At 36.7% G+C, this 140262-nt stretch overlaps 14 protein-coding genes, 1 long non-coding RNA gene, 7 other non-coding genes and 2 pseudogenes across 31 annotated transcripts in view; 10 read left to right on the forward strand and 14 right to left on the reverse strand.

Annotated features, from left to right (window-relative positions):
- LOC110762522 (CCT motif family protein) overlaps positions 1 to 2120 on the reverse strand; it is a 2212-nt gene extending 92 nt beyond the window's left edge. The window contains exons 1-4 of the mRNA XM_021965173.2: positions 1159 to 2120; positions 888 to 1043; positions 574 to 705; positions 1 to 345 (exon numbers count right to left, since the gene is read on the reverse strand). The exon at positions 1 to 345 is cut by the window's left edge and continues 92 nt beyond it. Of these exons, the coding sequence (XP_021820865.1) occupies positions 232 to 345; positions 574 to 705; positions 888 to 1043; positions 1159 to 1794 (1038 nt within the window). The 5' untranslated portion in view covers positions 1795 to 2120 and the 3' untranslated portion in view covers positions 1 to 231. The remainder of the gene's footprint in view (positions 346 to 573; positions 706 to 887; positions 1044 to 1158) is intronic.
- Positions 2121 to 4034: 1914 nt separating this feature from the next.
- Positions 4035 to 8450, forward strand: LOC110762502 (uncharacterized). The gene is made up of 8 exons (XR_015835981.1): positions 4035 to 4390; positions 4485 to 4506; positions 5397 to 5453; positions 5542 to 5623; positions 7600 to 7695; positions 7866 to 7990; positions 8076 to 8094; positions 8217 to 8450. It is a non-coding gene; the product is annotated as an uncharacterized LOC110762502 (transcript).
- A 4732-nt stretch (positions 8451 to 13182) lies between these two features.
- LOC110762458 (brassinosteroid-responsive RING protein 1) lies at positions 13183 to 14069 on the reverse strand. Its single transcript, XM_021965101.2, has one exon. The coding sequence runs from the start codon at positions 13944 to 13946 to the stop codon at positions 13437 to 13439; it is 510 nt and encodes a 169-aa protein (XP_021820793.1). The 5' UTR covers positions 13947 to 14069; the 3' UTR covers positions 13183 to 13436.
- A 9200-nt stretch (positions 14070 to 23269) lies between these two features.
- Positions 23270 to 26911, forward strand: LOC110762501 (BTB/POZ domain-containing protein). The gene is made up of 2 exons (XM_021965149.2): positions 23270 to 24890; positions 25178 to 26911. The coding sequence occupies exons 1-2, from the start codon at positions 23901 to 23903 to the stop codon at positions 26117 to 26119; spliced, it is 1932 nt and encodes a 643-aa protein (XP_021820841.1). The 5' UTR covers positions 23270 to 23900; the 3' UTR covers positions 26120 to 26911.
- Positions 26912 to 27299: 388 nt separating this feature from the next.
- Positions 27300 to 27372, reverse strand: TRNAA-AGC (transfer RNA alanine (anticodon AGC)). Its single transcript has one exon. It is a non-coding gene; the product is annotated as a tRNA-Ala (tRNA).
- A 107-nt stretch (positions 27373 to 27479) lies between these two features.
- Positions 27480 to 27552, reverse strand: TRNAA-AGC (transfer RNA alanine (anticodon AGC)). Its single transcript has one exon. It is a non-coding gene; the product is annotated as a tRNA-Ala (tRNA).
- A 107-nt stretch (positions 27553 to 27659) lies between these two features.
- TRNAA-AGC (transfer RNA alanine (anticodon AGC)) lies at positions 27660 to 27732 on the reverse strand. The gene has a single exon. It is a non-coding gene; the product is annotated as a tRNA-Ala (tRNA).
- A 120-nt stretch (positions 27733 to 27852) lies between these two features.
- Positions 27853 to 27925, forward strand: TRNAA-AGC (transfer RNA alanine (anticodon AGC)). The gene has a single exon. It is a non-coding gene; the product is annotated as a tRNA-Ala (tRNA).
- Positions 27926 to 28056: 131 nt separating this feature from the next.
- Positions 28057 to 29811, reverse strand: LOC110762516 (phosphoglycerate mutase-like protein AT74H). 2 transcript variants are annotated; one of them, XM_021965167.2, is made up of 5 exons: positions 29081 to 29810; positions 28872 to 28991; positions 28583 to 28796; positions 28414 to 28494; positions 28057 to 28322 (listed from the first exon to the last, which is right to left on the reverse strand). In XM_021965167.2, exons 1-5 carry the CDS (start codon positions 29622 to 29624, stop codon positions 28202 to 28204), a joined length of 1080 nt encoding a protein of 359 aa, XP_021820859.1. In that variant the 5' UTR covers positions 29625 to 29810; the 3' UTR covers positions 28057 to 28201. The 2 variants fall into 2 exon arrangements, with proteins under 2 accessions (XP_021820859.1, XP_088109080.1); XM_088252954.1 differs by lacking the exon at positions 28057 to 28322 and having other exon boundaries at positions 28410 to 28494; positions 29081 to 29811.
- A 10255-nt stretch (positions 29812 to 40066) lies between these two features.
- BEL1 (POX (plant homeobox) family protein) lies at positions 40067 to 44278 on the forward strand. The gene is made up of 5 exons (XM_021965177.2): positions 40067 to 40396; positions 40603 to 41754; positions 42007 to 42389; positions 42920 to 42980; positions 43236 to 44278. The coding sequence occupies exons 2-5, from the start codon at positions 40714 to 40716 to the stop codon at positions 43908 to 43910; spliced, it is 2160 nt and encodes a 719-aa protein (XP_021820869.1). The 5' UTR covers positions 40067 to 40396; positions 40603 to 40713; the 3' UTR covers positions 43911 to 44278.
- Positions 44279 to 49886: 5608 nt separating this feature from the next.
- On the reverse strand, positions 49887 to 53874 carry LOC110762460 (uncharacterized). The gene is made up of 3 exons (XM_021965105.2): positions 52400 to 53874; positions 50446 to 50988; positions 49887 to 50266 (listed from the first exon to the last, which is right to left on the reverse strand). Exons 1-3 carry the CDS (start codon positions 53345 to 53347, stop codon positions 50165 to 50167), a joined length of 1593 nt encoding a protein of 530 aa, XP_021820797.1. The 5' UTR covers positions 53348 to 53874; the 3' UTR covers positions 49887 to 50164.
- A 1556-nt stretch (positions 53875 to 55430) lies between these two features.
- Positions 55431 to 55513, reverse strand: TRNAL-UAA (transfer RNA leucine (anticodon UAA)). The gene has a single exon. It is a non-coding gene; the product is annotated as a tRNA-Leu (tRNA).
- Positions 55514 to 59771: 4258 nt separating this feature from the next.
- Positions 59772 to 65791, forward strand: LOC110762459 (pentatricopeptide repeat-containing protein At2g13600-like). 4 transcript variants are annotated; one of them, XM_088253028.1, is made up of 3 exons: positions 59772 to 63729; positions 63886 to 63930; positions 65653 to 65791. In XM_088253028.1, exon 1 carries the CDS (start codon positions 59923 to 59925, stop codon positions 62353 to 62355), a length of 2433 nt encoding a protein of 810 aa, XP_088109154.1. In that variant the 5' UTR covers positions 59772 to 59922; the 3' UTR covers positions 62356 to 63729; positions 63886 to 63930; positions 65653 to 65791. The 4 variants fall into 4 exon arrangements, with proteins under 4 accessions (XP_088109154.1, XP_021820796.2, XP_021820795.2 ...); XM_021965104.2 differs by lacking the exon at positions 65653 to 65791 and having other exon boundaries at positions 59772 to 62466; positions 63119 to 63729; positions 63886 to 64641; XM_021965103.2 differs by lacking the exon at positions 65653 to 65791 and having other exon boundaries at positions 59772 to 62466; positions 63643 to 63729; positions 63886 to 64638.
- On the forward strand, positions 65501 to 67060 carry LOC110762462 (Nuclear transport factor 2 (NTF2) family protein). The gene is made up of 6 exons (XM_021965106.2): positions 65501 to 66008; positions 66092 to 66206; positions 66308 to 66389; positions 66471 to 66522; positions 66658 to 66712; positions 66810 to 67060. Exons 1-6 carry the CDS (start codon positions 65508 to 65510, stop codon positions 66974 to 66976), a joined length of 972 nt encoding a protein of 323 aa, XP_021820798.2. The 5' UTR covers positions 65501 to 65507; the 3' UTR covers positions 66977 to 67060.
- Positions 66200 to 67858, reverse strand: LOC110762463 (uncharacterized). Of its 3 annotated transcripts, XM_088253030.1 has the most exons (4): positions 67705 to 67858; positions 67342 to 67454; positions 67020 to 67213; positions 66200 to 66562 (listed from the first exon to the last, which is right to left on the reverse strand). In XM_088253030.1, exons 2-3 carry the CDS (start codon positions 67415 to 67417, stop codon positions 67023 to 67025), a joined length of 267 nt encoding a protein of 88 aa, XP_088109156.1. In that variant the 5' UTR covers positions 67418 to 67454; positions 67705 to 67858; the 3' UTR covers positions 66200 to 66562; positions 67020 to 67022. The 3 variants fall into 3 exon arrangements, with proteins under 3 accessions (XP_088109156.1, XP_088109155.1, XP_088109157.1); XM_088253029.1 differs by lacking the exon at positions 66200 to 66562 and having other exon boundaries at positions 66729 to 67213; XM_088253031.1 differs by lacking the exon at positions 66200 to 66562 and having other exon boundaries at positions 66729 to 67213; positions 67639 to 67842.
- Positions 67859 to 69158: 1300 nt separating this feature from the next.
- Positions 69159 to 71240, reverse strand: LOC110762514 (beta-carotene 3-hydroxylase 1, chloroplastic-like; annotated as a pseudogene). The gene is made up of 7 exons (XR_015835753.1): positions 70579 to 71240; positions 70435 to 70494; positions 70258 to 70329; positions 70026 to 70160; positions 69702 to 69827; positions 69556 to 69612; positions 69159 to 69472 (listed from the first exon to the last, which is right to left on the reverse strand). The product of XR_015835753.1 is annotated as a beta-carotene 3-hydroxylase 1, chloroplastic-like (transcript).
- Positions 71241 to 79823: 8583 nt separating this feature from the next.
- On the forward strand, positions 79824 to 80685 carry LOC110762527 (protein SPIRAL1-like 5). Its single transcript, XM_021965179.2, has 2 exons — positions 79824 to 80165; positions 80275 to 80685. Exons 1-2 carry the CDS (start codon positions 79926 to 79928, stop codon positions 80347 to 80349), a joined length of 315 nt encoding a protein of 104 aa, XP_021820871.1. The 5' UTR covers positions 79824 to 79925; the 3' UTR covers positions 80350 to 80685.
- A 6087-nt stretch (positions 80686 to 86772) lies between these two features.
- Positions 86773 to 86879, reverse strand: LOC148294510 (small nucleolar RNA R71). The gene has a single exon (XR_015836154.1). It is a non-coding gene; the product is annotated as a small nucleolar RNA R71 (small nucleolar RNA).
- Positions 86880 to 109265: 22386 nt separating this feature from the next.
- LOC110762526 (protein SPIRAL1-like 5) lies at positions 109266 to 110151 on the forward strand. The gene is made up of 2 exons (XM_021965178.2): positions 109266 to 109604; positions 109713 to 110151. The coding sequence occupies exons 1-2, from the start codon at positions 109365 to 109367 to the stop codon at positions 109785 to 109787; spliced, it is 315 nt and encodes a 104-aa protein (XP_021820870.1). The 5' UTR covers positions 109266 to 109364; the 3' UTR covers positions 109788 to 110151.
- A 5490-nt stretch (positions 110152 to 115641) lies between these two features.
- Positions 115642 to 118521, forward strand: LOC110762475 (Pectin lyase-like superfamily protein). The gene is made up of 6 exons (XM_021965122.2): positions 115642 to 115830; positions 116074 to 116412; positions 116810 to 116930; positions 117043 to 117217; positions 117374 to 117444; positions 117712 to 118521. The coding sequence occupies exons 1-6, from the start codon at positions 115798 to 115800 to the stop codon at positions 118419 to 118421; spliced, it is 1449 nt and encodes a 482-aa protein (XP_021820814.1). The 5' UTR covers positions 115642 to 115797; the 3' UTR covers positions 118422 to 118521.
- A 312-nt stretch (positions 118522 to 118833) lies between these two features.
- LOC110762476 (mitogen-activated protein kinase 4-like) lies at positions 118834 to 122985 on the reverse strand. The gene is made up of 6 exons (XM_021965123.2): positions 122501 to 122985; positions 121697 to 121826; positions 121127 to 121264; positions 120266 to 120598; positions 119363 to 119546; positions 118834 to 119262 (listed from the first exon to the last, which is right to left on the reverse strand). The coding sequence occupies exons 1-6, from the start codon at positions 122671 to 122673 to the stop codon at positions 119090 to 119092; spliced, it is 1131 nt and encodes a 376-aa protein (XP_021820815.1). The 5' UTR covers positions 122674 to 122985; the 3' UTR covers positions 118834 to 119089.
- A 2099-nt stretch (positions 122986 to 125084) lies between these two features.
- Positions 125085 to 129946, reverse strand: LOC110762500 (uncharacterized). 2 transcript variants are annotated; one of them, XR_015835888.1, is made up of 3 exons: positions 129669 to 129912; positions 128127 to 129107; positions 125085 to 127286 (listed from the first exon to the last, which is right to left on the reverse strand). It is a non-coding gene; the product is annotated as an uncharacterized LOC110762500 (long non-coding RNA). The 2 variants fall into 2 exon arrangements; XR_002527558.2 differs by having other exon boundaries at positions 126938 to 129107; positions 129669 to 129946.
- Positions 125430 to 128800, forward strand: LOC110762499 (heat shock protein 83-like; annotated as a pseudogene). Its single transcript, XR_015835887.1, has 3 exons — positions 125430 to 125695; positions 125913 to 126874; positions 127898 to 128800. The product of XR_015835887.1 is annotated as a heat shock protein 83-like (transcript).
- Positions 129947 to 132460: 2514 nt separating the features above from the next.
- LOC110762498 (uncharacterized) lies at positions 132461 to 134971 on the reverse strand. Its single transcript, XM_021965147.2, has 3 exons — positions 134685 to 134971; positions 134414 to 134543; positions 132461 to 133563 (listed from the first exon to the last, which is right to left on the reverse strand). The coding sequence occupies exons 1-3, from the start codon at positions 134815 to 134817 to the stop codon at positions 132783 to 132785; spliced, it is 1044 nt and encodes a 347-aa protein (XP_021820839.1). The 5' UTR covers positions 134818 to 134971; the 3' UTR covers positions 132461 to 132782.
- Positions 134972 to 140262: the final 5291 nt, after the last annotated feature.

Genomic DNA, 140262 nt, shown 5'->3' on the forward strand with positions numbered 1-140262 from the left:
GTAACTGACTTCTACCACCGACAACTACCCAACTACAACATTAAGCCCAGCAAAGGTGTCTTCTTTTATTAAACAAAAAGAAGGAGAAAAAATAAAAATAAAAACCTTCTATTCTTCTTTGCTTTACCCAGAAAGGCTTTTTAGTCATGTTGTGGTCCAAACCTAAATATTCTAAGAAAGCTCCTCCTGAAACAAAAAGAAGCCTTTGTTGTTTTGCTCATCTATCAAAGCTCAAAAGCCATAGTACTGAAACTGAGTTGCTCCAAAATTGTTCATAAACTCTCCTCCTCCTCCTCCTCCTCTCACTGTTCCATTCTCTTCTTCTTCCACATTTAACCCTTCCACCTACCAAAAAAATAAAAAAACCACATCAAATTTCGGGTCACGATAATATTCTATTGTCGAACTTACGACGAACATATAAGACTGTGAATCTAAATCGCACGTTCAAATAAAAATAACATAGTCAATTATCTAAGAACATTACCCCTTATGCACATGCAACCACATATACTATTCCATTCTGTGAAGGTTAAAAATAACAAAAATTGAAATGTGGAAAAACATAATTACCCAGAGTTCATCTTCGTCTTCCTCTCTGTTACTTGAACATGCAGCCTTGAGAACCTCACCAGTTTCGTCGTTGCGTGCAAATCTGCCACGTATGCGGGGTCGGTTGTCCGCTAGTGTTTTTCGACATGCATACTTTTTTTGGGTACACAGAAGAAACAAACCAGCCACATTCAGTTCAGTTCAGAGACAAGAATCTAATTAACATGCATAAATTAAGGTTGTTTCTAGATTATGAAGATGGGTTTGTGTAATTATGTTTGGTTACATAGAATTAACTAATTAATTTTTTTTTTAATAAAAAGTTTATGATTTACCTTAATGGTCTTGTTGAAATTCCTCTGCGACCTCTTGGCTCTGTACTTTGAAATTTTCTCTTTCCTCTCTTCTGCGCTATACCTCCCCATTTTGAAGTTTGCAGCAGCTTCCTCCATCACCGAGCTCTCTCTCGGATTGCGGGCTGTTCTAAAATTCTACAAAGAATTTTGTAACAAAAAGAAAAAAGAAGAGAAGGGTTTAATTACACAGAGCAAATTAAAACAGGGGATTAATTAAATTTAAATGTGAGTTTTTTTAGAGTAAACTGACTTGCAAATCTCCAGTGCTAGAAACCCTTCTCATTTGGCCAGCTAAAAAGCTGTTTTCAGGAGAGCTCAAGGCTTGGTTTTGAAAAGTTGAAGATTCCATGAGAGAATCAAAGCAAGGTTGGAAGACAAAACCAGGCTTGCCATCGAAGGAGTTGCTGCTAAAACTCCTCTGCATAAACTTTGCCACATTCTCTGCACCACTGTAGCTATGGGGACCAAAAACTTGGTTATTATTATAAGCGTTTTGGTCAAGAGCTAAATGGCATTGCTCAGTTTTGACTTCCAGAGCATCGAAAGCAGGGAAATTTGGCAACCCATTTGCCAAATTTGCGCAGTTTTGATCCAGAGGGTTCAGATGGGTTGCTTGGCAAAGGCTCAAGCTTTCCAATTGGTAACTTGGGGGAGAAGAAGAGAGGATTGTTGGAGAGCTTTGGTCGAGTGAATTATTATGATGAGACTGGTTTTCAACTGGGTTTTCGTTGCTTTGGTGATCTGAGATTGCTTGGAGGATGTCAATGTCTGAGAAGGGAGAGAATGGCTCGGAGAAGAACTGGTCTGGTTCATAAGAAGCCATTTCTGAGCTTGTAGAATGGCGGAAGAAGGAGGCATCAAGAACGTAGAGATCAGAGGAAGACATTGGAGCCCAATTCTATGGTTGAATTGAACTCCCAGAAAAAAATGAAACTGATGGAAGAAAGTTAGGAAGTTATAGACCGAGAGGAAATCTGGGGAAGTTACAAGAAGAAAGTGTTTGCTTTGATTTTTGTGTGTTTTGGTTTTGAAACGGCCAAGCTCTACTGACACAAATTGAGCTGGTAGATTTTTTAAAAGGCTTTTTGGGGGTTACTGAGGAGCAACAAGACAAGGAAAAGCCATTTCTCGTCTCTCTATCTCCCTCTCTCTCTCTCTCTCTCTCTTTCTCTCCCTCAAAACGAGAGTTTCAAACAACACAGGAAGAGACCAGTCCACTTCTCTGCCATGCTATAAAAAGGACCGCACTTTGCACATTTGCCCTCCTTGTTTATCATATTTAGAGAAGTTCTCCAAGGCTTTTTTCTTTTTATCAATTATCCCAACCCTTCCCTTTTTCTTTTGTTGGCATAATTTTATCTTTGCAAGTAGTAGATTTCTTTATTTGTTTTTAAAGAAGTCAAATTGATTAGGACATATTGAAACATAAATCAACTTTAAATGTACGGAAGATTGTTGTTGGTATTCGAGGTAACTAGTTGACCTGGAAAAAAACAAACTAATCGTGAGATATCAATGGACAAAAGTGATATTGAATCATAAAAAAAATACGAGAAATATCGATATCAATAAGAAAAGGCGAACAACATCAGTAAAATCATGAGATAATGACTAACTTAGTACTAACAGAATCGAGAGGCACGGTAGCTATACAACCCAATTGCCGATGATTAGTTTTCTAGAAGAATGAGAACGTTCTCATGATTGCACGCGTTATTAAATGTTGTCAAAAAAACGTCTCATGAGTGAAGTATATCTCATTAATCATAGAATGCGGTGTTCTCCCACTATAACAACGACAAAATTGACAGACAAGATGCTTATATAAGGGTAAAAGACAAATTGTTGTATGTTGTGTAATCTTCTCACTTCTAAACATTGTAAGCATTTTAGATTTAACTTAAGAATACAAAGATCTTTGAGGTTTGCTACCCAACCTTTGTGGTTGGGGGACCTATTAACCCAAGGTTAATGGGCGTGTTTTGTGCGAGTTCACCCACTAAGGTCAAAGGTGAACATCTCACACCATGCCTCACTCAAGAAGGTTTCAATCAAGCAACCAATCATTTTAATGCCCTACTTAGTTATAAGCCCACACTACTAGGCTTAGCACAATACAAAGATCTTTGATGATAAACACAACACTAAAGTTACTTCGAAAAAACACTTTTCTTGAGTTTTTTATTTTTGTATTTTCATTTGAGATAAATAGAGTTGGTCAGTTAATATATCAAATGTTAAATCCATGGAACTTGACGGATTAGACATTTATACAAAGGTAAAAGATAAACTCCTACATTTGTGAAACTTTCTAACTTCTAAATATTGTCAGAATATCATAAGACTTTAACTTAAGCAAACGAAGTTCTTTAATCATAAACACCACACTAGTGTTACTTTCATAACATTCTTCCTTATTTCTTGCACTTGAGGTAGATAGAGTTGATGAGTTTCCTCTCTCAACTCATTTACAAACTTACTAAAAATTGGATTGTCTTCAAATGAGAGTACTCTTGCAATTACTCTCTCATTTTATTGGCTAATTATGGCAAAAGATAGAGAGTGATTAATTTAAATGTGACCAATATAGAGCGTTAGTTAGATTGGTCCAAATTTTTGGTGAGTTCCCCTCCCCCTTTCTAACTTTTGCCAAAACAAAAATGTGAACTATAATTAGGGATGACAACGAAACGAGACGAGATGGAGATGGATTATATATTCTCACAAAATAAACTGGATCCCATCAAGTAATATGACCACTTACATGGGTTGATGAAGGGACACAAAGCAAAGCCCAACTCTCAAATACGGGCCAATGCTCAAATTTCCATAAAAGCAACTTCTAGAGTAATTCTTCCACCCACAAAACTAATCAGCCCCACCCAAATTGACACATAATATGCCAATAAAGATTTAGTACACACATGGATATTCCAGCCGGACCCGTAAGAAAAGGCGTTGACAGCCTGGCATTAGACCAATCAAAATAAGTTAATTTAACTTAATTTATTTTAATTCCGTGTCCATCGGCTTCATCGGAAATGGTTAACCGCGTAATACTTAATTACGTGGAAATTCCTTTTCGTTTTTTTAAATTTTTCGTATCTTCTTTTTCTATTCGACGCAGAGTATTTTCTTTGGCTTATTACTTTTCCTTTCTCCCTTCTACTCATTGATTTAATAAATAAATAATAAAAGTCTGCCGAAGACTTTGATTTTTCATTTCTTCCGTTGGCTCTTTCTTCTTCAGATCATCCCTTCTCCTCCTCCTTATTATAATCAGCAGAGCCGGCGGCATCGCCAAAGTGGCTGCTCTTGCTCTTCTTCTTCGTCTCCTTCAATTTCTCTGTGAGTTGTGTACGGAACAGCAACATCAGCAGCCATGCCGTCGCAGGAGTACATGGACAAGATGCAGGGGCGCCAGAACTATCGAAATCTCTGGCACTCTGACCTCATGAGCACCATTCAGGCTGACACTCCCTGTACTCTCTCTCTCTCTCTCCCTCTCTCTCTCTCTCTCTCTCTCTATACATTTGATTGGTTCAGTATCTGATCTGCTGTGAATGTTTGTTGCAGATTGCTGCTTTGCGGTTTTTTGGTGAGTGCTTCTCGATCTGCTTTGCTTGCTTCTTTACCGTTGCTAGATCTGATTTCGTTGTCAATTTCACTGTTTCACTTCCTATTCTGTTTTTCGTCATTCTCGTTGCCTTCGTTGACTTGCTCTTGCACACTTTGACTTCAAGTTTTTTTTTTTTTTATAATTTTTTTTGGTAAATGTATTCTTCAATTAAAGTTGGAAATTGAGTAATTCGTTCTGAATGACAAATGCTTGTTCCTCTGCACAATGTATCACTGCATGCTTGCTTTGAATTGCTTCGTGTTCTAAGTTTTACTGGATTTTTCCTTGTAATTTGAAAGCTATGCATCTTGTATTATTTCCTTAGGTATTTTTATAGATAAAATTCATTTACTTATCAAAATGGAAAAAGAATAGAGCAGAACCATCAGTGTATTCTATGGTGGCAGGATAGATGAAATTTTCCCAGCCACATCCTAAATTTTAACTACCATGGGACTAGTATAATATATGGTGTGGTTTGAATTCTTCTGCAAGGACAACTAATTTGTATAGATCTGCATTGGATGGAAACTAAAGAACACAGAGTAGAACAAGTAGCAACCTCAATGCACTAATTTTCTGTCATAAGAAAAAGAGATACTACTTAATACTTTTGGTATATGGTTAATGCTATGTAGACTTTAAATTAATTTTGATGTGTGTTGCCATGCCTTTATAGTTATGCATTGTCTTGTGATCACCTTTTGTCTTGAGAGCCAACTCCTAGACTTCTCCAATTTTCCATTTGGGGTTTTAACTTGGAATCGGATCTTTGATTTCTCACCATATACGAAAAAAAACTATTCAATCATGCACTGAAATTTTGCCGCCCAGTATGGTGCTTCTAATTTATTTTTGTTTCCCTGTAGTGCACCATGTGCATCATACTTGCTCCGCAAACGGGCTCTGTATAATGACATGTCAAGGTAATTTATACTTTGAATTTCCTCGAATCTAAATCTAAAATTAGCTATGTCTCCCTTTCTTTGATAATTGTGCTTTTGCTCTCCATAGATATGTATGCTGTGCTGGTTATATGCCCTGTAGCGGTAGGTGCGGGGAAAGTAAATGCCCTGAATTCTGCCTGGCGACTGAGGTATAAGATTTAATTTTATGACACTTTTTTGTTTAGTAAGCGCCTTAGTCAAATCCTTGGTGTAATATATATGTCTTACATATCATAAATTTTTTCCTTCTTACTAGTAGATTTTACGATGTTCTTAGGTGTTGCTTAGGTTCTTGCCTTTGGTATAGAGAAGACACATTGATAGCTATTCATCTAACAATTATGGATGAGTTAAGTATTTCGCCCTAAGTCCTGTGCATATGGACATGATTAGATTTTCATTTGGATGCATCACATCCAGAGAAAAATACAGAAAGTTCAGCTCTGTGGGATAACACTAGGTGGGGTTTTCCTATGATAAAGGTGGGATTTCAGATGACAGAAATATTAGTAATTAGAACATTTATAGGGGAAAACAGAAGAAGTATGGAAGAATATATCAAAGTAATTAAGCCTTCAACTGTTCACAACACAATGTGATGTTTTAATTCCTCCAAAATCTATGTTTTACAAGCGATACCTTCTTCATAAACTTTCAATAGAACCCCTACTGACTCATTGATGCATGGCAGCGGCTATAAGCTGCTGTCCAGTGACCCAAACATACCCAAAATACAGAGAATAGAAGGATAAAGCAGTAGAATCGAAGTTGGAATGAAGATAATTGAGTTCTAGGGCAAAATCCCAATAGAAACTCTATGGACTAAAGTCTGAAATTATATTCATCAACAAAAACTAAATACAAGAGTCTCTTAATAGCCTATTTATACTAGAATATAGAAAACCTAATTGACATAGGAAATTAAAAACCTAAACAGGAAATTAAACCAAATCCTAGTAAGAATAGGAAACAAATAATAAAATAACGTATTAATTTAATATAACTAAAACTTAGCCTTATTGGCTGATGCCCACTTAGATTAGTATAGTCTAATAGTTGCTCCTGCATCACTCATAGAAATGGTAGACAACTCATTACATTGTAGAAAAGTACAAGAAGACTCTTAAACAATTTAAAAAGTATTTAACCCAAATATTGGCTCTTAATAACTCTTGCCACTGTTAGACTAACTCTGACATGACATCTAAAAATATACTGAATCTTAAAATATATTTAGTAATTACATAAATGGATTGGCTTTTTGTATCTTGTTCTACCTTGGAAAGCTCTTTGGACTGGGAATCTCTTGACTGAATTGGGCCAAAAGGGTTTCTCTTCTTGGGCTTATAGAGAGGATTTTTATTTTTTATATATTTTTATTTTTCTAAGGAAGCTGGTATTACTGCATCACCTGATAGAGCCTCTAGATGCTTCTGTTTTGGCTAATTATAAGCTCCTGGGACGCATAGGGATTGCAATACTACCTTTACACTATAGTTTCGTTAAGCTTTGAGGATAGAAATTTAGTGCAGAGAGCAGAAACATAACAAGGTCGGAAGGGGATCTGTTGTTTCTAATCTCATAACCAGAATCGGGTGCATTTATTCAATGAGAACAAACCAATCCATATGTTGTCTGATTGCCATTGATCACGAATCATGACTTTGTCAAATTTGGCTCTATCACTGTGTAATTTATGCCCAATTAAGTGCGCCTTTTAGTTCACAGAGTTTCACATTAGAAATTCAAATTATTATCAATTATTTCGAAAGAGTATAATGAGTGTCAAAATTGTTTTGCTGGTTTCTTGCTTGTTTGTTCCTGTTTTGGCTGTGTTTTTTCCCTGCTGTTTGTTTGTTTCTGGGCTCTGTGCTTGTTTCTTGTCCACTCTTTTGTTCCCCTTTCCCTTTTTTATATAAAGTTTCTATTCAAAAATAAAAAAAATTAAGAGACTGCAAGTAGAGAGAGTCTTGTTGTTTATTCTTTCTTTCCTTGGGGTATGTAAACAACCTTTCTTAGTCAGTTGTATACTTGTCATTGTCAGAATTTGATTACTCATAGTTGGAGCTGCAGAGAGCTTCTCTTCCCATAGTTTCTAATTTGACTACTATGCTTGATGTTCCAGGTTTTCCTGTGCTTTGGGAATTCAGTGGCCTCAACCCGCTTTTTGTTGCAAGATGAATTTAATATACAGACAACGCAATGTGATAATTGCATTATTGTAATCTCTCTCTCTCTCTCTCTCTCTCTCTCTCTCACACACACACACACACACACATATTCAACACAGAGTATCTCTGTTTGGAAATCTTTATAGCAGAGCTCCATTGCACTTCTGATTTAAAGTAACCGTGCTATTCGGCTGATAGCCATATTTGCCCTTGTTAACAGGGTTTCATGTTCTGCCTACAACAAATTGCGTGCATTTTTTCCATTGTTGCAATGATTGTTGGGAGTGAAGAAATCTCAGAGGCATCTCAGTTACTGAACTGTTTGGCTGACCTGGTGTATTGCACGTAAGTTCTTTTCTTTTTCCCATTAAACATTCTCAGTGAACGTTGATCGGAAGTTACTGATTTTTATTTTTTATTTTTTCTGTAGGGTCTGTGCATGTATGCAGGTAAGCAAGTGGCTTTTTCTTTTTCTTCTTATACTTCACATTTTTAACACTCCCAAATCTTAAGCTAGAACAAAACTTAGATGAACTTCATTGTCAGCTGACTTTTGACTTGGGATATGCAGACCCAACACAAGGTCGAAATGGACAAACGTGACGGCAAGTTTGGGCCACAACCTATGGCAGTGCCTCAATTCCAGCAGATGTCTCGCATTGATCAGCAAGTTCCTCCCTCAGTTGGTTATCCACCTCAACCGGCATATCCGCCTCAGCCGGCGTATCCACCTCAGCCGGCGTACGGGCAACCTTATGGCTATCCACCTCCCCAGCAGGCTAAAGGCTATCCACCAGCTGGTTATCCTCCAACTGGCTATCCACCAGCTGGTTATCCTCCAACTGGCTATCCACATTCCGGCCATTAACTCTAGGTGATTTTTGAGTTCGAATCACCATCTATGGTGGCCTTTGTATTCAATTGTGTTACATGTTGTTGGTCTGCAAGTATTGTCACCGTGAAGTTCCAACTTGTGCATCAACCGTGGCTCTTCTTGGAGTTTTACTTGCAAGATGGTTGACTGATACAGTTACTCTCTTTTTTTTTTCGGTGCTTTGCTTTTTCACCTTCTTAAACTTGAACTGCCAGAACCTTAATATACAAACGCGAGCTTCTTGTCCATCTTTAACATTTTTCTCTTTCGCTTTATGGTTGTTTGTGTGGACTTGGGCTAGTATATGAAAAATATCATTTCAGTTTATTAAAAGTGAGCATGGTTGAACTTGGTATTGGAGTTGTTGGATTGCTAGACACCCAATGTATTGTACTTTTTCTCATGCTTGTAGGAGAATTTCTCCTTTTAAGTTATTTAAAAATATTTATATAAAAAAATTGTTTCCTCAGCCATTGTCTTATCTTTCTGGGGTTTTCGTTTTCGTTTTCGTTTTTCTTTTTATCTTCACGGAATATCAAGATATGCAGTGCAAACTAACAAACGAAAAAGTTAGATGAAGTGTTGTTTTATCAACTCGCAATTTAAATTACATATTTGGAGTAGATCGACTGTATTGCACATCTAAGTAATGCGTGGACTTTGTTGGGTTTATTGGACGAATGAAAGAGATGAACCGGTCAGCTCTCTCAGTTTTGGTTGTAAAGTCATTTCAATGGTTAATCAAGTGCATAATATAAAATACTGAAAGCTTTGGGAATTTGAGATCAATAATACTTCATCAAACAGTAAGCTTAAGCTACGTGTTTAATACCTAGCCTAATTTTCCAACAATTTAATATGTTTTTATTTCTAATTATAAGGGATGAGATCGAACTCTTGACCTAATTTAATTCTTATGTATTTTTTTTCCACCCACCCTCATCACTTAAGTTTATTGTGAAGACCAACAGAGCCCACTACTAAGCCCGAACCAACTCTAATGAACTTATTATGATGTGAACCACATGTAAGACTATGTATATCCATATTTATGACATATATCGAGTCAATTCTATAGTACTATGTATATTTATACTCATGACTTGTATCGAGTCACACAACCCCACATGCCTAACCTCAATAATGAAACAAACCTCAAATCCAACTAACCCACCAACCCATATAAATCTTGTACCTTCGCGATGAGTTAAGGTAACACTCAAATCTATGCCATTAACCCAACTAATTCTAGTACTAAGCATGTTTGATGCGTCTACCCAACCCAACCATCCATTTCTATCCTTTTAGCTCATGCATTACGTTTAATCTTAATCTTTGAACTACCCTTGACGTTGTGGCATCGTGACCCTTTGCTTCTTTTTGTCTCAACCATAGCCCCAAAATTTCCTTTGGACCAAAATTATGTTAGTATCTAAATTAGTGGGAGATTCTCCGATCAGTATTTAAGTTAAGGATTAGTTACATACTTTTAATTTCGGCTGTTGGATTGTATTTAAAAGACTACCAACACATTTAATGAATGCAATCCAGCAGTTAAGATTAGAAGTATGTAACCAATTCTTGGCATAAAATATTTACTGGAGAAAAATTCCTCAATTAATAATCTTGGCAGGCCCACGAACATGTTTGATTATATTCACTTTTTGACTGTTTTCATATATTTCAAATTTTTGCGTGTTGATTTCGTTTTCAAGTTGTCAACTTATCAAACTAGTCTTCGTGTGGGCTTTTCTCTTTTCCCACCAAAAAAAAATAATATGGAAATACCATGTATATGCTTGTACGTTTGTGACTTGAAACAGACGCTTATGTATTCTATACGCAAATGGGGTATATGATTAAACCATTTTGTGCGGATTCGATGAAGGTGAAAAACATGTCAAACTAATTCAAGCCATGAGCTTTTACTATTATTATACTATTAATGTTGGAGTAATGATGGAGACATCAAAACGGAATTCGAAATTTAAATCCTAAATGATGTGACAATGTTTTATTTTTAAAGTTCTAAGTTGGTGATTAAAATTTGAGAAAAATTTGAAAATTGTTATGTAATATTTTATAATAATTTCTTGCACACTATTAGAGGAACACAAATAATTTTATTATAAAGGAGTTTTCCAAGATCAGAAGGGCGACTGACTGTAACATATCTTGTACTATATAATAACATTATTGTCTGGACCCTCAAAGAGCCAACAACCAAATTTTTTGATGACTCTAGTATTACTCATATGCATAATTTTTATTTTAAAAAAAAAATAATTATGAGATTTTGGAATGTTCCTTTAGTTTTAGAATAAGGTATTTGAGCTAACGAGGTTTAGCCCAATGGAAAATGGTCTTGATTTGCAGACCAGAAGTCTTAGGTTCAAAACCTCATTGCATCATAGTTGTGTATGTGTGAGAAATCTCTCTATTTTATAATTTAGACTATCACATGTACTCAAAAAAAGAAAGAAAAAAAAACGTATTTGAAAATTGGAGCATGTTTTCCTCAACAGTTTTATTTTATTGGAGCAGATGCTCTATAAAATAGAAGCACTCTATAAGAGTACAAAAGATTCGCGACCTAAACCAAACATAGGGAAACAAAAGAAAGAAAGAAAAAAAAAGAATCTTGGACACCTCTTCAAATTGCTGGCATGGAATATCAACAATAACCCTAAGCACAAAAGAAAATTAGAAAAATAAAGATATGTAAATTGAAAAAATTAGAAAAATAAATATATACAAATCGTAAAATTAGAAAAATAAAGATATGCAAATTGAAGAAAGTGATGTTGCAATTAAGAATTGTAATTACTTGTGGGGTTCAGCCAAAGAAAAAAGAAAGCGAAAGCCTAACGCGGTCTTTGAAAAAATGTACAAAAATTAGATATATCTAGAAGCATTAGGTATTTCTTTGTTAAAAAGAAAACATAAAGAGTATGTATTAAGAATCCCTTGTTGTTTGAAAATCATGTACAGGCGGTGGCTTTTCTCCATGCCATGTGGCTTATGAGTCAATACAAGTCTTTCAACTCAATACTTTCATAAATCGCTCCCATAAAATCAAATCTTTAATCATCTAATCATTTAACGTCAAATTTGCATATCGTTGTCAGTCAAATAACAGCTCACAATAGAATGTATACATGGGTTAGATTAGTTGGCCAGGACAGTGAGTCCGTCCTTCTTATACCCAAGTTCGAATCATCGTCTCCTCCGTAAATTAGATTAATTTAATAATAAGAATCAAATGAAACCTAATTTGTTCATGCGGGCACAATTTGTGCAAGGTTATGAAAACCATTTTATAAAGGTTTTTTTTATCATAAATGGTCCTTGACGTTTACGAAATTATCACGAATGATCCTTAAGGTTTTTTTGTGACACTAATAGTCCTTAACGTTTGGACTTTTTATCACAAATGGTCCCTACCGCCAAAAATTCTGTTAAGTATATGATGTGGAAGATAAGTGGAGCCCACATGTCCAATCACATTGTGACATGTGGATTAAATAAATAAATAAATATTTTTTTTTAATGAAAATCCATTAAAAAACCATTTAGCCTCTCTCTCTCTCTCTCTCTCTCTACTCTCTAAATGGTTTTTTAATGGATTTTCATAAAAAAAATATATTTATTTATTTATTTAATCCACATGTCACGATGTGATTGTACATGTGGGCTCCACTTATCTTCCACATCATACACTTAACAGAATTTTTGACGGCAGAGACCATTTGTGATAAAAAGTCCAAACATTAAGGACTATTAGTGTCACAAAAAAACCTCAAGGACCATTCGTGATAATTTCGTAAACATCAAAGACCATTTGTGATAAAAAGCCTTTTATAAATTGATATACAAAAAAAAGAGAAGATTCCCGGGAAACAAAAAGAAAAATGATTCCCGGAAACCTGGAAAGATATAACCTTGAAGTCTGAAACTGATGATGATATCACATGAATATTAAAACAAAAAATCTCCATTTTTTTCGTATATAGTGACAAGTGTTCACATCTAAATTTTATCCAATGTGAACCCACCAACTGACAATGTCACGCTCCATTTCATAATACCATTAAGAGATATTTATAAAAATACCCAATTCTAGATATGTATTTATAAAAATACCAAAGCACTATTTAAATATAGAAACATACTCAAAATGGGTTTTGGGTATGTGTGTAATGATGGGTTTTGGGTATGTTTATAAATGGGTTTTGAGTGTGTGTAATGATGAGTTTTGGGTATGTTTATAAAGTGTTTTGGGTATTGAGTATTTTTATAATTTCAGCCCACATTTTGGGTATTTTAGTGAAACTCCCCAAAATTAATGATTTACAATATACACGCCAAACCCCAAACTAACCCTACACCAATTTTTATCACACACCCTTTTTTTTTTTTTTTTTTTTTTGTCTGAACCGCGAGGTGGTCCTGGATGGGCCCCAACTATGGGTCGCACCTTTAAGCCTTAACCACAATCCAGACTAATCCTCGCTCACACCGGATCGGCCCATAAGGGGTAAAGTGCTGGCCAAAATGGTGACTCCATATGAGAGTATCACACACCCATTTCAAACTGACCAAATCAATTAAAATAACACATCACCAAAATCATATTTTAACCTTTTAGAATCTTAGTCACAACTGTAAAAGTGAAAAATAAAATAAATAAACAATAAACTGTACAAAACTATCTCATGGCATTGTACTCGATCCTCATTTCATTTCCCATTTTTCTTTATCCAACAATTTCCTATATTTACACAGTATTACATGAACTTCGTGGTAAAAAAAAATTTACCACGAACATTAGAATTCGACTCAACTCAATTTCGAAATGGAATTGTGGTTGTAGATGTGACTGGAGTTCGATTCTCGTTCTTCTCTCGGGTTTTTGTGCTACAAATCTAAACCACTATCGGTGTAGGGATAAAAATCGTCATAAAAATCGGGGATCCCAGAAGCCGCCCAAAACCTCTCATTGAAATCGCCCTGCATATCGTCCGATATGAACGGCGTACGACAAAGCGGGCACGTCTTCTGGTCGTACCCGACCCACCGGTCCACGCACCCTTTGTGGAAGATGTGACGACAATTCGTGAGGCGTCGTATCTCGTCTTCGCGCTTGAACTCGTACAGGCACACGGCGCACGACTCGGGCGGGTCGACCAGGTCCGAGAACTTGACGACGGGCAGGATTTCGCGGATCAGAATGGCCGACGCCGAGTGGAACTCGGGGAATGGGATGGGCGGGTCGGCCCAGGCATTGTCGGGTTCGATGAAATCTCGGAGACCCAGTAAGGAGAAGAAGGTGGATATGAGTTTTCGGATGAGACCCAGAAGAGAGAGAGTATGGATGAAGAGCTTTGGGAGGAAGAGCTCTGTGTATCCCACCACCGGAAAACCCATTAAAGCTTTGAGCTTTGAGCTCTTGGAGCTTCTTATGGAGTGTGCTTTGCTTAATTCTCTGTGTTTTGTGGAGATTTTAGAGAGAGAAAGAGGGGTAGGTATAGAGAGACAGAGGGTGTGGAGTGAGGAAGAGGAAGGGTTATATAGAAGCCATGGATGAGGAGGATTGAGAGTTGTGGTTGAATGACATTAATGGCCTCCAAGTTTGTGGAGAATTACAGAGCCAAATCGTATTCACATTTATTTTTTGTACATACAGAAGAGGTTAAAAAAGCTTTTGCCTCTCCTTAATTAATTAATTAATCATATTCATTACAAGATAAAACAAGATTACAGTTGTTTACACGACAAGATTCAAGAAGATGATGTTAAAACATATAGACCCTGGTCTTTTTAATTTGATTAAATTAAAATATAATTAAATTGGGTTTCACAAATCAACGCAGGTAGGACTTGTTAGGTTAATAAATTGTAATTTGTAATTTAAGAGACAAGTAGCTTCACTTGTCAAAAGATTTAACGCACACTCCACGTACCGTGTTCGAATCCGGTTGTTGAAATTTTGGATAAACCTTTGATAATCATAATGTTTGGTATAACCAAATTAATGGGAGCCATTTTGTTTGAAAGTGCTAGAATTCTCCTCCTCCATTTTGTTTAGTTTTTCCTCTCTCCCAAAATAATGGGAGCCAACAACTAATTTTAGTCTTATTAGGAATTAATTTTCTAATGAAGTGAATTAGTCGAAGAAAAATCTGCATAGATAACTCCTGGACTATGAATAACGTGCCCTTTGAGTACAGGGAACAATGATCACAAAAAATCCTGCGATTTGAATGAGGCATGTCCATGAAACATTTGTCGTGGCCCCTAACTGATAAAAGATATGTGAGAATATTATCAGAAACAAACAATTTATGTTGATGGGTTTCTTGACGGCAAAGTTTCAGAGTCATCGATAGGGTTCATAGTTTGGAAATGGATTTATCAAAGCGGCACTCACTTAAACTAGATTTATGCCAAAGATTATGTCCCCTTGAATACGAAGTTAGTGGATATAGTTAAGCCAAATTTTCTTGCTTAATTAAGTTTTAGTAAAGCTATAACGTGGTAACCGGCTAAAACCTTTAACATGGTTTGATGGTTGGTGAGGTATCTTAGAGTGAAAAAAATACGGCAATATGATTAGTTCATCCATTTCTGTACCGACGTACATGTTATCAATACACTCCAACTTTGTTAAAATACCGAGCATCATAAGCATACAATAGTTTTGGTGCTGAAATGTCATAGACTTGAAGTGGCATCCCTTAATTTAGAAGTCCCCTCAGAACAGGTTAGACATTAACAAATCAAATGAATAAGGGGAATGCATAAGAGCTGGTAAGTGCGATGAGTCTCATGACTAGCTATTGGTGATCATATTTGGTGCTTTGACAAATCATGGTGTCATTGTCCCATCTTAAATGGGATGGGAAATGGGGGCACCACCAATACATCAACTGACCTTATGCCTTTGATTTTAGACAGACCTTGAGGTATCCATCACTTTCTTTTCTCTCTTCACGTCCACACACATAATGCATGCCAATAAATATATCGTAACGTACAGTTGTATAATTTTCTGCAAATTTAAATGTTCTATATTCGTTATCTGACACGGGCATGAATTTGATTTGTAAACTCAAACGTCCTATTCACACCATATATGCTAGATATCTAATCACTTCTTCACAAAGGACCCACTAATGTAGTGATTTGAAGCAATTGCTCTCCAAGAAAATATCATGGATTCGAGTCCTAGCATCCGTGTAGTGTATGTGAGTTTAGTAAATAATTGACGCTCTAAATAGGAAATGTACTTAAAAGGTTTGTACCCTAAGAGAAGGGAGCGTGAAAAATGGTTTTTGGTAACCAAGACTTTCCCTGCCATAATTCTAGTAGTGGCTCTTTGATTACATGTCAGTCAGAACGATAACAGTAACAATTGCTTGGAAGGGGCCAATCATATATAAAGTGATGAAAATCAAAAAATTCTTCTTTCATGAGAGAGAGAGAGAGAGAGAGGACAGAGGATCTGACAAAGGCGGTGGTCTTGGGGGTGGGTGGGGAGAGGAGAGGCCTGCAGGCCAACCATCCAAGCAGGATGGGCTGGAATCTGGATGATGCAGAGAAAAGAAAAGGGAGGCGTGGCAACATTTGAGCCCAAGTGGGTGGGGGTGCACCCAGCTCCTATTTCTCCAAAACTCCCTCTCACTTGTGTCCTATGCATCCAAGACATCTGTGGCCCAACAGACACATTCAAACACAGTCACCATAAAACTCCATATGCCCCCCCCCATATTCATATAATATATATAGAAAGAGAGATAGAGAGAGGATTAAGCCTGGTAGGGGCCAACTCACCTCACCCACCCCGACACCAAGTCACCACCTTTGCTCCCTTCTCTTGTCTCATTCTCTGTCTTTGTATCCGAACATGCCCTTCACCCTTGACCTATTGCTTACCATCTGTCTATTATGATACTCAAATAATGGGGCTTGTTGCTTGTGATATTTGTGCTTCTCATATTCCATGTACATCCATCTATCTCATTCATGTGATCCATGAAATGGATCTGATTTTCTTTACATAATTATTCAAATCTAGAACGTATGAGTTTAATGCGTTGGATGCTTATCATTTTATCAGTGAATCACGTGTGCAGATTCCATTTTTGAGTATCTTAGTGCTAGAATGCCGTCGTCGATTTAATTACTTCCTGTGACTATACACTCATTGACTATGTATATGGTTTGCAACTTCATGATGGAGATTACTTTTGAAAAAAAGAATTCAAGCCAAGTATTGAAATCATGAATTTGTTGATATTTTGCAACCTCGTTTGGTAATGCTTTACTTTTCATGCACGTTTCAACTTTTAACCCTAAGCTGTAGTTCTAAAAGTTCAAGCTGTTAAAGTTTGATTAAGAAAAACAATCCCAACTTTTCATCAAAAAAAAAAGAAAAACAATCCCAACTTCATTAGCTAGGGAGAGAGAAAGGTCCCAATTCAATTGAGGCACAGGAGTAGACTAGTAGTAGGCAATTTGGTGAGCTCACTGGCATTCATTTGGCCCTATTAGGATCAGATTAGCATGCAGGTAGGCCAGCTAAATCCAACAATGATGGCCTTAATTTAACTCTAAGCATCTTGTACTTTCAAGCAAGAGTGTACCTTTTTTGCACATTATTTAATTTAATCAGTCAGGGATCATGTTTTAAAAAACATGATCTGTACGGGGTTAGTGCCAAATCTTGCCCTATAGCATATATTAAAAAAACTATGATCATCTCTGCAGAAATTGCCTGCCACAAGGGCTAACTAAGCATCACAGACTTGTCTACTGGCTGGTTATAAGATCGAATTTCATCCAACCTTGCCTGTCAGAAAATGTCTACACAATGTCATGAAAAATAACTAAAAAAGAAGAAGAAAAAAACTTATATTTAATGGGACAATTAGGACCAACTTGCAAAACGGTCTTCTGGGGTCAAGCTCAATTTGACATGTGAGTGCATGATGATTATTGAAAATGACTAATTAATCTTAATTATTGTTTTTTTAATTCTGTTTTTTCACCCCCTTCCAGCTAGGTTTGATTTGAACCTACTTGGCCTGCACTTGGTTAATTATAAAAGACAGAGGATGAGCTAGATGAGCTTGCTAGGGCACAGCTGCTTGCTCACAAGCTGCATATGGATTCCTTTAGACAAGTGCCTGTGCCATGTTGATTTGCTTTTAGCAGAGATTGCTCGCAGCTTTACTGTATACCCACGTTTTGCTTGTGGAACAAACAAACCTCTAAAATAATTTTGGTGGAATTTCTTGGGGAAGGGCCCCTATTTATAAGCCTATAACTAATCAAACATATGGCAATAATGTGTTACATTGTCTTCATTTGCCATTATTAGTGAGGTCTAATAGTAGTCCTTCTTTGTGCCTAACCTATCCTTTTTTTTTAATGCTAAATGCTCTCACTTTCAGTTTATCTTCTTTCTTTTCTCACTCAGTATCGCTTTGATAAAATGTTGCGAATTTTGTTTATAAATTTTATTCCAATGAATGATTTGTTTGGGATGACAAAAAAAAATTGGGTATGAGCATATGTAATTTAGCTATTGCTAGAGTAATGATATTTACGCTCCCGATTTATCATCCGACACTTTTTCTATAAATTTATAGTACGAGATGACAAACTAGAAGTGTGATAATGGCTATAAAAAATACATGATGATCAAAATGGGTTAATGAGTTCAAACTGAATCTCTCTTTCTGCTGGCTAATGGAAAAACCACTTTCTCTTGAGCTAAGTGCTAATCTTTTCGGCCTAGCTAATTAGCTAGAGCTAGTTACTACAGTATGATGTGAAAAAAAAGGTTAGGTTTCTAGGGCTTAGGTTGTTGGGTGGGAGAAGCACTCGGAGAAAGAAGATAAAAAAGAATTAAGACCCCAAGGGAGATTTTTGCCAGACTCACATCTTGATGGCCGACTGTAATCAAAGATAACGATATTAGCAGAGACAGTAGTCAGAATGGTGGGTCATCTTTGGCATGTGGGCATGTCTGGTGTTTTTGTACCTAACGCTACTCCTCCCGGAATGTTTTTTTGTACATCTAGCCATCGATCTAAGCTCTACATGTGACTCTCAAGCCATGTATAAACCCAAATATTGTGCTTTTGGATTCATATGAGTAAAACTATTCAGATTTACTTGATACGTGTGATTGGTAAGTGATTATACGATAAATATTGTTATCACATTGTATTGTATGTATGTCGGATATTTTTGATTTATTGAATTCGTTGATAAATTAAATCAAACTCATCAAACGATACATACTGTGGTGGTAGTGATGTTCACTAAATAATGGTGGATTGTCTTCTTTTTGTCAACGAAAATGACACTTTTTCTTCTCTATAAGAGTTTTCTTTTTCAAGAAACAAAACAAAAACTGTCTCAAAACTCAAACACTATTGTTCTTAATCAGTAATTTTGCAAAATGTTTGGCAAAATCCTAATTTACAGTGATTGCCTTCAAACTCAGAAGCTAATTAACATTCACAAGTACTGCAGCTGATTTCCGGTACTATATATTGAATAAAGCTTTCTTGAAATGGGGTCCAAAACTTGTGTAATATTCTAGTGCTAAATAGTATTTCAACAGCTAGAAAGATAAGGTAGGGAAAAAGAAGCAAATATATATTCAACTACTACTAATGAAGGATACTACTTGCCTCCTTACCGGTAAGGAGATACTCACATGTTACACTGCGATTGACAGGAATGTAAGAGCTCCTACTTACTTAGTAAGGAGGGAAGTATTTTCCTATAATGAATTGTTTAACGGTCATTACAGGCTTAATTAATTATAAATTACTTTCAGTCATTTTCCACTCTATATTTTGTTAAAGACTTAAAAGGTATTGCTATCAGCCTAAGCCTATCATCACAGCAAATAAATAAATAATAGAGAAAGCTATTATATTATTTAGAAATGCTTTCATAAGGCTGCTAAAAAGAACTTCCAAACATGCGCTAGGCTTAATCATCATCATGAGTCATGACAAATAATTACAAATACAATATTTTGGTCACAATCCATTTTTGGCGCCCATCATGTGACACTTTCTTTAAGGTTAATCAACATCAAGACAAAATAATTACAAATTTCAATTTTTAAATTTTTTTATTTTGTAATGTGGGTCTTAGTATAATTATGTGAATTTGCAACAAATTTAAGGTCAAATTTCAGTGATAGATCATTGTCCAATTTACATTACTGCCCTGATCCATAAGAAGGGGACAAGGAACTACCAAACTTTAGAATTCTTGGTTTTCATTGCCGACGGGTCTAGCACAGTGAAAAATAGTATTCATTTGCAGACTAATGATCTTAGGTTCGAAGCTTGACGACATCTTAGTAGTGTGTGTGAAAAATCCTTATAATTTAGATTATCGCTTGTATTAAAAAAAAAAAAATTTGTTTTCATTTAGTAATACAAACCCAAAGAGCACATTCCCTAACAATTATACTGGACCACCACCATCATATTATTCAAAAAAATAAAAGACAAGAAAAAGAAAGTAAAACTCTAAGGAGTCTTGGGCCCAATCTTAAAATGTTTTCCTTATTGCCTTGGCCTTGGCTTCTTTTTGGACCTCATTTCTTTTTGCCCCATCAAATAAAATTGTAGGCAAAGGTAACTATTTTGCTCTTGGTTTCGAAGATTAACAAGTCTGTAGGCCCAGCCCATTTGATGACATATATAATTATGAGTGGAGTAAATTGTAATTTATTTACTTACCAATTAACGGTGGTAAAATTTAGGTAATTCATCCCAATTTGATTGTGGGTATAAACCAGTTGTGAATGATGGATATAAATTTTTATTACTAGAAGAAGAAAATAATTGAATTATGAAATTTTGTTATAAATGTGTAGAGATAAGTGCTCTACCACTAAAGCTATAACCTCGTCTTACATGCAGCATAAACATCCTCTTTCCCTTTTTTTCCATGGCCGATGATCATCTTTCTTTAATACTGTGAAAAGACACACACATAATAAACAGTAGAAGTATCCAAATATTTAGCAAAGATTTTTTTAAAAAAAGTAAGAAAGAAAAAGGAAAAGCTTGGTTTAGTGATGAACTTCTAGCATCTACGGAAGAGGGAGATTGAAAATTCACTATTAAACAAATAACTGTAACGATTTTCTACAACCCTAAATCACACACACAACCTTACAAACAGAATCCAAATTGCACTCAAATTCTCTCCTCCCTTTCGATTAATGATTTGAGACATTTTCCAATTGGTAAACTTGTATTTGCAGCCACTGATTTTAAGTTTGAATGAAATTACAAGTAAATTAGCCCAATCCATTGTTCCCATCCCACCACTCACAATTAGCCTTGAAGCCCACTCAGATCCAATTTTCTGGCCTAATTTCTAACTCACTACGTACCCGTCTATAATGTCAAATGATGCAGCCCACATCTTTATATGAATATCCAAAAGTTAGTATAATATGGCACATAACTCGAGGAAGTAAGGTATTGCAATCTATCAGCATTAGGCAAGTAAAGAATGGGTTGCTCTCTAGCTACGAAAGGAGAGCCGTGCGTCACATCTAAGGTTTCTTTTTGCATTTAGTCGCCATCTTCTCTCGTTCAGTCGGCGTCGCTTTGTCTCTCTCTCTCTCTTCCGACCAGAAATTGATTTAGTTTGGACTCGCGTGTTCTATTTAACAAGGGTGCTATTTTGTGAACCGCTTTTCAACTTCGCTATATTAGAGAGGAGCGAGTGAGAGTTTTTTTCTTCATTGTTGGATTGTATAATCTCATTTAAGTTAGTTTCTTCTCTTCCCAAACATGGGTTTCAAGTGTTACTTAAGCTAGTCCAATCCAATGAGGCATACCAAACACAACCTTACATGATTATCTTTTTCATCGTATCACATGATATAAGAGATAGTCACATAATTATGTACAACCAGTGATGTAACCGCTTTTAATGGAGTACTGTTACTAAACCTTATATAAAAATGAGAGAATCCATATAAATTAGAACCCGAGAACATCAGCCAACACATTTGGTATGATGTCTGAAAGTTGAAGATTTATAGTTGGTTTAGGCTAGAATATGCAAAAGACAACAAACAAAGGTCTATGCTCTCAAGTGACAAGTCTTAACACACCATAGAAAAAATACGAATGCAAAAGCTAAAAGTGAAGTCTCTTCTTATGGATTCGACACATCCAACCAAATGCTTGACCAAAAAATAAAGAATGTAGAAAATGGTTGTCTTTATTTCTTCAATGAGAGTTAATACTAGTTGTTCAACCTCTGCCACTCCACAAAATCATGCAATTTACCAAAATGAAGGCCACCATTTTTATCCTGGTAATTTTCTCTTCTACTTTATAGTCAAAGAAGAATAGTGGGTAACCAAAATTATTAGGGTGGGCCAAGACTTCGTTTAATTCTTACCTTCTTGCTTCTGTTTTTGGGGAGAAAGTAGGGAATTTTCCAATGGTGTTTTCTATACAGCTAAAAGCAAAAAGAGCATGACAAGGAGTTTGGTTGAGCCACCCATGAGAGAGATTTTGAAGGAAATTTTATATCAACGAGAGAGAGAGAGAGAGAGAGAGAGAGAGAGAGAGGCACATCAGATGAAACCAGAAAATGCCATGGTATCAAGTAAAGTGAAAGCAGAGATGAACACAATGAGTTGTGGTTGGAAAAGTTTAGTATATCTTTTATAATAATCGAACAACCTTTTCGTTTTCCGTTATAATTATCAAACTTAATAAAATAAATCGATCTAACTTGTGATTTGAGCACCCCCTCCTTCACTTTCTTCCACCTGTTGATGCAAAGTTTGCAAACCCTTTTGAAGTCAAAGATATATTATACAATGGAACTTTCATGTCACGTAGCTTGGAAACAAATTAAAGGTATCTTGGTTCCATACCATGCTAATGGATAGTTTCTTCCACACTAATTATCTTTCTCATTTCATTGTCACTCTCGTTGTTAAAATGTGAAATTCGTATAAATAATAGGTTATTTCTATCAGTGTTGCTATTGTTGAAATTTAACACAGTAAGTTAAGTGCCGATGTAAGTTTTCGGTTCTCGAATATAAACGTGTAATAATACCATTGAAATTGGGTTCATCAGATATATACTTGACACTGTTTATGGAAAATTATAATATTGTTTCATGGACCATGAACTTTTTCAAATTGCTTGGGGAGTGGCTTATGCCGACCTATAGATATGCTTAAACTTTAGGCTCCTTGTGCAGTTATAGTGGATATATTACTAGCCCCTGCTTGGTCACTCTCAATCATTTTCAGGCTTTAAAGTGCAACATGAATTTTGTGGAGAGAGAGAGAGGAATTATTCAATACACCAACAAAAACAATAATCTAAATTATTACAGCTTAAACAGTGCAATCCCAACAATAAGTTCCTACTTTAATGCCATTATTAATTGAATTAAAATTAAAATTACTGTGTGAACATGCCAGGCAGAAATACCCCATTTAGATATTTTATCCTTTTGGGAGACTCAAAAAGAGTAATTGAATATGACATCATGAAACCCATGTCTGAAAAATCATCACAAATCAAACCCCTTTTGTACAAATGGAAGCACCCAATGGCCCCAAAGGGACCATAAACCCATAAGGAGTGCCCAAAAAACTGAAGCAGGCAAGCAGATGCCAAAACCAAGCAAATACCAAAAACAAACATCTGGCACATAGCACAATCAAACCAATCACCAATTGAAGCAACCAATGAATCACAAAAGACATTGTCACAAGATTGCTGATTCTGCATCAGCATCAGCATCTGCTGCACAAAGAAAAGAAAAGAAAAGAAATCGAAACCAAAACCAAAGCCAAAGCCAAAGCCAAACACTTTGTGGGGCTAACCGGCCAATCATCCTATGCTCTATGTGCGATGCTTCTTCTCCCCCCCTCCTCTCTTGCTCTTTTTTATTCTGACACTTCCAAAGCTTTTGCTCTCAGCGGAGCCATCAAGAAAAAGAAATCACAAAAACCTCAGCTTTTCATCTCTTTCTCCTCTAAACTCTCTCTCTCTCTCTCAATACTGACAAACAAAGCCAGATATTTAGGACCCTCTCTCTCTCTCTCTCTCACACAACTTAATGCTTTCTCAGTCTCTCATTGCTGTTTTTTTTCATGTTTTTTACTTCTGATCCATCTCGTTTACACCGCCATTTTTAATTCACTTTCTTTGTCAATACCCAAAAGAAAACTAGAAAAAATATACCCCCCCAAAAAAAAAAAGAAGGATAGACCCATCTCTAAACTAAAGGACAACAGCAACAACAATTATAAGGCACATTACATTTTTTTGCGATTTTCAATATTTCATGGCAGCTGCAGCCACCACAACTACTAGTACCACTACTCATCTCAAGTCTCAAACAAACCCAACTAAACCCAAACGCCGCAGGTGCCGCCAGACCCATCTATCTTCCTCACCAGCACCTGCTCCCAACCCGACCCGAAAACTCGACCCACCCACCATTGTCTCCCCAGAGAGCTCCTGGTGCTGTTTTGCCTTAAAAGACTCGAAACCCGTCTCTGTCCAGCCACGCCAGCAACAGCCCAGTAACCCGAATCACAAATCCGACCCGGTTCAGGCTTGCCCATCTGGGCCATCTCCTTCTTCTTCGCCATCCTCGTTCCGGATCCGATTCGCTCCGGGCAGTCGCTCTCCGGTCATGGACTTCAGCCCCGCGTTGACTAATGGGCACTCGGGTCAAAACGACTCGTTTAATTCCAGCTTCACCAGATTTAATAGCATGCTCACTGCCGGGTTATTGAACCCGATGTCGCCGCCGCCGCAGCCCGATAAGACGACCCGGTCCAGCCCGACCCTTTTCGAAATGATGGCCAACGAGCCCGAAATGGCCCAACCCAAGCCCCAGATCCACCAGAATGGCGTCGGTTCGGGAAGCGGGCGCAAAACCCATGTGGGTTTGGTCCAGGATAAGCAGGCGTTGATGATGCAGAGGGTTTCTGATCTCTTGCTGGGGTCTCGGAGCCCCGGGAACCAGTTCAACGACCCGTCGAGCAGTGACATTAAGCTCACGTTGAGCGCCAAAGATGGTTTCAGCGTGTCGATGAATGTGCACCGTCAGATTCTCGTTGCGCACAGTCGGTTCTTCGCGGTGAAGCTCTCGGATAGGTGGGTCAAGCAGCAGAGAACGACGTCGTCTTCGTCGCCGTACAATGTGGAGATTGCGGATTGTGATGACGTGGAGGTTTATATCGAGGCTTTGAGGTTGATGTATTGTAAGGATCTGAGGAAGAGGTTAATGAAGGAGGATGTTCCAAAAGTGCTTGGCATTTTGAAGGTAAAGTTCTAATCTTTATTTTGTGTTTAATTTTCTATTTTTCTCTGATTAAGTTGCATATTATGTTTGATGGCTTAGAAAGTGTAGCTTGCTTGGTACATACTTAGAACAATTTTAGGTGAGTGGGTTTGTATTTGGAATGAAAATAGATCAAAAGCCAATTGTTCAATTCAACTTTCTTTGTATCTTTTTTAAACTTAAATTTGTCTTTGGATTATTTATTGCAAGCCAAAAAGGACATCCTGATGATGTGAATGATGACATTGTGGGTGTTCCGCGTGCTTTAGGTTTCGGCTGCAATTGGGTTCGATGCGGGTGTTTTATCTTGTTTGGAGTACTTAGAAGCTGCCCCATGGGCTGAGGATGAAGAGGAGAAGGTGGCATCACTGATGTTTGAGCTCCGCCTTGAAGGCGTTGGAGCTGGGGAAGTACTGAAGAGGGTCTCTGTGGAAGTTGCTAATGGAACTGAAGAGGGTAATGACAATGAAGAAGTTCTTTTAAAGCTTCTGCATGTGGTTCTCGAAGGAAAAGATGAGAAGGCAAGGCGTGAGATGAAAGGATTGGTGTCAAAGATGCTTCGTGAGAATTCATCTCATAATGATCTCCGAAAAGAGTCCTTGTACTCAGCTTGTGATGGGTGTTTGCAATTGCTTTGCCACCATTTTTCTCGGGCGGCAGAGTCAGACTTGCAAGATGTGGGGCAGATTGCAAGGCAAGCCGATAATTTGCATTGGATTTTGGATATTTTGATTGACAGACAGATTGCTGAGGATTTCTTAAAAACATGGGCATCTCAAACTGAATTATCTGAGGCACATTCCAAAGTGGCTGCAGTTTATAGGTATGAAGTTAGCAGAGTTACTGCTCGTCTCTTTGTTGGGCTTGGGAAGGGGCAGCTATTGGTTTCCAAGGATGTGAGGTTCTTGCTTTTACGTACTTGGTTGGTGCCATTTTATGATGATTTTGCATGGATGAGGAGGGCGTCAAAAGGCCTGGATAGGCACTCAATCGAGGATGGTCTAAGCAACACAATTCTTACCCTGCCTTTAGCATGGCAACAGGAAATTTTGCTGGCTTGGTTTAATCGGTTCTTGAACTCCGGCGAAGATTGCCCAAATATACAAAGAGGATTCGAAGTTTGGTGGAGGCGAGCCTTTTGGAGGCGGAATGGTGAGCAGGAAAGGTCACGGCCATTACGAATTACAACTGCAACCATTGAGAACTCTTAGAAGTTAATAGTTCCACAGTGCAGGGAAAATGGTTCCCTTGGGTTCGGGTCGCTATACTCACCTTTCTTCTTAATTGGTTATCTTTTGATCTTCTTACTTTGAAAACCATGGCTGGAACCCCCTTATGGATATTTGGCTTTCAGATTGGTGCATGATGTTATGGTTTGACTGAATGTACCTAGGTTTAGTTGGGAAGACGATAAGACATATTGGTGCATATCGGGGCAATGTTCATATTTTTTTGGGATAAAATTCAGAAATTGCTTGTTTGGTTCGATTTGTTACTTATTTTGGTCTTCCTAGTCATCTTATATGGGACATCATTTATATTGGGTGACATCTAAATAGTGATTCTCTCTCTCTCTCTCTCTCTCTCTGAAAATAATGTTTATTAGCTAACTTGTCTTTGGCATATAACAGTGGGACTAAACCTGTTATATGCTCTACTTTGTAATATGCTGGTTTCTATAACCATGTTAGTTCTGGACTTAGGTTTAGCTATAACTGATTGAGTGGCTCAGAAGTGGCGAAATACGGATCGATTGATGGCTTGTTTCTGGTGTGGTGGTATATGGATGGAACGAAACAAGGGGTTTTTTTAAAATTCTAGGGGAAGCAGAGGACTTGGGGGATGGAGTCCGTTTTGGACATCCATTTGGAGTTGTGTTTCCTTTGAATTTTGGGATGTCTCATTCATGCTTATTCGTGCTGAATGGAAAATGGAGGTCTCTTAAATTTCTCTTTATGTTGGTAGTCTAGATATTTTGCAATGTTACTTTGGCTTTGAATGCACAGCTTGTCCACTGTGTTTGTATTGATATAGTTTTTTCTTCTTCTTTATATTAATAAAATCTGAGTTTCTCATAAAAAAATAAAGGAAAAAAAACCTTAATTTCTATCAAGTTAAAAAACGTTTGTAAATAACCAAGGTGGTTGGTGTGAGTGGTTCGGCACTCTCATTCCTTAAGAGAGGTCAGGGGTTCGATCCCTGCTCTCGTACGGAGTCACCACTTTGGCCAACACTTTACCCCTTACGGGCCGACCCGGTGTGAGTGGGGATTAGTCTGGGTTGTGGTTAAGGCTTAAAGGTGCCACCCATAGTTGGGGCCCATCCAGGACCACCTCATGGTTCAGACAAAAAAAAAAAAAAACGTTTGTAAATAAAAGAAGAACAAGAAAATGGAGATGCGGGGTATCGATCCCCGTACCTCTCGCATGCTAAGCGAGCGCTCTACCATCTGAGCTACATCCCCTTCTTGAAAGATTAAGTCGGTTTTAGATGTTTGTTTAACTGTTATAATAATTTCTTCTATCAAGTAAAGTTAAAATCGTTTGTAAAGCTTAAAAAAGAACAAGAAAATGGAGATGCGGGGTATCGATCCCCGTACCTCTCGCATGCTAAGCGAGCGCTCTACCATCTGAGCTACATCCCCTTCTTGAAAGATTAAGTCATTTTTAGATATTTGTTTACTGTTATAATAATTTATTCTATCAGTAAAGTTAAAAACGTTTGGTTAAAGCTCAAAAAAGGACAAGAAAATGGAGATGCGGGGTATCGATCCCCGTACCTCTCGCATGCTAAGCGAGCGCTCTACCATCTGAGCTACATCCCCTTCCTGAAACCTTAAGCCGTTTTATATTTTTTATTTAACTGTTATGTAATAATAAACATTGAGAGTTGGAAACATCGCAATCACAGGTAAAAATTCAAAAAGGATTTTAACGTTCACAAAGGGGATGTAGCTCAGATGGTAGAGCGCTCGCTTAGCATGCGAGAGGTACGGGGATCGATACCCCGCATCTCCATTTTCTTTTCTTTTTTAAGCTTTACCAACGGTTTTAGCTTTACTTTCTGACCAGCAAAACCTCTATGAATTATGTTCCATATTTGTCATGGATTTTGAGTTTGTTCTCTGGTTTAAACTTCTCTGTAAAAATAAGAAGACGAAGAAAACACTTGAATTTCTTTTTTTCCTGACTTCTGAGGTTCAATTTACAACATGCTACTTCAAATATTACCACATACAGAGTTTCTCCTAAGCTAAATCCTAAGCAACTGCTGTTTCTTACTATATATCTTCTTCACTCGCTGCTGTTGATTTTGTTTTCATGTTCATCACCACAATCGTTGTCGAAGTGCGAGAAGAAGGAATTTAGTGTTGGGCAATCATAGTTCAGCTCCCCAGGTTTTGCATATTTTTGCCTGAATTAGAACCCACACACCAAAAAAAAAAACACCAAGTTCAGAGTACTAAACAGAAATGAGACCTCACTACAATGAAATTTTGCCTTACCATTCCTGATCACTTAACATTTCATCTGTCAATCCAAATTCCCTTAGCTCTTCTTCTGTGTGGTGCACTAACAAGCTGTACCTGCAGATATCAGAGTTTTCTATAGATGCAGCTTAACTTCTGAATCTCAATTCCAAAGAACACAGCAGCAGAGGATTTAATTAATTACCTTCCACCATAACCTCTTTCCATAACAACCACGCCTCCATTGCCAAAGTTATTCAGCCTCTCAAATTGCTCCACTGTCCATTTGTACCATCTCATGAGAAACACTCTCAGTGTTAGGCCATGTGAAACTATTACCAAGTTAATGTTTGGATTTCTCTCCCCTGGTGGCTGAAATCGACCTATATCGATATCTGCTCTCAATGTTTCTCTGAATCCTGCATTGTCTCAAGAGTTCTTAGGCCTAACATTTCAAACTGATCAATAAATTGACAAAATTGTAGAAGCTATACCTGTAATCCTGTCATAAACATCCGCTGCAGATTCCCCATTAGGAAACCGGTAAAAGAAGCGACCGTAAAGCATTCGAATGGCTTTCTCTAATCTCATCTTCTCCCTGTCCTGAAAATTCCCTTTTCATGGAAAAAATTGCAACAAAGTCCTGTTAACATAGCCTTGTTAAAAGTAGTGTTCCTATTGTTTTTAGTAAATTGACACTTACCAAAGTCTTGCTCTCTTAGCCGAGGTTCTTCTCTCATGCCAGCAATTCTTGAGCGCTCAAATGCTCTTCCTAAACCCTTTAGGGTTTCAACTCCCCTTCTATAAGGGGACACATAAAAGTAGACCTTCCAATTATGCACTTTGTCTTTCTCAATCATTTCCCTGATCCTCTTCCCACATTGCTCAGCATCCTCCAACCCTTTCTCTGTCAGTCCAATCTTTGGATCAGAAACTCTTGTATAAACACTCTCATCTACATTTCCTTCACTCTGCCCGTGTCGAACCAAGATTATCCGGCGCGGTCTAGGAGGGGGAGCTTTAGTACTAGTAGCTGACTTCCTATGCAAGTGCTTTTCAGGAAAACTAGCCAACCCATTATCAGAATGTTCAATGGCCTCCCTCTGGCTCGTACAACATTGGATTGTGTTGAAGCTAAATACCCCATTTTTCAGTGGCTTACAAAGTGTGAGAGAAAGAGTTGCATTTCTTGGGAAGCAAGAATTGTAACACAAGGAAGCAGAGAAGCAAAACTGAGCCATTGCCATGAGCAGCAGCACTGACCATTAATTGAAGAATTTCTAGACTTCTAGTCATATACTGCAATATTCTGCTGAAATTTTATTTATTTATTTCTTAGCTTGCAAATCCAAGGCAAGTGGTCCTCTGAGCCTCATAATTTCAGAGAAAACAGTTCCAATCTTGAGGATGGAGCTTTCAAAATTTTCCATCTTAGCTACATCAATCAAATGCCAATTTTCAAAAGAGCCTTCGTGTACGATTATAAATTGAACTTTATCTGACGCATAAGTTTTTATGTGGTGCAAATTGGTAGGGGACCCTTTCAGGTTTTGTTGTTTTGTTGTGATAGGGTTGTTGGTGGAAACAGAAGGGCATGATGATGAAGTGATTGTGGAAAAAAAGAGTAAGGTGCTTCCCTCCCAGCAAGGCGTCTTTTGTCTTTCTGGTGGAGGGGACCAATCTGCATAGTGCCTTTGGGTCCCAGTTGATTGTCCTGTCTCGTGGGATGACTTATTAAGTGTTGGTCATGCTCTGATTTGCACTGCAAATTATTTTTTGTCCATAAGAACTGAGAATAAAAAACAGGTATAATCCCATTTTGATTCTTGGAAACTTAAACAGGAAGGAAATTGTTATGGTGCCTTTAATTCTTTATTTGTTCTTTCAAATTTAACCAAATTTAATTTCCTTTTTGTTATGTCCAAAATGATGAAAATAAGTCAACAGTGACTTGTAGACCAGTGATGGTTCGAACCTCATAGCACATGTGTGTGCGTGAAACCCCTCTTCCCTTTCTTCCCATGTAGTTTAGATGTCGCTCGTATTAAAAAACACAAAAAGGCAAAATCAGTCTAATGGATGGACCCTTTTGCTTGTAAGAGTAGGTTGGCCTGATTTTGTATGGATCTATATATTTTATGGGCTTCCGTTCCCTCCTTAACATGAGGAAGCCCTTGAACACAATTTTGGGCTTAGGTTTGAGGCTGTACATTTTCCAGGTTAAGAAAAGTTGATGGTGCCTGTGATATTAGTCAACAGTGCAAAACATTTGTTACGCATGGAAGTTGTAGGGCAAGTTCGATTAGCACCAACCAATCATTTATATCTTTCTTCTAGAGATTCTGAAAATCCCAAGTCGATGTTTGTTGGCGATTTTAAATCCCTAGGCTGAAACCAAATTCTTTAGTCAACAAAGACATATTACACCTTTATAAGATTAGGTATGAGGTCCTATTCTCCAGACCAAAAAAATCTATAGACTAGTCGTTAAGCAAACATAATCTCCTATTAACACTTTAATTATCAAATTCATGATATATGGGTAGACTAAGAATTTCTTGTTAGCAAGCTCTTGACCATGACTAAATATATACTATATACTAAACTTTGGTCAGTCCATGGAAATAAAGTATATAATGTTACCACAATAATTCATCAACATATGGGACCTAATCCTAGAAACCCTTCAAAAGGTTGGTCTAGGTTGTCCTCCACACTATCTACATGGTCCTGCTTCGGCAGTTGTGCCCTAAGGGATAAGGTACTATTCCAACATGCATATATGCAATAAACCACCCTAAAACACAATTGGTTTCTTGTCCTTGTCAGGACAAAAGAATGGTCCCCCTATTCTCTTCCTTGGTCAAAAATCAAAGGGGCAGGAGGTTTTTAGTTGTTGGTGGCACACTGTGCTAAGGTGCAGTGTGGAGGTTCGAATTTGAGATCATTAGTATGTAAGTCGAGGTCTTTTTCTATTAGGCTAGACCCCAGTGACAAAGAAGTAGGAGGTTTATGTGTAGTGATGAAGCAGCCTCGGGGAAAACCATGGGCTGTAAAATTAACCACCTATAATCTCTCCTTATTGTTTTCTATGCGTTCTTGCACCTTGTTTTTGTCTCTAATATACGCAAGCTGTGTTCTAGGCCTTCCATGTGTAAAAGTTGCATTGGAAACCTCTATAAATATATATTATGGTAAAAACACCAAATAATTTTGATAAAACTCTTCTGGAAAAGGCTATGTGCCCTTTTTATTTGCTAAAAGTGATGCTCATTGACAGAGATGTTTTCGATTATTTAGAGGAGCTAGCATGTAGGAGTATAAGTAGCAACAAACAAGAACTTTCCATTTGAATTCTCATCTTAGTAAACAATGAATAAAGTAGTTCAAGATTGACCCTTGGGATTTTTGACAAAATGCTTAATGTAGACAGTAATGCATATTTTAGGTTTCAGTTTCTACCCAGCTTAAACACACAAAAAGTAAATAAAAAGGTTATTAGGGGATGTTAATCTAAGACATATTATTATGAAACCAGAAACCGTTAAGAGGAAATTTATAGCTAGAATTAGCACAATGCCTATGAATAAAAAATACAAGATGCAAAAGACCCACTAGTGTAGTGGTTTAGAGCAATTGCTCCTCTAGGCAAGGTTTTGGGTTCGAGTCCTAGCATCCGTGTAGTGTGTGTGAGTTTAGTATATTATCGCCCATTTCAATAGAAAAGGTTCTAAAAAAAATATATAGGATTAAACATATAAAAGACATTGATATTTATCAAAGAAAAGAGGATTCAAATTTGGGATCTACTCTTTTCATATTGGGAAGAGCAAAGCAATACCACTAGACCAGGAACTAGTTGTTACATAAAAATGTACAAAAAAGAACTTCAAATTGATATTGTTGCTAATGCGGAAATTGATAAATTTAAATAATAGTACCTTCAAATTAATTCCAGAGTTGTTCATCAAATGATGTCCCGATCTATGTGCTTGATGTCTTGTTGAAAATAAATGAGGCTACATTTGAATCGAATGAAACACTACCATATATTTGATAAACATAGTTTGGTGAAGAAATTTGATGAGCAAAGCAGTACTCAAAAGAAATGATAATATTAAAGAGAGCTCCAAACAGGAGTGTGAAGAGGGTTAGAAACCAAGAGCTCAAGTCAAGCAGCCCACTTGCGTTAAAATACAAACAAATAATATATGATTAAATTAATTTGAAAAATAAGTATTATTATATATACAGAAAATAGTAGCTTTCGTTGGATAATTAGGTTAATTTGAATAATAATCATCCAATAACAAGGGTAGCAAGGTCTCTTAAGAAACTTGTTGTGATTGCCAACCCAAAAAGATTAGTATATCCAAGATAATACATGCAAGCTAAATTAACTTATTAGTGAGATTCAGCTCAACCATCAACAATGTAAGGGTGGAGAGAAAAAAACGAAACAAGTCTACATGTTAAGAGACAGATTTGCAAATCAGACAAGAAGCTAAAGGCTACTTATTTCTTTTGGGTTTTTGTCATTTTTATTGACTTTAGTCTTGTTGCTGACTCATCTTGCAATTACAAAGAAAAAATATTTTACATATCTTTTTTTTTTCTTTGATATCTTAGAAAAAAGAAGAAGGTGATTTTCTAAGATATTTGTAATTTTATTTATGGGCTACATGACGCAGCGAGATATAAGAAATATAGGGAAATTGAACGATAACCCTACAAGTAATAATGTCCCCCGATCAACTCGGCAATGTGTTTTACATCACTACACTTCATGCAATGCAACATTTAGGGTATGACAAAAACGTGATATATCTTAAGTTGAATCTTTGCTGCATTTGAATTGATCAGTCAACGAAAAATTATTAGCAAGTCACAGAGTTCTTGGACTCGAAAAACTTGCCCTGATCTTTTGATTGTATCTGCAGTCAAACGTGCAAAATTGAAAAGCTGATGTATTGTTATTAAGTGCTCTATCTCTTTCATTTGTTTTGTTTCTGTGGTCTTCAAAAGTGTATGTATGTAAAGAATAATGGAGCATTTTTCTCTCCACGCTAAAATATGATATTTGTTTAGCGTTCACATACACGGATCCACACTCCTTTTTGGCTTAAGGTATTTGAACGTTGTGGAAAAGCAAGAAATATTTTGGTGCCCTTTTTGACCTTGTTCAAACCATCTTATCTTGGTGCCCTTTGGGTTGTTGGGTTATGTAAGTGTCGGTCTACTATACTGTCTCGTGGTGTTATAAATTTAACTAGGTTAATTAATAGTATGAATCTATTAAAGCGAGTCTCATATTAGCGAAAGATGTGTATCTAAGACATATAAAGAAAGAATATTGATGCTTTCTACTTGTCCTCATTTATCAAGATGGTGGTAGTATAACCTTACACCAAATTTAAAGTTTTCACAGCATGTTACGCCATCAATGGTAAATGCACGTAGTAAGAATTCAGGTTAGCCGTGCACTTAAATCAAACCATATCAGAAAATTCATTTCAATGTAAATGGAATATCAATTCTTTTGTATGGAGGAAGCCACAAAGGAAATGAAATCTGTATAATTTTCTTGTGGAAACCAAAACAATTGATCTAGTCTGCATGTCATTTTTGGAGTCGTCTGTATGAGAACGACACCATGAGAAATGTCGCATACTAAAAATGTTTTCCCTTTTTCTTTTTTGGCCAATCTCAATCCTTTAGAATTACAAATGGCTTTCACTGGAAAGCTTGCAAAAACATAAGATGTATGGAAGTAGGGCACTAGATAGAAACATATATACCCGTCAGAAACTCTCTGTCAAGGAAAATATAAATTAATGAAGCAAAACTTGGATTTGGGTTGACATTCCGAAGTTCTATATGCAATGAAATGAATCGATATCATTGGATTGTTATATATATTGACAATATATTAATTTTTAAATGTGAATATTTCAATTATGTTAATACATGTCACACATTTTAAACAAACACGTTTCTCTTATTAGACAGTCTAATTTGTTACATCGAAAGTTATGATTGTTGAAAAGATAAAATCATGTCCAAATATATAGTTCATAATTTATACTATGAGAGCATAACACGTTAGATATATGGTAAAATTTCTCATCTTTGTATGTTTGTTATAAAAGTTAAACATCAATTGGGTTCCTAGGAGAATGTTTTCTATGGTGTGCACCTCTATATATTTATCTATATGTATATAAAAAAAGTGTGTGAGGATATACTAATATTCAATGTCATCTCCTTCATCTTCTTTGCCCAATGTCATTGCTCTCTTCCGAGTTCAATCTACCTTTGCCCTTTATGCAAAATTCTTTTCGGCTGACCTTGTCTTTAATTATATTATTGAATTGGTCCTACCAAGTTGCACTTTTCCCCCAATTCTTTTCTTTATATCTACTTCATATTGTTGTTAGATCCTTAAGCAAATGCAATTGGGCAATAAAAACATACTTAATAATGGTGGAAAACCTCTTTAAAGTAAAACTGATTTTTGGCGAAAAAAAAACAATTTCAAACAGGATCTTAATTTAGAGATAATAATTGATATTGAATCACAAAGGTAGTGGTACTTAATTCACAAACGAAAGTTCCACTTCACTGCGTACATGCTTTACAATAACAAGAAACCTCCTTCTTTTTCCCCAATATGTTCAAAGCCAAAATTCAAAATCATTAATGCATGGACTAAAAAGATGAAAAGAAACTAAGATTTCTCTGGTCATAGCGTCCTGGTGTTTGTTCCTTACCGTTACATGCAAATCATTAAAAAAAAAAATTGAAAAATTCTAAGATTGCATTCATAATTTAGTCAAAAATGCCACTAGCACAAAAGGCTAATACAAACTAGCCACAAAAGGGCGATTACAATAACCGAACGATCTAACATCAGAATTAAGACAATCTGGTGCACCTCCACTAGATCATTAATATTTAAAGGTGCTAAAAAATAATATATTTTGGTGTATTCATTAAGGTTGAGTTTTCATCAAATTCCATTGTTTCACTTTCATTTGTATTATAAAAGAAGAAAGGGGTAGTAGACTTAGCTTCTTTCTATCTGTTAACAAATTGATCGATCGATCTAGACCCTTAATTGTTTCAATATGGATGAGTTGTTGTTTGGTTGGTTTCTGGCTATTGCCCCAGATAGCATGCAACCAGATCTTGACAGTCCATTCAAGAACAAAAATTGGGTGGAGATTTTGATGTCTAATTTTAACGGCTATGAAAACAAAAAAGGGCCATTTTTAACTTATGCTTCGGACTTTATAAATTGATATTATGGCTGCTGGCCTACCACAACAAAATTTTCCATGTGGGTCGTCTTTATGCGCTACACACTAGTGCCAAATTGCTATTTTTCTTCGTCCCCTTTCCACCAAAGTAGGAATAAATGGAAAAAAATAGTGAAGATATGGTTACCCATCAAACAAGGGATGTTGTGTGCTTTCTACTACTAATTAAGTTCTTGTCTAAGTGAGGATCTTGCTCTTCCACACGACTTAACTTTTAATATGATTAATTTATTCGATCACACCATATATTTTTTGACCAAACAAGCGATGGTACTTTATTAGATCAATTGAAAAAGTATTGAGAGAGCCATCTCATCAATTAGCAATACGACGGACATGGTAAAGCTTCCCTAGTGACCATAGTCAGTTCTAGAGCTAAAACGATATGGAGAGAATAAATCACACAATAATTTTAGTTACCTAACAATTTTTTATAATCGCGAATCTTTGAATTTTATGATGAAATTTGATCAACAACAGTTATCCATGAAATTTGAATTTATGACCTTTTTCAACAAGATGGACATTGACTATTAGCTAGTGTGTTGCTAAACTAAATTGCTATTGGCCATTAACTCTTAATTTCTTTCAAGTGAACTAGTTAGAGGGATTGGATTGGATGGTTGAGCAAGTTGATTATAATCTAACTTGGGATTATAATGATAGTTGTAATGGTGATTGTGATTCATTGGTGCCTTCGCTATCACATTTTGGCTTGCCAAAGAAGGGGGAAGCAAGGTATTAATCTCATATATATGCAGCCGTCATTATGCCAAAGGATGGAGTTGATTATGGAATATGGAAATGAATATCATGATTAGGGATGACAAAGACAAGGGAGGAAAAGCAATAACCATTGTCATAATTCAATGGTAACGAAGGTCAAATAATTTATGGACAAACATTCATACATTATAATATTCCAACCGTTTTGCATGCTCTGAAAAGAACACATATGATAATGCTATATCTTTATAGTTTCTTGCACACGAAATCATTTGAAAAAAAATAAAAATAAAAAAACCCTTGATTATATAGTTTTTTGACGGCCTTGATTGATTTGTTAATTAATCCCCTAAAATGTAATTAATAATGCTAATTCTGGAAACGGTGTAGAATCGAGGATGCATATTTTTTAAGTAATTCGAAGTTTCTGCTTTTCAATAGACTAGCTTGCCTTTTTCTAGCAGTACTATTTCTTACCACCTTGCATTATTTAAGATGTTACCCATTGAGGGTTTTTTTTAATTTATTATTAGTTTATGTTAGATTAGATCCAAGCAAGCAAGTTCTAGAAATTGGTGAAATCGAATGGAATCTTTGTGGAAAATTAAAACTTTCAATCCCTAGCTAAAGCCAATATTTAATGAGTTTCCTATCTTGAACAATTAAGTAACAATCATTAAATTAACACTCATACGGCTTGTGGACAACACTCAATTAAATTGGAGTTGAGGTCAAGTTTGAAGCTTGTTGCTTTACTCTTTCGATCAAATGATATTTATCTCTGCTTAGTTGAAAAAGATCTCATATATGTTTGACTCACATGAATAGCGGGAAAGACGATATCAAATCCGCACCAAGACTACCTAAGCCTATGTCATGTAGCTAATAGTGCAGTGCCAAAATTTGCAAATTGTACACTAGACACCAAATTGTCCCTACAACCATTATATCACACACACCGTACCCTCCAATCCATTGGCTCAAAAGGCCCCAAACAATAACTCAACAACGCCCTTGGATCTGCACTTGATCATCATCATCCTCATCCTCATCATGATCACACCACAAACTGTAACCTGTTCTTGTTCTACATAAAAAAAAGCTGCAATACACAGAGTGGCCCTTTAGTGCCCTATAACTATAGGGCAGGATGGTCCATGCAAAAAAAACATTATATAATTATTATCAAGTACCTTACCTTGCATTGCAAGGACCATGGACCACACTAAAAACTATATACTGGCCTATAAATACAGTTACAAGTTCCAAAAAACAAAACCCAGTTCAGAAAAAAAAACAGTACATCAAATCTCGATGCACCACCACATTGCATTGGTCCAAAATTTTCCGACCTTCACAGCACCCGGCTTTTATGGGGTTTACAGCAAATTGACCCACCAACAAATTGACCCTCCCAAAAGGAAAAAAAAAAATGACCCTTCAAAAGTAGGGTTGGTTTCTGGTTCGTACAGATTGATTTTCTGGCCTAAAATTCATGAAGAGAGAGAGAGAGAGAGAGAGAGAGAGAGAGAGAGAGAGGGTTGGTTTCTGGTTCGTATACATATTGTCATATATATTGACAATTTGACATAAGCATTTTTGAGGCATTAACATATAAAATCTGAGTGAAAGTTACGTAAGGCTGAGGGCTAAACACTTCAAACTCCAGTTTTGTACTAGACTGGTGTGGTGTGGCAGAGAGAGGCCAGAGATGGATGGAGATGTATCATTTGGGGACTGGGTTTTGCTATGTTACGCAGGGGTGCGTAGTGTGCACTAGTACCTCTGATTTTGAAGGAAGGAAGGAGGGAGGGGGAAGAAGACAAAAAGAGGGGGGGGTGAGGTCAGCGTGGTGTAGGCGTAGAGTAAGAAGGAGGAGAGAGGAGAGAAATATAAGTCAAGCGGCGGAGAAAGCTTCGTTTTTGAAGGACCACCTGCTTTTTTAACAGACCACAAATTAAAGCTGCGTGGGGACTCTCTGCCTTCTCACTCTCATTCTCTTCTGCGTGTGCCTCACGTGTTCTTCTATCATAATAGTAAATTGCATACAAAAAGCATGCAACACAACGATTATTATTTATTTCTTGGAAGAAAAAAAAAACGATTATTATTTATTTTAAACTTCATTTGAAAAAAAAAATGAAGTTTTTTTTATAGAAAATTATTTTTGAGTGAATTTTAGGATACGGGCTTCAAAAAAGAGAGTATCATTAATAAATTATGTTATGTTTGAGAGTATCAGCCGATTTAGTTAATATAATTTTTACTTTCATATAAAAAATGAGATTAATCTCACATTATTGTGTTTGGCGACTTAAGATTATTCTTATGTTGGATAGGTAGAAATAATCTATTTTCATTTTTCAATTAAAAAATCAAACAATTTGAATTGACCCTAAAGCTCATATGATTTGTCTATTATTCAAAAGAAAAAACAAATGAGAACTTTTTTGTTTATGAAAATGAGAAACATGCTTGGCAAACCGTTGTTGGAAACCCTTTCAAACAATTGATTTGAATGGTATGTAAATTTATGGTTTTGGAAAAGTAAACGCATAAATTTTTGAAGACGACTTGAAAATGTAGAGATTCATTAAATTACTTTTGAAAATGAGACTTATAACATGTGTGTAGTCCGAGAAAACAAAAGGGCTTAGCTTGTTAGGCCCTTCAAACCTAGATATTGCCTAAAGTTCTAAATCACAAATTGGCCTTTCAAAATACCCCCTAATAACCATTTCAATTTCCTTAAGAACATGTGGTAGGGAAGTTAACTTGAGGAAATTGTGGTGATAGGGTGTGTGGAAGATGAGCAAATAGTGGGTGCGCGTGGAGTAGGCATATTTTATTATTATGAAAGATAAATAAAAAGAAAAAGAAAAGATGCTGGTCCCATGCAACAATATGTTATGTGTGTAATGTGGTATAGAAAGAGAAGGGGGATGGGTGGGCTACTTTAATACACCGATTAATGACAATTAGATGGCAAAACAATGGACCACCTCATCTCATCTACACACAGTCCCTTATTTTGGGAACATTTTGCATAACTCTAGGCGCATCGATTCTCTCTCTCTCTCTCATTTTTTGGTTCATGGAAAAAAAGTTTACCCACTAATTAAGATGAGGAAAAAAATGAAAAACAACAAAAAGAAGGCAGGGCCACCATTGTCCTGTCACAGGCGCATAGCCTCACTGAAACCCATCTGAAAAAGCCTGGAAACAACTCCTACATGGGAAGGACTTCTTGGGATTTGATCCCATCCAATCCGACCCAACAGAGATTTTTAATATAAAATGATCATATTATTTTGCAATTGGGGTTTTTTTTTTTTTTTTTTTTTCTTTTTAATTTTTGGTGGATGATTATGTGGAAGAGAAATGATTAAAGTAAATGAAGAAGAGGTCATGTGGCGGCTTGTAGTTTGTGTACTCTGTTGTGGTAAAAATAGTCGTAGTACTAGTACTTTGCAAGGCAGGGAGGGTTTAATTTTATTTTTTTTAATGTTTAATTTATTGTATTAATTAAAGGGTTTTTCATGGTTTAACAGTAATTTAATATTGTTGGGTTAGGAAATAATTGAGGTGGGGGAGGGTATTAGAATTCTCATTCTAGGAAGTCTATTTTGGAGGTATTTATATCATGCATTGACCCACTTGAGAGAGAGAAAAGGAGAGAGAGGGAGGCCATATATGATGGAAATGAAATGATGAACATGGTTAGGGAAGGTCATCATCAGACCTATCTGATCTTCTATTTCTGAGGAGATATATTTGATCTTTCTTCCTAGGTTGGGCTTTCATGGCTTACCATGTTGGCTTATTAGGAGAAGTCTTCTGAGAAAAAGGAGGCAACTCTTCTTCTCTTCCTCCTCCTCCTAGCTCCTCCATCATCCAAACCACCACCACCACCACTACCATCTTCCACCTACTCTATTTTCCTGAACAATCAACATATGCATATACTGCACTTTGTAAGCCCCTCTTCTCTTTTCTGTCTAATGCAATATTGTTAGCTTAACAGCAAGCAGCAAACTTTATTGTCCCTTCTGTTCATCTGATCAAAGTGATTCTTTTAATTTGGTTTTTTCATAAATTTTGGTTCTTGATCTGGGATATTGATAATCTTCAGCTCTGCTCTATTGGGAATCTAATTAGTTTCTCTGTTCTTTTGTGGCAGGGGATCTTGTTGGAATTGTAATTGCAGAAAAAAGAGTATCTTTCAGTCAAAGAAAAGCAGTAGAGAGATAGAGAGAGAAAGAGAGCAAGAAAGAAGAAGACAGTAACTTTCATGGCTGGACAACTGAGTGAAGCTAAACCAAGGGACATGGTCTCTTCTTCAGTTGGGTTCTGCTACTCTGATGTATCCAGCAACCCAACCATTCATCAAACCCAGTTCACCAATCAGATCCAAGACTTCGGCTCCAACCCAGAGATCTTCAACTTGACCACAGGAATGGAGATGATAGGTTTCCCAAAGCAGAATGAAAGTAACAACAACTCAGCTATGTGGAAAGCTGGCTTCTTTGGCAAACCAGGGAACCACCAAGCAGGCCCATCTTCTTCAAAGACAATCAATGAGTCAACAAGTTCTGATTTTTATCATCACCAGCATGAGTTTAACAACAAGCAACCTGATTTCTCAACTGGGATTTCAGAAACAAGCAGTGATCATCATCATCAGAATCTAATGGTAGGACCTCAACATCAAGACTCCTCTGGGGCTTGGCAAGAGAATAGGTTCCTTGTTGATGATTCTTCTCTGAGGTGTGTGTTTCCATGTGAAGGAAATGAGAGGCCAAGCCAAGGCCTTTCACTCTCTCTTAGCTCAACCAATCCTTCTAGTATTGGGTTGCAGTCCTTTGAACTGAGGCAGACCAATCAGCATCAACCTCATCAGCAAGACCAACAAGATGATGATGAAGAAAATGATGATCACATGAGGTTTATTTCTTCTACTTCAAGAGATAGTGTTGGTCTCTTTGGAAAACCATCAGCAAATATGCAGCAGCAGATGAATATGATGCAAGATGGGTTTTTGGGAAAAGCTACAGCTTCTTCAAGTCTTCATCCTGAAGGGCTGTTCCATCTCAGAAACTCAAAGTACTTGGCTCCTGCTCAGCAACTTCTCAATGAGTTTTGTAGCCTTGGAACCAAGCCAAGTACTGATCACCACCATCCATCAAAGCAAAAGCCCCACAAAAACAAGCTGTGGGAACAAGAAGACAATGGCACTACTAGTTCTTCAAGAAACAAACAATCCAATATTTACTCCCTTGAATTTGTGGAGTTGCAGAAGAGAAAAACCAGACTGCTTTCAATGCTAGAAGAGGTAAACATATACATGTCTTTCAATATTTATTCATTTAAAGTTGAAAGTTAAAAACTTTTACTGGGTGGTGGTTGATTCTTGAGCTAATTAAGCAACTTGGGGTCCTTCCAATTAATACCCACAATTTAATATTTCGATTTTTTATTTTTTATTTTTTATTGTTTATATTGGAAAATTTATAACTTGAGATTCTTTCTCAAACCCATCTCTACTGGTTTTTTATCATCATGATCATATGTGTGTTTGTTTTAGGTGGAGAGAAGATACAAGCACTACTGTGATCAAATGAAGGCAGTGGTCTCGTCCTTTGAAACTGTGGCTGGTGCTGGGGCTGCCACAGTGTACTCAGCCTTGGCTGCAAAGGCCATGTCACGACATTTCAGGAGCTTGAAAGATGGGATTGTGAGTCAGATTCAGGCCACAAGAAAAGCCATGGGAGAGAAGGATCCAGTGGCTCCAGGCACAACAAGAGGTGAAACACCAAGGCTTAGGATTCTTGATCAAACACTTAGACAGCAGAGAGCTTTCCAGCAGATGAACATGATGGAGAGTCATCCATGGAGACCTCAACGTGGCCTTCCCGAGAGATCAGTCTCTGTTCTTCGAGCTTGGCTCTTCGAACACTTTCTTCACCCGTATCTCTCTCTCTCTCTCTCTCTCTCTCTCTCTCTCTGGGTCTTTATATGAGTAAACAACAAATTAGATTTTTGGGAAGAATCAATGTTATGTGAAAAGAAAAGAGAAAACAACAAACACTTTGCTGATGCTGTTATGTTGATATAATTTTCTTAAGGCCGCAAGAGTTTTGGGATCATCAAGTGATATCTTGTATGGTCTCAATCATTTTGCTATTGAAAAAACAATACAAACACTTTGGTTGTTTCCATCCACCACCATTCAGATTCCAAGTTTTTCAATTTTTTTGCGTCATTTTATTTTCAATCATTTATTTGCTTGATATTTTCCTCGGCCCCCCACCCCCAACTCTCTTTGTTGTATATTCCTTTGTGGGTCACTAGGTCTCATTCTACTTCATGGGGAAAAAAAAACCACCATATCTCTCTCTCTCTCTCTCTCTCTAAAGAAGTAACAGTTGTATTTTTTGTTGTTTACAATACAATAGAAATAAAAGAAAGTAACAGAATGTTTTGTGAAACTTTTGCAGGTACCCAAGCGATGTTGATAAACATATCTTAGCCCGCCAAACGGGTCTCTCAAGAAGCCAGGCACGTCGACATCCCTCTCTCTCTCTCTCTCTCTCTCTCTCTCTCTCTCTCTCTCTCTCTCTAATATTATACAAATTTCCCCACCACTTAATTTATATTATTATGGGGCATATCTTCTTAGGATCCATAGTTTAGTTGAATAATCTATGTTTATATCATATTATAATTCGTAATCATTTATATTATAATATGAATCCGTGTCACCAATCATATTATATATGTGATGCCTTTTGTTGTTACATGGTGTTTCAACAGGTCTCCAATTGGTTCATTAATGCAAGAGTTAGGCTATGGAAGCCCATGGTTGAAGAAATGTACTTGGAAGAAACAAAGGAGCGTGAAAACAACATGAACAACTTGACCTCCTCAGATGGGATCACAACAGACCCCGGGGACAGCAGCCGATCGGGTCAAAACCCGCTTCACACCCGACCCGAGGATAAAAAACCCACGCCCGACCAGCTCGTCCGAATGGACTCCGAGTGCCTCTCCTCCATCATCACAAACCCAGAAAAAAACCATGACTCCAGAAGCAGCAAAAGCACCCTCTTAAACCACCACATGCACCCACAACAAAGTTTTGGGAGGGTAAATGAGTCATTTGGGACAATGGAGCTGGATTTTTCATCCTATAATCACCATCAGCAACACTCTGGAGGGACAGTTTCTTATGCCAATGATCATCATCACAACCCAAATCAGGGTTTCAATGGTGGAGGCGTGTCGTTGACATTAGGGTTGCAACAGCATGGTGGGAATGGGGTGAGCTTAGCATTCTCTCCTGCCTCACAGAGCTCTCTATTTTACCCTAGAGATCACATTGAAGAATGCCAACCAGTTCAATACTCTCTCTTAGATGGGGAAGGCCAGAATACTTTGCCCTACAGAAATTTGATGGGGGCACAGTTGCTACATGACTTGGCAGGATAGGCAAAACATTGCTCAATTGGACAGTTTCAAGAGGTTCACTATGGTTTAATTTAGTTTATGTCACAAATATGGTGAATTGGAGATTGGTAATAGATAAAGTAGTTTTAGGTATAGATGGATATATATAGCTAAATACTTGATACATACATAAAGGGCTATACTGGGTTAGGCAACAATTATATGATGATCTTCACTTTCATGGCAGCTGGTATAGTTTTTTTTGGGTCCTCTCTCTTTTTTCTATATTTTTTTTTTATCTTTTTCCTTTTTATAATTGTAAGGACATGTTTATTATTGGTAGGCTAATTTGGAATTGCCTGTGATTTGGTCCAAAATTATACAATATTTGTTTGCTCTTATGAGTAGAATATGATTTTCCAGAGATTTTAATCTAATTAAGTAGTTATACGGTCATCTCTCTTTAATTGCCTTTCTCCATTTGTGGTTGGGCTAAGCCAACCGACGATTGATTGAACAACTTGTGGCTCTTTTTTTAGTGAATATTTGCTTTTTTTGTGGCTCTCTATGTGGTGGAAAAAATTAAGTTTAGCAGCACAATTTGGTGTTGGATCATCCTTGTATGTAGTTTCTTGGAGATTAAGACATTTGCTAAAGGAAATTACAAAATATCGTGATCCTTTTTTTGTGTGTGTGTGTGTATTTGTGGTCCTATAATTCATGAGCCTCGTGAAGACGATATTTTCATGCCAATAAGAATTGGTCACCTTTTTTTGATTTGTCAACTTTGGGATTGGTTTATGCTTCTGCTTTTGCAAATGGAAAAGTTGCTTTTATTGGTTACCTTTTTAGGTAGTGTGAAGGGCATTAGGGTTTTGGGATACAACTACCCCTGTACGTGCACCCAATCAAAATTTTCAAAATCAACCAAATTTCTCCTTCGCATGCAGAGTGCAGATCCCAATCGAATACTTCACCTCTCTGTGAAATAGATCGAATACTTCACCTCTCTGTAATATAGATATTCATGAAATATTGCCTGCACATATAAAAACAATTTAAAAAATTCACCAAATTAAGATGTTTCATATCATAGAAGATGTCAATTATTATAAGATGTATTAAAAGATTATATATTGTTATTACCTATCAGATTGTTTCAGGTTTTTGATTAACTTAGGTCACTGGGGAAGTTTTAACTCGTGTCTGTCATATTGTTATTGGGATGGCTTCCTTTACAATCCATGTCATTTATACTATTATTCCTATTGATCTAATAATAAAATTCTATCGCCTTTAGATTTCTTTGTCAAAAAATATATATAATCAAGGAAAAGTTGTACGTAAGTACGTGGTTCAATTCCAATAACTATCTGAAAGCTATGTAAATATGCATGATTATATTATTGACATGCAACAAACAAGTCATGCATATGATCATGTGATAAATTTGAGCTTGACAAACAAGCGCATGATTATATTCTTTTTAGGAATGGCCCCCCATTAAATTATGCTTTCCCGAGCATAAAAATCACAGTGTTTTTTTTAATAGAAATTGCTTTCCACAATATATACGGAGCTTTAGTGGAGGGATTCCTCAAATAAGTTTATTTGAAAGACACCCTTATAGGGCCCACCATACATTTTATTTCATTAATCCGAATAGTATATTTTGTAGATATTCATTCGAAGATCATCTCTACAAAAAATCACTTTGAATCCGATATCATTTGAGCACTCAAATAAATTATTGAAATTTTAGTATTTTCTTCAAGCACCGTGTTCATTGATTTTCTAGGACACCATTAGATGTCTAAATGGTTTGCAATTTGTCTAATTTTTTGCAATGATGATTTATGAATAAAGACTTTAAAAAAAAAAATAGATGATTTCGATTGTTGGAAACAAATTTGTAGGATACCTAAAGGGTGTCTCTCAAATAAAATTATTTGAGGAATCCCTTAATATATAGAAGAGGACTATATATATATTTGGTTCATTGGTAAGTTGGTAACAATGGTTGAAACGGTTGCAAGAGAGTTGCAATGGTTAGTAAAATGGTTTTTATCTTGTTTTCCTTATGAAAGATATGGTTCTTAATTACATGCACATTGAAGGCGAACTAAAGTCAGGTTTTCCATGCCTATTTATTCTGCTTGTTACCAAAACGGGTTGACAATGACTAACCACAATAACATTATGGAGAAGTTAACAGAATATACCATATTTTCAAAATAAAATTATTTGGCGACTGATCAGTTATAGACAAGAGGGCTTGTTACTTGTAACTCCTTTTGTTTTCCAAATACATTATGTATCATGTGATTGAATTATTGTGACTTATGAAGGTACATTGACAAAGGAAGGAAGATTGGGTTTTAAATTCCCGCTAGCGGCGAGAGTCATTTGGAATTCATTCCAAATGGAATTTTGATACTAATAACTAGCCTTTCTTCTAGTGGCACTTTATTTCTCGACATTATAAAAGATCTCGAGTTCGAATCGCTCTTTCGTGTTGAGAAAAACTGAGAGATATAGATGGTCCTATTTAGGAAGCACTACTGGATAAGGACTGGTCCAATTTAGGATGGGCCCTGTCCTACTTACGTTTTGCACAACCCAAATCAGCACCCAGAAGAGCCAAATCTTATTGGGCTGCTAGAAGATACTGGCCTCTGGCCTGGATGTGAAAATTATCCAAGCCCCATCTGGCTGAAATTTCAGCGCCTCATTATTGTTTGTTTGTTTTTTAACTTTTTTATATTGGAATGGTTGCATAATAGAAATGAATTGGAAAATTGCAAATTTAGGAAATGAATATAAATCAAGACATGAGAGCATTTTTGCTCACCACTTTAACTCAAGAAGTATCATCACCACTCTTCTCAACACTTGACGTGTGTTCATGAGCATAACTATGATTCTATGAATACAAAGCAAAGAATTAACTATAGTTAAGTCAATGGACACGAGTCAAGTGTTGAGAATGGTGGTAAGTAAAGATACATATTGGGTAAAAGTGATGATCAAAAATATTTCCTAACCTAATCTTAACGGGTGTTAAAACATTTGGGCTTCAAACACGTGTAAGCAAAGCATAAAATTCCAAATGGGCTCAGCCCCAAATTGAAACAAACCAAGGAAAACCGGACCGACCTAAATCGGTGCAATTTGGTTCAGTTATAAGTTGCATTTCCAGTAAAAATCGAATCAATCTGAACCAACTGCAAATTGAACCGAACCGACTCGTGCTCGGCCTTAATAATTATTGAAAAAAAAAGACAAAAAAAATGCGTAGGATCCTTTGTAATGGCAGTATGGGAGAGGCCATCAGAGATTCATAGGCCAGGGCTGGTTAATATGTGCAGAGGAAATGAATTATTACAAATAGGGAAATGGGGTACAAGAAGTTAAGGCTAGTCTGAGATTCGTAGGTCAAGAACCACTTAATTACTAGTAAAGTTTAACTTTAGAGAGTAAAATCAGCTGCAAACAATTGTGATTTGTGCCTTTTTTTAAATATTTTTTTAGATTTTATTTTTGACCAAAAATAAAGAAAAGACAGGATGAATTGATAATTGATGCGTGTGAAGGGATATGGTTATGGGCCATGGATGAACAGACATGCAGGGACCCACCTCAATTCACCTCGTGAAACCCTAAAAACCTTCTCCCGACACATTTTAGGTGGTGGATGGGCCCACTTAAGGTTTTAGCCTCACTCTCTCACCGACCCGGCCTTCAAACACAAAGGACACTGAAGTAGGTCAATCGCCCTAATTGATTTTCTTCGCAGCAGTTTAATAGGGTTTGAAAAAAGAAAGTATTTTACGTGCATTGATGGAAAAACTATTAACGAACATATCATATCATGTTTTATATGCACCGACACTTTTGTAGATGTAGTTTCTTCTTTTCTTTTTCACTCTTTTTTTGTTCATTTTATTTTATTATTATTATTTTTTCTTTTATATAAGCGATAATAAGGAAGGGGGGAATCGAAATTAAAGAATTGTTTAACTGATGCAAAAAGGTGTAGTGGACTATCTTTATGCAAAGAAACATTATAATTTAGATTATGAAAAGTGATTTTTAATTTTACATCATTTCATTACAAAATCCGTTACCTTTTGAGCTTTCTTCTGCTCTCATCTTAAATTAAAAAATAAAAATTACAACTTCTGTTAAAATAAAATAAAATCCAATAGATGGTTGTAAAGCAGAGGGTGGAGTGTGGTAGGCGATTGTAGCCAATACTCCTCAAAATAATACTTTTATAAAAATAAAAAAATAAAAAACTTGTGTTGATGTGGTTAACGTTTGCCTCTTCAATAATTGATATATGCACAGCCAAATTTGCTTCTATTTAACCCATCAAACTGTATGTTTGGAAGATACATTACAAGTCAAATGAGAGAGAGAGAGAGAGAGAGAGAGAGAGAGAGATGAAAGTGTAACTTGATCTTGATGGGGATGCTTCTTACTCTCTAAGTTGATGATGGTATATGCATGCACCAGATCAAAACTTGCCATACTTCTTTTTTATTTCTTACTGAAACATAGATACTATTACCTCTAATAATATAATAATATTTGTGGTCCTGTAATAAAACAAATATTATGCATAATTAAATATGTTTTTGCATCCTAATAAAAAATTTCTTGAAGCCCTCCCTCTCTGCAAAAGACAGGAGTAAACTTCAATTTATATGTAATATAATAATAATAATAATAATAAAAGGAGAGAACGAAGCAGTGTTTTGTTCTTGTTCTTGACTTCTTCTGATGTTCGAGAAATCTAAACCATGCTAATTAAAATTCCTAAAAGTACAATCAATCCAAGTGAGCTATGACTCAATGACTCATTCTTTTGGTCTGAAACCACGAGGTGGTACTAGATGGGCCTCAACTATGAGTGGCACCTTTAAGCCTTAACCACAACCCAGACTAATCCCCGCTCACACCAGGTCGGCCCATAAGGGGTAAAGTGCTGGCCAAAGTGGTGACTCCATACGAGAGCAGGGATCGAACCTCTGACCTCTCTTAAGGAATGAGAGTGCCGAATCACTCACATCAACCACCTTGGTTGACTCAATGACTCATTTGACTTGGTCACGTTAGGTTTTTTTTTTTCTTTTTCTGTTGGCAACATTATTATTTTGAGAGTGACACCAGACACCATGTTCATGTTCCTAAATGTCAATTTCACCTAATAATGCATGATAGGAAAATAATAATAATAATAAGGTAAAGAATAAAGTTTGTGAGAAAGCAAAACGAAAAAAGCGGTGGAGGGGAGGGGCCATTCGGGTGCTTAATAATGTGCCAGAGAATCATGCTACTAGGAGAACCATTCCTATCCAATACCTCTCTATATTTAGGTTATAGGCTATACCTATATCCTTAGCTGGATTTTACGAGAATGCCATTGGATATGAAATCCAGTCATTCTTATAGCTGTTAGATTGACGAGTTCATTCATTCATTTGGATATGAAATCCAGTCATTCTTATAGCCATTAGATTGACGAGTTCATTCATTCATTTGGGTATCAAATCCAAATCTAGTCATTCTTATAGCCGTTAGATTGACGAGTTCATTCATTCATTTGGGTATCAAATCCAAATCTAGTCATTCTTATAGCCGTTAGATTGACGAGTTCATTCATTCATTTGGGTATCAAATCCAAATCCAGTCTCCAGTCATTCTTATCGACGCAGACGATGCGTTGAGAAAACCTCACTCTCAAAATCAAGAACGTTGCATAAAGAAGGGCAAATTGCATCGGATGGAGCAAGAGAAGTAGCATTTTGGATTGTAATATTTAACTTTCGCATATGTAATCTATGGAAAATCTAGGTCCTGGCAAATTGGTCAGAAGACAAACCAACATGGTTAAAAGTGCAAGTTCCAGAAATGGAATGAATGAATTTTGGCCTCATGAAGCAACATAACATAAGCACATGGATCATAGATTTACCCAATCACACCATCATATTCATACCAAACACCAACATGTATTGTTGTTGGGAAGAATTATAAATGAATAATTTAACTGCTCAGACAATTGTGGAAATGTATAGCCTACAACTTTTGTACATGAACATTCTTTTTTGCCTTTCTAATGATTGTTTGACAGTGGAGAGACTCCCCCTGACACAAAATTTGGAAAGTAAAAAGATAACAAATTAAGAAATAAGCCTAAGAATCAATTGGAGGAAGGGAAAGAAGAAGCAAGAAGAATAAAAAGAAAAAAGAGAAAGAAGCTGCTTCCATTCTACATTGATCAAATGGTGCTATATTTCACTGATCTCACCCTCTTTACATAAACCAACATCTATCACCATTGTCCCTTTCTTCTTTGACTCCATAACCCTGCAACAATTTCTTCTCGGAGACTGCCAATACACACAGACACACAAGAAAACAAAGCAAAAGAAAACACATTGATCAGTTTTCACGGACATCAAAGAGGCGGAGGTGAATTGTAGTGCAACTGTGAGTGTCGAAAATAACAAGTTCAATGGTGATAGTTTTGGAACAGAGGATGCAATACAAGCTCTTGAAAAATACTTACTCTCTCCCATAGATGCGGGTCAGGCTTCTTGTGAACCTCGACTTTGTCAAGATCAGCAGGATCAGCCATCTTCCACTTGCAGTGGGGATGAGGGACACGATGCTGGACGTACTCACTGATTGTTGAATTCATCGTAGCATTAACTCTTACCTTTGACATATAAAATACAAATGGTTTCTGGCAAGGGTTTCGGCTAACTGGACGAGTGTTGAATGCATATGCTGTGTAATCTGCTCTTTTGTACCAATTCAAAAATGTTCGAGAAGGCATTTCCATCTCGCGCGGTGAAAAGACTCCTCGAAAAATTTGAACAGCAAATCCCCAAGAAACAGAAATGGTCCAACTCTTTGACTTGTCATAGCAGATTGATTGTTGCATGATTCCTGCTGAGTCCAGCTTCACTGGTACAAGAAGCCGCTGAAGGGCTTGAACACGGGTCACGTTGGGGAAGATGGGCTCAACCACATCAAGGTGATGCATTGTCACTAAGGGTGCCACTGGATGTGCTGCAAGGAGCCCGAACAGGTTGCCGTACACATCATACTGAGAGCCATTGATAAGAAAGACACTCACTGTAAGTTCACACTAGATTGATATGAATCTAAAATTTAACCCTGAAAAAAAACCACTACTAGCAAAGGAATGTACAAGCACACTACTGTTAATTCACTCAACCCCTAAAACTAGTACCACATTTTGCAAACTAGAGATGAGGCTCTTGCTCTATTTAATACACTAATTGGAAGAACCCCCAAGTGAAATTGGACAACTAGACTCAAATTTTCTTAACCAAAGCCTACAGAACTACCAGTCAAACACTTAGTGCCAATTCCATAAACGTTTCACAATTCGGGCCATGTGGGCAACAAAAATAAGACGGCTTCAGAGTGAGCGAGAATTGCTCAGAAGCGTAAAAATTAGGGTCCCATTTTAGCTGTCCCCATTGCAAAGTCAAAAGCATTACCATTCTAGAACACCATGTTTAATCTAACCCCTAGACTCTCCTAATGGAATTTAAAGAAAAGAAAAAAAATACCGAAACCGACATTCACTAATGAACTCCCTCCCTTGCCAAAATGAAAGCTACATTCATTCAAAGCACGATACATACTGGATTATACCGGCTTGCAACAGATTTGAGTCATTTGACAGTGCCTGCCATAATTCGATGCCAAAATTGAGCTTAAAGTCACTCAATTCAATGTAAAAGAAAAATACCAACTGTAAAAAAAATGGACCACAAGAAAATTTTACCCTTGAAAAAGAGGAATAATAACTACCCCCATAATTGGGTTGGTAGAAATTTAAGTTTTCCATTCAATTCAATTCAAAGTTTTGACTGTACAATGCTCAGCAAATGAGCGTGACGTCCACGACCAGCAACTGCTCGTGGGGCAAGAAGTTTGATTTCTGCGTGTAGTGAGCTGTGAGACAAAAACCTGGTCTAAGCCTTTGCACACATGGGCCCCATCTCGTCACCTTCGACCCGCGAGCATTGTCAACATTGTGCAAATCACCCGCTTGATGTTGGATCCCTTCAAAACCAACGTTTGGTTTATAGACCAATATTATGGTCTAGCAAACCGACACAAATCAACTATTCGACTGATATTTCCCGAAATCGGAAAGTAACGTACCGGGAACGGAATTATCGAACTAAGAAGATGATTATCAGACGCACGCTTTAATTAATGAAACTCAGTAACTTAGTAGGGAAGCCTAATTAAGTGCACCTCCATAATTAAAAGCAAAAGAGACAACTTGGCCCAACCGACATTGACCCTAATTCGTATCGGCCGAAACTCTGAAATCTTCGTAGATTTCAAGTCTAATCCTACATTCCATTGCTGGAATTCAACCTGGGATTTCGAATTCAGAAAAAAAAACCCAGATAAAATCAAACCGGATTACAACTAATTAAAGCGAAAAAAAAAAACCCATTTAGTGTACGGACCTGGTGAAAGCCGAGTTCTTTAGTGAGTGGGACACCGAGTTCCGCCATGCAAGCCTGCATTCGGTCATCGGAGCCGTACAGTCCCGGGTACCTCTGTATGCACCGGTCTTGCATTTTGCTCAGAGCTTTAGCCAATGGGTAGCTGATGGCGAAGCCGCCGCCGCCGTACGCCATGCCGTAAGAGAAGAAGATGTTCTGCAAGTGGCTTTCCGATAAGCTCCCAATATAATAGTACTGCGTGTGGTCGTATTTCCTCAGGACCCTCACGAGATTGTCGGTGATGAAAACGGTGTCGTCGTCCCCCATCACGAACCACCTCACGTCCTTGAGCCCAAGACGCAGCGTCTCGGAGACGATCCGAGATATCCGAATCGCGGACCGGTGCCCCTGTTTGTTAGTGTAAGCGAACCCCGAGGTGTCGCCGGAGATTTTAATCGGCGGGAGGCCGAGGCCTTCCGGGTTTTTATCCTCTACTTGGCGGTCCAGCCAAACTATGCCTCTCATCGACTTGGGCTTGTACCAGAGCTTGATGTAGTTCTTCCTCTGTTTCCAAAGCTTGGCGGAGGCGGCAATGCCGAATACGATGTCGTTTATCTCCGTCGGGTGGTTTTCGTTTATGGGTTGGTGGGTTGTGAGCTGGAGAACCTCGGCCGTCCGATCTTGGACGGCTGTGATGTTGGTGGCGGTGGAGGTGGAGGTGGAGGTGGAGGAGGAGGAGGAGAGGCGGACGGGGTTAAATGGGTCATTTTCATCGGAGCAGGCGGCTCGGGAGGTGGAGACGAGCTTGAGCGTGTAGACGATGTAAGTGAGAGAGACGCAGAGGATGAGCCAGACGAGGAGTTTAGGGGTGGCTCGAGATTGAGAGCCGGGTCCAGGAATTGGGGTCCCTGTGGAGCTCCGCATCTGATCCCAAATTACTTTCTCCTGATCTTTCTGGCTCGCTTTCATTTTTCTCAAGCCCCACTGTAGCTCCAAGCTCAACCCTTTTCACTACTCTCTCTCTCTCTAATTGCTGAAAGCAAACAAAAAAAATAAGGGGTTCTGCAACATTGGTGTTGGAGATTGGAGAATCTTTGGTCCCTTTTGGAACCCAATTGGGGGAAATGAATGAGGGACTCAGATCTCTCTGGAATTTCAATCAGTGGTGGTTAAAGATTGGAACTTTATGGAGAAAAAAATTGGAGATTAATGTGAATGAGAGAAACCCAGTTGGGGAAAATGGGTTAGGAGTTTTGCAATTCAAGGCAATGAGAGTGAGGAAGAAGATGAAGATGAGTTTGATGATGGTGGTGGTGTTGTTGTTGTTGCAGAGAGGTAAAGGTGAGAGCTTGCATTGCTGCCAGGTTGCAGAAGGCTCCACATCCCCGAATAGAGCTACACCGGAAAAATAAATATTTATGTTTGTTTTTTGTTCGTTTTTATTTTTACTTTTGATTGTTTTGCAACATGGAGAAGAGTGAGATGGGAGTGATTTGTGTCTGAGTGTTCAGATCCGTCTAGCGTGTGAATATGAGAGAGAGAGGTAGAATGTTTTGGGGGTGTCGGATCTTCTAATGTTTGGGTCCCACTGGAGAAGAAGACAGTGGAGATTCAATCTTGGGTTGGGTTGGGTTGGGTTGTATTGGGTTAGGTAACTTGCATTTTGGTTTGGGCGGTTTGGGTCAGCCTCACTGAGAGAGAATAAATCAACACTAAAAAAAATATTATAAAATTACACACGTATCCAATAAGGGCCTGAAATTTGTTTACTACACTAATCTAAAGATATCGTGTGCCTTGTCTTGGCCTAATGGCCTGATTGCAATTTGCTAATTTCTGCATTAGCCTCTAAATCTAAAGTTTTCTTTTTCTTCTTTTGGTTCTTTATCTTTGAATTTTATGTATAAGGCCATTTTCTCCTTCTTTTAACGCTTCTGTTGCAATTTTATGAACTTGTTAAAATTATATCCTCAACTAATGAAGCCAAAAAGAAAAGAAAATATGTTTGTAATTTACCTAAAATGTTCTTCAGATTAGCTAAATTATACTTTTGGTTTAATCCGCAAAACTTTAGTTCTTTTACAATGGTGAATTTGAACTCCACACACTGATTCCTTACCAAGTACACTCTTAGTGACGGAATTCAGTGCACATTTTTTACCTAGTACAAAACTGGCAGGGAAATGATGCCTAGTATATTGTACAATTAGTGGTTGACTTTATTTTTGTGAATACCATAATGCAATAGGATTTTATGAAACATGTAGAAGAGATAAAAACTAAGTGAGCCTAATAAACTGCTAATTAAGTTCCGACAATCTAAGCAGTGAGAATGAGTAGATATGGGCTTAGCCAAGTTGGTTAGAGCAGATGTGCTCCCCATTATGCACCCGAGTTTGAATTCCCCTCCATATAATTTAAATTAATTTAATACATAATATCACTTGTATACAAAAACCAATGAGAATGAATATTTTTTCATAACATACAAGTTTAGTCCTTTACATGCATAAAATATGGTGCTCCTACTATTCTATCACATATCTACTAAGCTATGTTGACTTTGATGGTTTGAGGGTTCTTGGAAGACACCTCCACCACATTGACGTTTTGCAACCTTCAACTTGTTTACTAGGGACATATGATACAAAAAATTGATATTGCTTGTGGAGATTTCTCATCACACAAAAATTATACACTATTTTTTAGTCTTTTATAATATAATCAATCTTTGTATGGTGGAGATTTTTCTTATACCCAGATAAATTCTCAATTTATAACTTATGTGACATGAGATGAGCTGAATGAAATATTCGCATTATAATATGATCGGAAATTGAACTACAACTACTATCCTCATAAAGCTAATCAAGTGGATTTTCAATTTAATCATTTTTTACATAGATAATTCTTGAAAGAAAAAAAAAACCTAAAACATGAATGATTTTGATAATTAGATTACTGTTTAAAACTAAGATATCTTTATTTGAGAAAAACAGAGATGGAGAAAGGCTCCACGCCGAAAAAGAAAAAAAAAAGGTTTCATTCTGTTTGCTGGCTATGGGGTTCGAACCCATGCGCACTTATGTGCAGAAGATCTTAAGTCTTCCCCCTTAACCTCTCGGGCAAACCAGCTTGGATACCATCCCATATGCATTCGGTGAATGATGCATCACTCATTTTTATTAATCTTATAGTAAATGGTTGACGTTTTTGAAAATAAATTAATAAATGATAATTCTTCCCTTCTTACCCATAAGGAGGAACTCCTCCTTGCCTACTGATGTGACTCAACCACAATCTGTCACGTGTCTCTTTTGTTAAGAATAATTAAAGTGAAAAATAAATGCACATTTGAGAATATTTTTTTTAAAAAATAGACATCTTATATTGTGGTTGAGCCACATTAGTAGATAAGAAGGAGTTCCTCCTTATGAGCAAAGAAGGAAGCATTATCCTTTAATATATACGATAACACATAATAAAGGACAACCCTTTGAAAGATTTTATTGTATAGAATAGACTAGCTACTAGCCAAAACCTTACTAAAGCACCCTCGCATGACAACTCAGACCACGTAGTTCTGCGACTACCCCTGATAAAGACTAGACCTGCTTATATTTTGGTATTACATAACTCTTTCATGATACCACCATCCATGTGGGCGTATTCACCAAATCGCACGGAAGAATCGCTTGCATTCAAATCTTATCTTTGTTGCCTTCATTTTGCAGCAGAACTACTTACATATTACATGGCAGGGATTTTTCAGCTAAAGAAGGAAACATTTTGATCCACAACCTCAACCTAAAACAAACAAGAAAAAATGAGAATCAAGACAATCTTCCGAAACAAATGAGGCTGAAGGAACCAACTTGGCAAATGACTGAAAGACTCGTTGCCGGATCAATTGCGCAAGTCTGTCCGAATAACACCATTATTTTGTATTCTCTAATGGACCAATCCGCCGAGTGTTCCCCACACATAGAAATGCTGCACTGGCTTCTCAAAGAAGCTAATAAGTTTCAAAGTTCGCAGCCCATCCCACACTTCACGTTGCCTTTTAAAAGCCACACAAACATATTTGTTCAATTTGAGTGACAAAGTCAAAAGAATTTTCCACAGAAAAGAATTGATTTGTAGGCTAACAAAAAATCTGAGTGACAAAGTCAAAAGAATTTTCCACATAAAAGAATTGATTTGTAGGCCAAAGAAAAATCAAATCATGATATAAGTAAGTATTCCCAACATTTTCGACTAAAAAATTTATATTCTTATTGCTGAGCTTAGTTGGTTGGATTTTTACTTTTTGTTGTATTGTTGTGCCCTTTTGTGGTTTCGTAATAAAATTTAGGGTTTGTCCAATATAAGTCCATACAATTTCTACTTCCTAGATATATAATTCTATAAATCTATGTGTAAAACCCAATTTTATACTTAAATGACCAGTAAGATATAAGCGGTTATAGTATTCCTATGTTTTTACATCGCTATCATCAGACTTTATATTTTATTTATAATGTACTCCAAGCATTTCATTAACTGCCATAATTGTAATTAAAACTCCCTATTAATACCTAAAATGCAAATTAAATATAAAAGGGAATTAAAAACCATAAGGAAGTTTAAAGTGCAGTAATCTGTAGACAGAGAAAACTTTTATCTTGATGTGAATGGAAAAGTCTGGCTTATTATGCTTCACAATTCAAATTCACTGTATACAATTTTCTATTTGATTCAACAAAAAAAAAAACAATTGTTGTTTTTCAATTGTTTTTGGATGTCTACCCTACATGTAATATAATATAGTAAGAACAATAGACGAAAAAGAAACTAAATGAAGAACCAAGGAAGAACTGCACTTACTGTTTGACTAGGGTAGCAATACGTCTGCAAATGTATGTACAAAGATTCCCAATCTAATAGGGTTTTATTTTTTAGGTTTATGTGGGTTTTAAATTTGAGGGCATTTGTGTCTATTTAGGTGAGTTTTTTGCTATATTTGAAATATTTTACAAAAACTGACATTTTTAAAATTGGGGGTCAAGTTTTGGTTATTTTTGATAAATTCTCCTAAAGCAACCCCATGTCTCACTCAAATCACATCGTTTGTCCTTTAGCTAAGCCTTAAAAATAGAATTAAAAGTTCGATTTCCCCTAAAAGCCATATTAATCTCTGATCATTGTGACATCTCAGATCACATAACTCTCCGATTACTTTTTTTTCGTTACATTGGGAAGAAAGAAACTCTTTGGAATTCTGAACTTGGGTGTCAAGCAGGGGGAAGGGGGAGGCCACTACTGTGGTACTTGCTCTCGACACTCTCCGACTACTTTCATAAAGACTAGACCTGCTTATAATTTGGTAACATATAACCCACTCGTGATACCATACTTGTGAGTGTGATGCCGTATACTCCAGTCGCACAAAAGAGTCGCTATTGCATTCAAATCTTTGTTGTCCTTCACTCTGCAGTAGGAATATCTGTCAGTTGGGGTGGCTGTCATAATATATTCCAGTGCTGTTAATTAACGGCCAGTATGTTGTATCAATGGGGACAAAGGAAAACAAATCCACACTCTTCTACAACAATCTAACCTATCCTTGAGCTCTGCATGGACCAAAATGGCAGAAACCAAAATATAAGAACAAAAGTTTGCACAGGCTAAAGACAGTGCCCGTGAAGAATCTGTGCAAAGCTTAATGATTATATCGATTTATTATTTTATCTCTCTCTCTCTCTCTCTGCAGCCTGTCTCTCCTCTTCAATATAATTTGAATTTCTGTGGAACATTTGTTGGTGTGGTGAGTGGGAAAGTGGTTGATGATGTGGGTAAACATTGTATCTGGATATTGAGCATCAACCCTAAGATTGACTGTTGATGGTGGGTAAACAAAAATTCTATTACCATATGATCAGTAAAAGGAATATCCACATCATCCATAACTTCGTCTGTTGATTTTAGTCTCGTGTGTGTGTATGAGGCTCACAATGCATTAACGAACATTAGTGCACTCTCACCATTACATAATTCTTTAAGAAGCAATCTCATAAAGTGGATTGTATTAGTGACGTACTTATTTAGTATACTTTGCTTCAAAAAGGTCTGTTAGCACCAAATCTCAATGATGAAGTTGGAGCAATAACCGTGGAGGGTGCATAATTGGATGTATGCTAAACTACTCTATCTGTTTTTCTTTTTTCTGAACAAAAATGATTGTAGAACAGTTTGATAAATTATCATGTTTCGAATCACACTATCATACAACCAGAAAATACTTTTTATTGGTCAAGAAAATGGTGGCAAAGTGTGCAACCAATCCGAGTCGGGATTGTTTACGGCAAAACCAGAAAATTCTTATCAATAATAATAAACCTGACATATGCAATTCAAATATAGGTCAGCAAAAAAAACAAAAAAAATAAAACTAGCCACGTGAAACATGTTAAACAACAAAAGTTTCTTGCAATAAACGTTAGGTTCAAAATTTTCTCTGGGAAAATAAAATCAAAATGACCAAATGCATACAAGCCCATATAGTTCATGGTTATCACTCGCTACCAGGTGTATTTAAATATGGACCAACACCATTATCATTATCATTATTATTATTTAATATAAGCGATATTCTAAATTAAAGAGGAAGAGAGTTTCTCACACACAAATATGAACCAACACCATTGATTATAAGGTTGAAAGTTTTACAACATTACTCAGTGCACCACCTCTTCATTTCTTTTGGTAGGTAGGAAAAAATGGAGGGTGACTCCACCAATCAATTGCTATTTATACCCTTCCTCAAATGGGCAGGCAAAGGAGTGGAAAGAAAGGATGATTGGTTGGTATCTCACCACTTGAGTAAAATTATATGCCCAACCAAAATGACACATTTGCTTGACATAATTTCGTGTTAACCACCAATATCATTCTTCTTTTGGGTTTTTAAGTTTGAAAAACCCCACTTCTTTACTTGTTAGTAGCATCAACAAACTTGACGGTGGGATGTGGTTAATGGATATAAATCTTCTCTTTGTCATGGCCTTTCTTTCTTGGCTTATAATCCAAGTGGTCCATTAAAAGGACAACTTGGATTGGATTGGAAGTGAAGGGTACTGAAGACAAAGAGATAATCTGACTTTATTATTTGTACCAATATCCGACCCTTATCTCACTATCATATTTACTGATCATCTCTATTATAAATGTGGATCCGACTCCACAACCTCAATTACAAGAGTAATTCTTTACGTAAAACCAGTTGTAGACAATATAAATTACAATTCACAAAGGTGGTCAATATTTACTAATTTACGAACTCCAATTTCTTAGATATGTATAATACTTTCTTTTCTAAAATAAAAATTAAAAGACGAAGGAAAGTTGCAAGCTTTACATATAAGGCTTTGGCCCAAAAAACCAGGGCTTCGTAGAAAAGAAAAGCCCACCATTCTTTCTTTTCGATCCATCAAAGCTTTTTAGCGGGAACGAAGATATCCCTGGACGTAGAAGCAGAGGAAGCTTCATTTTCAGCAAAACCATGAATGAAGAAGCTCATCGTACACCTACCTATCAGAGCCTTACTGCGTCAAGGTCTCTACCCAGAAGCCCTCCAAGCCTCCACATCAACTTCACCTCTCAACCCATTTCTAACAAACCAAACCTACGCTCTTTTTCTTAAGTCGGGTCACCGCCTGGACCCCTTCCTCTCCTCAGCTGTCATTTCCCAATTTGCCAAATTGGGTCTCTTTTATCACGCCCTTCAGTTCCTCAACGACACCCCTGACCCGGATACAGTCTCTTACAACGCCCTCATTGCTGGGTTGGCCCGCTCCGGCAGACCCGGACCCGTTTTCGATCTCTTTGATCGGTTGAGGCATGTGGGTCTCAGGCCTGATGCTTTTACATTGAGTTCTTTGGTGAAGGCTTGTGATGGTTTGGAAGAGAATGAGATTGCCCATGGGGTTTGTTTGAGGTTGGGGCTTGGCTATGGAGGTTTTGTGGTTAGTGGGTTGGTTGAGAATTATATGAGGAATGGGGATGTTGGGTCGGCTGAGAAGTGTTTTAGGGAGTGTTTGGTTGTGGACAATGTGGTTTGGACTGCTATGGTTTCTGGGTATGTTTGGAGTTGTGAGTTTGAAAAGGGTAGAGAGGTTTTTGTGGAGATGAGGGGTTTGGGTTTGGAGTTGAATGAGTTTAGCTTGACTGCTGTGCTTGGTGCATTGTTTGATGAGAAAGAGGGGGAACAGGTTCATGGGGTTGGTGTCAAAATGGGATTTTTATGGGGGTGTTCAGTTCATTTGAGTAATGCAATTATGAATATGTATTCTAGGTGTGGGAATAAGCAGAATGCCGCAAAGGTTTTCGATGAAATTACTGACCCAGATGTTGTTTCTTGGACTGAAAGGATAGGAGCTGCTTCTGATGGTGTGGAAGCTTTAGAACTGTTCAAAATTTTGCACTCTGGGGATTTGAAGGTAAATGAATATACAATTATAAATGTATTGTCAGCCATTGTAGGGCTGGGGATGTTAAATCCCGGTAAGCAAATCCAAGCACTTTGTCAGAAGCTGGGGTATTTACGGGTGGTTTCTGTTGGCAACGTGTTAATATCCATGTATGGGAAGTGTGAGCAGATTGGTGATGCTAGGTCCATATTTGATGATATGCTTTGCCGAGATTCTCTCTCTTGGAATTCTTTGATTGCTGGATATTCTGAGAATGGACTTGTTACTCAGGCTTTGGAGGTACTTCGTTGCATGCGTGATATCTCATTACAGCCTAATGGGTATACTGTGGCTAGCCTTCTTGAAGTCGCCTCCAACTTGAATTCCCCAAGGCTGGCAACGCAAATCCATTCACATGTGATCAAAATTGGGTTCATGGTGGATGATCGTGTGGTGGCTTGCTTGATAGTGACATACGGGAAATGCAATTGGATTGATGAATCAAAAAGGATATTTTATGATATTAACAAGATAAATTTGGTACTTCTTAATGCAATGGCAACTAGTTTTGTCCGTTCCGGTTGTCATGCTGATGCTATCAATTTGTTCCATATCTCGAGGGGCTTGAAACTTGAAGTGGACAGTTCAACTTTCAGTACTGTCCTTAAAGCTTGTGGTGCTATAACTGAGTTGGAACAGGGAAGAGTGATTCACTCCCTGGCTCTTAAAACTGGATTTGATCAAGGGAGCTTTGTTGAAAGCGCTATTATTGACGTTTATTGTAAGTGTGGAAGCATAGGTGACGCAGAGAAGGTGTTTAGACATGCTTCCACAAACAATTTGGCTTCTTGGAATGCGATGGTGATGGGATATGCTCAACATGGTTTTCATGATGAAGTTTCGGAACTATTCAACAAGATGTCTAAATTTGGAGTAAAACCAGATCATATAACTTACCTGGGAGTTCTTACTTCACGTTGCCACGCAGGTCTTGTCAAAGAAGCTTGTAGTTACTTAAACTCAATGTTTCAGCGTGATGAGCTAATGCCACATATAGAACACTATGCTTGCGTGGTCGACCTACTTAGTCGACTTGGACTCCTAGAAGAAGCAAAGAGGACCATTGATCAAATGCCCATTTGCCCTGATGCTCATATATGGCAGATTCTTCTATCGGCCTGTACAATCCATAAAAACATGGACATGGGGAGAGTCGCAGCACAGAAGCTTCTTGAGTTGGAGCCTGACAATGAATCTGCTTATATTTTGCTTTCAAATCTCTATGCCTCAGCCGGTATGTGGAGTGCTGTTGGAAAAGTGAGAAAGGAAATGAAGGAAAAAATAGTCTACAAAGAGCCTGGTTCTAGTTGGCTTCAAGTTGGAGGATTGCTTCATTACTTTTTAGCTGACGATAAATCACATCGTGATAGTAAAGAAATACATACGGAGCTAATAAGGTTGTTTCGGCAAATGTCAGTGACATCAAAATTGGAAAATGACGGTCCAAGTTTAATGATCTATGACTTATAAAAACACATCATGAGAGTAAAAACATAAATATTGAGCCATTCACATTGCTTGCTTGGCTACCCCTTCTGGCATCCTCTGGGTTGACAAGTGAAGTACTTGCCATCTGATGAGGTTGGTTTTTCAATTTATGAAGTCCAGTCACATATGCTCTTGCGTTTAGTATTAGACCATATTGCGAGGTTTTACTATTTTATCCAAATATGCACATGTCTTCTTCCTTTTTGTTTGCACCCCCTCCAATCTCTATATAACATTGCTCATCAATTCTCTGTTCTTGGTTATGGATTGCATAAACAATTATTAACCTGCTTTCCAAGGTTATTTTCCATTGCTTCAACAGTTATGAGTATAACAATCAAACTTATAATATCGTCATGTTCTGCTAACATTGTGAATTGTGGCCTTGTAAGTGTTTAAAACTACAAATGAATTTAGCATCTTTGACACAAAAATATGCTTGAATGTTGGTTTCTGTTGTATAATCTGTGCCACTCGTGAAAGCCAGATATAGCCATTTCCTTGTCATTTTTTTGTTTTTTTTTTTCCTTTCTTTTCCCCAGTAAATTGCTATATGAGACTAGAAACTATCAATTGAGCTTGAACGGAATAAGAAAAACAAAATGATATAAGAAGAGCTAAATACATTAATAAGGCAGTGATCAACTGATCATACATTTTTAGAAAATGATATGAATCTACAATTTCTACTGATCTTGCTCTCACTAAAACTGGGTTTTCCTGCTGCGCTGTTTGCGATCTGAAGAGGCTTTGGAGAGCACAGAGACTATGGAATGAATGGCATTTGCAGCTATTCTTGATTTTATCTGTCCCCGCTTTGGAAGAGGCTTTCTGCTTCTGAAGCTTTTGGCAATTTCAGCTGCAGGAACATCAGAGACCTTGCTATTCATTTTGTGATTTGAAGAAATGTCGAATTTTCTTTTCTTTTCTTTTTTGCTTTAAGACTGCTTTTTTGTTTGATGGATGTGGATAGAGTGGCATTGGTTGGGAGTTTATATAGAGCTCATTGTATCATCAAAGGATGGGGGTGGATTGATCCGGGAAGATCAGAGAAGACTAGAAACAAGCTTTTTCAGACTGGTGTTTGTTAGGGGGCATGCCAGCGAGATTGTCTGGCTGTACAGAGATTCTTTTCAGCTCAACTTGAGACAATATAAATTTGTGTGATGATTTGGTGACTGATTATGATTGATTAAGAGTATTATCCATAGTTTAATGCAAAAGATTGGTTTGAGCTTGTCTTAACTTGAACACGTGCGGGTTATGTAGGAGCTCTGGTGGACCTTGAGGCTGGTCCCTGGTTTTCTTTAGTGGATTTGCTGAAAGGACTAGGGGAAGACAGACTTTAAAACAGCGGTAAGAATTTAATGGTTTTTTTAATTATGTTTTTGTCCGTGTTAACAGATGATTATATAATTTAAAGGCAAGTTGTGCGGATAACAGGGAGCAGAACATAATCCATTCATGTACATTTGTAAATTGTTTACTTCTAATGAATGTCCTTGTTTTCAGGGAGACCTTCTTGGAAATGTCAAACGGCCATTCTGCTACTTACAGGTGAAGCTATCTTGTTCTATTATTTGAATATGTTTGTTTTTTGGTCGAATTATTTGAATATGTGTGTTGTATTGTATCACATGGTTGGGTAGATTGATCCCCTAGGAAAAAGTCAAGTGAGATAGAGAGAGAGATGAAAATGATGAAGATTGTGACTGTTATTGATGCTCATTCCTTTTACTATAATTGTTCCGTATTATACCAAAAATGGAAAATAGTGAGAAGATCCATTTTAGACAGAGATTATGTATTGAAATTTATGTCTTAGCTGTCATCCATGGAATAAGAAAAAAGATTTGTGGTTATGCTGCTGTATGAAATACTTCACATGTGCTTGTGCTTCAGTACCCTGTTTTCAGCGTAGCCTGCAGAAACCAAAAAAAAAAAAAAAAGAAAGAAAGAAAGAAGTTTCCTCATCTCTTTGGTTCTCTCTCTCAAACATGTGCACTGAATCAATGGATCATCATGCAGGATTATTTAACTTGTAAAGTTTATTTTGTCCTTTTGTACAAAAAACAGAAGTATACCTTGTCTTTTATGTATAAATATGTAGATTTGCATTCTTAATTACTAGGGACGGGAAAATTCGAACATGAGACATCTTTTACTTGAGGTCGTAGTAGGGCGCCTTTATCAGAAAGTTTGACGTGTACTGTGGATTTTCAATCTAAAAATTCAGACAAAATTTATCTGAAGCAGTGATTTTGATTGACAGTGTCAAACTGTTTGATAATTTTCTCATCATATTATGTAAGCTACGAATATGTCCGCATATAGTTGTGCCCTAACAACCATATAAACATAGATGACATATTTTGGGGAAGAACACATTGCAATCGGCAACTAAGGGCTCCCAACCAACCATGTCCAACAAATTTCAGACTGTATTTTCATTTTTCAGTAAACAATTGCAGAATGATTGATTTCCGAGATGGCAAGACCTAAGCCCCTATGAAGTTAGGGCATCTAGGCATACATAGGGGTATCTAGGCCCATGCAATTCCCTGTCATGCTTCTTAAACCTCCACATCTTGCTGCAACAGTGCAATTGGTTAGGGTTGTGGTAGGGTTTCGTTTGGCCGGCTTATATTTTTCTTTTGCCTATATATACAACGTCAATCAATTCAAGACGCAAAGATTCCATTTTGAATTCAAATTTATTAAACGTCTGGGAACATACAAACATCTACACATAAAGAATTGCTGATTATAACAAGTGTGACACTATGTACATAGGGTTGCCAATATATTCCCATTGAACAACGTGGCACAAGTAGCTTATGATTTATTTCATATTTTATGTCTAGTACTTTGTTGATCACATCGATAAGGTAAATTCGATATGATGAACAATATAATCAATAACTCTGATACAAATAATTTTATTTTTATCGACTCGTTGTGATGCTTCAATGCTATATCCTCGGGAAAAAAAATATGATTCACTATTACTAGCAAAACCAGGGTGATGCCTGATGTGGTGATACTTAGATTTCATACCAAGGCACAAATATAGGCAAAGCAATCTAATGGAACTAAAACCATGTGGCGATTCCTTGGTTCAGGTAGTGGTGCAAATGTCCCTTTATTCTTTCCTCTATTCTGTCACACTAGTCCCTTGTACATATGAATGCTACATGATAATTGTTTGCTTCTCTCTCTGTCTCTCTCTCTTGTTTCAACTTTGGCACAAGGCAATGGCTAATGTTCTCAATTTCTCAGGCAAAACACCAAGTCAGAGAATGTGCCTCAAACCAATGGCAGGGCCAGCCATTGGTTCCATGGCCATTCAAAGAACATGCCAATTTGAGCAGAACAAAAGAGATGCTCTGCAACATTGCATCTACGTGAAACGGAAGGCAGAAAATAAACAGTTAAATGACCACAGGCTCTTTCCTGTCATGGCAGCAGCACAGAGAAGCTCAGGCATATATCCAAGTTCTCCTTCCCCATCAGACACAATCAAGAAATTCTACAAATGCATCAATGAGAAAAACTTAAAGCAACTAGGGGATTACATCTCAGAAGACTGCTACATTGAAGAATGCTCTTTTAACACACCATTACAGGGCAAAAAGGTCAATGATCTTTGTTCTTCTTGAAAACAAGAAGATCATAGTTTTCCTTGCAACTAACATAACCTAAATTGCATTCTATGCAGGAGGTAATGAATTTCTTTGAACAGCTGATTACAGGCATGGGTCAAAATGTCAAGTTCTGCATACAACACGTGTGCGAAGGAGATGAGCTTATAGGAGCAGCAAACTGGCACATGGGTATGTGTACTTAAATATGCCATTGTCACTCCACCTGAAATAAATCTAGTTCCATTACATATCTTGTGTATCTTCAAACTGGGTTATGTTTGGTATTGCAGAATGGAAAGACAAACAGATCCCCTACACCCGAGGCTGCAGCTTCTTTGAATTCTCCAAAAAAGGGGAAAAAATAATACTCAAGTACAGAAAGACAAATGTATTTCTTTGGCTTTACATTCTATTAAAGATGAACAATGCCTAACTGATTCTGATTGTCTACAGGAAAGCCCAAATTATCATTGAATCACCAATCAAACCAGGAAGTGTAGTGCTGGTAAGTCTGCCAACTACCGTCAGAAAGAATCCTTTGGCCTCTATCATCACAATAAGAAGAAAAAAATTAATAAAGTGAAGATTATTGACCATTTGATTTTTTTCATTATGTGTTTGTCCCTGTGGGGCAATTCAGAGTCTGTTAAAGACAGTGACTGCACTCTTTGATGGTTTCCCAAAAACTACCGAATGTAAGCCGAATTTAACTAAAAATTTCAAAACCTTAACTCATCTTATATATATATATCAATCACAGCATGACATAACATCAAGATATTTCTCCTGCAGGGTTCCTAAAGAGTCCTCATATCGTTTTTCAATGGTTATGGAAGATATACACAATACTTTTCGCACCACTTGTAGACAGCTACTTAAGGCTTTGGAACCTTGCAGCTCGATTGCTCAGCTATGCATACTACATTGTGCTTTACATTGCAAAGTTTTTCTTCAAGTAGAGAGGATCAGACAATGCCAGCGTTAGAAGGACAGATAAATCACCTTTCAGTCATCATTGTTATCGCGACTCCACCACGTTTCTAGCAGAGAGAGAAAAAGCAATGGTCCGAAAACCGGTGGAAGGGGCGGAGGCCTGCTGAAGGCGACAATTGGTTCGGTTTTCTGTTTCGCAACAAGTCCTCCTTCGCCAGGATCATTGTTCCCTTGTCTCTTTGGTGTTGAAGTGGCCACAGTACCTATAATTGATTACAATGTATCATATTAATCAGATAAAGAACTTGTAATGCCACACAATTATAAATTTATAAGTTATTAACTATATTAAAAGCATAAAGAGAGAGGAGAGGAGGAGGGTGTAAATTACCCCATGATCCTTTCATAGGGTAGGCTTGTTTGAACAACTTGATCTTTGCAGGGGACAACGCAGCTAATCCACGCATGTAGGCTTACTTTATTCTTCTCCTCACAATCAAGTAGCTAATATTCAAAGAAAAAAAAAAACACATACCTTTTAGATTTCTACAGAAAATTGCTCGCACCAATTTCAACAGGTTCATAACTGACTTGAAGAACAGTTGAGCAAATGATGGAAAACTTTCAATTTAAAAAAAAATCTAAAACCTTTTTGTTTTTGTGATCAATTCAAACAAACCCAACACACCTTCTAATCTTAAAAACACCAAAGATTATTTAGTTAGGCTGTTGATAGATTGGGTTTGGTCCGTACCCGGTGTGCGGTGCTTCAGTTGCTCTGCAACAACAAACGAAGAGACATAAACAGACTCTACCAAAAACCGTTGCAAAGGGTTCCAGTTCCAGATGATTCTTTGCTTTTTTCGGCCAGACAGTTCCATGTGGAAGCCAACTGAAGCTTCGGGAGTTTTCACGTTTCGGTGGAAAAATCATCCGGTTGGATTTTTCTTTTCAGCTGTTGACGCGTGTACTGATGATCCCCCCTCAAAGATCGCCACGTGTACAATTAAAATAGAAACGACGCGTCGTTTATATCATGAAAGAGGGAGTTGCGCATGTGGTTAGGTCGTTGAACTCAATTTAGAGAAAATGCAAAAGCGAAAAATGAAAGTAGACATTGATGGAGCCCAAACAAAGTATGGTTGGGTAGAGGCATTTTGGTGTATCTTTCAGAATAGCAAGTTTGGTAGCAAGCCAGTGCTCCCCATGACCTATTGTTGATGGAGACATGGATCGTTCTTGCAAAGAAAGAGCTGTGCTATTATCGTAGACACAACAGTAGTCGTATGCAAGAACTTCTCCTATAATGGTCTCTTGAGTAGTAAGTCATCACTTGATGAGCCGCATATAAATAAATAGATGATGATGGCAGGGAAATTGGCTTTGAGCCCCTTTGGCTGTTGCTCATCTCCTAGAGAAGGCACATAATTATAAGTGACCATGTACATGAACCTACAGCTAGCTGCTTACTTGATCGATCCATGACTGGAATCATGCTTGCGACTGTGTAATATATATTATATTCAGAGTTCATGCAGCAAGCCAGCTCAGCTGGTGTGTGCCAAATTTTCAAAGAGAGAAACAAAAACATGAATGACGAACAGACCTCAGGACCTTTACAGCAATTCCAAAAACAGCCAACTTATCAGCAGCACATACTATACAGCAAGGATGTTAATTTCCATGAAACTAAAATCTTCGGCCTAGAAATTACGACTACTTCTCACATATGTAAAGTCCAACTTAATCACCTGTAAAGTCCAAATAAATAGCACGTTTTATTATAAAAGATCTCGTTGGTGTTAGTAGAGCCACTCACTTGTATATTAGATTTCATTTTATCAATTTTATGATAATAGTTCAATAGATGGCAGCTTGTGATAAATAACTATAATTTTTAGTTTGGTAGACCGTTTAAGTTAAGTTTGTACGAATTGTTAGGTTACTTTGGATTTCAAAATCTTAAAAATGATGGGAAACGACTTAGCATTTTTAAAAAAATTAGAAACAATATTCATGTGACCTAAACATAGGCCATTACTTACAATTCATGCATATATGTACCGGCAAGATGTTATAATCATTTTCTAAGTTCTGTTATATTTTTTTAATCAACGACGGAAGCGAGATTTGAGAACAGAAATACTACTAGACAAATAGTTACTTGAGCTTCACATCTTATGCATTGGTGTTCTTTGGATGAGATGATTGAAGAACAAAGAATTTCAAGTATTGAAATTTTCTTAATTAGATTTACATTTTTAGGAGCCTTTAGCCAATTTTGATGGTGGATAGGTTCCTACACGTCGACAATATTTGTCCTTGAGCGCTTTCTTGCACGTCTGCGGTTGCTGGTTTGAAGAAGTCTCTCACTCCCTTTCTATGAGCTTCGACAAAATGAAGCAATCACCAGTATTTAAAAATTCAAAAAATTCAAAAAAATAATGTCATCTTTTGGATTTCTTAGTTCTGCGCAGGACTTCCTTTTCCAATTCTTCCATGCCCCCAACCTCCTCTATTTCCTACATACAACATATCCAACAATTACTATTTCATTGGAAATTAAGAACCTTTGTTTCAAAGCAAGAGGCTTGAATATTTTTACCTTGGGTCCCAAGAACAACCCATATGGCACTCCATTCAATATGCAAGAGTGATGGAGCTATTCAAATTCACAAGAAATAATCAAAACCCAAAAAGAATGGCAATGTCAAGAACACAAAATGGGCAAAGAAAATCAGAGTAATTTACATAATGGGCTGCAGCAACTTTTCGTAAATAAGGGACGTCTGCGATTGGCCCAACTGGAAATCTACGGTGCACAAGACCATCATGCACAAACATGTAAGCCATCCCAAAAGTTGTTATTCCTAATCCCTGTACCCAAAACAAACAAACAAAAAAACTTGGTTAACTGACTATTTTTCTAGTTTTTCTTTCATAAGAAAATGATTGACTGATACCGGATATCAATCTACAATACTATTGATGTTATCGATTAAGTACGGGTAAATTATTCATAACCGATATAAAATAATCTTTTTATATATATATATATATTTGGGAAATACTTACAGCACCAAAACAGAGTCCTGGAAACAAACCCTTGTTGAAGAAACCATAAGAGAGAAGAGCAATTGCAGGAACAACATTGATTATGGCAAAGATATCGTTGAGCTCGAAAGGGCCATCCCTAGCTTGGTGATGAGACTGCAAAAATAATCAAACAAAATTAAAAGATCCTCAAAACCAATCTTCTTCCTTATGAAAATTTAGATTAGAATTGGAAATTTTATATAAAACTGACCTCATGCATATGCCACAGTGAAGCATGCCACAAAGCTCTATGAGCCCACCTTGCCCAAAACTCCATACCCACCTTTGAAACAAGCACAAAGCAAACAATTCAAATTTGTCAGCTTCCTTGGAAAACAAAGATTTCCCATCAATGAAATTGCCATGGTTTTGATAATCCATTATTTACAGCAGAGCCCACAGAGAGAGCAAATGTACCCAGCATTTCAGGAAGGATATATTCTCCAAACTGTTTGATAAAAAATTGATCAAAACCCATGTCAAGAAAAACAACAAATAAATAAAGAAATAGCATTTAATTAATTTTCATTACCTCTGTTTGCCAAGAGAATCTGTAATATACAGCCATGGCAGCGGCTGAAGTGACTCCAAGGCTGGACATGATTGCAGCAACAAGGTAGGTGTTTCTCTCTGATCTCTTTCTCTCCAATCTCTGTGCCACACGTGGCGTTATCACAGTCCACCTCTCTGTGTTCGTCTCTTCTTGTGGTTTATGATCCTTCTCTGTTTTCTTTTCCATAACCAAGCGCAGAACGTTCCATCTCTTCTTCTTCAGGTGGGCTGCTGTTGAGGAAGCTAAAACAGAAGAGGGGATTGTTTTGGAGATGGGTTTTCGAGCAAGTAGAGTTTTTCGACCGAAATTGTATGTTACAGTGACTGAGGAAGCAGCCATGGGAGAAAAGCTCCAAGCTTTGAGTTCAAAGCAAACAGCTTGGCAATGAAAGAAAGATAGAAGCTTGAATTTACAAGGGTTGAGGAAAATATGGGAAATGGGACAAAACGAAGTTTAGGTGCACAGGACAGGGGCATATGAGGCAGCTCCAGCCATTTTAAATGGCTGAGTTTTTTTAACTGAAGGGACTTTCTGTTTCTGGGCAACCATGGGGTCAAGGTTTGAAGGGTGCTATGGTGTTTGTTGCTTTGGGTGCAAAAACTCTTTTCTTTGCTAAATTACAGTTTTTTTGTAATTAAATATTGGTAGTTCTTGACTTTGATGTCTTTTTTTTTTCTTTAACTTCCTAAAACCACTTAAAAACATATTTCACAATCTTCTCTCCATGTGCTTTTAGTGGTTTGAGAGTGTTTTAGAAAAGAAAAGAAGAAGAAAAAAATGCATGCAATAGTCTAATTGAACCATTTTAGAGTGTAAGGATGGAGAGTTCCTTTCCATTTTCAGTTTAGAAATCAAACAAATTTTTGGTAAACAAAATTGAGATTCTTGCTCTGCTCAACAACTTGGCCGAAGTAGTACCTATTAATCTGTTGTATATTTAGTATTTTTAGCAGGTGCTTTTGTTGGATATGTAACGTCAACCCCATAAGGGAAGGTGATAATTAAGTTGGAAGCATTCCAAATTTATAAAAAGAACAGTATGTTTTCACTTTCTTAGAAATTTTACCAAACATTTCACCATCATTTTTTGCAAAATTGAGAGGAAGGGGGATGTTTGTTTGTTACTAATTTTAAGCAATTAACAATCTAATACTAATCATGCCAGTCCTCACTTTTGGGTGGTTGTGATAAATTAAATGAGGCCCTTTCCCTTAGTATACAATTGTAGGGGCTTTTTTGTTCCAACATCTATAGATGGGCTTGAGCTGCTATAAAAAGCAAATGGATGGAGTTGCCCCTATGCCTGAGTTCAAGAATTAGGCCCCAAGAGTGCTTCAAAAGGTTCGTGGAGCCTTAGGAAGCACTTTGATTTCTTTCACCAACAAAACAAACAGCTGTTTATAGATCAATATTTTGCCATAGCTTGAGAAGCTTGTGGCATGGGAGTTGAGCATTCATGAGTTTAGCATTAGAGTGAGAAAGCTTGGATTTCCCATGAGAAACAGAGGTTCAAAGCAAGGGGAGAGGGAAATTTGTGAAGATTTGTTGAGGGAAGAGAGGAAGAGATGAGGATGGAAGGATGGGTGGCTTGAGTAAATTTCCAGCCACTTGGCGAAAGCTTCGTCGCGCTCTTGGATGGTTTGCTAGAAGAGAAAAGGAGAAGATGGGAGAACAGGGCTTGAAATTGAAGGTTCCAGTAGTGAGTGAGGATGCTTGCTCTCTCTGGATGTGTTGTTTTGCTGGGTAGGAGATGCCCCCTTTTATAGGCTCTGGAAGCTCATTCTTCCCAAGAAACCCTAGCTGGTTCTCCCCAATTTTGTCAAGTCTTCTACCCCATTTCCCTTTACTTCCTTTGATTCAACCCCTTTTGGTGAAAATTCCTTAATCCATGCATGATGCACATTGGGATAGAGCATTTTGGGGTTCCAAGGTTTTCCTGCAGTTGGCCTCTGCAACACCTTCATATGGATGAGGCGCCCCTTACTTTTCTTCCTAGTTTTCCAACTAGAGCTTACAGAAGAAAGAAAAATGGGTAGGGACGTTGGTTCGAACGGTATTTCACCTCTAGGAGCCTGCGCACGTGGATTCCCTTTGGTTTTTGCGATGGCTTGTCTTTGACTTGGTCTTGATTTGGCTGAGGTATTTTCAAGGGCACTGGATATTTTACACGATGTTGGATATTTATAAGGTGCTGGGCTGGGCTATTTTCTAAGGTGTTGGGTCATTGGCGTTTTATTTCCAGCGGCTTGTAAGTTTGCCTTGGTTTCGTCAAGTTGTTGGAAGCAGCCTATCTAGGTAGATTTGCTTTGGTTTTGACAAGGTGCTAGATATGTTGACTGATGTGGGATATTTCCAAGTGTTGTAGGCCATTGGATATTTTCCTAAGGTATTGGGTTTTCTCTCTCATGCTTACCCATATGTTTGGGCTCAAGAAATGGACTTGAGTTTTGGTGCTCCCAAGCAGCCCAAAACTTCCACTCTTTAGACCATCAATGGGCCTCGTGAATACTCGTAACCATTCATACCACAATCCCCTCAGCAAGCCCCAGACATTCGTGTGGCTTGGTCCCACTTAAGCTTGTAGCGTGGCTTGGTTCCAAGATAAAGGCTTTCCGCTTGGCGTTGCATGTTATTTGGCGTGCTTGTACTCGAGCTTTGCCGTATTGTAATGGGCTATGGTCGGGCCAAATGGCATTTGACGGGATAATAAGCGTGGGTTCATAGAGCCAGTACATTTTATGGGCTTGTTACAACCTTTCTGCGTGGCGGGTTGCGTATTTTCTTGGCGTGGCACGTGGAACATAACTTGTGCAAGTGTACATGACAAACTCTTGCGTACCCCAGTCGGGCTTCTTCCCCAGTTAAGTGTTGTTCTGGGCTAGAAATATATTTGAGCCTAGCCTTGGATTTTTTGGGCCTCAACAACAATAAAGCTGAATAAGAAATGAATATTTTTTTTCCTCATTCATTCGTTTTGATTTAAACTAGGGGGTGGACATTCAAACCGAAAAATCGAGCCGAATTGGACCGAAAAAATCAAGTTGATCAAAAACCGAACCAGACCGATTTGGTCTAGTTATGGTTATGGTTTTTGAAGTGAAAAAACCAAACCGACTATGTATTTTTTAATATTTTTATAAAATATTTAAGCCCAATGCTAAATTTCTAAGCCCATAACTAATATTTTTCCACGCTCAACTCCAAATCACTTCTCTTTGCATGAAATTGGGCCATTTGTGAATTTTTAAGTCTTGAAAAATAAATTTTAGTTGAATTTTGTAAAAATAAAAAATAAAAAGATTCTTGTCCAAAACCGAAAAAACCGAAAACCAAACAGGTTTGTGGTTCAATTATATATATATTTTTCATCAAAATCAAACCGTATGAATAGTTTCGGTTCTAGTTTCGATTTGGATGAGAACCAGACCGAATTAGACCATGCCCACCCCTAGTTTAAACATAATTATTTCATTCTAACAAAGCAAAGTACATGAACCATTAAAAAAAACATCATATTTAGGTCCATACATAGTCAGATAGCATCTAACGTTCAATCTCGTGCTCATCTCCTCTTGGTCACCATCAATCCCAAAGACAAAGATCAAAAAAGAAAAATTGTGAGCTTTTCAGTGAGAGATCGATTCTTTTAGTGTTACAATATGAGAAAAGAGGGATGAGAGAAAACTGAAAATAATAGATTGAAGAGAGATTAGGATAATAGAGAATAATATGGTGGATTAAATAGAGAGCGTGTTCCATGGAGAAACTCGCAGTAGGAGAACCAAAGTCTTATGGAAAGAGGAAAGCGTGGGGAAGAGCTTCCGTCTTTCTTTTGGAAAGAGTAATCGTTTTTTTCTTATTTTATTTGAGTGTGTTTTTTTAATAAGTTGGATGCTTGGTATATATATATATATATATAACATATATAAAATTTGGGCCCCCCTAATTGAAGGCCCATGTCCATCGCCCTTCACTACCACACAAGGCCGGCCTTAATACTAATTTTTGAATCAATTGGCTACAAAAACCTGAGGTCTTGTATTCGAATCTCTCCTCCTCCAATATCTCTTTATTAAAAACAAAAGAAAGGTACAAACACAAAATGTTGTAGGGCTTATTAGGTTATGATTTTGAAGTTGTCCACGTCAACCTATGGCTTATTAGGCTCATGGCTTACAATCTAGTTCTTCTGGGCCCTTTTCTATTATGGGCCAAAATCTGTAATGGAATCATTTTGAATGGACTCGGAGCCACTATACCAGACGAGTTATGACCCAAAACAACTTAGTTCCATGGAGCTCTTTGCCTCTTCTATTTAAACCCATCACATACTCTCTCTCTATTTTTGGCATGAACCCATTTCACAATATTTCTCATCAAGGATTACAAGGTTGTTCATTCTGTGTTTGTGATATGTATATATATACATGTGTGTGTATATCATGTTGTATTGTGTTGTGCTACATGTCTAATAGTACACAAAATATCATACATTTATATATGAACATTTGTTGAGAAGATGTTTGCTTAAATGTCTAGCCCAGGTTGTTAACAAGCCAAACAATCTGTCAACATTTGTGCACTATTCTTATGCAACTGCATTTTGGGTATGTCAAAATATTCTCTGTTTCTTTACTTCAACATTTAAAAAAACAACACATATATCATGATTAGGTCATTCTATATGTAATTGAGTTATTCATTTTTTACATGAATCCAACAGATTTGTCTCATATATTTTTGCCTGTATGGATGGTGATCTTCCTCAGTCCCCATCATGTGGTTATCAACAAGGGATTCCGTCTTTTGTACATTTGGGACCCACTTCATACTTTTACCTGTTAATTATGTTGAGTAAAAATGTAGAGCTGTTTTTTATTTATTTATTTATTTTTTATAATTTTATAAAATTTATATATACAAAAAGTATAAAAAGTATAGGGAGAGATTGACTACTCTCACCACCAGTGGCATGGTAGACCCACAATCTCGAGATGGAAGGACTTACGCGTGGCACCTAACTGCCAATTGCCACCGATATGGATTTATGTAGGAAATTACAGATCGCGCACCAGCAAGAACTGCTGGGACTCAAACACTGGTGGGGTTACACATAGTGTAAGGACCCTACCAACTGAACCATCGTTGGGTACATGTAGAGGTCCTTTATTTCTCACTCTGTCACAACCAAACCTACTCCCTTTTGGCAGCTCTATCCTTTCCTAGGTCATCTCAAATTTCCATCAATATTTCATTACCTTATCTCAATTTGTTCATATGACTCTTGACTCAAAAGGGTTCCACAATTTGTAATTGATTGGACAAGCAGCTGTGTTGTTCATATACAACCCCATTATTGCAGTGAGGAAACTTAGAAGTATACAAGTTTAGGTGCCTGAATTTCAGAATATCATAGGTAGGTTTATATGTGAATATATTGTGTGGTATATATCTTGCTCAATTGCTCAAGTGGTTAAGGGATTTATTCTTGTATGAAGTACTAAGTTTGATTTCCTCCCCCCAATCTCAGTTGTATCGAAAAAGGTCTAAAGACAAAAACAGTTCCTTAATTAACGTCCAATCGGATCTTAAAAGCAAAGCAAGTTAATGGTTATGTGCTGTGTGGTGAGGCCAACATGTACGGATAATAATGTTGCTATGAATGGACATATGCACCTACTCCTTGCTTTGCAAATATTTCAATGGGAAACATGACAAATATCCAGGACCAAATAACCAAGGTTATCATTACTAGCGGCAGAAAATTTTCGAGTCATTTAGTCTTGTTAATAGATTCTCTAAGCAGAAAAAAAGAAAAAAGACATTAATATTTGAGGCGTAAGAATAAGATATTTGTAATATAAGTGGTCTCTGTGATGCTTTGATGTTCAATGGTCATTCTCTTTTTTCCAACACTTCGTCATTGACTCTGTAGTCAAGTACTGGAATTATTGTTCTCTCATGCAAAACTCTGCATGCCTCGATACTTATTTCTAGAGGTCACGAGTTTTCATTAATATATACACTCTCTGCACTTTTGTAATCTCGTAGTTTTTATTTTGAGTTTCGCATTTTACTCCGAACAATTGATGTCCAAAACTACCTAGAACAGATGACATGACTGATCGAATTAATGCAGCTTTAACAAGAATTACGTACATTATTCATGCTCGACTGCCTTTGAATGACTGGTTGACAATTATTATGTCACTTTGAGGGCCATAGTGGGTATCATATTTTGCTCCATCAACTCCCTGCAAAAGGGTTCAAACAAACAGCCACATGCACTCGATGGCTGACAAGACCTCAACACATTAATTCATGCCACTTCAACCTCTGCCAAGTTCCTAGGATCGAAACTACATAAGCAAAATTATATGATTACTACTTTAGATGTTAGTCTTTGTTTTGATCAATTAAGCAAACTACTGCTTTGGAGTCAATCAAGCGACGCCAATTAAGCATTATTTTAGGTCTTAAAATGATGTAGTTTAGGCAATTACGCCCAAGAATCCCATGAGCCTGTCTAGTTAATGACAATTAACATATTATGGATTACAGTGAATTTAAAACACATGATATATGCAAAGGACCCACTAGTGTAGTGGTTTGGAGTATTTACTCCCTCATGCAAGGTCATAAATTTAAGTCATAGCATCCGTACAGTGTGTAATATATATTTTCTCCTGCTTTGACAGTAGGTAACTTATTATATCACTTTTTTATAAGTACTATTTCAAAATAGGGTGCGATTAGATGCAGTTAGCCTAATCTTTAAGTCCATGACTGGATGCTGAAAGAGCTACAAGTATTTTATAATTGATTTCATGTTTAATCAATAAGAGGATAAAAATTGATAGTTTGTGGGCTAAGAATCTTATAACTTAAACAAGGGTTAGCAGAAACTAAGTCATTATAACTTTCTATCTAGTTCTGTAATCATATACCACTAGTTCTATATTATGGTTATTATCGCTTTAGAAGGATCAAGCTCACTTTAGTTTGACATTCAACCAACTTATTATAATTGTATCTTGTTGATGTCCAAAAATGAAACCAACTTAGAAGCGATATGTGCTCGGTAGTGTGGACTCTATGACAGGTATATAATGGAAAGCAAGAAGGAGTAGAACAACAGTAAAGCTTTAGGCATCGATGCGGTAACGGTTGAAGGCTTTCCAATGCTTAAGTTAGCTTAAGATGGAGTGAGAGTAATTGGACAAAGTAAAGATTCTAGTGCCAAGTTACATGCATTGGGGCAAGAGCCATATTTATAGACAAAAGAGGTGGAACACCTTGGGTTGTAGTTTCGATGTGGGATTGTGGACATGGCCTGAGGGGTTGCCACGTGTCGTAACATGAAAGTGACACAACATGTGCCTTCGTTGAGCCAGATCGACGGGTGAGGTTGCCTAAAGCTAATCCCTGCTGATGGTTGCTGTGACTCTGTGAGTTCCAGGGATTGGGCTGGGCCATGTGGGCCTTTACGTTACAGGCTACTCATTCCACATGTCCAATTGAGAGGATTCGATAATATATGGTTTGAACATGTCTACCTTGCAAATCAACTGTTTTAAAGTCAATGCTTTTTTTTTTCCTAAACAAAATATTAATTTTACTAATTACAGTAAGTTTTTTTTTTTTTTTTTTGGTTACATTGGAGTTCGAACGAGTTCAAAGTGGGGTACCATGGGGAGGTGGTGGTGGGAACCCATTGGCTAATTATAGGACATTGACACATTAACAAAATACATATCGTGACTACAAAGTGTTTTCTCAAGTTCGAATCTCCCACTCTCATTAATGTAAAAAATAAAAAATAAAATAAAATGCATACCGTGCACCGTGCATGCATAGTACTGCCTACCTACTACACAAATTTATAGAAATGTTATATTTAAGAGAGAAACTTTCATATATATATATATATATAATGGCTCAAATTTTGAACACAAATTTTGAACCATTAGATTTAAGCACTATTAATGGCTCAGATTAAATCTCACAACTAATTTATTATTATCTCTAAAATAATACATTATTCGAATTATTATTATTTTAATATAATAATTATGAATTGCACAGTATCCCAAATTCTACATCTCCCTTCCTCCATGCCTAGTGTTGGTAATCTCCTCCATAGCTTCGATGTGCCAAAAATCTCCATTTGCCTACTGCTAGTTATATGCAATTGACACTATATATTTTGACACGATTCATACCCAGATCGAAACAAAGAAATGCATATGAAGTTTGAGAAAATACCCAAGGGACATGGGATCGTGAGGATAAAAAAACACATAAACTTTTTCTCCACTCAGAATCAGAATGAATTTGGGGGACTTCCATGGGAGGGCAGGGTAATCATGCTCTTAGTTTCTTGAAATTTCATTGGGGATGATCACAATGAATCTCAATCAATTTCTTTTCCCCCTTTATCAGTAATCTCAATTTTATTTCAATATGTAATAAGTTAGCAACTAATTGACTAAGAGAAGCAGCAACCATGGCCCCTTTCTTTTTATTTTGGTTAACTGGAAATTCTCCATGTATATTAAAATCTAGAAATTTAGTCATATTCCCTATGCTTGATCCTTTTTCGTTTTTCTCAGCAAGGGGAAATAGAAGTTTTAATTTAGCATCACCAGGAAAAAAAAAACACAGAGATCAACCTTCCTCCACCTTACGTCAATCTTCCTTATTGGGTATTGATTTTGCTATATGGGTTGGGTTCATTGTTTCTTGTTATGGAGGAAAATGGTGTGTGGACTTTGATGTTATTTCAAAGGCAAAAAGAAGATTGAAGGGAGAAAAAATTGGAAAGTCATGAAAGAAGAAGAAGATGTCGTGAGAGAGAATGTTGATGTTTTTAGGAAGATGTGAAAACATAAATGAGGAGAGAGAAAATTGAATAGCAAAGTTAATTAAATTAAATTTTAATTAAAGAATTAGTTTGTTTAATCTCAGCCATTTATTGTAGTCTAATCTATTGATTCAAAATTTGTGTCAAAAATATGGTACTACGGATCTGCCCCTATATATATATATATCATGCAAAGAAGGCAGTATATCCATCGGATGCCCGTTTCTAGATTAAATTATATGCACCTCGAAATTAAAGGTGATTTTTATATATTACTATTCAGTAAAGAAAATAAAGACAAATTAGGTATTGTGCATCATCATCAACATCCGAAAAGTATTTGCACACACATTTCTCACATAATTTTATATATTGCTTATATATATAAATTAGGGTTCTCTTTGTTTCTCCTCTACCTAACAGCTTTTAAGATCGATCTTGAAATCAAGCAGCAGCAGCAGCCATGAGTAGAGGTGGGAGCTATGGTGGTGGACAAAGTTCATTGGGGTACTTGTTTGGCTCAGATGAGCAACAAAGCCCACCTCCGCCATCTAAGCCGATAACACCCCCTTACGGCATCGATAGCTTGGACACCGTCACTGAAAAGCCTCCAAGTATCCCTAACTCTGCTGAAAAAGAAAAGGCAGCAGTTTCCAATAACTATCACAGAGCTGAAGGCCAAAATTCTGGGAACTTCTTAACTGTAAGTTTTTCATATATTATATTAATTTACGTGCAAGATGTGTTTTATTAGGGAATTACCTGAGCTTACTTGTAATATATACCACATGATCTATATATATTTATTTCAGGATCGTCCAACAACAAAAGTTAATTCAGTTCCTGGTGGAGATTCCTCACTTGGGTACTTGTTTGGAGACAAGTGAAAAACTTCTGAATTTTTCTCACCTTCTCTACCTACATATATTTTAATGGCTAGATTATGTGGGTTTTGGACAAAACAAAAAATAAGAGGGGTTCATCAGTCCCTTAAGTGTGAGATTTGCAAGGTAGGTACCATTTTTTTCATTTTGTTTTCTTTTTTTCTTTGGGGGGGATGGGAAGACGAGGATCGATCTATCGATCAAGAACTGGGTGTGATGATAAACTCTCAATCCTGGCATCTATGTGAGCTTCCAAATTCGTAGATACAAGATTAGGTTATAGCCTGCTATATTTGAGTATCCTAAGTTTGTCATATAAATAAATCTATTTTGAGCTTATTTTGGTGTTTAAATTTTGATATGGTTCAATTATATATAGATGTAGCTTGGCCAAAACGGATCCGTTTTGGTTTCTTTGAACTTTGAACAAAGATACCTCTCTCCGACAACTAATATTATCGAATTGGTGCTTGCTTCGCTTTTCTTTTTCTTTTTCTTTTCCCTTGTTTATCATGTAGAAACTATAATTTTCTGATTTAAAGTATATAAGGATTCTCACCCTTACCAGTACATGAGTTCATGTTTTGGGTCTGCTCTCATGATTTGGTCTCTCTGTCTTTCTGTTGTACTAATAAAAAAATTTCCCTTGTTGGTTTGAATTCTCAGAATATATCTTCACATGTGTTATTATTATTCTTTTCATTTATGGCCATGGAATTAAATAAACAACAAATTCTTTAGTTTCCATCTGAGTTAAGTTCATCATTTTTTATGATTAATGATTTTTGCGAACAACTTCATGTGTAAATTGTGGTATATGTAGCTATTTAAAATCATAGATTCATAAAACTTGAACAAACTTAGTACTTTCCCTTCTTTTTTCATCCTCGAACTTTGTTTTGTGTGTTCTATAATGGAAATTAAGAGTTTGTGATGGGAACCAACTTTTCCTTATGTTGTGTTTAACTGAGTAGACATAAACCAACTCCAGTTTATACAAATATCATTTTGTTGAATCTTCATCAGCATTCATGCATCATCATTCATGCATCATCAAGAGAGAGAGAGAGAGAGAATGCAAATAGTAATTATGCTTAGTTATGCTAAATTATGCTTGACTCACGCACCTCAAGCTGAATATTACCTATATGCATGCTTATTATTGGCTAGTTATCTAGCTAAGTAGCTAGCTAGCCTTGTTGGTTGCAGAGGCGGCCCATGGGGTGTGCGAGATGTGCGACCGCACAGGGCCCCCAAAATTTAGGGGCCCCAAATTTTTCCGAGTCAACGCATTCAATTAATTGAGACATGAAAATAAAAATGAAATATTAAATATCTTTTCTCCCTCCCTCATTCACATGAGAATTCACTGAGCATTGAAATTGGAAAATCAATTTATCAGCTCTATGATTTGGAAGAGTGACTAAAGAAATTTTTCTGGGAAGCTCTTTCCGAAGGTGTTCCTCCAGTGTCAGAAAATTTTGTTTCTATATGGATTTTTTTTTCCTACTTGTATATGTAGGGCCTCGACATCCATATTTGCACAGGGCCTCCAAAATCAATGGACCGGCTCTGGTTGGTTGGTATGTGGGGCTATCATTTGGAGCACTCAACAACTAGCTCCTCAAATCCTGGATCCTGGTTTTCAGTGTTTTTATATTATAATAGTACTGTTATCTGCCTGACTAGAATATACAGCTTATGAAATTACAAAAAATTATTGGACAAGATATATAAGTGACAGGTGACAAACCAAGAGAGAGATGAAGGGCCATTTTTATGGACGTTCCATTAATTCCTACAAAATCTGGTTTTATATAGATGACTTGGATGGAGTTGCAAATCTTAGGCATCTAGAGTTTTTCTAGGTCAAAATTCTCATATCTGGACGTTATTATCATGCGGATGTTATGTATTTTGTATTATCCTTTCCTGCTTGTTTATAATGACATTCACACGATAATAACATGAGAGAATAATTATATTTATGGAGTGTTGCTCAGATATCTTATAGGCTAGCCTGCATGTGTGTGTGTATATATATTTGTATATATCTAGCTGTGTAAATACTTTGGCCCAACCTTGTCGTGCTCTCAATACAGATACAGAACGTACCATGCCAGGCAATAGCACAAAATAGGCTGTGCTAGAAAAAACTAGTTCATGCCTGACATGACCTATATTTAGTTTTTATTGTCTGAATAAAAAAGGCTCTTCAACGTTCAAATGCTCACCATTGCTCAAGCCAACAGCTCTGACTATACTCTTTAGCTACATATGATTTTCTTTGCTTTTTTTTTTTTTGGTCAATATTTTTTCTTTCTATAACAAATACTATGTGTTTTATCTTGCAATCTTCCATTCATCAAACAAAGTAGCTCAATTATTGCTAACCCAGACTAGCAACTACCTTAATAACTAACATCAATTTTATACACCAAATTGTACCATGATACGAGTAAAACAACTGCAAATATTTCAAACTTGGGTAAGGAGGTCAGGCTCCACTTGTCTCGTTATGGTGGGCCAACAGGCTTATTTGGGTTAACATTTTTGGTACAAAATTGAACTTACTTGACCTTGGATTTGTCAAAGTCTCTTCACAAAAAATTTGTGGGCATATGGCCAGGCTTTCTTGGGCTCAAACGGGTCGACTCGGGCTTTAGACATCCTAGTTCAAATCTAATTAACTGAATAATGGATTGGGTTGGACTAGGTTTCGCATTTCACTTTACCTCATGTTGTCAACTCCACTAAAAATGCTAACATGGCAGGGATATTTTCGTCTTTTCATCCTAGATGGATATTTTCCATCCAATATGAGAGGGTAACTTGGCAAATTGTGGAGCCCACCTCTATTCAAAGGCTAAAAAAATAGAAATATTAAGAGTATTGGTGCAAGGGGATTTAAACCATGACCACTAGAACAAGTTGCGTTTTTGTGTAATCTATGTACAACGATAGTATTTATTATACTCTTATAAGAATTTAAAAAATGTTATATTCTTCCTTTTCTAGCAGTCCACTTTCTATTTTTCTTTTTCTTTTCTTTTTCTTCTTTTAGTGTTTGGTCTTGCTTATTGTAAGCCCTTCTAATTCATACATGCTGATGCATCTCTTCTAATTCATCCAAAGCAGTGCTTTATTTGACTTACTTTGCGGTGTAAGTCTCAGATTTTCTTCCAAATATATAAAAAACCTCTTATGTGCATAAAATTAAAGCATCTAGTCTCTTGTCCTGAGCTGGAAGAGGGGTGGGGGATAGTTGGGTTGGTGTAATATGGGGTGGGATATCAGTTGGAGTTGTGTGATTTGGAGTTGTGTGGTTTGGGTTTGGTGGATGAATGTGCTAGAGGTGATTGGGTGGCTGTGGTTGGTAGTTGTGTGGTGGTGGGGTTTGTCTGAGGAGAGTGGCTGTGGGGATGGGGTGGGTTTCGTGGTCTAAGAGAGATGGGAGATGGGGATTGTTGGAGTGGGTTGATCTGGTAGGTGGGCTGAGGTGGCGGTGGGGGTGCAAGAAGGTGAAGAGGTGGCGGTGACATCGAAGTGGAGATGGCTGGTGAGGGTGGGTGTTCGGTTCATTTTTACACATGATTTTTCATGTTATTCACCCACTATTTTGAGTTAGTTCTTGACATTTTATAGCTTTTTACTTCTTTTTTGTGTTTTAATAGGTTTTACTTTGGTTTGTATGAAAATGAGCTAAAAGTGCATTATTTGATATAAATTCTGTTTTTGTTCATTTTCGTAGGTCAACTTCGTGGCCTTGGATCAGCATGTTCCGGTCCTTGGATGAGGTGATGATCTTCATAAGACTTGTTCCAATGGATGTTGACTACAACATATCCAAATTTGAGCTCCATTGGATAAGTATTGCCTATCCAACCAATCCAGCATGTTACCACAGCTCTGGAAATCCGAGTTGGCCAGTTTTCACCTCCACTTAGTGTGATCTTACTTCTACTTGTTACCATGCCTTTCGTAACAATATTTTACTTTAGTTAAGTGGAATTTTCTGAGAGTATATTTGTGAGGACAAAACTTCATCATGAGAGGAGACAAGAAAACAAAGGCAAAAGTGTGCCATGATGAAAAGGAGGAGAGAGAGGAGCATAGAGAGGAATCAATTGACTTTGGGGCAGCAGCTAGGCAACGGATCATTCATTCAGTTTTTATTACAATTTGCAGAGACTTTCTAAAAGTTGGGAGCTAGAGAGCTAGAGGAGGAAGACAAAGTCATCCAAGCAAGAAGTGGAAGAGATTTCCACCATTGAAGACCTTGAGCTTCCACCTTCACAAAAGCTGTAACTTCTTTCTAGTTTTATTTCGAATTTGTGTTTGAAATGATTATGAGGAACTAAACTCCATAGCTAGGGCTTAGGTTGAAGCCCTAAACATGAATACCTTATTGTTTTGATGCTTGAGTGTATGAATTTCTAGATATTGTTGATGAATTCCAATTCACCAAATTAATCTATCCTTGATGTATGTTCTTCTTTGATTGATCACCTTTGAAAGCATGCTTCTTGAGATTGTTGGGATTATGTGTATCCTCATGTTATCCTAAGCAATAAATGGATGAAGTAAGAATCATCCATGTGAATTGGTTTCTTGAATACCTAATGTAAACACCATGCTATTAGGATTCTTGTGATGTTCATATTCTCTTTGAACTTAATGGGTTCTCCTTGTAATTGAATCGAAGTACGAACCATACCTAGGTTCGGTTATGAGGAGGGCACAAGTATTGTAGCACGAACCATGCACTTTACGTATATTAGAGAGAATCAATGCGTCTTGAGCCACGACCCATGGTCTTGATTGCGAACATCTTCATCAACACGTTTAGAGTTCATCACTTGAGTATTCATGAACTTGGGTAGAATTGTTTAGGGTGGATTCCGAAACCCTAGTGTTTGTTACATTTTGATTTCACATCTTGATAATTCATCTCTTCCATTCTCATTTAAATTCGAAGTCCATTTACTTACATGCAATAGAAATAGATCACTTGAACCAAATCAAAACCCCCCCCAATGTGTGTGTGAGTTGCGTGTTTGACACGTTACGTGTCTTTGTTACTGAATTTTATTTCTTTCTGTAATTGTTTTGGACTTTTGGTCCGCGTTGTGTTCTTCCATTTTCTGTGCTGAATCCAACCGTATAAAGAACGTGAATTTTGGACGTACGGTTGGAAAGTTATAGGCAAAACACTGGACATAGGTCAAAACTGAAAAACAGAGAAAACGAATCTGCCCAAAAACGACCGGTCGCTTTTACCTGACGACCGGTCGCTTTTACCTGACGACCGGTCGCTTTTCAAGTCAAATTTTGAGTTTCGAATCTGCCCAAAAACGACCGGTCGCTTTTACCTGACGACCGGTCGCTTTAGCACTGTTCATAGGTGATAAATGGGTGATAAAAGGGTGATAGAAAATGCTGTTTGTGTTTTTGTTTAGTTTTCTTGTGTTGTTTCATTTCTTTTACACTTCTTTACTCATTTTTAGTTTCCATTTTGCATTTGTGCATTTGTGGTGTGTCAATTAAGTGTTCTTTACGTACTCAAATTAGAACTTATAGGAAGCCGACAAGTTCTTCGTGGGATCGACCCCGTACTTACATAATCTATACTTCAATAGATTCGTGCACTTGCGGGTATTTTTAATTGGTTGTTTGCACATTAATTTGTGTCCTCTTAGGAATGCAACAATTTTTGGCGCCGTTGCCGGGGAACTGGTACGGTTGCTTATATGTTTTGTTTGAGTATATTTAGAGTACTTAATTTTATTTTCATTTTTTTCTTTGTTTGTCATTTCATTTTATTTGAGTTTGTTTTTGTTTTCTTCTTATTGCAGGAACATTTTGCTTATGTCCCTTCTGAATTTGGATATTTCATTAGATTGCACTGTAGAAGATATCCAAGCTCAAGCTTTGAGAGAAAGGAACATCCAACTAGCTGTGTCTACTCCATTGCCTTTTTCACTCTCGCCATTTTCATCATCACCAAGCTCACCAAAAGTCGAGTCACCTCCACCTTCACCAATGGCGGCAGCAGCTGCAAATGTGGAACTTACTATGCAAGAATACTCTTCACCGCCAACAACTGGACAACCATCTTGCATAGTATATCCTGCAAGCACTTTGGAAAACTTTGAGTTGAGATCGGGCATGATACATATATTGCCTAAGTTCTTGGGAAATCCTGGAGAAAATCCTAATGCACATATCCTAGACTTCGAGGAAGTGTGTTCCACAATAAAGATCGAAGGCATGAGTAGTGATGAGATAAGAATGAGACTTTTCTCATTTAGTTTAAAGGATACAGCAAAGGAATGGCTTCACTATCTACCTCCAAATTCCATCACAACATGGACGGATCTTGCTTCAAAGTTCTTGCAACATTTTTTCCCAGCACAAAGGACAAATGAACTCCGAAGTCAGATTACAGGAATTCTGCAAAGGCCGGGAGAAAGCTTCCAGGATTATTGGGACCGTTTCAAGAAGCTTCTAATCACTTGTCCGCATCATAACATACAAGCTTGGCTTCTAATGCAACACTTCTATGAAGGACTTTTTGAAGCGGACCAAAATAATGTGAATGCAGCTGCAGGAGGAACTATAATGACCAAGACTCCAACAGAATTGCGAGCAATATTTGATCTTGTTGCTGCAAATGCTCGCCAATATAATTCAAGGCAAAGACCAGTCAGAAAAGGGGAATCCTATGATGTAAGTACCCTTTCTAGTATGGAAGCTCAGATTGCAAACCTAACCAACATGGTGAAGAAATTGGCACCGGGATCATCCAAGGTTTGTGCATTTTGCTCCACAATTGGTCATGACACTGAAGATTGTCCCTTGGCACATGAGGAAGCAAATGCAGTGGGCTCATTTCAGAGAAATCAGTGGCCTAAGAATGATCCTTTCTCACAAACATACAATCCAGGGTGGAGAAATCATCCAAATTTCAGGTGGAGTGACAATTCGAATGTTCAACAAGGGCCAACTCAACCATCTCAAGGGCCAACTCACCCACCTCAAGGTCAACAACATACTCGCCCACCTCATGGTCAAATGCACTACTACAATCCACCACAACCACCACCTCAACCACAATCTACAGGAAAATCTTTGGAAGAACTTGTTGCTTCCATGGCTAGAAACACAGATAGTTTCATCACTGAGACAAAAAGCTACATGCAGAGGAATGACACCCACATGCAGAAAACGGATAAGGCCATTGCCAATCTAGAAAATCAAGTGGGACAAATTGCTCAAGCTTTGAGTCAAAGGGAACCTGGTATGATGCCTAGCCAACCAGAGATTAATCCAACTGGGCGTGAGCATGTTCAAGCAGTTACCTTGAGAACTGGTAAGGTAATTGGTGAAATAAATGGTTCTAAAGATTTGATTCACAATGTTGATGACATGCAGGTTGAACAAGTGGCTGAGCCTAAAGAAAAGGATGAAAGCAACAAAGAAAGAGATAAGCAAGCAGCTTCTTCATCCGAGTGGATCCCAAAGCATGAACTTGCAAGAAGGGCAAGAAAGGAGAAGGTAAGTCGTGAACCTACTGACGAAGAAATCTTACGTGCTCCTTTTCCTCACAGGCTTATGAGTTCTAAAAAAATTCAACAAGCCAAGGAAATATTGGAAACCTTCAGAAAAGTGCAAGTCAATATTCCTCTCCTGGATGCAATCAAGCAAATTCCGAGTTATGCAAAGTTCTTGAAGGACCTTTGTACCAACAAGAGGAGATTCCAAGATCATGAAACGGTTGCACTAACGGAAGAAGCTTCTGCTATTTTGCAAAGGAAGCTCCCTCCCAAATTAAAAGATCCAAGAAGTTTTACAATTCCTTGCATTATTGGAGATAAATTGTTTGACAAAGCTTTACTTGATTTAGGTGCTTCAATTAATCTGATGCCTTATTCTGTTTTTGAAGCCCTTAACTTAGGTGATCTTAAACCAACTTCTGTCAGCATTCAATTGGCGGACCGATCAGTGAGATATCCAAGAGGAATTTTGGAAGATGTACTTGTGAAAGTAAATGATCTCATTTTACCAGCTGACTTTTTGGTGCTAGAAATGGAAGAAGCTCCTATTCCGGGTGCGGATCTTCCATTGATTCTTGGCCGCCCTTTCATGGCCACTGCAGATACTGTGATCAATGTTCGACAAGGAACATTGACAATGACAGTTCAAGGGGAAACAATAAAGTTCAAAGTATATGATGCCTTCAAACTCCCCAATGATGAACATGAATGTTTTCGTATTGATACATTGTGTCATATTGTGCAAAATACATTTAATAGTACTCATGGTACAGATTCATTAGAAAAGGTGTTGACACAAAATCCTCAAGTTGCTGAAATTGTTGATAATGAGTTACTTGAGGCTGTGAAATTCCTTGATGCATGTCCAGCCATACCACGTAAGTACACTCCAAATTTTATACCTTTGCCAGTCAATACTGAAAAGCTTGTTCCTTCTCTTGACAGGGCACCCGAGTTAGAGCTCAAACCATTGCCATCCCACTTGAAGTATGTTTATTTAGGTAAAACAGAGACATTGCCCGTGATTATTGCTAGCAATCTCAATGTGGAAAATGAACAGAAGTTGATGCAAGTGTTAAGAGAACACAAGAGAGCAATTGGTTGGAGTATTGCGGACATCAAGGGCATAAGCCCAACAAGATGCATGCATAGAATTTTATTGGAAATTGATTCCAAACCCACAAAGGATGCTCAACGCAGGTTAAACCCAATCATGACAGAGGTAGTCCGAAAAGAAATTCTGAAGCTATTGGATGTGGGTATAATTTATCCTATTTCCGATAGCAAGTGGGTAAGCCCGGTCCAAGTGGTTCCTAAAAAGTCAGGAATAACTGTTGTAAGAAATGAGGAAAATGAACTTATTCCTTCTCGTGTCAAAACGGGATGGCGTTTTTGGACAGTGACGACCGGTCGTTTTTGGACAGATTCATGTACGACCGGTCGCCTGAACAGTAACGACCGGTCGTTTTTGGGCAGATTCGTTTCTCTGTTTTTCCAGTTTCGACCTTTGTCCAGTGTTTTGCCTATAACTTTCCAATCGTTTGTCCAAAATTCACGTTCTTTATACGGTTGGATTCAGCACAGAAAAAAAAAGAACACAATGAGGACCAAAAGTCCAAAACAGTTACGAAAATAAACAGAATTCAATAAAGAAAACACACAACGTTTCAAACACACACACAACACAATTTTTGGGGGGGGGGGGGGGGGGGTGGGTTTGGTTTGGTTCAAGTGACCTAATTCTAATGCATGAAAGTAAATGAACTTTGAAATTAAATGAGAATGGCAGAGATGAGTTATCACAATGTGAAATTAAAATGTAACAAACACTAGGGTTTCGGAATCCACCCTAAACAATTCTACCCAAGTTCATGAATACTCAAGTGATGAACTCTAAACGTGTTGTTGAAGATGTTCGCAATCAAGACCAGTACGAGTGGCTCAAGACGCATTGATTCTCTCTAATGTACGTAAAGTGCAGTACGAGTGCTACAATACTTGTGCCTTCCCTATAATCGAATCTAGGTGTGCTTAGTACTTTGATTCAATTACAAGAAAAACCCATTAAGTTCAAAGAGAATATGAACATCACAAGAATCCTAATAGCATGGTGTGTACATTAGGTATTCAAGAAACCAATTCACATGGATGATTCTTACTTCATCCATTTATTGCTTAGGATAACATGAAGATACACATAATCCCAACAATCTCAAGAAGCATGCTTTCAAAGGTGATCAATCAAAGAAAAACATACATCAAGGATAGATTAATTTGGTGAATTGGAATTCATCAACAATATCTAGAAATTCATACACTCAAGCATCAAAACAATAAGGTAATCATGTTTAGGGCTTCAACCTAAGCCCTAGCTATGGAGTTTAGTTGCTCATACTTATTCCAAATACAAACTCAAAACAAAATTAGAAAGAAGTTACAGATTTTGTGAACATGGGAGCTCAAGGTCTTCAATGGTGGAAATCTCTTCCACTCTTTGCTTTGTTGCCCTTGTCTTCCTCCTTGAGCTCCCTAGCTCCAAGCTTCATCTCCAGCTCCAAAATCTCTCCAAATTGTGGAATGATGTAATGCCCAGGTTACCCACGTTCAAAAGCCTCTCATACTTCAGATTGCACTCACCTTTCCCTTGCCCATCAATTTACAGCTCACACTTTGAATATAAAAGTCATTCTTTCCTCCAAAGCCTTCACCCATTGTCCCCTTGCCATGATGAAGCTTTGTCCTTGAAAATATGCTCTTTGCCTCAGAAAATATCTCTTTCACTAAGGTAAATTCTTGTTACCAAGTGTTATGGTAACAAGAAGAATCAAGTGACACATTGGAGGTAAAAGCTGGACTACTTCGGATTTCCAGAGCTGTGGTAACATGCTGGATTGGTTGGATAGGCAATACTTGTCCAATGGAGCTCAAATTTGGATATGTTGTAGTTAACATCCATTGGAACAAGTTTCATGAAGATCTTCACCTCATCCGAGCACCAGAGCATGTTGATCCCAGGCCAAGAAGTTGACCTACGAAAATGAACAAAAACAGAATTTATAACCAATAATGCACTTTTAGCTCATTTTCATTCTAACCAAGGTAAAATCTAAGAAAACACAAAAAGGAAGTAAAAAGCTATAAAATGTCAAGAACTAACTCAAAATAATATGTGAATAACATGAAAAATCATGTGTAAAAATGAACCGAACAGTGTTGGTGGTGGATTTTGGGCGGTGCTCCGGCGCGCTGCTCAGGGAGCGACGATCGTGTGATATATGGGGTGAGTGAACGAACAACAAGGATGGTGCTCTGGCGCCTTGAAAATCAAGGGTCGTATGATATATTGATGAATGGATTCTGCTTACAATCTAACACTACTCCTAGGAAAGCAAGTAAAGATATTGAAAGTGCATTACAGGAAAAAATAAGTTGCTCCGTGGGAGGCTTGTTTTGGTGTTGAACCCTTTGAATGTAGCTTGAGTCTTGTATTTATAGGAAGAGTCCCTGGATGAGTAATCGAGGCTGAATTTACGCATAGTGGAGTCTGATTAGCGCAAGTGGGCAGTCCAATCGACATTTGGGATCGTGAAGTATGGTGGTGAGACTCCAGAAATCCCGGTGAATCTCGGCCGCCGCTCTCGATCGTGGGTTCTGAACCTCTGGCCGTGGAGACGTATTTATGGCCTGGATAGCTGGTGAACCAACATCTCAAGCTGTCAGAATCCTTGTGAGAATGTCCACGTCTAATCACTCTGATCTTCATCACCAAATCCTGACTTCAGTCACTTCCCACCTTCCCTCATGCATTAAATGCTACTTTGTGGCCAATGGGTTTGCTGCATTAAACAGACACTACTTCATTAAATGAAGCCTGGGACCCTGCTGTCACGTGATGATTTGCCTTTAATGTCTTGGCCGCAATTTTGTTCGGCCTCGGCCTCGGCCTACGCTTGAGGCCGAGATGATCATGCCTTAGCATTTCCTTCTTTTATTTTAGGAAGGCGAAATACCCTGGCGAAACGCTGCGTTTCAGCCTCTGCAAACAAGTGCCAGGGCCGAGAGAAAGGGCTCCTTCGGCCAGCTCATGGCCGTGATTTATCAGGCACAAACAATATTATGCGTGATATGACTATTTGATTAATATTCTTGTTACAATTGAATGTTTTTCTTGGAATGTTTATGTGTTCTTGACTGGTTGAACAATGTTGGTACATTGGTGATATTTTGAATAGTTACATTGTTGTGAGATACATGGGATATGTGAAAGACATAATTATATCATGTCATGGAAATTGGTTGGAGTTGTTGGATTGAGAAAGTAATGGTAGAAAAGAGGGTAATGGAAATAGTCTTAAGTGTAGTTGAGTCTAACTCTTGGCAGGTACCAGGTCTTAGGGATCCCACAGTGCACATGATTTTTATTGGGTGATTCGGGACTGGCGAAAGGGAGTTAGACAAGATGACTAACAAAAGGGGAATTATGGGATGATTGAAATGGGTGTTAGTTCATATAAATGGGCATTCAGGACCAAGTGGTATAAGCATGGTATGGGACGTGCAGGTCTGCTTGTCCAGTTATATAAATTAACGGGATTAGATGAAGAGCATTCATACATTATTATTAATAATGTGATATTTGGCTGTGTGATTGGATGTCACTTAATTTAATTATATCAATTTCCTGTAAAAAGGTTTATGTTCCTATTGAGTTGTGGTTTCACTCACCCTCTAATAGATTTTGCAGGTATCGAACCTGAAAGCTAGAGCTTGTGATGATTTTGGCATATTTATAAGAGTCTACTGTGTACATAGCTTGTGGAAAAATAATGAGTTACTCATTTAAGTGAACTCTTGAGTAGTTCTGACTTGTAAAATAATTTCAAGATTTCAGATGTTAACGTTTCCTGAATATTCTATGTGAAATATTTATTTTATTTATTTAAATGTTTCTTCACATTTTAGTTATAGTTTTTATTAAATTTTATAATTAAGGTGTGAATCACGTCTTAATCCAAGATTACGTAAACCCATGGGTTGTGGTGTGACACAAAACAACTAGGAGTTCTTTGCTTCTACGGTAATACGGCCACGTGGTACATCTTGTACACGTTTGAAATTGGTACTTAGGTAAAGGGAGTAAATTAAAACTCCAATGGATAGATCTAAGACAACAATGATTAAATATTCATAGTAATAATATGACATCTTGTACACCTGCAATCCTAGAAGAAGGCTAAGTGACACCCTAGCACTCAGAAAGATTTGTCAATCTAGGCATCCCAGTGCTAGCAACAACTAGAGTGGAGAGTGTATGAACATTCATCATAGATCACAAGAGTATCAAACAGAGTATGACTAGTCAAACAAATACGAACACACACAAAAAATTGTTCACTCACAAACCCAATATTCATCAAGCATCAACACATAAAATGGTGACCGAGAAACCCACCACTGGGAGAAACTGGAGGTCATCAATCTAACCATGTAATCCACTAAGTTAAGAATGTTCTTATTACAAATCACAAGCTCAAGCAGTCCTAGGTCTATTTGGGAAATAAGCACTACCTCCCTGTGCAACATCCTTCTCCAACTTAGTTGAGCTAGAAGCTAGTTCTTCATGTAAATGACAGCTAGTCCATCAACTCCTTCACTCCATGGCACTGGCGAATAAACTCCAAATTGAACAGACATAATGAAATATAGATTCTTAAATGAAATGGTCAATTCATTTAAGAAACCATATCTTGAAGAAATCAAACCAAGAATCTGATCTAAACTAAAGAAGATGACTAGTCATAACTGAACCTAGATGCAGATTTTAAAGAATAATATTCAAAATCTCATAATGAAAACCCAGATTTCACCAAGTAGAGAATGCAAAGTAAAAGTTTTACTCTAAAAAAATTTCAATGAGTGAAGTAGATTTCAAACACATAAAGCATATTTCAAAAATGATTTGAAAACCTCATTTCAAAAGCCATGAACCCTTTCAGACAAACTAAAGAGAAAACCAAGTTTTCCAAAATAGTGCAAATGAAAGAGATGAGAGATTAAAACTTTGATGTGCAAAGGTATGGTAAGATTTTCTGAAGATAAAAAAAAAGTAGCCTTCAAAATGAAATCCTGAAAACCCATTTGTATGTCATGAACACTCTCATACAAACCAAAGAGAAAAACAAGTTTTCCGAAATGGTGAAAATGAAAGTAATGAGAGATGAAAACTTTGTATCACTAAACAAAAGTTTGAGAAATGAAAAATAAATGAACCCTAAAAGGAATTCAAGAACCCATGAACTCTTTTCCCAAAAAGCAAAATCTAATTTATACACAATCTCTCACTAGAACTCTCTCTCTCTCGCTCTCTCTCTAAAAATCCATATGAAAAATGTAAAATGAGAAAGTTGGTGAGTCCAAACGAGCCACAATTATTTTGGTTGGTCAAAAAGACACTTGGCAGCCAATGATTGGACTTATAATAAGCAAAATCACGTGCTGAAAATATATGGCCTATATGACTAGTCATCATAACAAAGTATATGGATGCAAATGTTGATTTTCCTATTGATACCCATTATAAATGAATGCACAAATTACATTGGTTTTGTAGCCTCATAAGCTCTTCAATTTTATTCAACTTTGTAGCAAATACTCAAGGCCTAATTTCTAAAGATAGCTAAGAGGAATTACATGAAGTGTACATTGGGCAAGGAAAGCAAATTCTAAGAATCCTCAACCTAACAACGTGCTATAATATAAGTGAATATTTATTGATACTATTTCCTAAAATGGGGAAATATAAATCATGTCGTCCACCCATATTATAACATGTATACAAGATGTACCACGTGGCCATACTACCATAGTATTCTATAAATTCTCCCTTAAAATTGAAGAGGAGCTCCTTCTTAACCAATGGAATTCTGACACTTGTCAAATTCAAACAACATTGACAAAGTTTCCAAATTTTAAAAAATAAATAAATTTGACAAGAGTGAAAACCACATTGGTTGTAAGGAGGAGCACCTCCTCAGTTTTAAAGAGCCAAGCGTTTTCCTTTTATAATATGTCTCATCAAATTACACGGTTGTTTTGGCCAAAAATAAAATACAAGGTTGTTCATTTTGTTTTTGTGATATATATATATATAATGTGTCTCAGCCATTAACACAAACACCAAAGCTTCCACCTAAACCCCACTGCCAACAATATAAGGTGGTCAAGAGAAAGAGAAAAGGGTTGCGGTCACGATATTGGCTGATAGATCACGAGTGTTCGATTGGAGAAATTATAGAATAGTACGGATGTACCACGTTAGTGTATGATACTCCCATTCAAATTTTGACATGTGTCCATTTTTGAAAAGAAATTAATTACTTTATTATAGCTGACTTACTTAACTTTTATCTTTTAAAATAAAATTAGAAAAATAAAAAAGAAAGAAAGAAAGAAGTTTCCAACAACCCTTCGTCCACAACCCAAACACCCATAACCCCCAACCTGTGCCACCCCTCTCCTTGCTCTTCCTCTTCAAAATCGGATGCTCAGCAGACCAGGTAGAGGAGTGGTGCAGGTTTGAGTTGGAGATGGAGGGTTGGAAAATTCTTTAATTTTCTTTTTTAAGACTTTTCTAATTTTATTTAAAAAAATAAAAGTTAAGTAAGTCTAGCTGTAATAAAGTAATTAATTTCTTTTCTAAAATGGACCTGTGTTAAAATTTGAATGGGAGTATCATACGCTGACATGGTACATCCGTACTATTCTATAATTTCTCTGGAGGTGTGATTGTTGGGAAATTCTCTTCTTTTTAATGTTTTAGTTTTATTTTAGAAGATAAAAATTAAAGTAATGAGTACATAAAATTCATGATGGCAATATGTAAGGCTATTTTCAATTCTCTCTATGTGATAAGTTTTTTATTTGCATATTGATGTGGTGTTCCAGTTGAGAAGGGCTTTGATATTCTACTTATAGAAGTGTAGTGTAATTGTCACGACCTGATTCGAAAATAAGGAATATTCCCGAATCATGGTGTAAGTCATACCATAGTCATAAGAATAAAATCTTACAACCATAATATGATGAGAAATTGAGCCACAAATAATATAACTTTACTTAACATGTAATACCCCGAAAAATTCAAGGTGGATTTTCATATTTTAGTGAAAAATAATATAATTGTGGAGATTGATTATGGGTATTTTATCAAGTGATTTTGGATGGAGATTATTAAATTAAGTGGGGTTTAATTTCAAGTTGGACAAACATGACCAAAACACCCCTATGTGTGGATAATTACCAAAATACCCTTGTAGAAAGAAAGTAGGAGGCAATGTGTAAGCCAAGCATTTCTTCCCTCCTTCATTCTTCCCCCTTTCCCACTTACATTCTCTTCAAAAATCTGATTTTGGGATGAGTTGTAAACCTATGGTGGATGAGTCACCTCGTCTAAAAATGGTGACTCACCTAGCCTAAGAGTCTTTCTTATCCTCTTCCTCCCCATTCATTGAATCATCACTCTTTCTTAACTTGATGACTCACCTAGCCTAAGGCTTTTCAATCATAAATTCACTCTTATCCTCATCATTTATTGTATCATCCTTTCTTCCTCATTCACCTTAGTTTCATCCTTATTCTTCTATTGTTCCTCTTCAAAATCCAAAATTCGTCACTTCCTTGGAGCAGCCGAGAACTCAAATTTCGGAAGCTCAAATGAGAAAACTTTCTTCATAAAAGTTGTTCATTTACGTGATTCCTATAACATACTCAAATTTCAGCTCAATCCGACTAGTTTAGGCTCTGAAACGTTGGTATGATCACAATAAGATTACCATTTCCTGATTTCACAGCAGTATGCTCGGTTTCTGTTTGTTTCTGTGATTTCATGTACTCAAATGACTTTTGTTCCTTCATCAAAGTTGTTTGAAATTCTGTCTATTATAACATATCAAAATTTCAGATTGATCGGACTTCTCTAGCCACCTTGGGAACGTTTAGAGTGGAACTTGTTTATAGTCTTCAACCTTGGTTCCTTCCCTCGTTTTCAGTCCAAAACACTCATTTCAAAAGCTCAAAACACTATGGTTTCTTCATGATAGTTACTCCAAATTCTCCTCTTTATAAGATATCCAAAGATCATCCAAACGCAATCATTATAACTCTCTAAAAATTGGTGTGAACAAAACTTGTTATTATGTTGAATTTCTTGTTATAGATGTGTACTTTCTCTCAAATGGCTTGTTCCTTATCATTAAATTGCTCAAATTAGCCACTATCATCTCAAGTAAATGATTCTTTGAAGGCTTGAAGCTCATCTTTTTATTGTCTCTTTGAGTACTAGTTTTAAACCAAGTGTTGGTTAGAATGCCTAAAGTATATATATATCTTTCAAAGGGTGTTTTTGTGAAGTTCTAGATTATTTCGATGTGATTTTTGTTCCAATTTCATTTTGGGTTTTGTTACATCAAAATTAATATCTCAAGGGTTATTTCAAAGTTGGTTTTGTGCCATTTGAATTTAAATTGATTTTTTTGTGAAATTTCAAAGTAGAGACTATCCTGCTGGAATTGTTTTGATTCTGCTGCATACCCTGTTTTGCAGTAAGTGTTTGAAACTTCCTAAACTTGGATTTTCATGAAATTTTAGTATGTTTTACTTTCTCGTATTTTCTTCAGATCTGGAAAGTTTTATCCAATTTGGTTGTAAATTGTAATTTTGGTGATTTTTCAAAATAAAGTGTACAAACCTGAAAGAAAAAGAAAAAAAAGAACGTTATGCAGCTTAGTCTGTTTTGGTTTCTATTTTGACATGCTTCCTTAACCCTAATTTTTATCAAATTTTGACATCTTTAATGTTTCTATGTCTAGTTGTGATTTGGAAAGTTTTACATTATTTTGATTTGAACTCAATATGTAGTGAATTTTCAAAGTTAACGTGTTCCAACCCAAATGTTTAGCAAAACTGAAATTTTAGTTTTAAATTGATGTTTTAAATTTTCTTTATGAGTCTAGAGCCGAACCACCTGATTTTAAACATCCCAAAAAGTAGAACTATTATAGGGGGGGGAATAGATTAGTTTTTCCTTAACGCTTGGTTCTATGCTTGCTTGGTTAAGGGTGTAACAATCGGGTCAAACAACTTGTCAGGTGTTTTATGGGGTTTTAGGTCTACGTGCGCTAATAGGACACTCAAATTTGTTTCCTTATTTCCAATGAATTTTAATTAGTAAATTATCTTAACTAGGTGTTCTACTCTGCGTACTTTCGAGGAAGAAATCGCACAAGGTTAAGCTAGCTGGACTTGAGGTAGGGTTTCATAATTTCCCAATGATTGGGCTATGTCACTTTTAATCTTGGTGCTTATATATAGTACTATAAATATGAATATTATTGTTGCGTTGCTTGGTGAATACTATTTGATGTTTTGTGAATATTATTGTTGATGTTTCTCCATGGATATTATTTGACGTTGAGTGAATATTATTATGCATGTGATGACGCTTGGAATATTATTGTTATTATCTATATTATTATTCTGCAGAAATAAATGATGTTTGCGCTGCATTACGTATGCATCATAAAGACAGTGGTGTTTGGGGTGTGTGTGTTTGTCGTTTGAGGTATATCTAAGGGGTTGGGAGAAGGCCTTAGATATATCTAAGTAAATTAAATGTGGAATATATTCAGGTGACGGGAACAGAGTTTGAATATATTAAGGTGATGGGAGTAGGGCCTCTAATGATAAGTGAAAGTTGAGAAATTCGTAAACAAAAGAAAAATGGGTTCAGGGACGGATGGGCGCTAGTTCATATTTTAGGGTATTCGGAGCCACAGTGGTAAAACGCATGGTATGGGACATGCAGGCTTGTTGCCCTAGGATATGAATTAGTGGGATTAGAAGGGAGTGAGTTCATGACATCATCGCATATGCAAATTTATTTATCTGGTCTGATTACATAATTATCATATACCTTGTGTTGCTTGATGCATGACACTTTAATTAACTGTGATAGCTGACTTTGAGAGGTTTGACGGTACTCTACTGGGCATTAGAATGCTCATACCCTAATAGATTGTGCAGGATTAAAGAAGAAGTTTGAGGAAGCGGGTTCAACTAATCTGCTGGGCTTTTATTGTTGATTTGTGTAATTAATATTTGTAAGTAGTCAACCATTTGTTAAAGATCTTAGTGTGTAGTTAACTACAAGCTACTGCGACTCTGATTTTGTGATGTTAAGTAAATTTGTAATATTTTGTGGCTCTATTTCTCATCATATCATGGTTGTAGGATTTTATTCTTATGACTATGGTATGACTCACACCATGATTCGGGAATATTCATTATTTTCGAATCGGGTTGTGACATAACATCACAAAATCAGAGTCAAAGTAGCTCGTACTTAAATACACTCTAAGATCTTTGTCAAGCGGTTAACTACTTACAAACATTAATTACACAAATCAACAACAAAATCCTAGCAGTTTAGTTGAAACCCACTTCCTCAAACTTCGTCTTGAATCTTGCACAATCTATTAGGGTATGAGCATTTTAATGCCCAGTAGAGTACCATCAAACCCCTCAAGGTCAATTATCACAGTTAAGAGTTCAGTTTTCCTGTTACCATTTCTCTTGTGCCCACCTATTATCTATCTAACTCTTTGACACATGTCCTTCTACTTAACTTTAAGTTAACAGTGTTAAGTTTAATTAAATTAAATAATAAAAACTAATAATTGAAGGGGAAAAAAACAGCCAAGATCAAACTCGCACCCATCCTCAATCCATAGCAACCCCAAACCAGTCGACCACCAAAACTCTCCTCCTTGCCGTTGGAAATTCCTTTTGTCTACCTCTGTCCCCCCTTGTTTCTCTCTTTCCCTTGATTTCTTTGCTTCCCTCTCGATCTCTTTCTCTCTTTCAAAGAACAAGATAGAAGAGTAAGGGAAGAATCTAGATCTGGATCCAGAATGAAGGGGGAGAAAGAGAGAAAAAAGGCTTTTCCGACGGCAAGGAGGAGAGGGGGCTACGCCGGCAAGGTGGGGTTGATGACGGATTGGGGGTGGGTGGGAGTTCGATGTTGGGTTTTCTTTTGTTTAAACAAAAAAAAACCAGAAGTTATCTCTTACTCAAGCCATAAACATGGCCACATGACTTCGCAGCTGCTTTAGAGCATTTGCCTTGTCTGGCTTCTTCATGAACATTGCAGAAAACATTTTGATTTTTCTGATGCTTTCCCTTCCTAGAAGATTTACGATGGGTCTCTTTTTTTTCCTTCAATTATTAGAGTTTTTATTATTTTATTTAATTAAAAGTTAACACTGTCAACTTGGGTTAAGTGGAATGACATGTGTCAAAGAATTAGATAGGTAACAGGGTGGGCACAGGAGAAATGGTAATAGGAAAACTGAAATCAAAGTGTCATGCATCAAACAACACAAGATACAGAAATTATGCAGCCATACAAGATGAATAAATTTGCATATGTGGTGATGCCATGAACTCACTCCCTTCTAATCCTACTAATTCATACCTTAGGGCAACAAGCCTGCATGTCTCATACCATGCGTTTTACCACTGTGGCTCCGAATACCCTAAAATATAAACTAATGCCCATCCCTCCCTGAACCCATTTTTCTTTTGTTTTCGAATTTCTCATCTTTCACTTTTCATTAGAGGCCCTGCTCCCATCACCTCAATATATTCAAGCCTTGCTCCCGTCACTTGAATATATTCCACTTTTTTTTTTACTCAGATATATCTAAGGCCTTCTCCCACCCCTTAGATATACTTCAAACGACACACACACACCCCCTAAACACCATTGTATTTATGATGCATATGTAATGCAATGCAAACATCATTTATCTCTGCAGAATAATAATACAACAATAATATATCAGGCTTAATCACATGAATAATAATATTCACCCAACATCAAATATTATCCACGGAAAAACATTAATAATAATATTCACATATCATCAAATAATATTCATCGAGCAAAGCAACAATAATATTCATATTTATAATACTATATATAAGCACCAAGATTAAAAGTGACATAGCTCAATCATTGGGAAATCAAGAAACCCTATCTCGTGGCTAGCTTAGGGATGACAAAAATCCCTGACCCTAACAGGGGAAGATTTTAGGGCCAAAGGGGTATCAGGTAAGGGGATCCTCCAACTTAAAAAATCCTCGACGGGTATGGGGAGGGGATGGTATTGGCGTCCCCATCCCCGAACCCAACCCGAAAATATATATGTTTATATTTAAATATATATATATATATATATATATATATATATATATTTAAATAACATTTATGTTTAACCCTAAGTTAACCTCCCTCTCCTAATTCTTCCTAATCTTCTTTGGAATTTCATATTGATGTGATTTTGAATAGTTGAGTTAAACTTTATAGTTAATTTGGATGTGTTGTTGAATGATAATTTAATATGAAACTTAATGTTAAAATGTATGATAAATATTTTTTATGCAAAAAAAAAAAAATCAGGGGGCGAATATGGGGGATAGTCCCCCGACGGGGATGGGGACGGGGATTCCCCGAAACCTATTAAATGGGGATGGGTTAGGGGACGGGGGTAGGGATGGAGAGCGGGGACGGGGATGGTATTGTCAGACTCGGCCCCTACCTGTCCCGTTGCCATCCCTAGTTCAGCTAGCTTAACCTTGTGCGGGTTCGTCCTCGAAAGGACGCAGAGTAGAACACCTAATTAAGATAATTTACTTATTAAAATTCACTGAAAATAAGGAAACACGTTTAAGTATCCTACTGGCGCACATAGACCTAAAATCCCATAATACGCTTGATAAGTTGTTCGACCCGATTGTTACTCTCTTAACCTCACGTCCAAGCAAGCATAGAACCAAACGTCAAGGAAAAACTAATATATTCCCCTCTTATAATAGCTCTACTCCTTGGGATGTTTAAACATCAATTTAAAACAAAAACTTCAGTTTTGCTAAACATTTGGGTTGGAACATGTTAACTTTGAAAATTCACTAAATATTGAGTTTAAATCAAAATAATGTAAAACTCTCCATATCACAACTAGTCATAGAAACATTAAAAATGTCGATATTTGATAAAAATTAGGGTTAAGGAAGCATGTCAAAATAAAAATCAAAACAGTAATCTAGAACTTCACAAAAACACACTTTGAAAGAGATATATGTCATTGAGGCATTCTAACCAACACTTGATTTACAACTAGTATTCAAAGAGACAATATGAAGATGAGCTTCATACCTTCAAAGAATCATTTAGTTGAAATGATAGTGGCTAATTTGATCAATGGAATGATAAGTAACAAGTCATTTGAGAGAAAGTACACATCTATAACAAAAAAATTCAATATAATCAATTTACAAGTTTTGTTCATACCAATTTTCAAAGAGTTATAATGGTTGCATTTTGCTGACCTTTGGATATGTTATAAAGAGGAGAATTTGGAACTATAGTGTTTTGAGCTTTCGAAATGAGTGTTCTGGACTAAAACCGAGGGAATGAACTAGGGTCGAAGACTATAAACAAGTTCCACTCTAAACGTTCCCGAGGTGGCTATAGAAGTCCGATCAACCTAAACTTTAGATATATTATAATAGACAGCATTTCAAACAACTTTGATGAAGGAACCAAAGTCATTTGGGTACAGGAAAATCACAAAAAACATATTGAAACCGAGTGAAATCAAGAAATGGTAAACTTATTGTGATCATACCAACTTTTTGGAGTCTGTACTAGTCGGATTGAGGTGAAATTGGAGCATGTTATAGGAATCACGTAAATGAACAACTTTTATGAAGGAAGTTGTCTCATTTGAGCTTTTGATATTTGAGTTCTCTGCTGCTTCAAGGAAGTGATGAATTTTGGATTTTGAAGGGGAACAAAAGAAGAATGAGGATGAAAATATTGTGAATGAGGAAGAGAGTGATGATACAATGAATGATGAGGATAAGAATAAATTCATGATTGAAGAGTCTTAGGCTAGGTGAGTCATCAACTTAGAAGAGAGTAATGATACAATGAATGGGGAGGAAGAGAATAAATTCATGATTGAAGAATCTTAGGCTAGGTGAGTTATCAATTTAGAATAGGTGACTCATCCTTTCATTAATGGTGGATTTGAAAGCTTGAGGCAAGGGGTGAAGAATGGGAGTAGGGTGGGTTGATACCCTCCATGTTTCAGATTTTGCTTTTTTGGGCCTACAAGGGTATTTTGGTAATTATATTTATCATTGAAATATGAAAATCCACCATAATATTATACTCAAGCCATAATCATTCTCCATCATAATATTATACTATACTCAAGCCATAATCATTCTCCGCCATAATATTATTTATCATTGAAATATGAAAATCCACTTTGAAATTTTCAGGGTATTACAGTAATAGATTGTTAAAGCATTTATTTATTTATTAGAAATTAGGTTGTGTGATCAGCTTAGTTTTTTGAAAAAACAAAGATCAGTTAGTTATAGGTGGGTCAATGTGTAAGCTTTTGTTTTGAGTTTTTTTTTTAGGCTTTTCACATATAAACACTTAATATATAAACATTTTAGAGAAAAACCCTTCAAGTCCAAATACTTTAGAAAAACCTAATGTTGTAGTTTCAATTTTAAATGAAAAAATAGAAACATACTAAGAATTAATTAGAAATTGACTGGTTGCTAGCAAGGGCTTTTTTCTCAAATTGGTCTCTCTAATGGCATGTTTACTTATTAGGAATGGGTATTGAAATGATTTAAATTACTAGTTCTCCTATGTTTACTAACACATGGATATTGTAATGATTTCACTGTGAAACCCCGTATTTTGAAAATATATATATATATATATATATATATATATATTATATTTCAGGAAATTAAATATTTTGTTACATATTTAGTTTATAACTTATATATATATATATTGTCTTGTATACTAATAAACGTTTATATCTTATTTTATTACATATATTATTCTATTATGATAAATATCTTATTCAAACGTTTATATCTTATTTTATTACATATATTATTCTATTATGATAAATATCTTATTCTACATATATATATGGATATGTATTTAATAGTCCTTGTAGTTTTGTCAAGTCATAAACCTTATTAATTGTCCTTGTACGTGTCAACTCCCTTTTATAGCCTTGCCAACTCACCTTGAAGATATTAGAATAGGATTGTAAGTTACCAACGTGTCTTCCTAGCAATTCTATTCTTATCTATTGTTAACTTGGATGGTAAGTCTTAGTAAACCGCCAAACACCATCCAATAGCAAGGGAGTCACTGCCGACATATTCCTATATATATAGGACACTTTGTGCATAGAGAATGAACCGAGAGAGAGAGAGAGAGAAGTGATGAAACTCTTGAAGCTTGGTTTGAGTGATAGTATTTGGAGATAGGTAGATGGGTTGTCTTGCCAATTTATTTAAAGGGCTCTCATTAGCGAGGTGAGTGGTTTATGTAATGTGTTCTAAAAGTTCTTATTTTGTGATAAAATATGAAAACCATGAATTATCGTGGATTTATTCTATTTACAAATATCTCTCTATTTCAAGTCAAGCATGTCTAATTTGGTGCAATCTTTCACACTATATATATATTGATTGGAATATGAAGTATGTATTATTCATGGAACATGAGAACTTCAATGTTGGAATATCCGAGGGATAGATGTACCACACGGGGACATAGGGCAGTGAAGCCAATATAGGGATCACGTGGTTGGTTACATGCTATGAAGGATAACCAAGATATGAAGGGATGATGTGATATGATCTGGATTGGTGTATCTTTTCATGATATTTTCTAGAGTGTGTAAAACGGCATTGCTTGACTGGCATATTACATAATCTACTCACTGAGCGGTGGTTGCTCATCCCTCACTCTGTTTAATTTTTCAGATGAATTAGTGGGCAAGACAATGACTAAACCAGTTGAGGCTGAATTAGATGAGAGTGATAGAGCTTTATTTATTAATTGTAAAGTTGTAAGATTTTGGGAACTATTTTTATAACATAAGTTTATTTTAAACTTTTCTTTGTATTTCTTTGTATTTTATTTTATTTTACTCACGCACCGGGCGCGGGATTTCCACCTACCCCCGGGTCCGGGGCGTGACATTCACTTCCTAACTTCCCCCGCGTTTACTAATACATAAGGAATAAAAAAAATTAGGGGAAGTAGTTGATGCGTTTCCAATACCTTGATCAAGGAAGGAATCATAAATTTTTCAGTGTGTGGGCTAGCTAAATGTTGTAGCTTAACAAGAAGAATTAAATCTTACCTTTGTAGTTTGATTTCATTAAAATGTATTCGCATCAACTGAATAAGCTTCACAAATACAAAGTAAAAAAATATAAATAATTAAGTTCCACATATATATATATATATATATATATATATATATATATGACCAATTGTTGAGAAGATGTTTGCTTAAATGTCTAGCTCAGGTTGTTAACAAGCTGTCAAGATTTGTGCACTAGTCTTATGCAACTGCATTTTGGCTATGTCAAAATATTCTCTGTTTCTTTACTTCAACATTAAATAATACTAATAATAATAACATATCATGATTAGGTCATTCTATATGTAATTGGTTTATTCATTTTAACATGAATCCAACAGATTTGTCTCATATATTTTTGCATATATGGATGGTGATCTTCTCAGTCCCCATGATGTGGTTATCAATGGGGAATTCCCGCTTTTGTAAATTTGGGTCCCACTTCATACTTTTACGTGTTATGTTCAACAAAGAGGATACATGTAGAGCTCCTTTGTTTCTCACTCTACCACAACTAGCCCACTCCCTTTTTCCAGTTGTATCCTTTCCTAGGTCATCTCAAATTGACATCAACATTTCATTACCTTATCTTAATTTGTTCATATGACTCATGACTCAAAAAGGTTCCACAATTTATATTCATTTTTTATTGGTCAAGCGGCTGTATTGTTCATATCCAACCCAACCCCATTATTGCAGCGAGGAAACTTAAAAGTATACAAGTTTAGGTGCCTATATATCAGAATATCATAGGTAGGTTTATATGTGAATATATTGTTTGCTATATATCTTGCTTAATGCTTAAGGTCTGAAGGCAAAAACAATAGAATTGTAGCTCAAGTGGTTAAAAGTATTATCCATGTATTTGAGGTTCGAAATTCGATTCCTCCTCCTTAATATCGCTTGTATCAAAAAGAGTCTAAAGGCATAAACAATTCCTTAATTAACGTCCAATCATCGGATCTTGAAAGCAAAGCAAGTTAATGGCTGTTATGTGCTGTGTGGTGAGGCCAACATGTACAGATAATAATGTTGCTGTGAATGGACATATGCACCTACAGCTTGCTTTGCACTAGTTGGCAAATGTTTCAATGGGAAACATGATAAATATCCTGGACCAAATAACCAAGGTCATTACTCTAGCTAGTGGCAGAAAATTTTCGAGTCATTTAGTCTTGTTAATAGATTCTCTAAGCAGAAAAAATGAAAAAGACATTAATATTTGAGGTGTAAGAATAAGATTTTTGTAATATATGAAATCCTTGTGATGCTTTGATGTTCAATGGTCATTCTCTTTTTCGTCATTAACTCAACAGTCAAGTACTGGAATTATTGTTCTCTCATGCAAATTACTAAAGAGAGTAACAAAAGACACTAAGGGCTATCAATCCTTTTTGCATTATTTGGGGACTGAAAACAGTGCCTAACATATAGTAGTAGGCACTGTCTTATAATAGTATCTTTTATATGGGTCCTCTAATGTTAATATGGTACGGAATGTGAATCTCCTTGACTTATTTTCCCAATATATACACTCTCTGCACTTTTGTAATCTCATAGGTTTCATCTTGAGTTTTGCATTTCACTCAGAACGATTGATGTCCAAAACTAAGCTAGAACTGATGACATGACTGATCGAATTATAATGCAGCTTTAACAGGAATATATATATATATATATATATATATATACTCTATCCAAGTCGACTGAATTTGAATGAGTGGTTGAATTATTATGTCACTTTGAGGGCCATAGGGGGTATCATATTTTGCCCCATCAACTCCCTGCAACAGGGTTCAAACAAACAGCCATGCACTCAATGGCTGACAAGACCTCATCACATTAATTCGTGACCACTTCTCTCTGCCAACTTTTTAGGATCAAAACTAAGCAAAATTGTATATATAATTACTACTTTAGATGTTAGTTTTTGTTATTGATCAGTTTGTTGGAAGTCAAAAAAACATGGTATTGTCCAAGGAGCGAATTTATCATGGGCTAGCTAAAGTTATTAAATGATCAATTTTTTTTACTTACAATTTCTGTGGGTTTTATATAAATAAAAGTATACATTAGTATAAACCGCGCTAGTTATAAACACAAGAAAAACAAAAGGAATTAGAGCCATATTATTCACGAAAGGAAGAATTTTATTTAGAAAAATGATTCTCTTTTTAAGCAAATCAATGAAAAAAATAAATTTGGAGAGTTAAAGCTAAGGACTTTACCCTTATTGTGGGTTATTGGTGTTGGGACAATCTTTGACACCATATATAAATGTGAAAAACCTCTGACTATGCATATTGGTGTTGCCAATGTCTGAAATTGTGTATTTTTATTTATTTTTAGGTTAAGATACTAGTTTATATAGGTTTTTTTTTTTGCCAAAAAAAATAGCATGCTATAGCCCACCGGAGCCCACATCGTGGTTCCGCCCATGGTATTGTCTTCAAAGAGAGCTCAAAATGCCACAAATATACTGCTTAAGAGCTCATTTTAATATATTTAAAAAACCCACCAGCTCAATCTGTTTTTCTTTAAAAAAATAGTATCTGAATGAACTGATTTTTCCTTTTTTTTTTTTAATAGAAAAAAGCGAAAACATTTTATCGAGTAAAATATGGGTAAACTAGTACAAAAACCAGGCTATGTTCTGTAAGCTAGAAATACAACTCATCTATAGGTCCAATAAAAGACAGTAGGCCAATCAAGCTATTACTCTATATCTATGCCCGCTTTTTTTCAATTCTAATGTTCCATATATACCTTTATAAATGCTGTTAGACTCATCCATGCATTACCTTATTGATTTAACCCCAATTAAGCATTACTTTAGCTCTTAAAACGATGTGGTTTAGAAAATTTGGCCCAAGAATCACATGAGCTTGTCGAGTTAATGACAATTAATTATATAATTGGAACACATCACATTTTTTCTCCTGCCATGAGGTGACTTATTATGTCACTTTTGTACTATTTACAAATAAGCCGTGATTAGATTGAGAGAGTTTTATAATTGATTTTATGTTTAACTTGTTGAGTGCTTAATTCTCAATACAAATCAAAAGAGAGGAGAAAAAGTGGATAGTATGTGAGCTAAGAATCTAATAACGTTAACTTAAACAAGGTTTATTAGATACTAAGTCATCAACTTTCTATCTAGTTATGTAATCATGTACCACTATTCCCAAATTATGGTTAATATCGCTTTAAAAGGCTAATCAAGCCTACTTTAGTTTGACATTCAACCAACTTATAATTGTGTCTACCTTGCAAAGCAACTGTTATTGAGTTCCAAAATGTTAATTTTACTAATTATAGGGAGTTTACAGATTAACAAAATGCATATTGTACACTAACTACCACTAAGTCTAATGGTATTTCAATGTTGAAAGATAGGTCCCACTAAAATGCACAAGTTTATATAAATATTATCACTATCGTACATAACAACATATAAGATCTTATGTTGTCATACTGTGAATCTGTACTGATGAAGTTGAGTGTTAATTGAAATGCACGATTGTAGAAGTTCATTTCAAGTATGACTACATGGAGTAAATTCTTATGAAGTTAAGGGTGGTGGAGCTAGTTGACAATTCTAATGATTAAGTTTTTTTGTGGGTGATTTACATATTAACAAAACTTGCCAAAGCTTTCATAAAGTAACACTTCAAGGGAGTTCACTGGAAATTCTTAAAATATGATCCTTCTACCTAAACATATGATTTATAAAACTACTAAGAACAAAGACTTAAGTTTCCAACGAATGTGCAAAAGAATGAGAGAAACTTCCCTACTTTCGGAGAGATATATAATATAAAGAGAAAGGGGTATTCATCATGCAAAACGATTGTATTTACATGGAGACATACATATATGTTAGACAATGGCATACATACATCATGAAACAAAGGAAGTCAATCCATCGGATGCCCCTTTAAAAGATCTTGCTTGAATTATTATGAACCTTGCAATTAAAGTTTATATATATTACTATTCAGTAAAGAAAATAATGACAAATTAGGTATCGTGCAGAGACATATTCCTCACATAATTGTATAAATATTTGCTTATATTTATTAGGGTTCTCTTTCTTCCTCCTTTAACCTAAAACTCTTTTGACAAGCTATAAGCAGCAGCTATGAGTAGAGGTGGGAGCTATGGTGGTGGACAAAGTTCATTGGGGTACTTGTTTGGCTCAGATGAGCAACAAAGCCCACCTCCGCCACCTAAGCCTATAACACCGCCTTACGGCATCGACAGCTTGGACACCGTCACTGAAAAGCCTCCAGGTACCCCTAACTCTGCTAAAAAAGAAAAGGCAGCCGTTTCCAATAACTATCACAGAGCTGAAGGCCAAAATTCTGGGAACTTCTTAACTGTAAGTTTATATATATATCTTTGTTAATTTATGTACACATATGATGTATTTTATTTGGGAATTTAATTATATTTCTGCACCTGATCTTGCTTCTAATATATATTTCAGGATCGTCCAACAACAAAAGTTAAATCAGTTCCTGGTGGAGATTCCTCACTTGGGTACTTGTTTGGAGATAAGTGAAGCACTTCTTAATTTCTCCCACCTTCTATATATATATATATATATATATTGCAATGGTTAGATTATGTGTGTTTTGGCAAAAAATAAAAAAATAAAAAAAATTTGTGTGTAATAAGAGGGGTTTATCAGTCCCCTTAAGAGTGAGATTTGCAAGGTACGTACTTTTTCTTTTCTTTTCTTTTCTTTTCTTTTTTTTCTTTGGGGGGAATGGGAAGACGAGGATTGATCGATCAATACTCGATAAATTCATAGATACATAACCATATATATGTAAGTTTGTGGATTGGCTTTGATGCAAAATTAGGTTATGGCCTATATTTGGGTATCCTAAGTTTGTCATTTATAAATAATATATTTTGAGGTTCTTTTGGTGTTTGAATTTTGATATGGTTCAATCATATGTAGAATTTTTTATCAAGTGTTTGGTCAAATTTGGAAGCGCTAAAGTGACACTTTCCGTTTTGGTTTCTTTGAATTTGTTTAGAATTGTTTACCTCTTTCCGAACACTAATTAATATTATCGAATTGGTGCTTCTCTTTTCTTTTCCTTTCCTTTCCTTTCCTTTCCTTTCCTTTCTGTAACTATAATTTTCTGGTTTAAATAATATATTGCTCTCCTTCAAGGTCTAAAATATCGGTGGTATTGAAAGTATCAGAAGTCCAAAAATACGGAAATATTGATGGAAATATCGGGATATTATCGGTATCGGTAAAAATTGAATAAAACCTACGGAAATTGTAAGAAAAAATTGGAATTTTTTATTGAAACTTTGCAGGATGTTTATTTAGTCAATTATCTATTAGTTTATCACAAAAAATTGGAAGGAAATGCATTGCATGATGGATTTAACTGATTTAAGTTGATTATATAGCGAGCTGGCAAACACTATAAGTGTAGAAAATATATAGTAATTAATGAAAGAAGATTAAACACACCATAATCATTTATCTACAATATTTTACACTTTATACATTGCATGGTAAGATACATGAGTGACTTAGTACCACATAGAGTTCCTATGAGGTTCACAAAAACATAAGTGATATGGTGGTTAAGGTGTTGAAGGAGTAAAATGTTTTTCACAAAATCCATGTATATAAATATTTTTGGGTTTCGTATCGGGATATTATCGATAGTATCGCGATATATTGCCCAAATCATTCATAAAAATTTTGAAATTATCGTCTCCGATATTATCGGGATAATATCGATAAAAATATCGATATATTGACGATAACACCATGGTTTGTTGCGAAAATATCGGCCCCCCAAAAATCAGATATTATCGGGATAATATCGCCGATACTATCGACATTTACCTTGCTCTCCTTCATGGATTCTCATTACCAATAGACATGCAGTTCATGCTTTGGGTCTACTTTCATGATTTATAGAGAAACTCTCATGTAACAAGGATAGTACTTTTTGCTATTTCCAGCCAATAATGCAATGACACGTAAGATAATTTTTTCATGTATCATTGTGTTATTGGAGGGGATAGCAAAACAGTGCTATCCCTGTTATAGATAAGTTTTTTTGCATGATTTGGTCTCTCTGTCTTTCAGTTGTACTTTAATAAACTAAGAATGGGAGTTTGCCCTTGTGGGTCTAAAATTCTTATCATAATATATCCTTGCATGTGTTTCTTATATTATTTTTTCACTTTATTGCCATGGAACTAAATAAACAATAAATCAAAACATTCTATTTGAGTGATTCATGTGATGTATAGAATTGTGTTTTTTTTTTCCCATCCGAGTTAAGAATTTCATCCATTTTTATGATTACAAGGATTTTACAAACGACTTCATGCTAATCATGTGATGTATAGAATTGTGTTTTTGTTATCCATCATGGATTCATAAAACTTGAACAAACTTTGTAATTTTCCTTCTGTTTTCTTCCTCGAAAATCTTTTTTTGTTACCGGAAAGAATTTGTGAAGGGAACTGAGGTTTCCTTATCTTTTGTTCATTGAGTGGAATTAGACATAAACCAACTCCAGTTTATAGAAATGTCATTTTGTTGGATCATCATCCTCATTCATGCATCAGCAATATGGTTGTTGTTTCTTACTCTATCTACTTCTCACCCCTACATATATACACAATTGATGAAGAACATGCTATGAACAAGGTTCAAAAAAGTGTACAAATTATCCATAATTTTCCAAATTTCAATCATAATTATGCTTAATTAAGTTGCCAAATGCCAATCATCAATACTCACACACATCAAGGTGTATATATTACCTAAATGCTTAACTAATAATAACTGGATACTTGGCTGTTAAAATTTCTAAACTGAGCATATCTAGTTAAGCTTTGTGGGGCTATATCATTTGGAGCACTCAACAACTAGCCCCTAAAATCCTGGATCCTTTCTGCTATCTGCCTGGCTAGGTCAAGAACATGCAGACAGCTGATGAAATAATAATGTAGGGGACAAGAAGATATATATTTGACAGGTGACGAGCCAAGAGAGATGCAGGGTCATCTGGTACCACTACTTTTACTGCCTACACAGATTTTTATAGGCATTCCATTATTAATACCTGTAAATTTTGATTTTATAGTTAAAATAGAATGAAAATGACTCTGATGCATTTGCAAATCTTAGGGCCCGTTTGATAATTTCAATTTTAGTTTTCATTTTTTATTTTTTGCGCCAAGGAAAATGAGAGTGAGAATGGAAGTGAGGATGAGATTAAGAGAGATGAAGAGAGGGAGGATGAGAGGGAGGAGTAACAAAAGTGAAAACAATTTGAAATAGATTTCAATTTTTAGTTTTTGTTTTCACTTTTGTTACTCATTCCTCCCATCCTCTCTTCTCATCTTCCCTCTCAATCTCATCTCCACTCTCATTCTCACTTCCATTCCCCCTTTTTTTCTTCTATACTCTAGCACAAAAAATAAAAACTTAAAACTAAAATTAAAATGGTTATCAAACGGGCCCTTAAATATCTTTGAGTTTTTCTAGGTCAAAAAACATATATTCAACCAGCTCTCAAGCTGTTATTGCATGTAGCTAGTGTGTGTCTTCAAGAATTCACCAATTAACAAGTTTAATTAGTTTAACATTGTTTTTGTTGCATGCTCATATAACTTATAGCCATGCCAGGCACTGCGCACAGATGATAGGTTGTGCTAGAAAACCAGGTCATGCCTGACATGACCTATTTGGTTTTGTTTCTTTTTTCTCAATATTTTTTTATTTCAACTTTCTATTTAACAAATTAATATTGTGTGTTTTTATCTTGCAATTCCTCAAACAAAACAGCTCAACTATTACTAACCTTACTAGCCACCACCTTAATAACTAAGATCAAATTTATACTAAATTGTAACAAATTTATCACAACTGCAAATATTACAAACTTGGGTAAGGAGGTCATCAGCCTTGCAATTTTTCCACTTGTCTCGTCATGCGGAAAAAGGCCACAAGTGGGCCAACTACAGGCTTATTTGGGTTGTCCAAAACTGAGCTTACTTGACCTTGGATTTTTCAAAGTCTCTTCACAAATTAAGCCCAATCTTCAGTTTCTTCTCACATTTTTGGTCCATGAGAGTGGAAAAACGACAAGTAGGACCACCCAGCCCACAAAAACTTGAAAATTTTCAGCTTAATTTTTACGTGTTATAATATAAGTGAATGACTGTAGATACACTTTTCATAACATGAAGTGAGTGATAATATTGCGTGATTGTGTGACAATTACACAAAAAATTAAGTACGCAAAAGACCATATGCATGTTTATTAAACAATTTATCTTCTTTAGAGCACTTCCAGTGGGAGGCCCTAGCTCGGGTAAGAGGCCCCCAGGCCCCCATTTGTGTTTCCAGGGCAAGAGCTGGGCTCCACCAACCTGGGCAAGCTAAGCTCGAAGGCAAGACTTGTTTGGGCTATTGCCTAGGTAAGTTGACCTAATGCTGACGTCTTTGTGACATCAGCAGTCAATTTAAATAACAAAAAAATTGAAGGAAAAAGGGAAAAAAAGACCAGAATTTTAAGAATTTGTTTTAAATAAATACCTAGCCATATTCTTCACTTCCCACACCAAAACTCTATACAAATTCCTCTCCTCATATCTCATGTGAAAAGTAATTGCCATTGGGTTACCATTGCAATAGGTGGAAAATCAACAAAAAAAATTGAAAGAGCAGACACTATTCATGTGAATAGTAACAATCATTGCCTCCCCTTACATTTTGTCATAGCTAATGGATGAAAATACTCTTATGTTTAACATAAATATACATAAACATTAGTTTTCTGATCATAAAACAAGATTCTGAATTGCAATAAAAAGTTTAGGAACAGAGAAAAGTGGGTGGTGCATATGTAGATTGTGATAACATCAAAGAAAGAGGGCTTGGTTTGCTTCCCTCTTTCCCTCCACTAATTAAGCAATGCCCGTGAAGAGCCGTCCACATTGCTCAAAGTCACGGGTGGATAAATGACAAGGTATTGTGAAACTGTGGACCCCCAATCAACACCACACATCATAATAAGCCAAAATCAACTTCTTTTCTTTATGCTCTAAAGCCATAGTGGGTGTCATATTACATACCAACAAAGCAACCACCGCAGATGACCTCACCTTTGCCATTTTATTGTGGAATACCAAATTTTCTCAGATTCGATTGTTCAAATGACCATTCCTTCACAAGAAATTAGAAGATATCAATCTATAATCAGTGGCGCATTGTCAATCAATGTATTTTAGTAACGTTACGAACACCAACTTGTATATCAACTTTTTGTTACCAACTAATGTGGCATATGAAGACTCCCTACTGTTTTAGGGTTCTCTCCAATGTCACAAGGTGAGGGCAGCACTGACTTCCTAGTGTTTCAAGATTGTCGCCAATCTAAGGGCTACAAAATAACAAGGTAGATAAACATACTTTCTCTAGAGGGAGAGAGAAGAGGATGAAATTCTTCACACAAATAACAAAGGAAAAAGTGGGGATGCTTTCTATAGTGCGCACTGGGCATTCTTTGTGTTAGTGCTTTTTCCACATTGACACCATCATTAGACTACATACATGTCTTCCAGTTTTGGAAGTTTTATGGAAAACGTTCTTCCACTTCTTTCTATATTGAAACTGACCATGTGAACACCAAACAATGATGCCCTCAAATTTCTTATTGAATCACATCACATGTCTTTTAATCTGATGCAGCAAAATCCAAAACTTGCTTGTTACATCTTTTAATTGTGATTAATTTGTCAATCAAATCATGGTTATTACAATAAATTATGACCACACTTAAGTAACATATGCATAAAAGGCTTTGGTTAAGGCACAGCTAAGAGCAAGTCCAGCAGCACGGTTTTTGCGGGGGGTGGGGGTTTGGGCCAAAAATACGTTCGAGCAACAAAGGCTGGCCCGGGCAGGAGGTGGGGGCCACGAGATTGGGCTGGCTAGAGGGGGAGTTCAGCCTGAGTTCAAGCTCGGGTTTGCTGACGTTAGCAACAAATTTATTTTTTTTTTTAAATCTATACAAAAAATACAAAAAATTTCGGATTTAAAAAAAAAAAATACTTAGTCATATTTTTCATTTCCCACACCAAAACTCTATACAAATTTATCTCCTCATATCTCATGTGAATAGTTGTAGCCATGGCAATTAGTGGAAACACTACAAACTTTGCAAGGGCAGCCACTATTCACATGAATAGTAGCTGCCTTAGCCCCCCTTGCCATGGCGAAGGGCAAACTGTTGAAAGTGCTCTAAGGGAGTTGTCTTTAAGTTTTAAAAAAATAAAAATAAAAATAAAATATTAAACATTCTCAAAGAATGATACTTTGACAAAGATACAAGCTTTGGGGTGAAAAGGGTAAACTAACTTTATCTTCTCCACCCATTTTGTTCTGCATTCAAACAAGTCTCAGAAAGAAAAAGTACACAAACTGCAACTTCTATCTATCTATATATATATATACACTTCATTTTGCAACAAACCAAAAGACAAGGTTTGAGCAACTGCCATTGTTTTGTATAATGAAGTTGTGGAAGGTTCCCCTGACATCTCAGGTAAGCTCTCTCTTCCATTAATCTTCCTCTCCTCTCAACTCTACAAACTGTTTTTGATGCACCCATAAAAGCATTGCTCTTTGGAAGTTTTGTTACATGAACTTTTCTCTCTTCTTTTTCTTGTTGAATTTACCCTATTGGGTCTGCCTGCTTTCATCCAGAAACCAAAAAAAAATGCAGGCAATAATTACAGAAATCCCATCAGAAACTCTGTTTTTTGTTTTTTGTTTTTCTATGTTGCAGTTATCTGAGATGGTGATGGCAATAGTTGTTGTGGTTTTATTGGCCACAACAAAAGGAGTTAAAAGCCGCAAGGCCCGGGAAGATTTAGACTACTTTGAGTACTGCGCCATGAGTTGCAGAGCCCACAGTGCTTCCTTGGCAGAGTTTGGAGGAGTTGGTGATGGAAGCACATCAAACACCAAGGCTTTTCAGGCTGCCATCAATCATCTCAGTCAGTATCAATCTGATGGTGGGGCACAGCTCTTTGTTCCTCCTGGTAAATGGTTAACTGGCAGCTTCAACCTCACCAGCCATTTCACCCTCTATCTCCATAAAGATGCAGTTCTTCTTGCTTCTCAGGTTAGAGAATTTTTATGAACAATCTCTCTAACACAAATGGATAGTTGTTTACATTTGGGTCTTGTAAATGAAACTAAATCCAAAAGGGTGGAAGTAAAATGCATTCTTGTTGTGATCAGAATCATTTTTATTTGAAGGAAGAATTGAAAAAAGAAAAAAAAAAAGGGAGCAAATCCGTGACAGCATGCAGGACAGATGTGCAGAGAGAGTCAAATCCAAAAATAACCTTCCAACCACATGTTATTTTTCAAAATAAAGTGGTTGTTGTAAGATTTTTTAGGTCATCATTTTTGTGTAACATATGTTCTAGGTGTTCTGGTGCATCTAGTGTGCATGACGATGAACATGTTTTGAACTTTTTTTGGTTATTTTTCTTGTATTTTCACAATATTTCTAGGAGGAGAGTGAATGGCCGGTGATCGAACCACTTCCATCGTACGGTCGAGGGAGGGACACGGACGGTGGGAGATTCATCAGTCTGATATTTGGAACCAATCTCACTGATGTTGTAATAACAGGTAATTAACAAGCATGTAATGTAATTAAGTTATGCGATTGAAGTTGTTGTAGAGTTCTTTACCAAAAAAAGTAGGTGTAGAGTTGCTTACACTAGGTACATGTTGATATTAGGGGACAATGGCACCATTGACGGTCAAGGTGAATTATGGTGGCAAAAATTCAAGAAGGGAGAGTTAAAGTACACCCGACCGTACCTGATCGAAATCATGTATTCTGAAAATATCCAAATTTCCAATCTCACTTTGATTAATTCTCCATCATGGAACGTCCATCCTGTTTACAGCAGGTTCCTTTCTCCATCTCAGCCTTTTTTTCTTCTCTCTTATGTCAGTAAAAGAAGTAAAAAGCATCAAATTTGCTGCGGTAGCATGTATGAAACAAATTGTGTAACTCATAAAGTTTAACCTTTTTGAATTCTAAGATTTGTTGTAATAAAATGCAGCAATGTTCTTGTCCAAGGCATTACAATTCTTGCACCAGTGACATCTCCAAACACAGATGGGATCAACCCAGGTAAGCATAGTGTGTTTCATATACACTAGTTTCTTGTTTATCTGCACAAAATTTAAGGCACACTTTGCTGTCAAAAATAGTAGAAGTGCTTTTGAATTGCTAATATAAAACTATTTGCTGTCAAAAATAGTAGAAATGCTTTTGAATTGCTAATATAAAACTATGTTTTCAAAAGTTACGATTGCCAACTGCTAATTTTTACTCTACTATAGTTTTTCCATAATTATCATGCATATAATAAAGTTGATTTTGGTTTATCTTGTGTAGATTCTTGCACAAATACCAAAATTGAAGACTGCTACATTGTCTCTGGGGATGATTGTATAGCAGTAAAGAGTGGTTGGGATCAGTATGGTATTGCTTTTGGGATGCCAACTAAGCAGCTTGTGATCAGACGGCTCACATGCATTTCTCCATTCAGTGCTGTGATTGCACTTGGGAGTGAGATGTCTGGTGGGATCCAAGATGTGAGGGCAGAGGACATTCTGGCCATTGATTCAGAATCAGGAGTTAGGATCAAAACTGCTGTGGGAAGAGGAGGCTTTGTGAAAGACATATATGTGAGAGGAATGACTATGAAAACCATGAAATGGGCATTTTGGATGACAGGAAACTATGGATCACATGCAGACAATGGCTATGATCCTAATGCTCTTCCTGTGATCCAGAATATAAATTATCATGACATGGTTGCTGAGAATGTAACAATGGCAGCTAAGCTGGAGGGAATACCTGGTGATCCGTTTACTGGAATTTGCATATCGAACGTTACGATTACACTGGCAAAGAAGGCAAAGAAATTGCCATGGAATTGCACTGATGTTGCTGGGATTTCAAGTAGTGTGGTTCCGCAGGCATGTGGGCTTCTGGCAGACCAGGGGCCAATTAAGGTTGCAGCATGTAATTTTCCAGAAGAGAGCCTGCCAATTGATAATGTTCAAGTTCAGGTGTGCTCTTACAGGAGGAAGCACTGGTGATAGATTGAAACTTGTTTAGGAATTTGTTTCCGATGAACAATGATTGATTATATTACAAAGTTTTATTTAAAACAATCGAGAAAAAAAATTTAAAGTTAAATCTGACTGCTTGATGTATGAGACGTGGCATATTTTTAGGTTCCTAACCACAAAATGATTTATTGAAAAGAACAGATGAAACATTTCTAGCCAAAAATACGACAATGGATTATATATCATACCTCAATTTCCAGAGAGACTCTGTCAATCTACACCCTCATGGTGAGACGATTGTTTTCTTATGCAGAAACAAGTTCTCAAAACAGGGAGCAACAAAAACATCATCATGATAAACAAAATAATAAAACCAGATTAGAAGCAAACGATGATCTAAAATGTGCAAGATTTAAAAAAATAGAAACAAGAAAACAGCTCTTCAAATCTATTGATTTTATATGATCGGTGAAAAGAAAAATTCCATAACCAAGTCAGTACAACATCTAGAATTTTTGTGCCAAGCTCTAAATCATTTTCCCCAACCTCACTTCAATATTGCTTTGAAGCCTTAACAAATAACAACCATTCGCACATCAGTTACAGGGGAGTGGTGATTGATGACACATTTGTTACAAGGGGGGAAGTTCTTCATAATACATATATATCTACAGCCCAAACAAACGCATTTTCCTTTAGTGGGTTGGATCTGGATTGAACTTCACTGTTTCTCTCCAGATGAGCTCTTTGATGTGCTCTTCAGTGCACGATGGTTGCTCAAAATCAAAATGGAAGGGCCTGGCACAGACGGGCTCATCATTGTTATCATGAAGGGACGACAAGTATGGGTGACAAAGTGCCTCGTCAACTGCAAACAGATTAAAAACAGAAATCAGGAAAAATGGACTCATAATATGATCCTCTACTTTGAAATGAAACTCTTGAAAATTTGGACCCATTTCTCATACCACTAATGCGTCTATGGGGATCAAACACGAGCATTTTCTCTAGCAAATCCACAGCCCCAGGAGACATATTAGGGAATCTAGCAGCAAATTGTTGCCTCCGGAATTGTGGAAGCTGTTTTACATATCTTCGGGTATTATCGCTTCGAAGAAACCCAAGGCTAGCATCATCAGGTGAACCTATTAACTTTAAACAAAAGGAACAATAACACATTATGTTCCATGTACATCTTACAAGAATGAACATATAAAGGACTTTCGAATAAAGAATAAATAAGGATACGATATAAAAATGGTAAATTATTATAGTACAGGTGGCTAATTACGAAGGGCCCAGCACCATGTGAGATGATATGAACCAAAAGCATGTCACGACTATATTAGTACTATCAGTTTGACAATTTACATGATAATCTTTAGAACATATTGACAACCAATCTTTTACCATGATATCTTAGCACAAATTAACAGCCTATTGACATTAGAACTCAGGGAGGAACATACAAAGCTAGCATTTCCTGAAGGCTACAATAGCTGACCTAGTTGTCAGACAATTATTAATGACGAAGATACCCCAGGAATCAGAAGAAACTCGGGTGTTTTGCACTACGGTGGTACCTGTGTGTGCCCATTATGAAATATGTCAACTGAACTTGGTCTAGGCACTTTCTCTACCCAGCCACCTAGGTGATCAGGTGTGAATCCTTGCTCAAATGTTATGATTGGAAAGGTATTCTCCAGAGAGTGGGAAATTTAGGAGAGAGAAAGGGGTTGGAGACTGGAGGCAACTATCAAAACAGGTTGGCCATCCAGTTAATTTAACAAATGTCAACCATACATCAAATGAAAAACTAAAAGCATGCTTAATTAAATTTTAAGTTCATTTTGAAGTTCCAAAAGTAGTACCTCTGTGATAAGCCTTAGCTGATGGACATAATCTTTCCCAGGAAACAAAGGTTCTCTGGTCATGATTTCGCCAAGTATGCAACCAACAGACCAGATATCAATTGCAGCAGTGTACTCTGAACAATTAAGTAGCAACTCTGGTGCTCGATACCAACGAGTGACAACATACTCAGTCATGAAATCTGTCTCAGTTGTTGTTCTTGCTAGTCCAAAATCTCCGATTTTAAGGTCGCAGTTAGCATTAAGAAACAAATTACTTGGCTTCAGATCACGGTGCAAGACATGGGCTGAATGCACATATTTTAGTCCTCGTAACAGCTGATACAGAAAGTACTGCATAGGATACACAAAATATCAATTTCATGTATGACTTTAAACCCAAGCAAAGTAATGAAACCTGGTTGCAATATTATGAATTCTAAACAATATCCGAAACAAAGGGTCGCAATTTGATATTTCTTTATGAAAAAGCTGAGAAAAAACTTACAATAACAAAAATATTTAATAACACTTCAATTAATTTGTTTTGAACGACTTTTTTTTTCCTTTAAGATTAACAATAATCACAAATATTTAGTTTTACATGAATTCTCTTCAAGTTCAAGGTATTTGTATATAAGGTTCCATCTACCTCGTTTATTAAAAAATAAAAGTTCATATTCATCAAACTTACGAAACATGCCACTTAAAAACCTATAAGAACAGAGAAAAAAAAAAGTAATAGATTATATTATTAAGATTCCCTATGTAATCAAAGTATGCAAAAAGAAAAAAAGCAAAGAACCACAGTACATTGATAATTTGAACTATATAATCACAATGACAAGGTAAGAAGCCCCAGTGATAATATTGGTGCCAAACCTGACAATGATCATCTGTTAGTGGTTGGTCAGACCGAATGATCTGATGAAGATCGGTATCCATTAGTTCATAAACAATGTATACGTCATTGAAGGTCTCTTTTTTTGGTGGTCGTACAATGTCCTTGATGGAAATAACCTGTGAAGGGAATTAATGAGCTGTAATTCTGAAGAGACCCAAATAGAAAGAGTAATATATGCAGTACAACAGAAGGCCAAACCAGGTCTGGAATAGATAGTCATTAAAGAAAAACAAAACTATTTGCCATAAATGACTGATGGTGGGGTGCTGGTAGGAGACTTGGCATAGACTGCCCACCCCTTCTACAAGCTAACAGGAGAAAAGGCAGAAAATAACAGAATGCTGAAGAATAGTTTTCAGAGAAAACCCAGAGAGACAACAAAAAGATGCTAAACCCATCATACATTGAAGATGCAGTAATGTATCCTGCAGAATCATTAACGACGTACCAATATCAGCTGTCCTGTCTTAGGCTTGCTTTCAAGTTTCATCCAAAGAAAAAGACTTGCTTTCATGTTTTGTTATATTACTCTTGGATATAAAACTTACATTTTCATGGTCCATGTGGCGAAGAAGCTTGATTTCTCTTAAGGTCCTTTTGGCATCTATTATATTGTCAAATGCATTACCAATCTTCTTAATTGCAACTTCCTCATGTGTGTCTGCATTGACAGCCGCACTGAAAAGAAAGAAATTGTGTTATCCACCACACTGTATCCCAAAATCATACTTGTCAAGAAAAAGAACCATAAGGAAACGCTTTCCTCAGTATTACAAGCAGTCTTCTAGGCTAATCTGCTCTTCACAACACATGATGAGCAGAAGCAAGGCATGAAACCACGCATACAAACTTCATGAACAGCAAAGAAACAATTGCAAAGAATAGATGCCTAATCCAAAAGGAGTGGCTAATAAGCATCAGCTATATTAAAGAAACCAGCTCTGCTGTATGTTAGCATTTGTAACCAAACTCATATAAAAACAACACACACACAGAAAACAAAATAACAATATAATAAATTATTGAACCTGTTATGTACAATAAAATGCCCCTCCATTGAGATATCAAATGATTTCAACAACAAAGTACGAATTATATACAGAGTTCCTTCTTCCTCTATTTTGGGCATGTTTTCTGCAATATAATCTTGAATATCATCCGGACAAAGGAATATCACTCAAATTACTCAACAGACCAAACTCAACATAAAAACGTTGAAACCAGTTCTAAAGTAAAGCAAAATATACCGACAGAAATGTCAACAAAACCAAACAAAAGTAAATATACAAAATTAAAAGTGCCCCACATAGCAAAAGAAGCTAAAGATCAATTTTTGAACGTAGAAAGCTTACCAGACAATGCCATATGCACCTCTACCAATAGGCCTAATGGGAGGCACGTACTTGCTAGAGACCTCAAACAAGTTCCCAAACACATTGTACTGCGCGTATCGACCACCATGGGTGAGCTCCCTTTTGATTTTAGCATCCGTTGAAGAAGCAGAGCTCGACTCTTTGGCAGCCATGTTCAAACTTCAAACTTGAAACCAAGCAAAGGAAGCTTTTTTCTTTTAAGGGTTCAGAAACCCTGAAGTGGGTGTTTGGGGCTTTAATGGTGCCCGTGATTCTCGACCAAATTCAGCAGAGCATAGTAGGTGATTTTGGATAACAAGTAATGGGATTTGTGTGAAACTGTGAATGCAATACAATGCAAAGCTATCTGCTTTACACTTTACCAGAGAGCTTTTGAGCTTTTGATCTGCAAATGGTTTGCAAAATCCGTGACTTTTGAATGAGACTTTTCCTGTTTTCAAAATGGTTTTGAGCACGAAATTAGGAAGAAAAAAAGAATAATAAATAATAAAATAAAATTTGGGTATTATTTTTTTTTGGTTACATTGGAGGAAAGAAACCCCACTGGGGTTCGATCCTGGGTGCCATGGGGGGAAGGGGGAATCCACCACCACTGTGGTGGGAACCCATTGGCAAATTTGGGTATTATTTGGTACACACATGACTGCATCATCAAGCACACGCGTCTCTCTTGACTCTGACCAAAAGACTAGATTTTTCTGGCAGTGGCACACACAGCTGGAAGGAAGGCCTGATTGCTTACGACATGTCGTATGTGAGTCTGGTCATCTACCCTAGACAACATGTAGTGGAACTTGCCTGTTTTTTCTTTCTTAGACTTGGACTTGGAATTATTTTCTTGACGACTAACAATATTTAACAAGTTTGAAGCAATGGGAATTGGAAACTGTTCTTTGCTAGTGTTCAAAAGTTTTGCATTTTCACATTCATATTCAAATTTCTGACCCTTTCAATGTTTCCAGGGGATAATATTTCCTCACTCCAAGTCCCCCACAAACTTCTAAAATGATTGGTAGTGTAGTCCCTCTCAAACTTTTTCAAGTTTTAGGTTCCACTATCACCAACTACCCATGATATATTATGATGGGTTGGTTTATTAATTGCAAATATTGACAAAACAAAACTCTTTTGGGAAATATTGGCAAGAATAACCTTTGAGCTTACTGTCAGTAATAGTGATGCATTGAACTCAAAGATGAAAGATCACCATCAGTTCAATGAATTGTCACAGTTTCTTCATGTATTTGATTCATGTGCAGAGACAAAATGGGTCCCGTCTGCATGTTGTAGTGAAGGCTTCTTTTTCTGGCAACCCACATCACACTGTGTTTGGGCTTTGAGTTCATCAGCTGGCCTCCAGAAACATATGATGTAAGCCTGTATGTGAGGGCCTTGGGTTTCTATGGGCTAAGTCTGTTGTTTGTTTCTGGGCCTATGTCCCCAGGAATCCTTGACAAGGAGAGGAACTTGGCTTTAGGTAACTGGAGTCGTTATATGGTGAGGGTGTAATATACGGATTATAGATGTGGATCTTCATATTAGCCACATGATTAATCTGAATAGTAACTTTGCTTAAGTTTAATGAAATAATCTTATTGCTAATATGAAGGTCCACATGAAGGGTTCATATATGGCACCCTCATTATACAATTTCGCGAGGTAAATGTTGGAGTTAGATCTTTGGTGGAGAAAGACATTTGGAATTTTGATTTTGTAGGAAATATTTGTGCTCTCATAAGTGTTTTTGCATTCTGCAAGACATGTTGAAATATTTATTAGAAGTTCAAGTGCTGTCTAAGTTCCTCACAGAGTATGTACTTTTGTAAAATGTCTTCGTGTGTTACAAATATTTCTGAATGAGCACTTAGTAAGTGCTTTAAAAACACATTTTATGAACACTTTTAAATTTTATGACAAACGTTATTAGAAGTGCTTTGATTATAAAAAGTGTTCTTAGAGCATCTCCAACCGATATGTCAAAAGTGCCGCATAGACATTTAACAGCTAGAAATTACATCTCACATCACTCCAACCGAATTGTCAAAGCTGATGTGGAATGAAGGCTGGAGGTTCAGCAGTTACTTTTGACATCCCAAAAGCAAGATGTCAAATGAATATTTTATTAGTTTTTAAAGACAGCTGACTGTTACTTTCATTTATTTTTTTATTTTTTTATTTTTTTATTTTTTTATTTTTTTATTTTTTTATTTTTTTATTTTTTTTTTATCTTAAATGATTTGACTGTTACAATAATTATTTATTTGACATATTAGGTGAAGTGTAAAAATGTGTAAATATCAAATTATCACATCAGCCATCAAATTTAAATTTGATGTTTGGTATTTAACCTTAGGTCTTCCAAAACCAATCACAAACAGTTGGTGCCATTAAACAGAAAAATAGATCGCTGGAGCACCTTGTCCTCCTAGATCCATCTCCAATCATGGTAATATGAAATTTGCAAAAGGGCATAGCACAATTAGATGAAATTTACAAAAGGGCAATGGATTTGTGAAAAGTTTGCAGTCATATCCTCTGTTACTTTTATTTTACCCCACTAATACAGATAACAATGTTAAGAATATCATGCATTAAGCTTCAGAATGCCACGTACAACAGCACATCACAGATGTAGCAAAATGAGCCCCCAAGTGTCAAAAATTATGCATGAAGAGAAAGGAACAGTCTAGATCACTTGAAAGAAGCAAGAATTATCCACCTCATTCATTCATCACCGACTCACTTGTTACAATTTCTTCTGGAAATTTGCTGGGTTGGCAAAGAAGTCACAAGAACCTCCTCAATCAAACCCTCAACACTATAAAATCAAACCCAATTACCAGCACATAAAAAAGAAAAAGTAAAACACTGCAAATTTGTCATTCTGTTCTGTGTACGTGTAATATTCATGGCTGAAGAAGCTGCCATGGCAGACACTGAGACCTTTGCTTTCCAGGCAGAAATCAACCAGCTTTTGAGTTTGATCATCAACACCTTTTACAGTAACAAAGCTCATCAGCAATGCCTCTGATGCATTGGGCAAGATTCGGTTCGAGAGCTTGACTGACAAGAGCAAGCTCGATTCTCAGCCCGAGCTTGTTATTAGGATTGTCCCTGACAAGTCCAACAGGACCCTCTCCATCATTGACACTGGTGTTGGCATGACCAAATCAGGTGCATACAACATTACTTGCATTTTAAGTTATTTGAATTTTTTTTTTTTTTAAAATACAAACAATATTGGAGGAGGGGGAATCGAACTTAGGACCTCAGGTGCAGGGACATTACTTGCAGTACTGTTAGTTGAATTGTTTAAATTATTCAGAGGTTTGGATTTGAAATAATTGCTGGGTTTTTTTTTATTCTTTTTGTTGGGTGTAATTTGTGTTAGATTTGGTGAACAACTTGGGGACAATTGCAAGGTCTGGGACAAAGGAGTTTATGGAGGCATTGCAGGCAGGGGCTGATGTGAGCATGATTGGGCAGTTTGGTGTGGGTTTCTACTCTGCTTATTTGGTGGCAGAGACGGTGATTGTGACCACAAAGCACAATGATGATGAGCAGTGTGTGTGGGAGTCTCAGGCTGGTGGTTCTTTCACCATCAGAAAGGATGTTGATGGAGAACCACTTGGTAGAGGGACCAAGGTCACTCTCTTCCTCAAGGAAGACCAGTTGGAATTCTTGGAAGAGAGGAAGCTCAAGGAGCTAGTGAAGAAGCACTCTGAGTTCATAAGCTACCCTATTTATTTACTGGTTGAGAAGATTGTTGAGAAAGAGATCAGTGATGAAGAGCATGAAGATGGTGGGGAGGCTAAGAAGAAAGAAGAGGAGGGGGAGGTTGAGGAGGTGGATGAGGAGAAGGACAAAGAAGGGAAGCCCAAGAAGAAGAAGGTTAAGGAGGTGAGAAATGAGTGGGAGCTCATCAACAAGCAGAAGCCAATTTGGCTGAGGAAGCCTGAGGAGGTTTCAAAAGAGGAGTCTGCTTCTTTCTACAAGAGCCTCACCAATGATTGGGAGGACCCTCTTGCTTGGAAGCACTTCTCTGTTGAAGGCCAGCTTGAATTCACAGCCGTTCTCTTTGTTCCTAAAAGAGCCCCCTTTGACCTCTTTGACACAAGGAAGAAGATGAGCAACATCAAGCTCTATGTGAGGAGGGTGTTTATCATGGACAACTGTGAGGAGCTCATGCCCGAGTACCTTGCGTTTGTGAAGGGTGTTGTGGATTCGGATGATCTGCCGCTTAACATTTCTCGGGAAATGCTGCAGCAGAACAAGATTCTCAAGGTTATTAGGAAGAATCTGGTGAAGAAGTGCATTGAATTGTTCAATGAGATTGTAGAGAATAAAGGGCATGTTTGGTAGGCCTCACTATGCCTCACTGGACTGGATTGGACTAAATAACACTTAAAACCCATGTTTGGTAAGGAAGGGGATTAACTTAAATGAAATTCCATAGTCCAACAGTGAAAAAATAACCGGACTCGCATGTCTTACACAGCGAGCCCCAAATGCACTTCGCAAAATAGCACCATCGCTATTTCGAACACTCGAGTCCGACTGGATTTCCTTATGCCTTGAATCAAAACCCCACCACCAGAGACCCAATTGAAAGACTCTGGCAAAACCCAATACCCAGTGCTCCCCCCTTCTCCCCTGAATTTGTTCTCCCTCATGACCACCACCTGCAAGCCACACACAGACCCATCTCTCTTCGCCACCCCAGCCACCTGCAGAACCCAGAACCATCTCTCTTCGTCATCTCTGTCTGTACACAAGAGAAAAACACGAATCAAAAAGGGTTTAGGGAATTGGTAAAAGAGAAGAATCAGAAAATAAAGAAACCAGAAACAGAGAATAATGAAACCCAAAAAAGAGAAGAGAAAAACAGTTCCAATTCGTAGAAGTTCCAAATAGAGAAAAGCTGAAAAATAATGAAACCAGAAACAGAGAGAAGAAAGAAGGAAAGAAAGAGGAAGAAAAGAAAAGAAGAAAATGAGATCAGAAAGAAGAGAGAAGAGAAGAGAGAAAGAATAAACAATAAGGAAAAGAGAAAAGAAGATGCAAAAGTTTCACTCTCTCACTTTACATACAGACAAGTTAATGAAATGATGAATTGACCAAAAAATAAATATTATAATTTTATTTATTTATTTATTTATAGGTTAAAATTTTTAATTAAATTTAAATATTAAATATTTATTTTTTAGTCCGACAGAGCACCAAACATAGTTCTTCACTATTTTTACAATCCAGCTTCTTAGTCCGACGCAGCACCAAACGTAGGTCAGTACTTAATCCAGCTTAAGCCAATCCGAGCTAATTCAAGATAGTCCCAGGATTTAGTCATGTCCATAACAGTCCGCCGTACCAAACGAGCCCAAAGAGGACTATCTCAAGTTTTATGAGGCTTTCTCTAAGAACCTCAAGTTGGGTATCCATGAGGACAGCCAGGACAGGGGTAAGTTGGCTGATTTGCTCAGGTACCACTCCACAAAGAGTGGTGATGAGATGACCAGCTTGAAGGACTATGTCACAAGGATGAAGGAGGGCCAAAAAGAAATTTACTACATAACTGGTGAGAGCAAGAAGGCGGTCGAGAACTCACCCTTCTTGGAGAGGCTCAAGAGGAAAGGGTATTAAGTGATCTTTATGGTTGATGCCATTGATGAGTATGTTGTTGGGCAACTGAAGGAGTATGATGGGAAGAAGCTTGTCTCTGCAACCAAGGAAGGGCTCAAGCTCGAGGACGAATCAGAGGAAGAGAAGAGGAAGAAGGAGGAGAAGAAGCAGTCATTTGAGAACCTGTGCAAGACAATGAAGGACATTCTTGGGGATAGAGTAGAGAAGGTGGTAGTGTCTGATAGAATTGTGAATTCACCTTGCTGCTTGGTGACTGTAGAATACGGGTGGACAGCCAACATGGAGAGGATCATGAAAGCTCAGGCATTGAGGGACAACAGCATGAGTAGTTACATGGCCAGCAAGAAGATAATGGAGATCAACCCTGACAATGGCATAGTGGAGGAGCTGAGGAAGAGGGCTGATGTCAATAAGAACGACAAGTTGGTGAAGGATCTCGTGCTGCTGCTCTATGAAACTGCTCTCTTGACTTCTGGCTTTAGCCTTGATGATCCCAACACATTTGCGGGGAGGATTCACAGGATGCTGAAACTGGGTCTGAGCATTGATGATGATGATCCAGGACTGGATGACGATGTCGACGTTCCACCATTGGAGGAGAATCAGATGGAAGAGAGCCAGATGGAGGAAGTCGACTAAAAAACGGTGCCTTTGTGACACTAGCAACTTCTGCAGGCAGTTCGCTTCAGTCAACAAGTATAGATAGAAAAGTAGACTGGGTTTCTTTTCATGTCGTGTAGAGTGTATATCAACTTTTGGTATTTCGGTTCTTGGTTTTGAGTATGGTTTTAAACTTGTGGATGTTTGACGATAACTCCCTATCCTGTACGTATTCTAATAAAGACTCTCTTCATGTACAAATCTCAATATTTTTTTACAAGCTACTGAACGGTACCCATCCCTGTCACCGAATCTGCGTTCTCCTCCATCAAAGCGAGGTGGGCTACTGTTCACATCATCAAAACATCCACATTACATTCCAACCAATCAAAGGGTTCAACAAACGAACTAGAAAAGGAAGCACAAATTTGTCAAAGTTTACTTACACAGATCAGTTAAATAACTTCTTCCTAAATCTCTAGAACTTTAAAGTAAACCCGAATAAAAATCCAAGCTTTCTAACAAACTTTTCAATCATTCCGTCAAACAAACCACATTTTAGTCAATTACAGTATTGAATACAATCTAATTTCAAACCGTCTTGCAGAAACCCAAAAACAAAATGATTGTAGGAGCAGTTTTTACCAAATTAACGACTTCCTGTACAAATTACATGTGCATAACATCTTATCAGCTAAACCAAATAACAAAAACCAACAATTTGAATAGCCATTTACAATTAGAACAAAGAACACAGAAATCCTTTAAATGAGAACACAGTTACAAGTCGCTACCATATGGTATTCAAATAATCAAACCCAATTCGCAAAACACTCAAAGAAACAATCCCAGTAACATAAATCAATAGATCCAATAACCAATAAAGAAGATGAAACAAATCAATTACCGTGGGCGGTCACCAGATGGGCCCAAGGGGCGACCAGGAGGCTTGGCCTGCTTCTTCAGAGTTGCAGGGACAATCTCAGATGGGAGATTGAGGTAGTTCCTCAAAAACTCAATACCATCATTGGTCAGGTACCAGTAGTAGTGCATCCAAGCGAAAGTTCCTATCACATACTCCTTGGACTTGAAGCTCTACATCATTGGTCTGGGTGCTTTGCCAAGTTATAGTCCTTCTTTGCATAGCAAACTCCCTCTGTTCAAATTAAATTCAAGAAATTTTAACAAAACATGGAGGGTTTGGGCCCAAGAATTGTAGGCTGGGGTGAAAATGGGTCAAAACCTCAAGTTTGGGATGAGCCAAAAATAATTTTCAAGTCCAATATTTCCAATTAGGAAGGCTGAGCTAGTGTAGCTCACGAATAGGCTTGGGCCAACAAAAGCCCATCGGGTCCCTGCAAGACTTGTTTCATTTTCTTCTTCTTTTTTCAGTCGCAAAATCTTTCAATTATGAGACAATTGTGTCTCTAATAATGAGCTGTGCTCTTGGTATAACCGTTAAATACATTGAGTTTAGTCTCAAAACAAAAACATTTACATTTGCATACAATGATTACTTGCCTTGTGTGTTACGAACTCCCATAGAATACATGTGTTATAATTTAGGATTAACTACAGTAAACCTCCCAAACTATGGGGTTATTACAAACTCATATCCAATGTTTATTGACCAGTACACAAACTTCACGAAATCTTTCAAAATACACCCTCAGTTAGGTAAATCGTTAAAAATTTTGTTAACTTTTGATGTGGCGAAATAAGGTTCCTGTTTTAAGCTGATGTGGCATCCACATAGACTGAAAAATTAATAAAATATTCCTTTATTTTATAAATTAATTAAAAAATATTTAAATCAAATGTATAAAAAATAAAATTAGAAAAAAGTATCTCCAAAAAGAAAAAAAAAAAAAACAGCCAAACTTAATTTCACCCTAATTGTAGCCTCCCCAAGCCAAGGCCAGAAAATTTAAAACAAAAACTTTAAAATTAAATATATCTTAAAGAACAAAATAACAACAATAAACGTTGGGTATGAGTTTGTAATGACCCCCATAATTTGAGGGGTTTACTGTAGTTAACCTGCAGAGATGATGGATGATGAAGAAGAGGCGGGTTAGGGTGATATATGGTTTTCTAATAATTAATTATTATTTTTTAATCCTAATGATACCATTAAATATGTTAGCAATACATAGTTTGAACAAAGAAGCATTGTTGTGCATTGGTAAATGGTTGAGTAAGTGAGATGGAGGGCAGGGTTTCAAAATCTCTCGACTCCAATTTTAACATATTTAACCTAATCACCATTATATGTAATTAGAGGGATTAAGGAAACATCAATTGTGCGTCATATCAGTGAAGCACACAGCATGATCTCCAGTTAGTGGCCGACCAATAGTACAATTCCCATGTAAATCAAGCCTAATGGATACTTTTATTTTTCCTCTCAATGGTATGCAACTTTTAATTCCGAAAAAAGTCATATCATCAGATGTACATGGGTCCATGCATTTCAAAGTAGTTTTTTTCTACTTTTTTCAAACCTCAAATCATTTTTACTTTCTTACCCCATGAAGCTTGATTACATATGTAGTAGGCCATGCATTTACAAATTATTTATACGCACTCATGCTCATAGAAGAAATAGATGGTAACTTATCACCACTTGACAAAATGACAGCACAAGATTAAGAACTTTTCTTCCTCTTGTCAAATCAAAGATGAGCTCATTCATATTGTAATACGTGTTTTATTTATTAATATTATGTATTAAAATATAAACTTTAACAATATTACAATCAAACAAAGAACTTTTGATTAAAAATGAGTCAACATTATACTCAGTAAGGTGTGCATGTATAGCCAACACTTTAGGTACATGAAGTCGTATTTTTTGTTTTTGTCAAAATTAGGAATGGGATGAAGTCGTTGAAGAGAATAAATATGGTTGTTGTAGGTGAGAATTTTCCACCAAAACACATAAATTATATGCAACTAGTTATTATTTTGTGGTACTTTTCTGCCGAATATTGAAAGATGTGTCAAACTCGAAACCCTATCCCTTGTTTGGTTTTTGTCCGAAAACTCGGAAACTCTACTACTTAAACCATGGCCCAAAATGGGGCAGGGAGAGCTAGCTAGACATGAAAGGGGAAACAAGATTGCAGGAAATGAAAGGAGGTGGTACAAAAGAACAGGTGAGCCAGCCAGGATAAGGTTTTTCCCTTTAACGAAACAATAATTTCCAAAGTTATCATTTGAAAGTTTGACGAAAGAAACGTACTTCATCATGAGTTTCATTACTGTGAAATGTCTTATATAATGGTTGGTTCGTGCATGTTCTCTGGCACTAAGAATTTAGAGAAGAGAGAGAAGCGATTAATCAAAATCAAATTGCTCAATCAAGCATTATTGGACCACTTGTAATCTCTAATTTCAAATCATAATTATCGATAAAATATCTTAAGCATGAGATTCAACACTAATGAAAGCATGCATTGCCATTTATAAGAAAGATTCAACCTACATGATGAAACATCATCCTATTTTAGTAAAGTGTTGTAAAATTTTCAAGGCTTTAATTGTTAAGATGTCTCTCTCCATTGACAAGGAATATTGTTTTTGGTTAGTATTTTTCTCTTCGTTTTCTAAGAATACCATGGGCTACGAATGTAAACAGGCACTAATACTAAGTTAAATGGAAAAGCAAAACCATTAACACCACAAGAAAAAAGGATCAAATGAAGACCATAGTTCAAACTTTGCTGCTTGTCGCATTGCATTGCCTTATTCATTCTCTTCTGTTGCCAAACCCAAATTAAATAAACATATTAATTGCATGCATTTGCTTATGTTACCTATAGAGCTCACTTTAAATTCACAATCCATCAATCTCACCCCAAAAGTAATATAAAAAAAACAAACTCTGTACTCAAAAGCCTGGACCATTTCGAAAAGCTCTTCCTAGAGAGAGAGAGAGAGAGAGAGAGAGAGATGCATGGTAAGGTTAGGGGGGGACAGCAGTGTACTTTGTTGTTGTTCACACACCGCCATTAATATCTTATAGAGATGAAGGAAAGGAAGACAGTAGGGTATTAGCTCCTGCATTTGATGAAGCGGCAGGCTGTGCAATATTATGGTGTTCTTCTTCTCCAACAAGAACTGTGTCCCAAAATAGATAGTTAGAACACTGTTGCTGGGACACAACCCATTCATTGAGCTCCTGCCTTTGCATCAAGCACTCCAAGGCCATCTGATGATCTCCCTCCTCATCAAGATTAATGTTACAAGATTGATGATGAACTTGATGATCAATATTGGGCAGCATGTTGTTGTCCATGTTCTCGATCAACGGCGGCAAATAGTTGGTGTCCATGGTAGCGCTGGTAGCACTTGTTGTACTGAATGACATTGCCGGAGGCGGGAAGGCCTGGACTTGATGCTGGCTCAGATTCCATGGCTCAGATGAGCTCAAACCCGCCCCGGAGACCATGTCCTGGAAAAGCTCTGCACGTGCACTGTAATTCTCTGGAGCTGCTTCCATATTGGGACTCGTATCAAACATGAAGAGAGGGCATGTTGAGGAGAATAGGGTTTCTTGATGAGATTGGGGCTTTGGGGTTGGCAAATCTTGATTTGCAAAATCTAGTTGGTTTGAGTTGATAATATAATTACCCATCTGGGGAATCATATGCTGAAGATGATCAGCACTAGAAGAAGGACTTATTGTGGTGCTTGAAGTTGTGGAAGGCTTTCTAATCTTCTTTTTGATCCATGAATTCCAATAGTTCTTGATCTCATTGTCTGTTCTTCCCGGTAGGTGGCTTGCTATATGAGCCCATCTACAAAATCAATACAGTCATGCATATATAATTAGTAAAAAGAGTAATTAAATTAAGAGTGCAAATTAAATTAATTAATTAAGTTATAATTAAGATTAAAATTATGTTTTGTTTGTGTTGTGTTCTGATTTCAGCTGATGAAATCTTCAATGCATGCCAACCTCCGAAGTTGACTTCTTAACGTCTGTCAGTAAGAAAATGTAGGTGACATGTGGTTTTGTACTGTATCAGTGATGAAGATTGTTTCTGGAGAGCTACATATTTAAAACATAAAACCAGACATATATATGTGTGTGTGTGTGTCTGATCGCGAAAACTTGTTTTGAAAGTTTGTTTGTATTCAGTTAGAGGTCTATTTCACTTAAGTTGTTTCCAAACATCCGGTACCAATTAATTTATTGTTGACAAGAATAAACGTGACCATTATATAAGATTTTAATTAGTGAAAGCATTATGAATCCAAGCTTCAAAAGCACTTCTTCCAAAAGCATACTACAACAACAACAAGACAACCTTCAAACTTACACGTTCTAAGAGGAAAATAGACCTCCCAAAACCCAATTAACCATGTTTGAACATGGCAATGACTTTAAAGCTTCAAAACAACTTCTTTTCAAGAGAAAAACAACAAAAAGGATAAGAAAATTTACGCGCATTCTAAAAGAAAAATTAGGCTTTTGCAAAACCCAATTAAGCATGTTTGAACGCGATGGCAATGCGTTAAAATTTGGAGGCTTAAGATATATGCCATCAAGAACTGGTTTGGATTAATTGGATGGAAAGACTTCAAGGTTTAGGAAAAATAGTAGAAGGTAATTAACTAATTAATAATACAGGTGTTTAAGTTAACCTGTTGCCTACAACACCATGGAGGCTAATAATCAATTTCTCTTCTTCTGGAGTAAACCTCCCTCTTCTAATATCAGGCCTCAAATAATTAATCCATCTCAAGCGGCAGCTCTTTCCACACCTTTGAAGCCCTGAAACACAAAACAATTAAGCACCCTCTTAATATTATTAGGAACAAGCTGATTAATTAGGTCATAAGTAGTAATTAACTCACACAAGGGGAGAGGGAGAGAGAGAGAGAGAGAGAGAGAGAGAGAGAGAAGGGTGATGACCAGCTTTCTCAGGGACTTCACTCCAGCAGCCATAGCCATGGGTGGTGATGTATCTGATGAGCTTCTCATCTTCCTCAGGGGACCAAAGGCCTCTCTTAACCTTCTGCTGGTTGCAACAAGAATGGTGGCCCATTTTTTGCTCCTAATTCTCAATTTCTTGTTAACCTTTCAACTTGATCAATTCTGATATATCAGAATTGATATGAAACTAGCAAGCTATAGCTAGTGATCACCAAATGGGTGTTTTGCAAGAGAATTGGGTTTTTCTCTACCTCCTTTAAACTCCTTTAAAAGTAATATAAGTACAGTGAAGCTATAGAGCCGACATTAATTAACCTGATGGGGTCCGCACAAGGGGGAAGCAGATTTCCATGTAACCCTACAATGACATTTCATCAGCTCCTCCTTCTTCTTTATATATAATTATCTTATTCCATGGTTTCTTACTATTTTCTACGTACATATTTGTGTATTGTGTGTAACCAACTTCACGTACTCTCCAAATCATCATGTTGATGCTGGTGGTTCCACACACCTCGCTCCTTTTTGGTCTGCTACTGTGAAGCATTTAATTTATCCTAGCTTCTAACAATATCTCACCAATCAAACTGTGACATCTCAGGTTTATATATATCAAGCTGAAGCAATTTTTATGGGGGTGGAATGATTGGGAGCAAGAAGGCACTGTAACTCTGTGTGCCTTGTTGGTCATGGTCCATGGAGAAATGTATTAATGTGTTGAAAGTTTGGCAGAAACTGATAAAATAGGCAATTCACGTGCTAGTTCCATGGCTGGCAAAAGGGTATTTTCATAACCTGTAAAACGTTTTGGAAAAAAACAAAACAAAACCTGTAAAACGTATAACTGTTCGTTAGTGTAATTAATATGATGTATAAGGCATTCATTGTCCATTCTATTGTGATTAACAAATCTTTACCATGGACATGTTACAATTGAAATTGTTCATTTTCCAAATCACCATCTAAAGATTCATTAATCACAATAGAGCGGATAAGGAGATATACCGTACACCAAGTGTTGTCCTAGAAAAACCTACACTCTTTTAGTCTGCTTAAGCATTGAGGGAGAGTGAAATAATAGTTTAGGATTATGATATATAGGTCGAAAGTTCGATTTCTCCAATGTAACGAAAAAAGAAAACTATAAAAAATTATAGTAAAATTCAACCTTCATTGAAATCTCAATCCTATATATATATATATATTTTTTTTAAAAAAAAATTAACGCAAATATTCAAACATATATATATAATGCATGCATCATATGTTCTACAAAACCATCTTCATTTGCATAGGACACATTAACTAACTTGATTCATAAGATAGATAAACTAAATTATCAATGCCCATATTGCTATTTTTTTCCTTTATATCAACGTTACTATTTAATTGTAGTTCCTCGTTGTTTCACACCTAATTTATAATAATGTTTAGGCAAATAATACTATTATACTTATTACTTAGGTTTCAAGTATTTTCCCTAATTATTTTAAGAAACCATAGTGTATGAGGACAAAAACAAAAAATTAATAGTAGGATGTTTGTATAGTACTTGTAACATATACTTTTTTCATAAAGAATATAAATATTCGCCGAACCTATAGTAGCACGAGCTTGTAACTAAGAATGGCATTAAAGTGATTGGTTGCTTTATGGAAATTTTCTCACGTGAGATATAGTGGTCTTGGGTTGTTCACATTGGCATTGGTGGGTGAAGTCGCACAAAACACACCCCCTACCCTCGGGGTTAGTAGGGTCCCCCAACTACAAAGGATGGGTAGCAAAAAAGGGGGAAAGCATATAGATATTCATTCCCAGGGCTTAATTTAAACAAAAATGATATAGGAAACATCAGCTATTCTGGTTTAGTTAGGGGACATTGGAGTCCCCGGCGAAAATGAAACCACTCAATTAATATTCTGATTTTCCTTAATCCTTACTTAAAAATTAATTTATAATTTTCTCCATTATTAAACTATTCAAAGCATGCATGCATGACGTCATCTCAAAATGAATACAAATTGGTGACGACGGCATCACGTAAATTTCAAATCAATAGACTTTGAGAAGGACAAATAATACAGTGATTAGTACAATACATTGTATTATAATTAATGAGCTTGACTTCTTTTTTCTTTTTTTTTTGCTTTATTAACAAGGAATGAGCAAAGATCCATCGTAGAGTATGAATAACGTCTTTGAGAACATAATTAATGAAGTAATTAACAACAACTCCTTGATTAGACCCACTCATATTACTTTTTGACTTTGGGGGTTTACATACCTAAGAAATTAATCACATATACATCTCTCATTTTCTACAAGGCCATTGACAAAAACCTTTGTTTGTGGCTGCTTTAATTACTAATTTACATGATGCACGATTGTCTTAGATCTTTCGTCAGATAAGAAATTTGCAAGTACTTTGGCATTCTTTTTGCTATTTGGAAACCTATTGCTTATGACTATTAGGGTGTTTTAATAGAAATATGGTGATTAACTTAGTTTTGGACCATGAACATGTTGCCAATATACAAATTATATAAGTAGAATATTTTTTTTTCTTCTTCAACATAGTGATACTTTAAACAACTCTAATGTACAGGGATGGGGATTGTGTAATCTAGACATTGTCTTACAGATCGAACCAGGATGTGAGCGGACACACTGCATTGACCGGCCAAACCCACATATGCAGATAATTAGAGTTTAATCCAAACTTGTTTTGCGCCCACATTGTCACTTCTATGCTTGGGCAATAAGCTCTAATAAGGTGAAGGATTGGATATATTAAGTCATAATTATCCTTAATTTCCCTCTCGAATATTAATAAATTACATACTTTTAATTGCCGACTCACAAAGCATTAATATAATCAATCTGAACATATATAAATATATATATATAAAGAAAATGCAAACCCCGAATCTAAAAAAAGATAAAAGACAAGAGCTTAATCAATCTTTTGCAGAAATATTTTAACACAGAAGCGTGTTAGGGAGACAAGGTCCTTGTCTTGGCTGCGATGAATCCAAACGATTAGTTAGAACGTGGAACACAAATTTAAACTTGCGCTATGAACCTCAATAGGGGTATTTCTTTGTGTAGTTTGATAAGGCGTTTTCAACGTTTTTATACGTAATTTGATATAAAAATATGGAAAGAGATCATCAAATAGGAAGTGATCCAGTACTGAAAGCGAGCGGGGTGATGCAAATCATCCACCACATTTGATGTGAAGAGATAGGAAGTGACTTTTGCTTGGATGGATCGCAAGCTAAAACTTTGAAAATAATATATTTGATTTACATATAAATCATGTTTTTTTTTTCATTAAAAAAAAGAGGACCCTTTGGGAGAAGAACTGAAAAGGAGCAATGATTATTATTCTTAGCTTTAAGGAGGAGCAATGGAGTGGCAATTGGGCCTACCAATGGGGTTTTTGAGTGTGTAGTGATTAATTAGTGAGAAATTATATTGGGACTTTGCCTTTATAAGCATGGTTGGTTAACTCATTAAGTCATGGATGAAATGTCTCTACCATAAGCTCTTTCGATTACTTAAATGTATTAGGGGTCCTTGTTATTGCTCTCTCATCTCTCTCTCTCTCTCTCTCTCTCCCTCTCTCTCTCTCTTTAATCAATATTATAAAGATAATAATGACATGATCACTTATACCCTACATGATGAATCTTTGTATGGGCCACCCCTTTCCTTATATGTCAATTATTGTTGGCCAATCTTACCCCAATTTGAATCCATGTACCCCAACCCCTATTTCCAACAATGGAAGTTTTGGATATGTTTGGTTTCATTCTCTTTAAAAAAGTTGCAACATGATTCACATGAACATGTCAAGAATTGGATTAATGGGTAATAAGGTTGATTTTCCTGTTTAAAACTTGCACAGATTAATATGGATCTTGAATTGTTCCATACTGTACATATTTTTGAAAGAAAAGAGGGCAAGAAAAGAGTTCCAAGTGCTTACTTAATTTTTGGATAAAGGGTTACTCTAAACCACTCTAATACACTAGGAGGGTGATGTAACTGGGGTGTAAGGGGGCAGGCACACTAATTTTGTCAACCGGCCTAACCCATGTCTACTTTGGGTGATCATATATTTGTGTGTACATTAAATGTAGATGGTTGCTGGCCATAAGTGAAAACCACTCTAATACACTAATATTGAAAACCTCAATATTATCTTCAAACAAGTCCATAACAGCACCTGCTACATACATAACAAAAGATATATATGGGAAAGAAGCAGCCAATCACCATTATTGGACAAAGGGAAGAAAATAAGAGGGGAAGGAAAAAGTTCTAAGTGCTTACTTAATATTTGGACAAAGGGATACTCTAATAATACACTACGAGAGGGATCCACCCGGGTGCAAAGGGGCGGGCACACTGACTTTGCCAACCGGCCTAATCCACGTTTGCTTTTTGGGTGATCATTTTTTTTTTTTAAACAGTGAATGTATATGGGCTGCTGGCCTACAAAGCCAGATTGGGCTATAAGAAGCCTAGCAACGGGAACCCATTTCCACTGAAGTGGAACGATCTACTAGAGTAAGCCCAGAAACTGGAGCCCATTTCCACTAAAGCCTACAATACAGTCTGCAAATTACAATTTACACTCGCAAAAATTTTGCCCCGATAACTGCTTGTTACATAACGCTATCTTCTTTGATCAAAATAAATGAGGTTTAAAATAGACAATTTTTAAAAAAGTTTTGCTGAGAAATTTGTTGATTCATATGATATAAATGATGTATGGGTGTCGAAAATACTTACATGTCATTTTATAGGTATAAGTTGCAACCATGTATCGCCTCGCTGCTAGCACCGCCATTCTACTACTACCAACTTACCATAACTTTCACTGCCACCACCATCAACACATCGAACAACCATACTGATTTGTTAACCAATGCCCTATAAAGATTCACTTTAAATTAGATCATTTTGTATATGAGTTAAACATATATATATATATATATATATATATGCATGTTAATCCAAGCCATGAAATCTAAATGAACCTAGGCTGGAATCTCAATGGACTAATAATATATAAGTTATGACAAACACCATCCACAAGGTTTGGCAATCTCCATAACAATAGTTTTTGTCATGGTGGCCGGCTAACCAGGAGTTGTTGCTAATACTAGCTTTCTCATTAGTTAATAATAATTTTTTTATTGGGATCTTAAACATCGCCATTAGTCGAACACCCCACGTTCACCCAAGATTTTAAAATTATCAAAATTAGTTACCCAAGCTTGATCAACATGCCGTGATATTTAATTATATATCGACCAATCACCCTCATGAGAATCAGGGTGATCTTGTTTAAGACAAAATTGTTAGTTATGAGTTCCTGTATTTTTTTTAAAGCTCAAATTTGTCCTCCAGTGAGTTGTCGCTGTTCTTCAATAGTTGGCCTATAGTGTCTTTTGACCGGGTTACGCATATGATGCAATATATCTAAATTCTAAAGAATGTATATGGTCTTTTTCTATTAATTTTCATGAGGACATGGTAGGTGCTC

This window comes from Prunus avium, chromosome 5 (genome assembly GCF_965620075.1).
Source record: "Prunus avium chromosome 5, drPruAviu1.hap1.1, whole genome shotgun sequence".
Taxonomy (NCBI): domain Eukaryota; kingdom Viridiplantae; phylum Streptophyta; class Magnoliopsida; order Rosales; family Rosaceae; genus Prunus; species Prunus avium.

What these genes read in the sequence shown, in the direction of transcription:
- LOC110762501 (XM_021965149.2), top strand. Translation starts at nt 23,901, where the DNA reads ATGGCAGCTGCAGCCACCACAACTACTAGTACCACTACTCATCTCAAG. An exon ending in AAGTGCTTGGCATTTTGAAG is followed by an intron (nt 24,891 to 25,177) that starts GTAAAGTTCTAA and finishes CGCGTGCTTTAG; the next exon opens with GTTTCGGCTGCAATTGGGTT.
- LOC110762463 (XM_088253030.1), bottom strand. Translation starts at nt 67,417, where the DNA reads ATGCGTGGATTAGCTGCGTTGTCCCCTGCAAAGATCAAGTTGTTCAAA. An exon ending in CCCTATGAAAGGATCATGGG is followed by an intron (nt 67,214 to 67,341) that starts GTAATTTACACC and finishes AATCAATTATAG; the next exon opens with GTACTGTGGCCACTTCAACA.
- LOC110762460 (XM_021965105.2), bottom strand. Translation starts at nt 53,347, where the DNA reads ATGAAAGCGAGCCAGAAAGATCAGGAGAAAGTAATTTGGGATCAGATG. An exon ending in AAGAACTCGGCTTTCACCAG is followed by an intron (nt 50,989 to 52,399) that starts GTCCGTACACTA and finishes AATGGCTCTCAG; the next exon opens with TATGATGTGTACGGCAACCT. An exon ending in ACCCGCATCTATGGGAGAGA is followed by an intron (nt 50,267 to 50,445) that starts GTAAGTATTTTT and finishes GTGTATTGGCAG; the next exon opens with TCTCCGAGAAGAAATTGTTG.
- LOC110762527 (XM_021965179.2), top strand. Translation starts at nt 79,926, where the DNA reads ATGAGTAGAGGTGGGAGCTATGGTGGTGGACAAAGTTCATTGGGGTAC. An exon ending in ATTCTGGGAACTTCTTAACT is followed by an intron (nt 80,166 to 80,274) that starts GTAAGTTTTTCA and finishes TATTTATTTCAG; the next exon opens with GATCGTCCAACAACAAAAGT.
- LOC110762458 (XM_021965101.2), bottom strand. Translation starts at nt 13,946, where the DNA reads ATGGGTTTTCCGGTGGTGGGATACACAGAGCTCTTCCTCCCAAAGCTC.
- LOC110762462 (XM_021965106.2), top strand. Translation starts at nt 65,508, where the DNA reads ATGTCCCTTTATTCTTTCCTCTATTCTGTCACACTAGTCCCTTGTACA. An exon ending in CACCATTACAGGGCAAAAAG is followed by an intron (nt 66,009 to 66,091) that starts GTCAATGATCTT and finishes CATTCTATGCAG; the next exon opens with GAGGTAATGAATTTCTTTGA. An exon ending in AGCAGCAAACTGGCACATGG is followed by an intron (nt 66,207 to 66,307) that starts GTATGTGTACTT and finishes TTGGTATTGCAG; the next exon opens with AATGGAAAGACAAACAGATC.
- LOC110762498 (XM_021965147.2), bottom strand. Translation starts at nt 134,817, where the DNA reads ATGGGCCACCATTCTTGTTGCAACCAGCAGAAGGTTAAGAGAGGCCTT. An exon ending in TGAAGTCCCTGAGAAAGCTG is followed by an intron (nt 134,544 to 134,684) that starts GTCATCACCCTT and finishes TTTGTGTTTCAG; the next exon opens with GGCTTCAAAGGTGTGGAAAG. An exon ending in CATGGTGTTGTAGGCAACAG is followed by an intron (nt 133,564 to 134,413) that starts GTTAACTTAAAC and finishes TTGATTTTGTAG; the next exon opens with ATGGGCTCATATAGCAAGCC.
- LOC110762526 (XM_021965178.2), top strand. Translation starts at nt 109,365, where the DNA reads ATGAGTAGAGGTGGGAGCTATGGTGGTGGACAAAGTTCATTGGGGTAC. An exon ending in ATTCTGGGAACTTCTTAACT is followed by an intron (nt 109,605 to 109,712) that starts GTAAGTTTATAT and finishes TATATATTTCAG; the next exon opens with GATCGTCCAACAACAAAAGT.
- BEL1 (XM_021965177.2), top strand. Translation starts at nt 40,714, where the DNA reads ATGGCTGGACAACTGAGTGAAGCTAAACCAAGGGACATGGTCTCTTCT. An exon ending in TTCGAACACTTTCTTCACCC is followed by an intron (nt 42,390 to 42,919) that starts GTATCTCTCTCT and finishes AAACTTTTGCAG; the next exon opens with GTACCCAAGCGATGTTGATA. An exon ending in CGGGTCTCTCAAGAAGCCAG is followed by an intron (nt 42,981 to 43,235) that starts GCACGTCGACAT and finishes GTGTTTCAACAG; the next exon opens with GTCTCCAATTGGTTCATTAA.
- LOC110762516 (XM_021965167.2), bottom strand. Translation starts at nt 29,624, where the DNA reads ATGGCAATGGCTCAGTTTTGCTTCTCTGCTTCCTTGTGTTACAATTCT. An exon ending in GCTAAGAGAGCAAGACTTTG is followed by an intron (nt 28,992 to 29,080) that starts GTAAGTGTCAAT and finishes TTCCATGAAAAG; the next exon opens with GGAATTTTCAGGACAGGGAG. An exon ending in TGTTTATGACAGGATTACAG is followed by an intron (nt 28,797 to 28,871) that starts GTATAGCTTCTA and finishes GAGACAATGCAG; the next exon opens with GATTCAGAGAAACATTGAGA.
- LOC110762475 (XM_021965122.2), top strand. Translation starts at nt 115,798, where the DNA reads ATGAAGTTGTGGAAGGTTCCCCTGACATCTCAG. An exon ending in AGGTTCCCCTGACATCTCAG is followed by an intron (nt 115,831 to 116,073) that starts GTAAGCTCTCTC and finishes TCTATGTTGCAG; the next exon opens with TTATCTGAGATGGTGATGGC. An exon ending in CACAGATGGGATCAACCCAG is followed by an intron (nt 117,445 to 117,711) that starts GTAAGCATAGTG and finishes TATCTTGTGTAG; the next exon opens with ATTCTTGCACAAATACCAAA.
- LOC110762476 (XM_021965123.2), bottom strand. Translation starts at nt 122,673, where the DNA reads ATGGCTGCCAAAGAGTCGAGCTCTGCTTCTTCAACGGATGCTAAAATC. An exon ending in TAACAGATGATCATTGTCAG is followed by an intron (nt 120,599 to 121,126) that starts GTTTGGCACCAA and finishes TATCCTATGCAG; the next exon opens with TACTTTCTGTATCAGCTGTT. An exon ending in AGCTAAGGCTTATCACAGAG is followed by an intron (nt 119,547 to 120,265) that starts GTACTACTTTTG and finishes TTTTGTTTAAAG; the next exon opens with TTAATAGGTTCACCTGATGA.
- LOC110762459 (XM_088253028.1), top strand. Translation starts at nt 59,923, where the DNA reads ATGAAGAAGCTCATCGTACACCTACCTATCAGAGCCTTACTGCGTCAA.